This window comes from Mirounga leonina, unplaced genomic scaffold, assembly GCF_011800145.1.
Source record: "Mirounga leonina isolate KUSES-001 unplaced genomic scaffold, KU_Mleo_1.0 Mir_151, whole genome shotgun sequence".
Lineage (NCBI taxonomy): Eukaryota > Metazoa > Chordata > Mammalia > Carnivora > Phocidae > Mirounga > Mirounga leonina.
In genome coordinates, this window is record NW_023270377.1 from 45442493 (window position 1) to 45573263 (window position 130771).

Genomic DNA, 130771 nt, shown 5'->3' on the forward strand with positions numbered 1-130771 from the left:
AAGGACGGGGCGCCTGGGTGGCTCAGTCGTTAGGCGTCTGCCTTCGGCTCAGGTCATGATCCCAGGGTCCTGGGATCAAGCCCCGCATCGGGCTCCCTGCTTCTGTGGGAAGCCTGTTTCTCCCTCTCCCACTCCCTCTGCTTGTGTTCCCTCTTTCGCTGTGTCTCTGTCAAATAAATAAATAAAATCTTAAAAAAAAAAAAAGATTCTGAAGGACAACTGTATAATTTACAATGTATTAGTAAAGAACTACCTTCAGGAAAGGTAGAAATGAGAAACAAAGCCAGATTATGATGCAGTTAATGCGAGTAATTACATCATTGTTTTTCTCTAATATAAGAAGCATTTACCAAAATTATTTAAGGTATTTTATTAGTTTAAGAATAGATTACTAGTTTAAAATAGGATGTTTGGAAATAATATGCACTGACAAGAAGGGAAAAATTTAAAAATCTTTAAAATGTTATCTCTAAATATTCAAAAGTTCTGTTATCAGGCAAGTAAACAACTGAATCGCTATTTGACACTCTCATTGTTAATTCCGGATAGATTGCTGGAATATTGAGTTGATTTAGTTGTGTTCTTTTTTTCCTTTCCTTTTATTTTTTTTCTAAAGTAGGCTCCATGCCCAGTATGGAGCCCAACACAGGGTTCCAGCTCACAACCCTGAAATCTTAACCTGACCTGAGGTCAAGAGTCAGATGCTTAACCGACTAAGCCACCCAGATGCCCCTGAATTAATTTAGTTTGTGTTATTAATAGAATAAGAAAGAGGCCAAAACATGTACGTTGAGGAGAGGCAAGGCCAAGTTATATACCTTTTGCCCATACTACTAAAGTTTAGAGACAAAAAATAGATCAAGTTTTCCTTCTAGGAATACAATAGCTCCAGCTTTTCCCTCGAAGCTACTCTTGCTGGATCACTGGAAAAAAAGAGCAGAACCTAAAGCTTAAGACCTAAAATGATTCCCAAGTGTTCAAGTAAATGGTTTATAGTGCCCAGCACAGCTCTACCCACATCTGATAGAATTCTCCTTATCCAAGAATGCGTAAGAAAAAAATATTGAACTAATGGTGAAGTCAAGGAATACACCAATAGGATATGAACAAAGGATAAAACAAAAAACATGAGCATCAAATACAAAAAGCAAATAAGTATCTATGAATTTTGGAAAAATATTACTGCATAAATCAAAGTAAATCTCAATAGAAATTTGTAATTGAAATACAATAGAACCTTTAAAATTGATGGGGGAAATGACCACTAGTGGTGTTTAAAAAGATAGTGTGTATAAAATATTCATTTAGTGTATATATAAACATATCTATTGAAAGATAAAACAAGATAATAGGTATTTTCCCAGGATAAAGCATTTGTGGGTTATTTTTTGCATACTTTTCACAGACTTTCTGTATTTTTTTAAAAGATTTAATTTATTTATTTGAGAGAGTACAAGCATGAGCAGGAGGGGCAGAGGCAGAGGGAGAGGGAGAATCTTAAGCAGAGTCCATGCTAAGTGCAGAGCCAGATGCAGGGCTCAATCTCAGGACCAGGAGATCATGACCTGAGCTAAAATCAAGAGTTGGAAGCTTAACCGACTGTGCCACCCAGGCGCCCCTGACTTTCTGTATTTTTAAACTTCCTTTACAGTAAATAAATTTTGCAATCAAAAATAAATATTTTTAAGAAATATTTTAATGGAAATAGTGGAGCAAAAAAGCATAAAAAAGTAGCCCATTGTGGAAATAATAATTTACTATTAAAGGATAACAATAGAGAAAGCTCCTTAACTCATTTCTACAAATAGGAAAGAAGAATATGAATATTACATTACTCAGCAAATTGAGAGAACAAGAGTCTTAGGGCACAATCATAAAACAATATAAAACAATCTTTGTTTTTTTTTCTTAAGACTGCTCCTGAAAACTCACTACATGAGACCTTTCATTTCTGTACAGAATTAAATCTGGGCAGCCCCACTGCTATTCACTGTTTGTAACAAAGCCACCCTGATCGTTTTACTGCTGAAACAGTCTCAGTCTATAATTAATGTACACAAACAGGTGTAATAAAACTCTCAATTTCAAAGTTAAAAATCTTCCATATCCTAGCCAGACCAGTTTCTCCTACCCCATCTGACAACTCCAGGGTTGGAGAGATATGGGGGAGAAGATGTAAATGATAATGGGGTCTTTCTTAAATGAAGTTCTCTAATCTATTAGTTCCAATGTAAAGGAAATACAAGATCTACTTCGACACTTATGACTTCCCCCGTCAGCTTTTGGTCCAAATAAGCTCTCTTAATTGGACCCTTCTCTTTCTCATTTTCTCTCCTTCTCTAATAGTTCATGATAGACCCAGTCCTTTGACCAGTCATTAGTGGGATTCCTTTTCCAAACCACCCCAGACCACTACTTTGCTGTCACAAACTCTTATTTTTCCTAGGAAGGAAATAGGACTTCATTTGTCCCCTAAACTTCTAAACTTCAGCAATCTATCAAATTCTCCAAGTAGTCTAATTTAAGTCTTTATCCTTATGTCTGAGGTAAGGGGGAAGTATGATCTCCTTGTAGTAAATTTACAACTTTCCTTGAAAATCCTTTCAACTTTGCTTTTATATCTTCAAGTGGCCAAGAAACCAAGGGCTGCAAACACAATTCTTTTAAAACTCTTGCAAATCGTGATACGTGAACAAGTACTTCATTTTACTATTTCTGCCTGAACAAGGGGATGGAATGACTGGTCCTTTGACTTTGGTAGAAATTCCCTCCCCCGTCCCTCCCCAAAACACATCTTGTATATAGACCTGGTTTATGCCTACTACAGAATAGCTTGGCACCACCTGCATTTAGGGCTTCTTCTCATTGACTTATTTCCCAGCCAGTAGCCTCACACAGCAGTTCTCATGATTTACACAATCAAAAGCTACAGTCTTATAACACATAACATTGTTTCAGCCTGTGCTGGGGTGAGGAACAGTCTCTCCCATGGCCTCCATTAAAAGCATCACTGAGGGAGTCTAGAAATTTCAGCATCAAGGAAACAAAACCAATGGAAACTTGTCTTCCTCCAGATGCTGTCAAGAGGAGATAGAAAGCACGACTCAAAAGTGTGGAGCACATAACACTACAGGATGGACTTTATCTCATGAGAGACAGGAAATAGTGCTATGCAGTGAACAGTGGTTTTGAAGTGCCTCTCTCGAGGTATTCTTCATGACGGAGCCAACATCTGAGTTTTCTTGGGAGTTGGAAATGCCTGTGCTGTCTTTTCCTCCTTCTTGCCTCATTTCCTTTTCTCCTAAATTTTCCTAATTTGAATGACATTCACCAATAAAACATTAGCATGAAAGTTTGCCTCAGGCCATGTTTTCTAGGTAGCTTAGGCTAATGCACCCTGAGAGAAAAGTAATTTACTGAAAAGACTTTAAGAGATTTTTGTGAAAGGAACATGATTTGCAGATGGTCAAGAAATTACAAATGCCTATGACATCATGTAACAGCTATTTACATCCTATAGAAGTACTGTTTGAAAAACACTTCACTTAACTTTGGATCAATTTATTTCAAATCTAAAGTCTTATGATTCCTCACTTTTTAAGTAGATCTATTACATTCAGAGATACTGTAAATCCACTCATTCGACATATGAAAATTCCAAGAGGTCATGATTCTGACTTTGAAAAGGAAGATATTAAGTGGCAATAAAATGAACAGCTTTTTGCATCAAGATATGTGTGCAGCAAGAATCATCCACAATGACTTCCATTTATTATGACCTCATACCATGAGAGCACTGAGCCAGTAACAGCTCAATGTCAGGAAGATGAGCTGACCCAGAAGCAAAGCACCAACACTGGCATCCAAATTGTTTTGTAATGAAACATCATCTCAGCTTGCACCTGGCACATTGCTACTTGCTGACACTGAAACTGGAAACTGCCACTTGGCATTATCTATCAAAGTCTAGAAGGATAAAGGTTCAATATGCAATGCAATACGATCCCAGGGTCAGCCTGTAGTTATGAAGACAATTTTCAGAATTCTCATTGGTGCTGAAATGACAGTCCCTATATTCATGCAATAACCACACTCTGAGAACTTTATAGTAAATGCTAAAATAATTTCTCTGCATTAACATCAATTTAGTGAACTTAAAATTTGGGAGTAACATCTAACTGCTAATTATACTTCAATTGGTGTAAAAAGAAAGTCATAATTATAAGTATGTCATAAACACAATAATAATACCCTGAATGTAGGGATGCCTGAGTGGCTCAGTTGGGTAAGCCCCTGACTCTTGATTTTGGCTCAGGTCATGATCTCAGGGTCCTGGGATTGAGCCAATCAGGCTCCTGGCTCAGTGGGGAGTCTGCTTGAGATTCTCTCCCCCTCCCTCTGCCCCTCTCCCATACTTGTATGCACGCTGTCTCTCAAATGAATAAATAAATCTTAAAAATAATACCCTAAATGTGATGTGATATTTTGTCACTAAATAATCAAAATAATTGGTACAGTCACATGGGAAAAGGTAATGTTTGTTTGGTGCTTCTGCTATGTGAGGCCCTATTCTGAGTGCTTTATGTATTAAATTTCCTTTATTCCCCTGTGGTAGCCAGCGTTCAAGATGGTCGTCAATGATGCCCACATCCCTGGTATTCATACCTTTGTTCAGTGCCCTCCCACGTTGTACTGGGTTTGTTCTATTTGGCCAGTAGCATGCAGGGTAAATGATGGCATGCCATTTATGTGGCTAGATTATTAAAAGGCAAAGCTTCCATTCTGGGTGCTCTCTCTTTCTCTCTCTTATCACTCACTATGAGGTAAGTAAGCTTCAGTGTTGTGAGTGTCCCTATGGAAAGGCTATATGGAAAAGAACTAAGACCTCCAGTCAACAGCCAGAGAGGCAGGGACTTGCCAACAATCATGTGAGTTCTATTGGAAGCGGTCCTCCCGCCCTGCTTGAGCCATGAGATGATTGTAACCCTGACTGTAATGGAATGACCCTGAGCTAGGGGACCCAGCTAAGCCACTCCTGAATCCCTAATCCTTAGCAGCTGTGCAAGATAATATGTTTTTGTATTAAAGTTGCCAGATCTTAGAGTAATTTGTTATGCAATAATAGATAATACATCCACAACAATTTTGAAAGATAGGTGCTATTATATCTTCACCTCACTTGTTGAAAGGAGTTTTCTTTTTCCATTAAACTTTCTTAGCACCTTCATTACTTATCCACTGATAATATACATATATGTCTGTTTCTAGAGTCTCTATTCTCTTCCATTCATTTATCACTGCCAGTACCTCGCAGTCTTGATTACTGTAAGTTTTAGTAAGTCTTAAATGTGTGGTAGAGCAAGTTCTCCAGCTCTGTTATTTTTCAAAGCTGTTTTGGCTATTCTAGGTTCTTAGCTTTTCCATAAAATCTTATAATTAGCCTATAAATTTGTATACACAAGCCTGATGGAATTTTTAGTGGAATTGCATTGAATCTATACATCAATTTGGAAAGAATTAAGATATTAATAATATTGAGACTTCTAATCCATGAGCTCCAAGTATCTCTCCATTTACTTAAGTCTTTTAAATTTCTCTCAGCATTGCTTTGTTGTTTCCCATTGCACATCTTCTATTAGGTTTATTCTTTGTAATTTTTGTTTTTAGAACATATTCCTCACTAAGATATTCAGTCTTCATTACTGCTCTTACATTCTATGTCTTCCACTGCCTCCCTATATATCATACTGTTCACCATTATTTAAAAGTAACACTTTTTAAAAGATTTATTTATTTATTTGAGAGAGAGAGAGAAAGAGTGTGTGTGCAAGTGAGCAGGGGAGGGGCAGAGGGAGAGGGAGACAAACTGAGCCGGGAGCCAAGCATGGGGCTGCATCCCAGAATCCCGAGATCATGGCCTGAGCCAATATCCAGAGTCATACGGTTAACAGACTGAGCCACCCGGGAGCGCCTTGAAAGTAACAGTTTTAAGAGAAATCTGTAATGTTCATAGTCACCAAGTATCACTAATGAAACATATAGCTCCTCATATTTTAATAAGTAGAACTAGAGAGCCATAAAACTAAACCACACCACATAATCTCTTAAAAACCTACATCTTGATTTTCTCTAACATTTCTTTAGGCTGTTTCTAAGAATACTTTTGATTATAATACATTTAAAAATATAATATATTCCATAATTCTATTTCTTTAAAAATATTGTGATGTATTAAGAATCATTTACTTATCATGCATAAATTTAAAAATTGGAATGCTTTGCAGATCCAGATATTCCTGTTGGTCATTAATTAGGAGTTGTATAACTCATTTTTGTGGAAATATATTTTAAAATACATTCTTCTACTAGATGATTCTAAAGGACAGTCAAGACTAAAATTAGGAAATGGCAAAATAGCCAATAGTTACAAACCAATAACCATCACACTGATAGGCGGTGGCTAATTCAGAGGAGTGCAGTGATGCCACAGTCAGGATTGCTGAGCCAGCAAGAGCCTACAAGGAAATGAAACAGCTTCAAATATAAAGGTTCAATGATCAAAATCAATGTTTCTCTTTGATATGTGAAAGTCCTAATAACTACCTTCTGGAGGACATGTGAAAAGAGTTTACCTTGTGACCCTCTCTCCTAAATGCTTTTTTCTTTATGCTTAGACTCAAAGTCTCCCAGGTTCTTCTTTCAAAGTCCATATGAACAGTCAACCCACAATACAAATAGGTCTTATGGATCCCAGGCATTTGTGTATTTTAACAAAGGTCCCCAAATTCCAGACACTAGCAAAAGGATATTACATTTGTTACTCCATTTTGTTTAACCCACACAGAACTGTGTATTAGGGACCTCACATTCCAAAAGAGGGAAGATGAGAGTCAGAAAAGTAATTAATAAGGAAACCCATCTAGCTAGTGTGCTTATAACCACCATGCTTGACTGTGTTCTTTAGTCACTAGTGGTTCATGTAAAATCAATTAATGATCTCCATCACTGTCATTTCACAATCGGAAAAACAGAGTGCCATTGGGAAGCCTTGCAACGTGAATGACAGAATTTCCACAGGAAGCAGACTATCAGGGCTGAATGGCAGAAGTCTCACAGGAAGTGGGCCACTATACCTATTCCAACATGTTCGTGCTATGCTCATATTTCTTGCTCTTCCAACCCTGCCCTCTTGGCACCATGGGTTTTTAACTCCAATATACCTAAGCGCAGAAAGGCAGGTGCCCACTCTTACCCCTCCCTGCCTTTGAGATTCTGTGGCAACTTTGTGAGAGTCTATTTTGCTTTAAAATGGGGGAACCTATAATTTACTTTGTATTGTAAAACCTCTGCTCTGGATATTTGCTCCAGGAACAGATGCAAAAATATCACAGTTGTACCATCAGGTTTTAAGGAGAGAGTCTCAAACACATCACCAGCAGTATGCAAAAGTGTGTATTGTTAGCAAAGAGATGGCCTTAATTAGTTTTACTCTGATGTAAAAAGAAGTCCATTTCTGCCCATTTTAGCTCCACAGCTTAACTTTTAATTTCACACTTTATTGCTTTTATTTTTACTGTTCTTATCACTTGGACAATGCTGTTATCTTTGTTATGCTTGGTTAACAGCTATTTACTTTGGCAAGGCAGTCTTTGCTTCAAGCAGCTATCCTTTCTGATTTAGTCAACATAGTCTACTTCACTTAATATTCCAATAAAGAGTAATATGGGGAACTAGAAAGAAAAGAATCCATACATCAAAAATTATCCCTTATAATTAACGACTATGATCTTGAACACATGAAAACAGTTTAGGCCTCCTCAAACACTTTTAATGGCAAAGTGTTTTCTTCATTAGATAACAGAATGTATTAATATATGACAGAATATTAGTCATTGATTAAGCAATAATCAATAAATACCTAAACTTAAAAAAGAAAAACTGTGTAGCCGATTACTTCTTCAACTTGTTAAAAGTTTTGCTTTTATTAAATCTCCATGTGTTGTACTCCCCTGGCGACATCATAAATTTTTTAGCAGGGGTTCCCAAATCACAAATATTACAATATAGAAATTTTAATTTTGTCTCAGCAAATTTTGTACAATGTGGCATTCCCAGAGGTTGTCACCATAGAAATATATTCCTCGATATTATGTGTTTTCAACTGAACTTCAAAGACAATAATTTCACTGTTCAGACAAAAAGAGACTTGCTCCCTCAAACAATACATTTTTTCTTTTTCTTCTGGTGCATCCACTCAGAGTTGTGAGGCCATATTTCCAAGTATCCTGAGAACCTGCCCCTGGGTTACAAATTAAGCTTGGCTTTGGTCATTCTGGAGATACTCTGCTGAGAATAACAACTCACATTCCTCGAGTTTGCCCAGCAGTTCAAGGAAAAAGTAAATTAAATGGGAAACATAAAAATAACTTGTCTTCTTCTCTGGTGTTTCTAAGAGCATTTAAAAGTTCTAGAGGTTGAAGAGGGATAAAATATTACTATAAAAAAGTAACTTGAAATTCTGGAAATTGTTTCTATTTATGGAGAACAATGACAAAAAACCAAACTCAGTGCTTACTGTGTGCCATAGTATGTGCTGGGTGACTACATAAAGTGCTGAGGAATCAATTAGGAGAGAAAACAGTCTCTCGATTCAATGGCATCACATCCTTGCAAATCCCTGAAGTAGTCTCATCAGATGAACTCAGATATAAAAATTCACAGAGCAACCAAATAGTTTGTCAACTTACCTACATAGTTTTTTTTTTAAGATTTTATTTATTTATTTGAGAGAGAGAATGAGATAGAGAGAGAGAGAGCATGAGATGGGGGAGGGTCAGAGGGAGCAGCAGACTCCCCGCCGAGCAGGGAGCCCAATGTGGGACTCGGTCCTGGGACTCCAGGATCATGACCTGAGCCGAAGGCAGTCGCTTAACCAACTGAGCCACCAGGCACCCTTACCTACATAGTTTTAAAGTTCACTTTTTCCCAAAGTAAAATGTGTTGTTGGCTGTTTCCAAAATACCTGCTAAAACTGAAAATCAAGAGTTTTTCCATTTTAATTTAAGGGTAATTCCCAAATACACATAGAAGTAATTTTCTAAATTACACTTTTATGTGTTTGGAAAGGAAGAAAAAATGTCCTAAATTAGGAATACCCAACAAAAGAGCAGAAAAATGGAAGTAATAATCATTTGGTATTAACATAAGAGCTACTCTTGACTCTTTCATTCTTAAATATTTCATGGGCTGGTCTTATTACTCTCTTAACAGTCATTATTCTTACTGATATGATACTGCATTTGTTTTTACTACAATTCAAAACCCGGAGATAATTCACCTAATCTGGGAATTTGCATCAAGCAGCTACAGAGTTCTTACTGATAAAAGAGTTCTTACTCTCAGATTAAGTATTGCGGATATTATATGCAAATAAATACTGTGATTGTGTGTGGATAAATACTGCTGAAACCTTTCAGCTTCTGATTGCTGTCCCTGCTAACATTCAGATCAGCTCTTACTTTGGTATAACAATTACTCATAAAATACACCTAATCTTTTTTTTAATCCTATTTTTTGAAATATCGATACCTTGCTAGCTAGCAAGATATAAATATACCAGGTTTCTTTCAGACAATTAAACACTAAAGAATTAAATTGGTTGTCTGCCTGTGTAAATAGCCTTTGCTTTATTTAACCTCTTTTGTAACCCTGGAGTTGTCTATACTATTAAAGAATTAAACCCTGAGTCATATAACTTGCAGGGACTATTTGGCCAGAATTTACTGACTAGATAAAAAAGAAATCTCTAACACAAATTTATGGTTTAGTCCTCTCACCTTCTACCTGTGATTTCCAGAAAACAACTTAATCTCCTCTTTTATAATGTTCCATTCAGGCTATATTTATCCTCTCAGAGGAGTTACAAGATTTTCTTTATTTTTCTTTTCAGACCATTTATGTACTGAGAATGCTTAACTCTGACACAATATCCATAGAAGAAAGAGTTCTTCAAGGATCTGTGACAAACAGAGGTATAGAGCTCATCCACAAACCTGGGTGCTGTCCTATATGCAGGACACCAGAGCAGGTTGGGATACCAGGAACATAATATAGACAAAAAGATGTGTCTTAATGTCGTACTTATTATGGCTCACAAATCCTTATCTAAGAAATTACTAAAAACAAAATACTGTTTTCAAATTGCAAACACTGATTTTTTTGTTGTAATATTTTTAGAGAAATATTAATACAATATTGATAATAATATAGATATTGATATTAATACATCTATTGGTAGAGAAATACATAGTGTTTCTTAAGGGAATTCATATTTCCATATCAGTTATGATCATGTCGTACTCAAAAATATACTAACATGGGTAATCTGCAAATTGGATCCATTAATTTATTACACAAATCAAAATTAATTATATGCCTCTTAGGTATATGACTCATATACTCATATATTATAGAGAAAAGGCACAAATAAGGTGAACAAATATACATATAACGAATTACAGCTTATTTTAGACAAATTTTAAAATAAAGTCTTTTTAATGCTCTGTGATTTTGCACTTAATTTCCATCCTGTCTATTGTGTCTCATACCCCAATAACTTCTAAAATGCCATTTACCAGAGAGTAAACTCCAGAGTCCCAGGAAATGTTTAAGGCTACACACGAAATAGATTTTATTCTTCCCCTTAAGAGCCATTGTTAAGAGATTACCACTTGCCCATTAGATCTATTCCATCAGGAATATTGGCCATTGGTGTGACTACCAAAAGCAGTTTGCTTAGCAGTCACTTCTGAGCATTTCTCAGGTCATTAAAAGCCAGTAGAACATGGTGTAGTGGAGCAATCTGGTGTCAAACATGAACAAAAAAAATAAATTTGCTCTGCTTCACAGACTCTGCAGATAATTATTGCATAAGTTCATATTGTGGAAGGTAAAAAAAAAGGGTGAAAAGTGCTATCTTTCCAGAAGTCAATACTGTATGCTACCAAATAAAATACCCTTTATTAAAAGAAATTTTGTCTACATTTTATACACAATGTGCTGTAAGCTAACTTATGAGTGGTCATAGAATGCCACCCGGCTGAATGCTCCTTGCAGATCTTCTGGAGCATGCCTCCTTTAATCAAGAACATTTGGATCTCCCTTGAGAAGCCTTGCTGTGATTTAAAGAATTTGCCCACAGCAATTACCAACCTCACACATCACACAGTTTTGTTAAAGATCCTTCCACTGCTCATTAACTTCTCTATGATTGCTCAGAGGAATTTTAATTTTTATCCCAAATGTTTCCAATGGATTATGCAATTTGGCAGAGGATTATATAGTTTAGGGATTGTGTACTATATTAACAATGTGGGGACTTAAAGGAACTTAGGTTTTCCTAAACATGGCAATGTTTAGGAATTATGTAATGAGCTATGTGGCATCATAGAAGACAGCCTTCACTTCAGTATGAGATGGCTTTTCCTTTCTGGTTGGAAATTATTCTAGAGTCTTATTTTTATAATTTTTTTTTTTTTTTACTGTAGGGGAAAGCCATGGCAATTTTCATTCACCTAAGACAGGTTATACTTTTTTTTTGATTATTAACTTTTTTAAGCAATAATATTTTAACAGAAATAGTTGTCATATGAGTCTCACTTTGTACTACCTTTACCACCAAGGATAATTTATGTTTACGGAGTGTCTCTTATAATCATTATTATTCACCCACATTGAAAGCTGTTATACAGAATTGCTTTGTGATTGTCAAATATCCAGTCAGTCCTGGGTTTGAAAATATGGCAAAACTGCCCACTAGACACTAAAGGCCAGGGTTTAGACTCAATCAGATAGTCCTTCCCATGAGAAAGTTCCTTCTGTCTTACTAGGTTCTAACATGGATCCCAGAGGAGGACAAAACACGATGGTTGACATTCCACTAAGACCATCCAAAGTGAGAATGAAGTAACACCTGAAAAGGAAATTAGGGTCACCAAGGAAGGGGAAATGACTGCTGAACAGCCAAATTGGCAAAAAAAAATGGATATTTCATAATTAAAGTAAATCAGTGCTTCTGTTTCAACATGGTTATACTCTTAGGTTCTCCATAAATATGAAGCACCATTATACATTAGTATTTTAATAATATAGGCTCTAGAGTCAGACAGATGGTGCCTCACATCCTAGCTCTATCATTTCAAGCGGTAAAACTTTGGCACATTTCATAATTTATTTGTGCCTTATTGCACTTTGTCATTAATTTCATAGAAGTCATCATGAAGATTAAAAAACTACATAATTCCAAAGGTAGTCAGCTAATTAGTTAGGTAGTAATTACTATTGCTGGTATTATCTACCATTGTTACAGGTTACACTTATAGAGTACTTGGCACCAAGCAAGCGCACAGTAAGTGCTAGCTAAATTTGATGACAGTAAAAATAACCATTATTTGTTTAATTAACAAACAAAATATATACAAATGGATATTTCTGCAAATGAGAAATAACTGGACTAGGAACTTCCTTTAGTTAAATAACAATTTAAGTATTATAAATCACACATGCAAAAATTGCACATTCAGGGTGAATGAGATCATTTTGCCTTTTTAGAATAACAATAATAATACTGCTAATATTATTATTAAAACTATGTTTACATAAACACCTATTTTGATCCAGACACAATCTGTAGTGTCTTCTAATCCTGAAAAATAATGGTAATTGTGAAAAATAATAATATCAAAACTTTCCAAGGAAGTGGGCAGAAGAGGATCCAGATTTTCTGGGGCCTGAAGATTTTAATATGAGAGGTTAAGAGATAATACAAAATTATGAATATATAATTAGTTATAGGATCTTGAAAGGATTCTTTATTAGCCATTTGGTTAGTCTGCCTCTGGAAGGAGGTACTATCATCATCATAATTTTACAGATAAGAAACATGAGCCACAGAGTGTTGAGATAGCGTGACTAAAGTCACACAGCTGGTGAATGTTAGAGATAGACATCAAAGCTGGTATTGTGCTTTCATTTTACAGATGAGAAATCTCAATCTCAATGAGTTTATATAACCTGCCAGAGGTCCCAGAATTACTGAGTGGCAGAGGCAAGATTAAAACCCAGATCTGTCAAATTCTAAAGTTCATACTCTCCACACTAAGCTTTTGATGCCAACTCATGAAGAATTCTAGCACAGGATATTGAATATTTTTTTTCAGATTTTCATTGCTTTTGATCAAAGAATCAAAAGAATAAGAGTTAGCCTAGACCCTGAATGGCTAATTTCAAAGATGAATGGCTATCTTCTAAGTGCACATAAGCAGTTTACTTTGATATGTTTTACATTAGGTATCAGTATATTTCTTATTTGCAACACGGTTTCACAGATACTAGGCATCTATTGTGTCAGAGTATTTGAAATTTCTAAACCAAAAAAATTCCATACTTTTATCCTAAAGCTTTCCAAGTTTTAAATTAAAAATCCACCATAATATAAATATTCTATTTTTTGGAGATATAGACAAGCTTTGTTCCAACTTTAGAATCCAAGGAATTGCTTCATTACTATAACTCTCCATACAACCACCTTTCCCGTGGCATAGTATTGCTTATGTAAATAAGTAAATTGATGGTTCTCCCCTTAAGAACATAAATGAAAAAGTGAATTTATGCCCAGTGTATCTTGATATAATGTTGAGACCAGAATAAAGTTAGTGGGAAATATGAATATTTCCACTAAACTTATTTCTCATAGTGTGTACAGACATTTAAAATTTTATGTAACTTGACAGGCTAGAGGAAGGCATGATAGTAGCCTGGTGTTCCTTTATAGTCTTATACCATTAGGGTGTACATCAGATAAACAGGAGATTTTAGAATTTATCAATTATCTAAGAATTAGATTGATACAAAACAGTAGCCATAACACTTGAGGTTCTTTAACAGGTCTTAGTAACCCTTTAAATAATTCTTTTTCTCTCACATCCCTCAATACAAATATACACCATACTTATAGGTATAATGTTAATTAGTAACATCCTTGAACTGTTAGTTCCCAAGAAGGCACTTCTATGATAAAAGAAGTGTAGCAATGTGCTCATGCCCATGGAATTCTCTGGTTTTACCTTATGCCATGCTGGAGTTGCAGTGGGATATTAGGACAATATCATGATCTTAAATAACGTTACAGACCAGTGCTTCTAATATTTCAGTCAGGTATTGGTCGGTGATTTTCAAAAATACTCACAGAAAAATAAGAAAACTAATGACACTATTGGAAGTTTTTCCTTATTTCTTTCAAATAATCACCTTTTATTCTGATATTATGTTTTTTCTTCTTTTTAGATGTTAAAATAATTTTTCTTTCATGTGGTTAAGGTAAATGAAAGTGTTATTTTTCAGTTGCCTGAGAAAAATTAAAAATTAGTATTCTCTGTAAAGCACCTATTTTCTGAATAATATGGTACTTGACTATACAAATCTAAAAATACAAGAACCAGTATTACATAGAAATTAGTATGACATATATTTTTTATTAAAGGGATAGATATATATCTTAAAACCCTTCTCAATTAAAATAACTAATGCCAGATATCTTCTGTTTTCTCTTTTTTTATCTTCCTATGGGTTGACACCTACGTGGATATGGATTTGCCTTCTTGAACTGCAGTGCTTCTGCAAGCACCACCCATTGGTAGATTTATAGAATCCTTCGTTACAATTATATTATGCTACACAAAATCTTCACAGGCTAGGGGCATATTTTTTGACAAAGGAGGTGTAGCAATGAGCTCATGCTCATAAAATTTACTGGGCTTGCCATATGTCACATATCCTAGGAGGAACATGCTTGATAGGGAATGGTAAGCTGAAGACTCAATTAAAATGATTCCTGAGTGATTAAACCCTGTGCTGCCAGGATCTATCCTGCAGGTTGCTAAATATGCCATAAACAAGTGGCCAACATATTGTGCCAAATTCTCCATTGGCAGCATGCACAGATCTGTGATTCCAAGGCAATGACCTTCTATTTGATACACTACTAAAATTTATATATCTTCCATCAACAGGGCCCCTGGTTCCATAGATTTAAAGGTACCATTTCCCAAAGAAAGAATATTTCCCTGGACTTGGTCATGTTTCCAAAGAACTAGGAGTTGAGACTATCCCCAGCCATTTTGATCTCCTATGCTGCTGAACCAATAAGAAGAGAAAAGGTCACTATACTGTGCAGGGTGCTTGATGCTGATGACGAGGGGGGAAACTGGGTTGCTCCTACTCAGTGAGGCCAATGAGAACTCTGTTTATGAGATGCCCTTGGCTTGGGTGTCTTTTAGTGTTTCCCTGCCCGGTAGTGTTCCTTCCTAGAAAACTCTAAGAACCCAGTAGATACAAGATCAGTTAGGACTCAGTTTCAGCAGAAATGAAGGTTTGGCTTATCCACTGGTAAAGAGTCTCATTGGTTGAGGCAAGGGGTAGGAGAAAAATTGAATAGTGGCAGAAAGCAGCTATAATTGTCAACTTTGGCCTCATTGAAGATGACAGAGAAAAGGACTAGATAGTAGCTATATTTTTATATTACTTAATAAGTAATTTTCTACAACATCCTTTTTTTTTTTTTTTTCTCTACCATCTTATATGGAGAACACAAGAGTACTTAAAGTTTTAGATTTTAGGTAGGAATAAGAACTCATTAATGGCACTCTTTTATGATAAGGTAGTGGATCAAACTTCATGCTTTCTAATGTAGAGACAAACTTTAGAAAGAAAACAAGAGTGAACACTGGGAAAGCAAAAAGAGTAGACTGTCCTAGGTATCTTTGCTCCGGCAGATTCAATTCACCTCCTTTCTCCATTCTGCCCTATTTCTTCAGGAGGCTGATGCCTATGGACTACATCAATAAGATCACCATTCACCCTGGTTTGGGGTTAAATTCAGTCTTAAGGGAGTCCTGGCAGGAAGTGAGAAAGAGACAGAAACGGAGAGACAGAGACAGAAATACATAGAGAGACAGGGAGAGAGAGGAGAGGAGAGAAATAGCAACGTATATATCCCCATGGCTCTCTCCATGTGAAATTCCCTTGAATGGTCAATGTCCTTTACATAAAAGTCACATCATCAAGGTGACTCCTCTCAAGGTGGTCTGCTCTATTATGACTTTTTTTTTTCTTCTGGATTCTAGTTTCCTCCCTCCCTTTGCCACTTTAGGCATAGGGGTACTGATAGTAAGCTGCTATAAGGTCTAGATCCCACATTATTCTTGTGTTTCCCCCCAAATTTGTAATTAGTACTTTGGGGAATAAACTCTTTTTGAATTATCTAAATGTATGTGAGCCATCTGTTTCCTGTAGGAACTCTGGTCATCTATTTTCATTTCACCCTAAGAGTAGAACATGCTGAAGACAGAGGAGATTCGGGTCACAAAAAAAATCAGCAAGCAGAATGTATATGAAGGAACAGGGAAACCAGGGCAGAGAGACAAATCCACAAAGTGCAGTACTTCACCAGCAGAAACACAACTTGTTGTATATATTTATATATATATCTGTTGTATAACATATGATTTGTAGCAGACACTTTATACAATATATTGGAACAATAGATAAACAAACATTCTTTTAAAAAAAATAGATACCGCATAAACTTATGGTAGGAACTTTCTGCTGAAAACAATTCATGTAAAAGAGACATTGCAACCCAAATCAGCATGTGTGAAGAATAACACATGACAAAAAGGAATCAGCAACACTTGATTAATATCATAAGCAAAGGACATCCCCTCAGGACAGTACAAGACTACTCATGTTTATATCCTTCTAAGTCTCTTAATGTGTACAAAACTGTAAATGAATAAATATTACATTCTTTTGTATGACATGAATTTTCAATTAAACATTACTGACTATTGTGATTGACACCTGATTTACAGTATAAATTACACTGTGATTTACAGTGTACACAATACACTGCATTTTGATTTACAAACCTTTTTAAGTTTGTATTCATAAGGTTCTAAATTAAAAAAAAAACAACTTAGAAAAAACTCAGATATTGTGACAGGTAGAGTAAGTAGATGCAAATAGTGTAAATAATGTACAGGTTAATAGGTTTATCATCTGAACTGTGTGTTCCTGACCATATTGTGTTTTACTCTTAAGATACTGTGTTCTAGAATTAAGTTGGAGAGGGAAATGATAGCACCATTTTTATATTTTCTTAAGAATTTTTACAAATATCTACGTATGCTGGAAGTTACTCATAAATTAAAAATATTATTTATGGAAAAAACAAACAAGCTACCTTTACTCCATTAAATGATAAGAATTTGCCTCTAATATTGAAAACTTACATTTCTCTAAGAGTTCCTGATCATATTCATTTCCCATTGCACTTCAATTTTTATCTCTCTGTATATATGAAACAGGATTAAACAAGTTATATAATAATTTTACTTATTAGTGTGGTGTTTTGTAGTTTTTAGACAAATCATATCTACTTTCCTTTTAATATACCCCCATGAAACTAGTGATTGTGAATTTCTTATCTTGAACTGAATGTTTTCTATCATATCTCTGAAATAGTTACAGACTTACTTCTCTTAAAGTAAGAAGTTTTGAATCAGTTATATTATGTGACAGATTTATTTTTAAAAAACTGAACAAACTCTCTAAAAAACGGTCAAACTGTACAATAGCTTCATCTATTATGCTATGTGCTGGGTAGACCTCATAATTCATAATAATAATTATGGCATTAAAAGTGCAAAGTATGGTGTGAACTGAAGTTATTAGTGAAACTGGTGATAGAAAAAATATATATGAATATGGAAATAGATATGGATATGATGGAGATAGAGATACAGAAAGAGAATTTAAATTTCAGTCACTCCTTGATGTAAAATAAAAGTCAACTTTATGCTATGTTTATATTCTAAATTTCTAAAAATAAATAATGCTGACTTCTTCAAAAGTCAAACTAAAATAGACTATCAATTTTATCAACAATTTAAGAAGAAATATCTCACTTTTTAGTCAGTAATTTTTTAAAAGATTTATTTATTTTAGAGAGAAAGAGAGAGACAGAGGTGGGGTGGAGGAAGGGCACAGGGAGGAGAGAGAAACACTAAGCATACTCCACGCTGAGTGCAGAGCCCCACCCAGGGCTTGATACCACGACCCTGAGATCACGACCTGAGGGAAAACCAAGAGTCCGAGGCTTAACCAGCTGTGCCACCCAGATGCCCCTTAGTCAATAATTTTTACAGATGCATTGATAAATAATTGTTATTAAGTAAAATACACAATTCAAGTTTCCAAGTCAAAATTATATATAGTTTGATATTTGAATTAAAATTACTTTGAGGGGCGCCTGGGTGGCTCAGTCATTAAGCGTCTGCCTTTGGCTCAGGTCATGATCCCAGGGTCCTGGGATCAAGCCCCGCATCAGGCTCCCTGCTCAGCAGGAAAGCCTGCTTCTCCCTCCCCAACTCCCCCTGCTTGTGTTCTCTCTCTCGCTGTGTTTTTCTCTGTCAAATAAATAAATAAAATCTTTAAAAAAATAAAAATAAGACAAACCATGAGAGACGATGGACTCTGAAAAACAAACTGAGGGTTCTAGAGGGGAAGGGGGAAGGATGGGTTAGCCTGGTGATGGGTATTAAAGAGGGCACGTTCTGGGCACCTGGGTGGCTCAGTTGGTTAAGCGTCTGCCTTCGGCTCAGGTCGTGATCCCAGGATCCTGGGATCCAGTCCCATGGCGGGCTCCCTGCTCGGCGGGGAGTCTGCTTCTCTCTCTGACCCTCCCCCCTCTCATGCTCTCTATCTCATTCTCTCTCTCAAATAAATAAATAAAATCTTTAAAAAAAAAAAAAGAGGGCACGTTCTGCATGGAGCACTGGGTGTTATGCACAAACAATGAATCATGGAACACTACATCTAAAACTAATGATGTAATGTATGGGGATTAACATAACAATAAAAAATAAAAATAAATTAAAAAGTAAATAAATAAATAAAAATAAAAAATAAAATTACTTTGAGAGACTACTAGAGGGAGAAACAACTGAGTTAGAGGCCCAAACTTCAGAGGGCTCTCTCAGGAAGAGTCCGAGAGGGAGGTAAAGCAGTTATCTTGGGGGGTTTTGACTACTAGGAAGCAGTGAGGTGGCCAATACCTAAAATTATTTTCTAAAATCTCATCATCAATATTTTAAAATCTAAGTAACATATACATAACTGCTGTGATTTATTGCAGCATTTTAAGAACCTGGGACGTTACAGATGTTGCCTAGTTTAGACAGTAGGAGGTTATATTATCAGCTTCATATTAGTTAATCATCTACATACGAAGAACAGAATTGTTTGTAATTTTTGTTGTCTTATAACTTCTCCCCTCTTCTTAGAAAACTGGTGGTTTGCGTTGAAGTTTTCTCCCATTGAAAATAATTCTTTGTGACAATTACTATAATTAGAACCTATGTTTAAATTGCAAAGCATTAATTAAATGTGTAGCCTTGACAACTGACTTAACTAGTCCATGTCTGATTTCTGTATCAGGTTACTCAGCATACAGTCCAATTTGTTTAATGTCCTGTCTATCTAGGCAGGAATCTAAAAAATTACATTTCCCAGATTCCTTGCAACTATGGCTCTGGTTGTGATTTAGATTTTTCTAAAGAGATGCATTCATTTGAGACTTAGACTCAAGAAGAAAATCACTAGAGAAGAGAGAAGCGTAAGGTTTCTCTTTTCCTTAAATGGATCAAGGAGAAGCCAACCATTGGACAGCAGTTTTCGGATTCCTCATCTCTAGCCAAGGCAGTGGGTTCCTAGAGTCATTAATTCTGCTGGTTGTTACCTTGCTCCAAGACTGACAAGAGTAGTGTGATTCTAGAATCAGTGACCGGATTCCTCAGATTGTGTTTGTCATAGATGGAACCTTCAGTAGGCTGGTTCTGTGGTGTTCTGCTGGAAGTGATTCTTAGGAGTCCAGCTTATTGACTGATCCTTCCAGCCTTTTCCATGATTGTGTAAGTACCGTTCCCTGTATTTAATCTCTCTTTGCTTAAGTTAGATAGGAGGATCACCATTAACCTCACTTGAACCCATACTAAACATTAATGCATGGGGCTATTAAGCAGATAAAATGTGGGTGATGAATATAAAGCAATTCAGAGTTCAGATCTTGGCCACCAGTAAATGTTAGAAAAATTAGTAGACACATCTCTTAGTGAATATATTTTATTTGTATAACCATATCTCTTCTATTACGGAAGCAAAATCAGATTCTCTGTATGTTTTGCCAGAATTTTGAGTTACTTTTCCAATGTCAATAAGTTATATTTACTTTTGGCTTGTGTGATTTTGCTTCTCTTTATTATGTATTTTGTTTCCACAAAAGCCTAATGCAAACATGGTCAAGCCAATTGAAATTTGAAGAATCAGTCTAGATGGGTCATTGCTGGTGGGGTCAGTAACTGATTTAGATTGTCAAAAGATAAATTGAAAAGTGGCTTATTCTTGTAACTGATCAATGTTGTTACACTGTAATTCATTGATTCCACTGTATTATATATATACTAATATTTATCTTTAAAATCTGGAGTTGTTTCAAACACATATTTAAAGTAATTTTGTTTGGCTCTTCCTTGCATCCAATGAAGAATTGTAGACTATGAAACTACTTCCAATAATTGAAGGAAAATAAATAAATAGATGGCTGTTTATGTAGTCTTATTTCTCAGACATAAAGGCTCAAGAAAACAAAAAATAAAAGCCATTTGCTAAGTTACACAGGAAGTGAATAAATGCATAACAAATTATTTTATATAGTGTAACATTGACAGTATAAACATATACATACACATATATGAATGCCACCTGCATATACATATATGCACTACGTGTACATGAGTTATGATCATGTAAGGGGCAGAACTGAGTTAATTGTATCCTCATCCAATGCAACAAAATTATCAGCTACATAAAGACTCTTCCTCAATTTTTAAAAAAGATTTTATTTATGTATGTATTTATTTATTTAGAGAGCAGGGGGAGGGGTAGAGGGAGAGGGGAGAAAATCCCAAGCAGACTCTGCCCAACGCCAGGCTCGATCTCACGACCCCAAGATCAATACCTGAGCCAAAATCAAGGGTCAGACTCTTACCTGACTGAGCCACCCAGGTGCTCCTCTTCTGCAATTTACATTTCATGCTTTTTCCTTCACCATTGATTTTTGCCCCCATTGCCCCTTCCCATTGCTGTCCACTCTAATGTCCTTGCCATAAGTCTTTCATATGTATGTACCGTTATTTTTTTTAATGATGTTATTTGATGTATGTGTTTTTAATTTGGACTAATGATATTTACCTACAATATAATTTCTCCAATTTTTTTTCTTTCAACATTATAGTTGAAGATCTTTGCTTTATGTTCATCTAGTTCCAAGTCCTCAATTCCACACAGTATTCCATTTCAAAGCATTTTTAATTTTTCTGTTCATGGACACATAAGAGTCCCCAATTTCCTGCTACCACAGTCACGCAATAATGGATAATGCCAGCAACATTTGGGCAAACCCTTAGTAGTGGGATTGCAGCGTCAGAGGAAACACACAGTCACAATTCCAATAAGGCTTGGCAGTTAGCCTTCCATAGCAGGTCTTCCAGTTCACACACTCATCAGCAAGATAAACCTGCTCTCAATTTTCTGTATTCATTTCAACACTTGGTATTCTCTGACTTGTTATTTACTTCATTCCCAATGCTTATAACCTCATAGCTAGTAAGAAAATGTATAATTGCATCTATCCAAACCAGAGCATTTTTAATAGTTAACTGCAAAGATAAAAGTTATGTTACTATTATAGTTACTATGTAACTATTATAAGAAATAGTTAAGATAACTGCAAAGTTAACTGCAGAGATATAAATCATAAACAGGTTATGCTAGGCAAGCCAGGACACTCACCCCGTCACACTGATGTTTTAAATATTTGTATTTAGTTATTTGTAAAGTTGAACATATTCTCATAAACACATTAGCCAGCAGATTAATTCTTCTAATAAATACTTGTCCCTGTTTTTCTCCTAGTTTCCTGTCTCTTTTTCTTATTAGTGGGCAGAGTTTACTGTGTATTTGAGGTTCTAATCCCTGGGTATTAGTTATCTTCTCCCACTCTGTAATTTACCTGCTTGCATTCTCTATTGTTTCCTTCACTAAAGAGAAATGTGAGTAGATATATTTCTGTTCTTTGGGGACTTAAACAATACTTTATCACATCATAGTAACAAAAAGTCTCTCTTAATTTTAGTATGAGCACTATATTTTACTTTTCACATTGAGGTTTTTGATCCACCTAATACACACTTTTACAATGATTTGATTTCCAGATAAGCTTTATTTTTCTACAGATATAATAAGCCAGTTTCTCAGTCCCATCTCCTATACAATCTGTCCTTGCCCTGCAAATTCGTTAAGCCACAACAACCACACACCAAGTTCCCTTGTATTCATGGAACACTGGTTTCTGGACTGTTTTGTTACATTGTTCTAGTGTTTTGTTTGTTTGTTTTTTGTCACATGCACATATATGAGGTTTTGGTTGTTATATCTTTACATGGTGTCTTAATATCTGATAAAGGAGATGTCCTTTGTTTAGAACTCTCTTCGCTATCTGTGGGCAGTAACTCTTACATGAAAAATTTTAAATCAAGTAATCAAATTTGACAAACGTTCTTCTGGAATATTCATTTTAATTGTATTGAATTTATACATTAGTTTGAATGCCAGAAGCTTTACAGGGTGTGTAACACCACCACCATGGTGTTCAGAAGATAAGCTAATATCCTCACACATTTTTTTCCTTCTAAATCTGATGGTGGAACAACTGCAAGGTAGAACCCAGGTCATATCTAGCTTAGGAGAGTCTGAAAAATTCTGTTTATGTTTTATAGAAGATAAGCTAGGGAAGCTGGTATCTATGTAAGAGTCCCAGTTCAGAGCATCTGTCCCAACGAGAGTAAGAATTAAAAAAATTTATTCCTACCTATGTCTCATGTTTCCCCACTCCAAAGACACTCCAATTTCCTCCTTATGAAGCAAATTTTAGGAAACAATTCTCCCTCCCATGTTGATTGCTTATAGAGAAAAACTATATGTATATTTTTGGCTGGCACAAGCATTCTGGATTTCTTGGCAGTCAAAGCCCATTACAAATTAATAAATTGGTATTCTTTGTTAGTCTGTTATATGACTTATTTCCAGAAAAACAAACGTTTATCATTAGACATTATAAAAACATCAAGTTTCTAGATCTTAAAATAATGAGATATAGTGCTTGTAAAGCTAGCTGCTATAATTACTTCTGTTAATGTATGCATGTAACTTTAATATGGTTTTACATTCTCCCATCGCCAACTGATGTTTATTTCCCATTCCTTTGAATCAGGGCTGGCCTTCTAACTTGCAGTTTCCAGTATGATCTTAGAAATCTCAGGTACATATTTGAAGAGGGGGGGCCAGACTCCTGAAGAATAAGAGAGATGACAACATGGCCTACAATCAGCACCAAACTCAGATGTGTGAATTGGGCTGTCTTAGGCCATACAGCTCCAGCTGAGCTCTTGGTTGACCAAAGCCATGATCCTGGTGAGAGCAGAAAAAGACCACGTAGCAAAACCCATCCAATTTCTGATCCACAGAATTAGAGTAAATAAAATGGTTGTTGTTAAGCCAGGCTTGGAAAACCACAACCTGCAGGCCAAATCCAGCTTTCAAGTTATTTGTGTATGGGACTTTAACCTAATTTTGATATTTTTAACAGACAGCAATAATAACATGCAAAAGCAACTGCATGTGGTCCACACAGTGTAAAATATTTACTATCTCTCCTTTTATACCTGTTTTAGGCCACTATGTTTAGGTTGTTTATATGCAGAAATATATAAAATCCATGTCAAAGCTTGAAACTTGCTTGTCAAATGAAGCAAAGTGGTTCTTTGATAGAACTAAATTTAAAAGAAAATCTGCGTACGTTGAAGGGAATTTTATTCCTTCTCACTCAAACTGCATCCATAAATACTCATATATGTCATTTATAATGAAACTATCAAGATCATGTATGTCTATAAAAACATTTTATAAATTATAAGATACTATAAAATATAAGGTGTAATGATTGATTTTGAGAATAGGCAAATGATCACTAGCTTCTGGATCATAGTGGACTGTATAGCAAAGGTAGTTTCCAAAGTAACGTAGCATTAGCCTTATCAAAACATGAGAAAATTGGGGCACCTGGTGGCTCAGTCGTTAAGCATCTGCCTTCAGCTTGGGTCATGATCCCAGGGCCCTGGGATCGAGCCCCGTGTCGGGCTCCCTGCTCAGCGGGGAGTCTGCTTCTTCCTCTCCCTCTGCCTGCCGCTCCCCTACTTGTGTTCTCTCTCTCTCTCTCTCTCTCTCTCTCTCTCTCTGTCAAATAAATAAATAAATAATCTAAAAAAATTAGAAAATAAATCTGCCAAGAAAAACATAAACTTCATTTCAAGACATATTTTAATGCTTTACATATTTTCCACTGATTTCCTACTTTTTAATGCATGGTCCAGAATTAATTAAGGCAATACTTGCTTATATCAGCTACACAGACATACATGTTGAATCATATTAATTTTGCTTAATTTAGTCTAGCTAATGTTGGGTGTGTATGCAACTTTTCTATTAATAGCATTTAGCCTTACGTGTTTTTTTTTAAAGATAGATGATGATGGATAGATAGATAAATTTCGTTGTTCTTTGGTTACCATCATTTTCAAAAAACTAATATACTCCTTAAGTTATTATTAACTGCTTGGATTCCCAGGCATAAGCTTTTTTTTTTTTAAGATTTTATTTATTTATTTGACAGAGAGAGGCACAGTGAGAGAGGGAACATAAGCAGGGGGAGTGGGAGAGGGAGAAGCAGGCTTCCCGCCGAGCAGGGAGCCCGATGCGGGGCTCGATCCCAGGACCCCGAGATCATGACCTGAGCCGAAGGCAGACGCTTAACGACTGAGCCCCCCAGGCGCCCCCCAGGCATAAGCTTTTTAATTATGTTGCTCCGAGTTGTGACCTAAAGACCTTAATTATCATTTATCTGAAGAAATTCATATTATATAAATATTTCCAACATTATGAAATGCACATTTTTACTATGCATTCTTTGCTATACAAATTCTGTTATGCACATTAATATGTTCTAGCGTCTTTGTTCCACAAAAATCAGGATAGTAGGTATGAGATCATGTCATGATACGAGGTTCCTTCCAACTCCCGCCATGCTTAGCTGATGCCCTCATTTACATGCTGTATGGTGATTCACCATCGCTGGCATTCCCAAAAGTAGCTTCAAGGGATCTTAGAACAAATGACCTTTATTTTAGAGGCCATAAGTTTAGTTTAAAAAATGTTATTATTATAAGAGAAATAGAGAATAGATCTTCAGTAGACTGAACACGTATCCCAGTTTGCTGTGTAAGTTCAGGTAAAAATATACCCATTCTTCTGGAATCCCTTCAGATTTAAGCCCCTTCACTATCAGAACACTTCCGTGTTGGAAAATAAATTATACGGTTACTCTAATAAAGTAACAATCTCCCCTACAGACAGTATCATATTTAAAAATGCTCTCTTTAGTACCAGTATCAATAAATCTTAGATTTATACCTACTTACCATGGTAAGTAGTTTCAATTGCCAATTGTCTTTCTTCATTACCTATATTTATATATCCCTTGTTTCTCAGATATAAAGTCAACTTCTTTTCTTTATCTACTATTCTAATTCAAATTTGATCCTGTTTGTTCCACATGACTATCAGATAATTTATACTGATGGAAATACTCTTTCCATTGATAATAAACTAATTATAGATAGTTGCCTATCTCATTACCATTTCCCTTATTAACATAACTGAAATGTATTCATTCCCATTTTACCATGGCAAATGAGGTTCTGGTATGCAACGCTTTAGAAATCAACAGAATATCATGGTGGAAGGTTGCATGAGTCACTCTCTATCTATATTAAACACAACCTATCCTTTAAAAAAGCCATAGATTTTATTAGTGTATAAAAAAGATTTTTATGTGTAGGTTTCATGACAAAAAGAAATTTCGTAACTGTTTTTGAATATATATTACTTAAGTGACCAACACTGTAATTCACATGATTTTTATTTTCTTTTTTGTTCCTTCCAAAATATTTATTCTTTGAAGTGAACCCCAATTTTTCATACAACTCTATCACATAAAGTTGACCACATAACTGTGAGTTTCAAGTATTTGCTAGCAAACAACTGTCTCACCAAAACATCATGGTCATAAGATTTCTGATTCATTGTGCATAAGTATACTACTTCATATATGTTTTCCTATCTGTGACTTAAGAGTATCATTTTTGGCAGTCTATATTTTTGAAGACTTTTGTTCAAAATCATCTTCCAAGGACAAACAATGAATGCTACTGATGGATATTGCTTTGTACAGATAGGACAATGTCTCTTCTATCTACCCTCTGTAGAACACTCAACAAATCAGGTTCATAGCTAGATAATTGATTGTTATATAAAGCATCTTTTAAATTAGAAGGGATCATACATAGGAAAGCATTTGTGGTATATTAAGAGAATGTACTGAATCTTGGTTGTTTTATTTTGTCTGTCTGCTTTATTTGATTGTGTTCATTATGCTAAATTTAGGTGTTCAGAAACCCTATATCCTAATTCTGAGCTGGAAATCCCAGAGTATTTTTGTCTTGTTGCATTTCCATTCAATACAGAGTTCTAAAGTAGTGTTCCAATTCCAAAACGAAAATGCGAATACCTAGAACAATTTTGTTTCCTTTGGAAAGTTCCGTGCAATCCCAGAATTAATTGTATTCTGAGAGTCTTGTAGTCTCCCCTGCAAACTGTTTCTTCTTTTGGGCCTACAAAACCTATGAAGCTGAGAAAAACTAGCATGGAGAAAATGGGGGGTTCATTGATATGTAAATATAATCAGGTGCCTAGCAAAATAACTTGCATAAACAATTAACAAGACTCAGAAATATTATGTTACGTGACTAACATAACACACTGGAAGTGCCATCCATTTCAGACTTAGGGATAGATATTTAACAGAGTAATTAGTTATGTCCTTCAGTCCAGGGAATAAGTAAGTAAATTGTTTATCAATTATAATTTATTTTAGATTTAAAGCTTTATCCCTGTCTCAAAATGAATTCTTAATAATATTCCTTATGATTATAATGACTTTTAATATTAAACATTTTACAGTGTTAGTCATTGCCTAACCAAAGTTTCGTAATTAAACACATTTTTATGAATAATTTTATATGTGCTATTGGACATTAGCGATCAATAAAGGAGATACTGTGCTGCCTTCAGAAAGTTTATAGCCCCGTAGGGCAGATCTAAGATAATGTAAAATAAGAGGTTCTAACTGAGTATAGGAATCCTTGAGGAAAGGATGCTTGGTGTGGAATAGGTTAGCCTGACAATGGGGTGGTGGGTGGGACATGTTCAAAGCATGGAAGGACAGGTGTAGAAACTGTTTCAGCATAAGGCACTTTTGCAAGAGAAACTGATCTGTATAGGCAGTTTTAGCTGGTGGTTATGGTATCTGGTTATACGGAGGTTGTGATAAAGTGCTTTCTTTCAAACATTTTTTTTCCTAAGGGAAAAAATTTTAAAAGTTAAACTTTCAGTATATATATCAGATGGCAATAGAAAAGTGTCTATAGGATGAATTTATTCCATATTAAGCATATAGATTTTTAGTACTTAAGTGTATATGTATACATTTATATGCATATATGATTTAAAATGTTTTGTAAGTAATAAAATACTTGCAAATTTTTAAATGTGCTACCTATTAGCCATGTACCATACATAGACTAAATCCTCTATCTTGAAAAAAAAATTATTGTTCAAAAAACTTTTTTAGTTCTGCATAGTCTTCTTAATGAATTATTTGTACTATTTGAAATATGTCTGTAAGTTTAGGAAGAAACTTACATCTTATAAATTAAACAAATGTTTTCCTAATTATTGATATCCTATATAGCTTGGACCTAAACCTAATTGACAGTTACTTAACATTGTGGATTTTCTTCTTTTAATAAAGTGCTTATTTAGAAAATGTTCTAAATTATTGCCTTTATGAACAAAACAGTCATATTTGGTAAAGCAACAGTGACATCCAGTGACAACTGAGATTTATTCAAGGAATATTGTTTAGATTTGCCATATGAACAAAAGAAAAAGTGTCAGTAAATATCATACTGCACACTTTTTGTTTTAAATGTTTTAAGAATGTATCCATATGCAGCATATGTTAATAAATAATCAATCAATCAATCAATCATTGGGTGAAGATAAAAATCAGTTGACCATTTAGAGAATGAAAAAATAAACCATGTACTGGGAGAAAATATTTGCAAAGCATGGCTGATAAAGGACTTGCACCCAAAATATACAAAGAACTCTTAAAATGCACCCAAAATATACAAAGAACTCTTAAAATGCAACGTCCTATGTCACAAGGAAATTGCAAATTAAAACAACAATATATCACCACACACCTATTAGAATGGCTAAAATGCAAAATAGATTATACCAGATGCTGGTAAGTGTATATAGCGCAACAGGAATTCTCATTCTTTGCTGGTGGGAATACAAAACGTTACAGCCACCTGCTGCCAAAGTTTGGCAGTGTCTTACAAAGCTAAAAACAGTCTTACCATTCGATCCAGCAATTATTCTCCTTGGTATTTACTGATATACACTGAAAACTTATGTCCACACAAAAACCTACACACAAATATTTATAGCAGCTCTATTCATAACCACTCCAAACTGGAAGCAACCAAAATATCTTTCAGTAGGTGAGTGAATAAACAATTGTGGTACATCCACACAACAGAGTGTTATCTAGCCATAAAAGGAAGTGAGCTATCAAGCCACAAGAAGGCATGGAGCAAAGTTAAATGCATATTTCCAAGAAAAGGAAGCTAGTCTAAGAAGACTATGTACTGTATGATTCTAATTATATGACATTTTGAAAAAGAAAGCTATAGAGAGATTAAGATGTTTGGTGGTCATTGGAAGAGAGGGATGAATAGATGAAGAACAGATGATTTTTAGGGCAGTGAAACTATTCTGTATGACACTATAAAGGTTGAATACATGACATTATGCAATTGTTAAAACCCATAGAGCTGTACAATACAATTGTCAGCCTCAATGTAAACTACAGACTTTAGTTAATAATAGGGTATCAATATTAATCCATCAATTGTAACAAATGTACCTCACTAATGCATGAAGTTAATAATGATGGAAACTGTTTGTGTGAGGTAATATGGAACTCTGTACTATCTTTTCATTTTTAATGTAAATCTAAGCTCTCCTCAAAAGTAGTCTATTGGGGTGCCTGGGTGGCTCAGCTCAGGTCACGATCTCAGGGTCCTCAGTGGGGAGCCTGCTTTTCCCTCTTTCCCCCCCTGCTTGTGCTCACTTGCTCTCTCTCTGTCAAATAAATAAATAAAATATTTTTTTAAAATTAAAAAGAAAAAAGTAGTCTATTAATTAAAAAACAGTCAATCAAACAACAATCACAATATTAATCTCTTACACCGAATTAATGTCTTTCACTGAGTGGTCGATCATCACCAAGATGTTTCGTGGCATTATTCATAATTCTTTTTTTTAAAGATTTTATTTATTTATTTGACAGAGAAAGAGACAGCAAGAGAGGGAACACAAGCAGGGGGAGTGGGAGAGGGAGAAGCAGGTTTCCCGCTGAGCAGGGAGCCCGATGCGGGGCTCGATCCCAGGGCCCTGGGATCATGACCTGAGCCAAAGGCAGATGCTTAACGACTGAGCCACCCAGGCATCCCGCATTATTCATAATTCTGATGAATATATGGAGCAGAGAATATTGAATGAAATGGTGAATGTGTAGGTATACTGCAAAATTGCAAAAATTAAATCAGGTGCTGAATGTATTTGGGATGTGGAGGACTTCACAATCATGCTACTTTGTTCTGTACATGTCCTTGAGTAATTCAATATTTTTATTGTAATTTACAGTTCCTAAAGGCATTGTGGGAAAAGTTAATACAATGGATAAAAAAAAAATCACAACTTAATGCAATCATGATGGGATGAAAAAAAATGGAATGCTCACCATGAAACTAACAGGGGTACATACAAAATGTTACATCAATTACAAAAATATAAGGGAGATATAATTTGATAATAGTTCACACTGAAAAGTAAATGTTAAGAGATTCTTAGCTGACCACAGGTTTAATATAGCCTATTCATAACAAGGGTTTTTATTTAATCTGCCTTATTTTTTTTAATTTCTATTTTTCTTCTGTTTTTATTATTTATTTATTTATTTATTTTTTCAAAAACAAAGGGAGGAAATAAGTCAACTGTGAACTCCAGCTGGTTAGACTGCGTCTGGAGTACTGTGTTCAGTTCTTGCTGCCTCATTTTAAGAGAGCCATTGACAAGTTAAAGCATCTTGAGAAGAGGTAAGGTGTGGATTACAAATAGTACACTTTAACTTTGAAAAAATTCTCTTGACAAACATATTAACCATTCCTCAGATCAGAAGCCTTATTCAACCTTTCTTCTGTTGATGGATGGTCTCATTGTTCCAGTTTTTTAGTTTTATATTGAAATCATGCTACCTGCAACAAACAACTTTGTATGTGTATTTAATTACTATTGCTTTAATTTTTACATGATATTCTGCAGAAACGTTTTTTAAAATGGAAATGCTGGGTTAAAGATTATTTTTTGTTTGTTTAATAGATATTACAATTTACTTTTCAAAAAATTGTAGCAAATCATGCAAGAAAATGAGAGTCTCATTTTCCCTATTGTGTCATAGCACTGGATATTATCAAGTTTCGTAAATCTGAAGACAAAAGTGTTATTTAATTATTGCTTTAACTTGCATTCTTATGAGGTCAAAAATATTCCTAGAGATTTTGTTACTGTTTTATTTCTTCTGTGACTTGCCTATTATATTAGGGTAATCTAGGCTATGCTCTGGTAATATATTAACACAGAAACTTTGATGGCTTAATGCAAAAGAATTTTATTTCTCAATCATGTTACATGCCCAAAGTGGATTAGCAGTAAACTTAGACCCACAGTCACTAAGGGACTTAGACTGGAAAAGGCTCTACAGTGTTGTATCTGAACGACCTATAGTATTTGGTCTAAGAGAATTTCCAAAAACTCAAAGAATTATGGAGGAGACATATCAGCTCTTCCCAGCCTTAGCTTTCAAATAGTGTATCTATGACCTTACGCTAACCAGTTTTATGGTACCAATCTGTTAGTAATCTGGGAAATACAAATGAGCTATATTTGATGAATATTTGATGCTATTAACCATGTCTGCAACTGCCATTTTTCTAGCTTGATATTTGTCTTTGCTTAAATCAATTTATCAGAAATATTTGTAGGAGATATTAATTTTGTATAATTTATGTTATAAAGATAAATTTGTTTAGCCTTTATTATTATTTGTCATCAGCTGTTTTGTGGTATCTTTTGCCATACAATAAAAATGTATACTTAAATATATCCCTTTTATACTTTTATCCCTTTTATATTTTCTGAATACCTCCTGTGCTCAGTAAGATCTATAGCACTTCATTTTTCTATTATTTTTGTAGAATATTTATTCATTTGCTTTACACTTAAATATTTACTTCATTGACATTGATTTTTAAACGATGAAGTAAGAATCTGGCTTTTCTTCTGCCAGATGATTAATCAATGCACGGCAACATTTTTAAATAAGCAATTTCCCACTGAATTAAAATATTTCCTTTATAACACTATATTAGATTCCTTTATAGGCTTTTTATATATTCCACTATTTACTGGGCACCTTAATGAGACAATACACTTCCTTTTGCATATGATGTTTTCATACTCAATTTTAATATCTAGTAAGGCAAGAACAGAACCTGCTCTTTCAGTTCTTCTTCATAATTTTTCTAGATATAATTCTTCTGAATTACAAAATCCTATTTAAAATCTAAGGTAAAATCAAATTACTATGGAATTGCTTGAAATTATTTATTAATTTTGCAATCACTTCGATTTAGTTACATGGTTTCTCCATTTTGTGCAAGTCTTGTTTAATGTCCATCAACAATACACTGAAAACAAATTATACAGATTTTCCATTTTTGCCACTAAATTTCTTTATGGTATTCCATAGTTTACTATTTATGTGTTTAATATTTACTACCATAACAATATTTTTATTTCCATTTCTTAATGGTAATTGTTAATAGAGATAAAATGCTACACTGATTTTTTTGTGTGTATTAACCTAAACAATCAACAAATCTCCTTATTGATGTACTTGCAGTTTCTTCAGTTTTCTAGGTATGCACTCCAGTTACCTATACCTAAGAGTAAGTTTCTCTCTCTATTTTAATGCATATACAAATTGGGTTTTTTTTTTTTGTCTTGTTGCATTATCTAGAAGAACAGCAATATCCAACAGAACTTTCAGTGATAATGGAAATTTTTTAAATCTTCACTAACCAATGGGTAGGTGCTAGGCCCACATGGCTAGTCCAACTGTGGAGCTGACTTTTAAATTTCATTTAATCATAAATAATTTAAATTAAATTCTCACATATGAAAAATGGCTACTGTGTTGGACAGTGCAGATCTAAAGTACCAAAAAGAATATTGAAAAAGATCATGAAAATGGACATCCCTGTCTTTTTATTATTTTTAATTATCTCAGCATTTCACTATTTTATGTGTTGTTTGCTGGTTTATCTGTGTATATGTGTGTGTGTATGAATATTCTTCATTGTTTTTAAGCAGTTTCTGTACATTCCTCTTTCCTTACTAATGTCTAGAAATTTAATTCAGATTGGATGCAGAATTTAAGCAAATATTTTTTGGCATATGGTTTTTCTTTTTTAATGTGTATGTGTAATTGCTTAAGATTGGTACCTTAATTCTGAACAAAAATAACATTTCTGCCTAAATCCTTTCTGTTTCTGGTGTTATTCTTTTCACACTATGAGAAATTGTATTTCTAATCAATGTATTTAGAAAAATAATAGTGCTAAATGAATTATCCTAGAGCTTCCTAATGTGTTATAATATTAAGGTTATGATAAATGATAAAATGACTTAAGAAACATCCCATTTTTCTATGCTCTAGAAGATTTCATATTACATAAAGCTTTAAGGATTTTTTTAAATAAAGCTTTAATGTTTTTTTTTGAAAAGTAATAAGCTTTAATGTTTAAACAGAGCTCAGTTAGTAAACAATAAGAGACCTGTTTTTGCATTTGTGATTAAAAATTAAAACACTGAAATAGAGTATGAACTGGGAAAAATAATATTTTTTAGTGAGTGAAAATTTTATTCCATGCATGAAAGTTTTTACTAAATTTAAATAATGGGGCACCTGGGTGGTGCAGTTAAACATCTGACTCTTGGTTTTGGCTCAGGTTGTGATCTCAGGGTCTCTCAGGGTCGTGGGATCCAGCCCTGTGTCAGGCTCTGCGCTGAGCATGGAGTCTGTTTGAGAGTCTCTCTCCCTCTCCCTCTGCCCCTCCTGCTCATGTTCTCTCTCTCTCTCTTTCTCTAAAATAAATAAATCTTAAAAAAAATAAATTTAAATAATATCTTTAAAACTAAAATATATTCCTCTTTTTGACTTCTAATCGATTACTGAGAAATTAAAGAACAGATCAAGAAAATAAAACATTACATCAGAGTTACAATATAGTAGTTACTTAAATTCTTTTGCAGAACTTTCAGTTGTATTAAAACTCACTTATTATTGGACACTTATTTACATAAAACTTATTTTATAAGATTTGTAACATTTGTACATTGTGCATTTATAACAATGTAACAAAGGATGACAGATCAAACTTAAGTAACTATAAAAACTATTGTAAAAAATATTGGTTTGGGGGCACCTGGGTGGCTCAGTTGGTTAAGCGACTGCCTTCGGCTCAGGTCATGATCCTGGAGTCCCTGGATCGAGTCCCACATCGGGCTCCCTGCTTGGCGGGGAGTCTGCTTCTCCCTCTGACCCTCCTCCCTCTCATGCTCTCTGTCTCTCATTCTCTCTGTCTCAAATAAATAAAATCTTTTAAAAAAAAAATATTGGTTTGGGGCGCCTGGGTGGCTCAGTTGGTTAAGTGACTGCCTTCGGCTCAGGTCACGATCCTGGAGTCCCTGGATCGAGTCCCACATCGGGCTCCCTGCTCCGCGGGGAGTCTGCTTCTCCCTCTGACCCTCCCCCCTCTCATGTACTCTCTCTCATTCTCTCTCTCTCAAATAAATAAATAAAATCTTTTAAAAAATGGTTTTTTTCCTTCTATAGAAATCTGGAGAAACTTGTAATCATTTGCAATATTTTTGTATAACCAGCAACTGGTTCATAATTACTCTAAATTTCAGAAAGAAAATTGAATGTGACACTTGTACCAACATGAGACAATTAAAATCGGTTCTTACTTGAAATATTTCGTTTCTAACCATGGTCTTAACAGAGGGAAGCGGGAAAGCTCTTATTGTAGGTAAAATAAACATTAGAAAGTCAGTGAGCTGAAAGTTCCTTTTTTTTGTTGTTGTTGTTGTTCTCCATAGATTAAGTCTTGAGAGTTTTAAGTCCTCCTTTTCCAGTCCTCTCATCCCTGGGAGAGGTTGGGTCCACTGTAGCCTCCTCAAAGTTAATTCTGTCACTCCCCATGGAACCTCTCTCCTCTCAGCAATCCAGTAGAGCTCAACAAGGAAACATTTAAAGCAAAACCAAAAAGCCCACACTGGAAAGCAATTGCGGCAATGTCTGAATCTGTTTTTGAACATCCAATATCCCCAATGTTATGTATAATTTAGCTTCATGGTCATTTAAAAAATGATTTTGTCATATTTTGCTGTGAACCTAAACTACTTTAGAAAAATTAAGGTTATTAATGAAAAAAAATTTTGTCATACAGAAAGGGAGATGTTAAATAATCTACTCTGGGTGTCACATACGAGGTAGACCACTGGAATGATTATTTTAGATTATGAAATCTAAGATTATGAAATCTTGTACTGCACTTAGAACATAGAAAGTGTTTAATAGACATCTGTAAAGTTACTGCACCAAATATTTACATAGGGAATGACATGATCAGAGTTTTGTTTGTAAAGGATCACATTGATATCAATCTGGAAACTAAATTACTGGAAGCTAACCCTTAGTCAGAGAGACAACTATGGCAAGTTGAATAACAAATGAAGAACCAAGGTGGTAGCTTTGGGGATGGAAGAGATGGAAAAGATCAAAATACTGTTTAGGAGCTACCATCCACAAGACATTAAGAGAAACGGGAGTTAAGAAACTTCCAGGGTATCAAGAAGGATAGATTTAGGAAATCAATGATATAGTCCAGCTTTATACATGTTCCTCTTTCTCTGATCATCCACTGATTGCTGATCCTTCCCTAGTTTTTATACATTTCTTTCTTCTAATCTAAAGACGGCACCTGAGTTATCACTCTCACATCCTTGCTACCAGATACAACATATATGTATGAATACCAGATATTTTTCTGTTTCTAATACTTTTCTTCTAAACATGAATGTTATATATATAATTACCTACTGGATATATCTGCTTGGATATTCCAGGGACGTTTCTCTAACAATTTGCCAGCAACAGTAGTAAATTATGTTGTCCTAATAAAGTCAATGCATTATGACAATTTTATGAAATAAAATGCCTTTATAAAATAAAAGGGTGACAGAAAGTTTGCAGGTAGGATAATAACTGTCATTTGGAATATGGGGCAAATGCAAATGTACACACTCTAAAAAGATATGTAATCCAAGACAGGATTATCGCAAGTAATCTCACTGTGAAGCTGAAAACATTTTCAAAATTATTAGCATCATAAGCAACCCTTAGCATATGTAGCCAAGAGGATGATTAGAGTCCCCCAAACCTCAGAAAATAGAAAAAAATACCAAAGAAATAAAAAGGCCAGAAAATAGGTATGTGTAAAATCATTAAATAAAAATCAAGAAACTAAAAGCATAAAACAAAAAACACCAAATCAGTGTGCCTGGGTGGCTCAGTTGTTAAGCGTCTGCCTTTGACTTGGGTCATGATCCCAGTGTCCTGGGATCAAGACCCATATCGGGCTCCTTGTTTGGTGGGGAGTCTGCTTCTCCCTCTCCCACTTCCCCTGCTTGTGTTTTGCTCTCGCTTGCTCTCTCTGTCAAATAAGTAAAAATAAAATCTTAAAAAAAAACAAAACAAAAACAAATCATGAGAAAAGGCAGAGTTGAAAGAAAAATAGAACTTCTAAGATTAAAGTACAAGCACTGCCATTAAAAAATTATTGAATCAGCCAAACAGCAGATGAGGCACAGGAAGAATTAATGAATTGAATACGAGACCTTGAGATATAACCGAGAATGCAGCACAGGGAGATAAATAACCTTTACGTCCTATTTCACTGAGAAAATAAAAGCCAATAGAAGAGAACTTCCAAATACACCCACCACCCTATCTGCCCATGTTTTGCCCCTGTACCCATATACTCTCCAGCACCAGCCACATAATTTGGGGGGCCTAGTGCAAAAGGAAAATATGGACTACTTGATCAAAACTTAGGGTGTTGATAACAGAGTATTAAACTAAGCACAGGACCCTTCTTAGTGCGGTGCCCTGCATGATTGTAACACTCCCGGGTCCATGAAGCCAACCTTTAACTCAGCCATTACTTCTGTTTTTATGGATAAGCTCCTTGTCTCTGAGTTAAGGTCAGTACATCAACAGGTCACCAAATTTCAGCTCCTCTTTGTTATTCAAACTTATTCTTCCCCAATTAATTTGTTAATCCAATGGACTACCAGTCAGTATTCAGTGTTTTCAAGAAATTGGTACACCAATACTAAACTGCATACGGAAGATGTAAAGGGCAAAAATAGAGCCAAAAGTACTTTGAAATATTTGAAACAGAGGGTGAAAATGAAGATTTCGAAGCTAAAGATTTTAAAGTAAAATTTTAGAAGAAAATGTAGAACAATATATTTATCATGTTGTTGTAAGTAGAATTTTTTTAAACAAGATTTTAAAAGTATAAATCATTAAGGAAAAAAATGATCTATTAATCCTTATATGGATATTAATCCTTATATGACAAAAAGAAAAAACAAAAACAAAAACAACCCACTCTAAACAAACTCAAAAGACAAGATACCTATTTGGAGAAAGGATGTCTAACTCATATAGCCAATAGAAAAATTTTCCCAAAATATATAAGAAACATCTATTATTTAAATAGGAACAAGGCAGGATGGAAAACCAAGTATTTTAAAGGGTCAAAGGATATGAACAGGCATTTTTCAGACGAGTAAACCAATAAACACCAACACTTCCTTACAAGAAATCTAAGAAAAATAAAATCAACAATAAGACAACATTTCTTAAATATCAGTATATCAGAAATTTAAAATTCTGACAACACTTTTTGCAAATATGTGGAGAAATAAGTAGTCTTATATAGTGCTGAGATTATTTTGTAGATCAATTTAGCAAGAGGTTGCATAACTGAAAAACTGCTTATCTTACAATGTAGCAAATCCATTCTTACATATCTATCCAGAACATACACTTAGATTTGTACAAGGTGTCATGTGTAAGAATGTTCACTGAAGCAAAACCAAATGTAAGCAAGCTAATCAAACTGCCCCTAAGTATAAGAATGAAAAGAAATGTCATGATGTGTGAAAAAGGAATGTTGCAAAAGAATAAGCAGAGTACAAACCCTGCATTTTTTTCAAAAAACACTTGGCCGCAGGGTGGGCACTTGGCTGGTTCAGTCCGAAGAGCATGCGACTCTTGATCTTGGGGTTGAGTTGGAACCTCATGTTGGATGTAGAGATTACTTAAAAATAAAATCTTTTTAAAAATAAAATAAAATAAAAAGCAACTGGATAGATTATTTGTGTAAAAATCATATATAGCATTGTACAACATCGTAAATGGAGGGGCCCCTGCATGGCTCAGTCGGTTAAGCATCTGCCTTCCACTCAGGTCATGATCCCAGGGTCCTGAGATGGAGTCCCGCATCAGGCTCCTTGCTTGGCGGGGAGTCTGCTTCTCCCTCTCCCTTTGCCGCTCCCCTGCTTGTACTCTCTCTCTCTCAAATAAAAAAATAAATAAAATCTTTTTAAAATAAATAAATAGGAGAAATTCATCCCAACTTCAGGCTATTGACTACTTCTAAAGAGGAAGAGAGACAGTGGAGTGGACCGGAGTTAAGTTTGTTTCAGACAGTAAAATGAATTTGGGTCCTTATTGATTACGAGTGGTAAACATTAATAAAGCATTAATAAAACAAGTATCATGGGAAATGTTTCAAGATGGAAAACAGCCTCCTAACACAGGTGGCATAAAGGAATGTTAAAACTCACTGAAAATTATTTCCATGCTTAGTGACGTGTAGGTAATGAAGCCTGAAATACCACGCAAAGTAAATGCGTATCAGTTGTCATCCATTTTTGTGAAAGGAAAGGTACACTCGCTGACTTTAAGATAAACATGAAAAATCTAGATTGCTCTTATCATTTATGCATTTCATTACTTACTTTTGCGAGAGAAAGAAAACCAAGTATTGTTATGCTTTCATTGTATAGTCTGACATTGGTTTTAATGAATGTCACCTGGATTCTGAATGCCTTCCACATCAAAAGAGAGAAAAATGACTGTGGTCAAAAAAGTGGAAATACTCTTCTCAGTCCAGGTGAGTTTTTGGCAGGCACCCCACTTTCTAAGCTCTCTAATGAATCATTACTATAGGGATCTGACACAATCCTAATAGAACTCAGAAAAAAAAATCATGCCATGAAAATACCCTCTTCTGAATTGGCTTTGTTGTTAAGGGAATTGAACTTGCAAGTATAGTACTTTTATTAGCCTTGCTTTTCTGTGTCTGCAAAATGGACAACACCTGTTTATCACTATGTTTCCATAGGGATATAGAGGATGTGGTTTTGTGATTGCTTATTACATGTTGAGATACCAATTAATCAACCTTATTCTGCTTACTTTCTAGAATGTCTGTCTAGCCTGAAACAAAACTCAGTTTGTATTTTCCTTGTTTCTTCTTTTAACTCTACTCATTAGATTTTGGGAATACTGTTGGTTGCATTGACATTTTCCTATTATTCTTCTGCTTCCTTTTGCTCCCTAAACATTTTCCCCAAGGCCAGACCTTTTCTTCAAGTCTTCTGATAAATCTCTCTGCAATTATGACTTCATCCTACCAAAACCATATGTTAATTCAGCCAAAATTTGTCATGTCAATGAAGAAAATTGAGAGAGTTTGTGTGTGCGATCACATGGGCAAGAGCTATGTCATATGCCTGAATATGTGCCCTGAACCCTTTGGAGAAAAATGTTAAGTTCCAAGAAAGCAGGAATGTTTGTCTGGTTTGTTTATTGCTATAGTCCCAGAGGCGGCATGTAGTAGGTGGTCAATAAATACTTGGTAAATGGATTATTCAGAAAACACCTCTGTATAATGGTGAAGTGGAAAGCAGCAAGGCATTAATGATGACCATATGTTGTTAATCAAGTTAGCGCATTATTGCATAAGATATTTTCTATCTGAGACAAATACACTTCATAAAGATGAAATGGTAAAATACGTTGTAAATCTATAATTTTTATATGGCTGAAAGTTGACAAAATACCAAAACATCTCAATTGAATTTTTATTCTGCATATTTGGGTATTTGGTGAATTGGCCGGTGATGTTTTGGATGAATAACAAACTAAATACATACATGATTCATAAGTATTTATATATCTATTCCATGCCATTGATCTTTCTTGCCTTCATTTCAACAAAGTTAATAATTATGTTATAATCAAAATATTGGTATAATTTTGTTCTACTTTAAGTGTATGCAATTTGAAATATTTTGTCAAATTAAAATTAAATTAAATCTGAACATTTAAAAATTTCATGTTTTCAAAAAGTTTTTTCTTCTAGAGCATTGAAAATTTTAAAATATGTTGCAAAGTGAAAAATTTTAACAAATATCAAAATTTAAAAACATTTACATGACTGAAATTTTAATATGATTTTTGAAAATATGACAGTCTTACTAAATGTTTTAAGAAAAAACTGTCAGCAGTTCTGGGTCATCTAGTTGCCAATGAAAATATTATTATTATTTTATTATTTTATGCTTCACGTGTTACCTATAGTCTTACTTATTAACAAATTTCAGACTTATCTAAATTATTTAATATACCAAACTATTCCTCACAGTCATGTGCAACTGTGCAAATACCCCACTAATCTGTGTGTCCCTCCAGAAATGGGAGATGGAATCAAATGAGAGGCCAGGAAACCAATACTCAGTCCTACTGTGAAAATAATACTTACATCTGGAGATCTATTCCATTCCTTCTATGTGAGAGAAAGGATTTGACAAAGTAATCATTTTGATTTTATATCTTAGCTTAGCGCTTCTGCCACTCAAATCCTCTCTGTGCACAGAGCAGAAATATGGGGTAGCTTACAATGGAGAGGTCTGCAGGCAGTACCTCGATTAAATGATCAAAGTGACTATCCATCATCAGTAATGAGACAAATCAAAATCACATGCCCCCTGCTGGAATGAAATCAGGACAGAACAGCCTCACTTACGTAACAGTCCAAGAAGAAACGCACAACCTTATCAGCAAACCTAATTAAGGACATTCTAAACTTGCCTATAATTCTCAAAGTGTCCATAAAAGTCTGCAGTATTAAAAAAATAACTTATATCTTTATGTGGTAATATGAAATTAGCTCTAAGATATAGGTTTTAAATTTTTTTAAAAAGTTGGAGAACAGTACTTCAATTTTGAAAAAAAAAATTATATACACATATAAATAATTTCCAGAATGACAAACAGTTAATAGTGCCCACCTCTGGAAGTGGAATCAGGTGGAGAGTGAGAGAAAGATGTTTATTTTCTACTTCCCACTTTTCTGTACTGTATGATTTATTTTTCACCCGAACAGATATTTTATTTTTTTAATTTTTTAGAAGATTTTATTTATTCATTTGAGACACAGAGATACAGAGAGAGAGAGAGCATGAGCAGGGGGAGAGGCAGAGGGAGAGGGAGAAGCAGGCTCCCTGCTGAGCCAGGAGCCCCATGTGGGGCTCCATCCCAGAACCCTAGAATCATGACCTGAGCCAAAGGCAGACGCTTAACCATCTGACTCACCCAGGTGCGCCTGGACATTTTATTTTAAAAAAAAATTTAATAACTGTAAAAATTTCTTTGGCTATTGTAAATTTTGTATCTGAGTCTCAGAAAATGGAAAATATTGTCAGGGAAAAAAATATTGTTTTAAATTTAGTCAACACAAGACTGATCATACTACTGATCATGATACATGAGGTGTCTTTCTGTCCTTAATCATTAGCTAGCTATGGCTGTTAGGCAAGGCTCTTCAATTCTTTAAGATTTAATTACTCATCTTTGTAGATGAGATTTATAGGTGAAATTTCTTGTAATTCTCACCTTAAATACTCTTAAACATAAATTAAGACATTTAACATTGTTGTCAACAGAGGGCAGTAATTAACCACAAATAGCCCCCATGTTCTCCATGAGCCAGAAATAAATCATTTTCATAGAATTTGAAGGAAGATGGTATACAGAGTATCACAGTTCTCTCACTATTTTTGAAAATTTTGATTCTATTCCAATTTTCTCCCATTCAAATAAAGACTCCAAGCAAACACTGCTTTTTCCCAAACAACTTCGGTCTGCATTAGGAAGATGAGACATAAAAGAGGGCAGAATATAAAATGAGTTTTGTGATGACAAGACAAAGCCTTGTTGATGGGAATCAGAATGTCATTTGCTCTGCCTTCTAATCACTTGCATGGTGGAAGTCATTACAGTAGTGCCCACGGGAAAGATCACAAATGAGGGATTACTGGAGATTTGGTTTTTAAACTATACTTGGCTACTTATTGCCTGTAAGTGCTAAACCCTGGTCAGTTGAATTAAGCTTTCTGATGTTCATATTCCTTCAAATTTAAAATAGTAACAATGGCTACCCTAAAGGATTGTTTAAGGATTCAAATAATTATTTGTAAAAGGTATAGCAGAATACAAGGCATATATATATTAGGTGCTCAATAATTTTTATTAACACCATCATTATTATTACTGCTGTTATTATCATATTATCATACAGATTTCCTTGTTTTAGTACAATGCAATAGAGAAAATATTGCATTTTATCCTTAAACGTGTATATGTACATATATATAAGCGTGTGTGTATATATATATATACACACACACATAATATGTATATATTCCTTTAACAAATAATAACTAATATTTTGTTTTCTTGAGCCAAATTTTGGCAATTTGGCACATGTTTTAATAATTAAAAATAAACATCCGTTTACCTTTTACCTCAATTGTAAGCTTTTTAAAAGGGAAAATCTGGGATACTGATTTTGAACTCTTATAAATCAACAAAAAATATGCACACCAAATATGTAAAAAATGAACAAAGGATATAAATAACACTTCACAAAAGAAAAATGAAAATGTTTAATAAGAAAATGAAGAGCTTCATTGTTCCTCAGTGGACTGCAAATTAAAATTTTTGTATGTTTTGCCCGTAAAACTGAGAACAAAACCTTGAAAAGTATCGTTGAGGGAGTTGTTATATGAGTACTATCATAAGCGGTGAAGTTCGGTTGGTTAAACACTGATTTAAAAATTTTAACCATAAAATTCCATTCTAGAAGTTTTAAGAAATTAATCAAGATGTGAAATGAATAAAAATTTGTTTTTACATTTCAGATATTGAAATTAGTGAAAACCTCTACAAGAAAAACTAACACAATTTTGTATAAATTAAGGAAATAGAATTTTACATGAAGCTCTTGGAATAACTTTTTTCTAAGCAGCTTTAAAAGGAGATATTTTATAAGGTGAGACATTCTTTTTTCTCTGTAATCATCATTACATCATTAGCGACATTCAGTTTATTGCTCTAAAATGAAGGTTTCAAGAAGATAAGCGTTTTACTTGTCTCGTTCTTTAGTGTTTCCTTAGATTCTAGAACAGAGTTTGTTATACGGTTAATACTCAGTAAATATGTCCATGTTGTATATTTACATGTTGTTTTATTTTACACTTTGAAATTTTTCCTAAGAAATTTGTAAGTGAAAATATTTTAATAAACATATATAAACTTATGAGAAATAACTTTTTAAATTTCTAAAACAAAGTTTATCTGTTAGCAATATTTTTATGATTTTACAAAAAATGTCATCAAATTCTGCCTGCCAACCATTCTTGCTTTTGTAGCTGTGTCTTATATCATTAGACAAAGGGAGATAGCCACCCAGGCGCCCCTAAAAGTTGAAGGTTTCTAACAGGACATTGGTTTACTAAATAATGAAACATTTGTAGTTAAATAGCATGGAACTATTAAAATAATGTATTAGAGGGGCGCCTGGGTGGCTCAGTCGTTAAGCGTCTGCCTTCGGCTCAGGTCATGATCCCGGGGTCCTGGGATCGAGCCCCCCATCGGGCTCCCTGCTCCGCGGGAAGCCTGCTTCTCCCTCTCCCACTCCCCCTGCTTGTGTTCCCTCTCTTGCTGTGTCTCTCTCTGTCGAATAAATAAATAAAATCTTTAAAAAAAAATAATGTATTAGAAGACAATATACTGTGAAAAAAGATGTTAAATGATTAAAAACAGGCTACATACGGATAGACACAATGTAATCTCATTTGGAAAACACAAACATATAATGTACATGCACCTATATACAGCTATCTATGAGAATATATAGAATAAATTTTGTAATGCCTATAGTTGGACAATATATGTGAGTAATGTCTTATTTGAGTTTGGTCTTTTCTATACTTTTCCTACTTTTTATAAATACCAGATACTTTTATTTAATCAGTTATTTTATTTTGCCAATATTTCATTTTATTTGAAATGAAAATCATTTGAAAGAATGCCCACTCTCTGTATCTAGATGAACCTTGCAGAGAAGCCATCTAACAGGCCCGAAACTCAGAGTAGAATTTCAGAGGAAGAACGTGGGATATGCCATCAGTCAGTGTAGGACCAGGCAGCTGGATAGAACACCCAAATGAGATTAGGTTTGCCAGAATTGGGCTTGTGGGAGAACAATGGTTCTAACTCGAAGTAGATTTTGCCCTCTAGGGGATATTAGATATGTCTGGAGGGGCACCTGGGTGGCTCAGTGGGTTAAGCATCCAATTCTTGATTTCAGCTCAGGTCATGAGATCAAGCCCTGCTTTGGGCTCTACACTGTGCACGGCCCCTGCTTAAGATTCCCTTTCTCCCTCTCCCCCGTCCTCCCCCCTCTCTCACTGTCTTAAAAAAAATGTCTGGAGACCTTTTTAGTTATCACCATTAAGGGGGAATTTGCTACTGGCATCTGATATATGAAAGCCAGTGATGTTGCTACAATGCACAGGAAAGCCCACTGCAACAAAGAATTATCTGTCCCAAAATGTCAATAGTGGAAAGGTTGAGGAATCTGGGATAAATACATAATTTAACTGCTGAGAAGGCCAAAACATTTGAGAAAGTTGTAATAAGCCAGCTATGCTATTACCTACTTTGCAGAAACCCAGCCCTTCTCAGAATGAAATTCTGTTCTTATCTGAAAGAATGAGTGAAGAGTCTAAGGACCTGGGTCTTCCTCAAGTTAGTTGATCTTTGTGTGGAGAGCTGCAGTTACAATCAAAGGAAGAATGAGGATGGTTGGCTTTCTCTTGTACTCTGAAGTGCAGGGCAAGATCATAGTCAGCCAGGCTCTCTGAGGGCAGGGTCTATCAAGAGATTATGTGCTTCTTCCTGTGCTGCATTATATTTGTTCCAAGACTTATACTTGACGTTGCAAGACTTAAAGTGGTATCAAGATGACATACCGAGAATGCTATTTCAGCTTTCCATTTATTAGTCACACAGTTCACATTCAACTAAGCTGATGCTTCTGTCTGTAAAGAGTAAAGTAGCCCTACCCCCAAAAGAACTTCATTCATTCATTTTCCTCACAATAAAAGCAAAATGGAGGAAAAAAGGAAACCCCCTCTGACAGTAAAATTCTAAAGGTATTTGTGCATGGGACAGACAGCCAAAGAGAGTGTTATGTTCAAATTCATACAGTCTGCCAAGGCTTGTCACCTCCTTTGTGAGAAAGGCTCTTAAAAAGAAAAATCAGTACATTTAGAAGAGGAGCGCTTTTATTAGTTCTATGTAGTTATTACATGAGCACTTATCAGTTATCAATTCTATGAAACTGGTAGTAAAGTTAGCCAGGAAACATTTTTGCCTTTCATGAAAATTGACTTTGAAAATTATAAAAGAGAACAGCCTCATACAAAAGTAAAAGACTCCCTATTCTTTTAGTCACATTGTAATAAAAATAGCCAAATAGAATAATGTTTCAAGAACTTATTCTTTTTTTAATGTTGCCTTGATGCTGTATTTTTTGCTTTCATTTAGGCAGATTTTAGAATTTCAAAAATTAAACATTTTGGAGACAATGAACAGTGGAAATGTTCTCTTTCTAGTCTTTTGTTGTTATATGTTCTAATTGATTTTTAACTTAAATATTCATAATCAAGGAAAAGTATAATAAAATATCGAGAATCCAAGTAATGATCATCTACAATTAATAAATGCTAACATTATCATCATATTTTCTATATATTTTCTATAAAAGTATTTACATTTTGCTGCATAGTATTTTATATAAAATATAGTATTATGTAGTATTGTTATATAAAAGATATAAAATGTTACAAATACAATTGAAGGCTCTACTATATTTTATAACTTTTCCCAGTTGTATTTTTCTTCTTTCCTTTCCAGAACAACCAACTAACATAAATGCATGTCCTTTCACTACATATATATCTTTACTTAATATACAGTATCACTTCTATGTGTTTCCAAAGTTAGGTAAATGATGTTCTTGATTTTTGCATTTTTTTTTTAAGATTTCAAGGTAATCTTTACACCCAATGTGGAACTCAAACTTACAACACCAAGACCAAGAGTCAAAGACTCTACTGACTGAGCCAGCTGGGCGCCCCACGTTTTTTACTTACTGATTTATTTTTGAGTTCTGAACATGTTCACAGATACTCATGAATACCTACTTTTCAAAATAATATTCTATCAAATGATTCCCACAATGAATTTATTTATTCCATGTTGATTGGTTTTTTAATTGTTTTTAATTTTACATTTTTATAAAAATATTGCACTTGATATCATTGTAAATATCTACTGATGCACAAAGCAGTGTGTAATTTTTTTGCATAAGAGATGTAGAATTTCTCTATTTCTAGATTATATATAATTTAGAAATTGCTAGATGTGGCTTTAAGAAAATTTTTTTCTATTTTACTAACAAGGGCAGTAAGTATTTATTATTATAGCTATGGAAACATATAAGAAAGGTAACGTAATGTCTAAAAGAGAGAGGTAGTGTGACCTAATAGTTAAATTGTATTCTCAGAATTCAAACTATCTAGATTCAAATCCCACTTTCATTTATTAGCTTTTTGAATTTGCACAAGTGAATGAACCATTTATCTTTATCTCCAAATGGGAAAATAACATTACCCATTTCATGATGGTTTCTTAAATATAACACATGGAGAATAATGTCTGGCACCAAGTAAGCCTTAAGTAAACACTAATTATCGTTGTTATGTTTGTTATTTATATTATTGTTTTTATATGTGTAGCTATATTAACCTTACTGTTAATCAAGGAGTAAGAAGGACTCAAGGGTTTTGAATACTGGAGGTGATTCTCCAGGTCTTTTAGTTCAATTCTCTCATCCAATGTCAGGATGTCTTTGGAACAGCTTCCACATATCACTTTCCCTCCTTTATTACTTCAAGGAATGGACACACTCCTTATCATAGAATGGCTCATCCTATCTTTTTAAACTACAATTGGCAGGAAAGTTATCCTAATTTTAAGCTAAAAATATGAGTTCCCAATATCTTCATCCACCTAATTATTTTCTCTCTAGAGCAGTATAGATTAAATTTACTGTCGTTTCTACACAATCATCTCCTGAATACTTTAAGATAATATATACTATGACTCCCCACACTTTGAGTTTCTCTTCTAAAAATTAAATATCCTAGGTTGCATCACTATTTTTTTAGACATGTGTATTTTTAAGATATATCAATGTGTATGCCTTAAAAAACCAGGTTTTCTCTCACTACTCTGAACACACTCTGCTTTGGCAATTGCTCTCTAAAATTTGGTCCAGATATGAGAGCAAAATACTGCAAAGTGAAGTGGGCATGTTACTTTCCTTATGCTAGATGATATAGATCAATTATTGTGACCTAAGATGGTATGATGCTTTTTTTAACAGACGTGTCACTTCTATGGGACTTATTTCACAGAAGTAGATGTATAACAAATCCTATACTCATGAATGAGAAGCAAAAGAATTTACCTTTTTATTCATGCGTTAGTGATACAGATATACATTCCAGATTCTCACGGAAGGAGTTAGACAAACTAAATGAGATTAGGAAAAAAACACATTAATGAAAGTGAAGGTTCTAAGTAATCTCACCATGCTATCTAATAGAATATCTGATTCTAGATATCTACAAAGAAAAAACTAGGAATTCAACTTGTTTTGTTTTTCCTCTGAGACATTACATTTTAAAAATATCAATAAGTAATAAAATAAATAAATAAAAAAATAAAAATATCAATAAGTAGCAATAATTATGAAATGCAATGCCTAAGCACAGATGACACAAAAATGTAGCTTTCCCTATATTCTTAGTTAATATGTTTTGTCTGATAAGGAAAATCATTTGCTCAAGATGTCTGCCTGTTAATAATGCAAGTTATGACTGAGTCCTGTGAAGATCTCCTGAGAACACTAAATAACCCTCAGCCATGATGAGACCTTCAAGGTCCCACTGTTACCACTACTTCCCAATAATCATTCTCACGAAAAAGAAAGAATTATACTATTAATAAAAATATGAACTAGACAAAACAAAAGTAATGTAATGACTCCAGTTCTCAAGTTTGTATGTAAGCACTTATTTTGATTTCCATGTGAAGATTCAACCTAATTAGAGAAGAACTTGTTTTTCTATAACTTTAGTCAGTTTGCGACCATAAAATTCCTAAAAACCCTTTTGTTACTACTTTATTGCTAAACAAGAGTTTACTTCAAGCTGCAACATATTTCAAATTGACTGGTGTTTAATTTTGTTTATGCCGCTGCTTACCATCAGTAAATTTCCAGAAAACATTCCCCCCAAATTACTTCATATCCTGCAATGAAGTTCATAGAAAAAAAAGAATAGGGTTCAGAGAGACAGAAGGAATGCAGTTCAAGGGTCCAATTTACTTCAGTATCCATGGTTATATAATATAATAATATGGATGCAGTGAAGATAATATATCTTTGAGGGAAGAAGGTATATAAGTAGAGAGTGTATTATTCATTTCTGCTTAAGTTATGCTTGAGAGCAAACTACCCCCCAAATCTACAGGGTTTTTATCAAGAAAGGGTTTATTTTCAGTCACCTTTGTGGGTCATCTGTGTTGGTACTCCATTTCTTCTTTATTATGAATCCACAATAAAGGGTTCAAATGAATAACCCTCATGTGGGACATGAGAGTCACCTGTCAGAGAAAATGAAAAAAAAAAAAAAAGAAGTATAGGACTAGAAAATTCATAAACTTCCCATAAAGCTTATAAAAATCTGTTTAGCTGTTGCTTATTTGGTTTTTTTTTTTTTAAGATTTTATTTATTTATTTGACAGAGACACAGTGAGAGAGGGAACACAAGCAGGGGGAGTGGGAGAGAGAGAAGCAGGCTTCCCACCAAGCAGGGAGCCCGATGCGGGGCTCGATGCGGGGCTCAATGCGGGGCTGGATCCCAGGACCTTGGGATCATGACCTGAGCCGAAGGCAGACGCTTAACCACTAAGCCACCCAGGCGCCCCATATTTGTTTTTTATCTGCTCATTCTATTAGCCGAGGCTATCAATATAGCAAAACTTGATGTCAATGTGGAGGGAAAATAGACTCTTTTCCCTGGTTATAAAGGAAGGACCCCAAGGGAGGAGCAGCAAGAATGTTTGAACAAATAATGTAATCTATCACAGAGAAAAGTAGAAAAAGAAGTTAAATATTCCCTTTCTCCCTGACATATATCTAGTTCCCTGTTTCCCTACGAGAAGAATTGCTTTTGAAATTGCTTTTTTGGAAATCTTTTTGGAATTTAAGAAAATTGAGATACTTAATGGATAAAACAAAACAATTTTTTCACATTAGTAAAAATATGGGCTTCATAGCTAAATTTGTTTTGTTCATAATGAAATAGAGGCAATTTTGCACCCATGTCGGTACGTGTCATACCTATTACACAGTTTCTATGAATAGAATTTGATAAAATTTAGATATCAGTCTTTTTTACATTTGAAATCTGAAAACGTATAGGGTTTCCATTTGTTGATCAGTTTTCAGAAATCCATTTTCGGGAAAGTGAACTACAAGCAGTACATGATTTAGATTCTGAAAAGGGATGAAGGCTGAGATGAAGAAAGAAGCTCAAGCACTCATCTCTCACCTAATCCAATTAAAGATCTGTGTAGTCACACTATGTGATAAGGAATTGGCTGAAATATAAAGCAATAGAATATCTAATCTTCCACATACTTCAGAGTAGACAGAAATGCATGAAATGAGTGTTCTATGTGATAAAATTTGATTTTAAGATGTTTATAAAAACTTCTGTATAATTTGGTTTCTAATATCCTGTCTAACTTTGTGGTTCTCTATGTTGCAACAATGTGTACTCTTGTGACAATTCCTTTAAGGAGCTAACTTCCTTCCAGATTTGTCTCACTCATATAGAGTTACCTGAACTTGTTGAAACATTCAATTTGTCTTAATGGACAAGATTCTTAATGAATAAAATTAGGAAATGTTTTCTGATACATAGGACAAATAAAGAAAAAAAAAAGACTGTTTGATAGCTTGGATAAGAAATAAACTCATAGTAAGAGCCTGGAATGTTATTTGAACTGTGTGAGAGTTGGAAGACAAAAATTAACAGAGAATGGTAAAGAATGAAAAGGAAAGTACCCAGTATTTGGTAGGTACTTGAAACTTCCAGATACTGGTAGATACAAAGAGCTTTAAGACAAAATGGCAAATAGTTGAATTGCTGGTAAGAAAAAAAATTTTTCTCCAACTAATTTCGACTTAGACTTGTATACAGTGGAATGTAAACTGGTGGTAAAACCATAAGAAGGCGCTCAGGCAAAGCTCAGGGAAGAGAAAAGCTGAGTCCACAGAGCTGTTAGTGACAGACTGTCTTAACAATAATTTTCCATCATGTCCCCAGGCTCTCTTCAGGACAAGAAAATGCCAGTTTGTGTAAGCTATATGGAAACAAAATGGTAAAAAGTTTTCATTGATGCTAAGTGCAGCATAGATATGAAATTGAAGATCTCTAGGAAATTTATTTCAGCTCAGCTGTCGCTCTTTCAGATAGAGTTCTTTACATAATAAAAAACAGATTTCTTAAATGACTTCAGGGTGTTAAAGAACAAAAATTAACCAAGTAGATATGAAGATCTAATGGGCTTTATCAAGCAATTCATGAATTTGGCAGCATCCCATCTAGAAAATAGAGGAGAGCTCCAAGAAATTGGAGGAAAAATGGAAGGTTTTTATAGGAAGGAGGGTGGAACAAGAAAGTTGTTAGCAAATGAAAAGAAAGGATTGTTTCAGGTAAGGTCACCTTTCCTTAGGTTTAAGGGCAGGAGGTCTTATTAGGTGAACTGTCTGCCACTGGGGAATGTGGAGGGCCCAGGTGACAGATCACCTCACTGGTGCTTATCAAGAAGTTCCTGACTAACCAGTTAAGATTTACATTTCTGCGGGGAGGTTGAAATTGCAATTAGTTAGGTATTAAGCCCCAGTTTAGTGACTTGGCCTAAGTGATGCCATTTTGGGCCTGTGGTTTTCTTTTTAACAAGGGAAATAGGGATTGATACAAGGATATATGTTTCTGAGTACTTAGGAGAACTTGAACTAGACCTAGAAAGGACTTTGCTGTAGAGCTCAGGCATCCTCTCTCACCTCTCCTGCTCCCAGTCTTGCTCTTACTTTCATTCTTTCCCTGACTCCAGGAGGCCTCACGTTCTGTTCTCTTTCGTTCATTCTTTTCACCATTCTCTCTCACCTGGCCTTCTGCACATAATCATCTTGCACACACCACTACAGCTGCCAGACCTTTCTTCTCTCAGCTTTTTAGTTAAGAGTTTGGCACTTCCTGTATACTTTTTCTATAGCTCTTAGTTCAAGTTCCAAAAAAGAAATCTGACTGTAGATTAGCCAAAAAATTAATCAGTGTTCATTCCAATGCAAAAACAGGCAACTTTCCTCAACAATCAGAATAAGAAGGGAACACTGAATGTGCTTGAGTGGCAGGGTATGAGGTAATAAAGGATCACAATTATGCAGCAACATTTCATTGTTAAAACTGAAATTTCAACACACAGCAAAGCTTTATTTTGGTGTGAAATACAGAATATGTGTGAGAAAGGAGCACAAAAGAATATTTAAACGTCTGTACTTTGAAGTCAGACCACATGATTTGAATCAGAGCTCCACAAACCATACTCACCCTCCCAAACCCGTGAAATGGCCATTGAAAGGGAGTGGAATTTGTCATCCCCAAAATAAGCTTCTTTGGCATGAGGATTATTTAGGCTGTTTTTTTCAGTTTGTTGGTTTTGTTTTTGGGGTGTTTTGTTTTGTTTTGTTTTGTTTGCCAAGTTAGAAAGATAGAACATATTTTATTTAATATTTCATTGGCTTGGTTTATAACTATTTATTTATTTAAATTTATTTAATTTTATTTAATTGGCATGTAGCTGATAATTTTACCTCAGTTTCAGGTAGAACACAGTGATTGATCATTATGCTCACCACTGTGTGCTGCCTAGACCTAGAAAGGACTTTGCTGTAGAGCTCAGGCATACAACATCATTATAACACCATTAACTATACTCCCTATGCTGCACCTCTTACCCCCCTGACTTATTCATTCCATAACTGAAAGTCTGAATCTCCTACTTAGGGTGACTATTTTTTTTTTAAATGACAGACCCAGGGGGCGCCTGGGTGGCTCAGTTAGTTAAAAATGACAGACCCAGGAAAAGCTTTGAAAGTGAAGTTACCCTTTCTTAAGGGACATTTACTTTATGTCTATCCAGGTTTCTCCCTCTCTGTAGCAGAAAGAGGAGGATAACTAAATCTCTAGAAATTTTTTTTTTTTTTTTTTTTATCAACGGAGAAGGCAAGGACTTAAATTTGCAACCTAATCCTTGGTTACTTACTGTCTTTTCCCAATAGCTTCCCATAACTGGCTCACCCACCCCCCAACATTATCTTTTGTCTTTAGAGATGTTTAAGGTGGTGGCTTGGGCCATTTCAGTTTATTCAGTTTTTCAGTTTTATTCAGTTTTCCTAGGTATCCCCCAGGTATACAGAAGGTATACATGTGATTAAACTTCTGTTGTTTTTTTCTTGTTAATCTTTTTATTACAGAGTTGTCTCAGCCAAGAACCTAAAAGGGTAGAGGGAAAATTTTTTTTTTTCTCCTACACCATTGTCAGGAAGGAAGAATTTTATTGGTCCTTCAAGGTCCTTCTAGGCGGAATAAAAATTAAATTGACATGAGACAGATTAATGGGAGAAAATCAAATTAATTTTGTACATATGGGTGATCCACAGGCATGGAAATTCCAAAGACAGTCAGGCAAAATGAGGTATATGTGTCATTCTGAACAAGGAGAAGGGAGTGGGGGTCTGGGACTTCAAAAGAAAGGAATGCAATTTACCGGAAGATAAAAAAAGAGCAAATGTTTGGTAAACAAATGTTTGCAGGATTATCAGAAACAATGAGACCCAGTAGACTTTGATTCAACAGGTCTTGCTAGGTTCTTCTCTACCATGCCTATTCATGTTGTAATGTAGTTATTTCTAGCAATAGCTCTATTCCTGGAGCAGGTCTTCTATCTAAATTCTTTTAGGCGATTGTATTGGAGGTAAATAGCCTTTTCTGAATCTGCTGGGTTTTGATTGCTTTTAACTAAAAAGTAATCTTCATGCCAAAGTAGGCCATCTTGGGTGGCCTGCCCTGGGCACATACATCATAGAGGACCTTCTTCATAAGCTAATTGTGAGAATTAGATAAGGTAATTTATGTACTAGACACCTAATAGTTATTCAATAAATATTAAAAACACAGAAGAAAAGTTACCCCTTACCCACAGATCAAAGAAATGAAGCAAAAAAAGTTGAAGGTACAAAGACAATCATTTTGAAATGGAAAAAACAAGAAACTGATGGATTTTCTGATCAAATGACTTAGGCCTTCATGGCATAGTAGATTATGACATGCTGGGAAAGCTCTAGTGATCTTAGTCTGATATGACCATAATTCCATTATGAAAATACTAAAGGTTAATCTCAATGACAGCAGCCTACAGCAGAGCAAACGGACATATTTAAGTATTTATAAATCAGGTGAAATGTTAATATCATCATCATCAAACAATAAATAGTAACAAATACAATAGTTAACATTTTTTGAAGGTTTGCTATGTGTGGAGCCTGTCTCAAGCACTTTACATACGTTATATGTATACATATATTTATACGTATTAATCCATTTACTACTTAACTTATATCAAACTTAGGAACTTTGATTATCATTATTTTAGGGAAAAAGAAACAGAGGCACAGAGAGTTTAAATAATTGACCAAAGTTGCAAAACTAGCAACTAGCTGAGATGCAGGGTTCACAGCCCGACATGCTGCAACAGAAAATGCAGTACATGGCCTCTCTAATCATAGGAAACTTCAGTAGCCCCCAGATTTTGTCATAAGTATACCGATAATGTGGATAAAATAATTTGAAGAAAAAACAAACTGGAAAAAAAAGTTTATTTTATTAAGTAACATGTAAAAATACTATATATATTGCTTTAGAAATATATAACTATGGGGGAAAAAGTGTTTCGTTTTTTTAACTGATTACAAAAGAAATCCTAGAAAGTAAAAGAAAGAGTTCTTCGAGGAGAGTAATTGTGAATTCTTAGTGTAAGCTGTTTCCTTTGTTTAGTCCATAAAAGAAAAGCCTTTCAAAGAGTTTGGCAAAATTAGCCTAAATACTGTTGGAGTGACCTAAACAGGAAGCCAGTGATCTCTGAAAGCAGCTCTGAGGCTCCCCCTTTGCTCCAATAGACAGGAGCGACTTTGGGCTGTATAATCGTCAAATTCTTACCTCGCCCTTTCACTGCTGGCAGGATCAGATTACATTTCTTTCACTATTCTCCACTCCCCAGTTCCTTGATCTGTTTGTTTAAAAGAAGTAGAAAAGATAAATCCTCTCTTCAACGCCTGGAAGGGAAAACAAAATAACCTCAACTCGGCTTTGAAAAAATCTTTCTAAGAATTTTCTTCAGAGATTTTACTCGTGAGTATTTGGCAATATACTTTCTAGCCCATGAGAAATAACCTTTATTTCTTTTTTCTTGGGAGAAAAGCAGGGTCCTGAGAGGCAAAGCCTGGTAGGGGAGGACCATCGTCGTTTAACCTACAATGAAAATTGACCCTTCTCTGTAAACAAAGTAAACTCATATTGCAATGCAAAATTAAGTTCTCAGCACTTTGTCTTCTTAAGCAAATATATATGCAGTATATCTTGATGCTTTTAAATCCTTGAACATTTTTGTCAGAAGTTGGTGAGATGTAGCCTTTCTTAAATTTTTCAGCTTGTAGTGGCAATTCTTTACTTATTGTATCTCTTTAATTGGAATTTCCTGAAGATTTGGTTTACTTTTAAATATTATTTATTAACACGCAAAGAAATATGATCAGGAGACTCTCTAGCATGTTTAAAGAAATTTTTTTTCATTGCTTTTAATTGTTGATAGTTAGAATGAAGTATAAACATTAGAATTCTTGTACTCTAAATTAAATATTTTATGCCTACAGTAACTAATCTGTCTAAGGAAATGCTTTACAAGTCTTTGAAGACCAGAGCTCATATCCTAAGATACTTAAATAAGAATATGTAAGAATAAGAATTGCACTACAGATGGTGCTATTATGTTAATTAAAGCAATAGATCACATACCTACATGATGTACTGTCATGTTCATGTTGGTTATGAAACGACATTAAAATTTGCTTCTGGTAGTAAATAAAAGCACATAATATAGAAGTACACAACCACAGAACTATAATGAGACAAAGTTATTTTAATTATGGAGAAAGCTCATTTGTATATTACCAAAAAATGAAGGCCAAGAGCAGTGCCATGTAGGAAAAAAAGAAAAGATAAGCAACAGCCACACTGAGTCACAGTGCTCTGGAAATTAGTCACAAAATGACTTTGTAAATTGTGTGATAAACACAAAGGGCAGAACCCAAGCAGGAAACATACAGCCCAGAGAGTCATATTTTATGTGTAAAAGCATAATATTTACGTCAGAAGGGAAACGTGTCAATTTTGAGATATTGCAAAGTTTTTAAACCTAACAAAATCCTTTCCTAAACATTTTTAGATTTTTTCTAATTCATCATTCTACTGATAATTATTTCAAGACATATTATCTGTATCTCATCTTATCTTTAAACTAAAAAGTGAATAATGTCTTTGAAAATGTGTTGGAGTATGCAATTCAATTTGGAGACTATGGGTTAATAAAAATGATATAAAATATTCATAGGGATCAACAGAGATTAAAAATATTAATGTACATACAGATAATTAACATTATAGACATAAAACCAAAACTTTAAAATACTTTTAACAATTTGAATAGTTATACTGGGAAACCAAATTTGTCTTTAGGTGACTGACCATAGAATCTTGTTGGAGAATTTTAATGACATACCCATTACTATTTGGTTCCTCTTTCTATAGGTGTGCTGAATGGCACAAATTTTGTTTTGTTTTGTTTTTTTTAAAGGTATAGTCTGATATATTTAAGAATTTGTTTTACCTCCAATGACTAGATCAACATCCCTCTGGGAAATGTGGCTCCTGTCCAAATGAATTATGCCCTCAGTTAGTGCTTGCTGGTCTGATTGACTGTCTGTAACTCTAGGGCTTCACTTGCATGTTGGTCATACAACTATTTTGACTAGAAGCTTCTTTTATAAACATTTTTGCTAAATTAAAAGATAAAATTATGTAGTGGAAAATTGTTTTTGTATTAAATTACAGTTTTCATAACATTAATTTACTCTTTTCTTCAGAATTAATTTCCTGATCTTTGTTATCTGTATTATTCAAATTCAAAAGATAATTGGACAAGATGACTAACTACTGGAAGAAAAGACCAAGTTCCAAAGGCTTTACTTATTCCCAGAATACATAGCAACTAACCAAATAGTAAATGTGCTATATTTATATATTCTTCAGAAATGGTTGGTTTAAGTTCAGTGTCACAAACTTTTAAGACAGATTTCACCTCCTATCACTACCTAATTAGCAGAAAAAAAAATGCAAAGTAAAAAAGTAAAGGGCAGGAAAGACAATATGAAAAAGGAAGGGAAGTACCTAGAACAGAGTTTTCAAAAATATTTATTAGTATACATTGGATAAGTTGAATGATAATATTGGTTAAAATAAATTAATTGTATTACCAATTTATTTTTGCTATGTAGACATGATCGAAGACCTGTACTATTATCTAATTCACCTATTTCAATAAAGGCTGTCTCCAGCCCCCTCCCTTTTCTGTTTTCCATCTAAAATATTTAACTTGGGAAATTAGTTTACAAAAATATTCTTAAATGCATTTTACTTTTTATAGAAATATACCAATACTATAATTCCTTCTGATTGTTTTGTGCTTTGGAGAAATCTGAATTCAAGAAATCGAGTAACTAATGAAGTCCTTGATTCTGAATATTAAATCTCAACAAAATGAAGAAAAGGTACAAGTTATTCCATAAAGTTCGTTCATGCTAGACCATCTCTATTGGGTCTCTGAGATCCTCAATGACCGGTTTCTTGGTGTGATATATCATTTCCAGGAGCCCAGTCTTCCCATTACTCTTCTTTCCTTGTTTTTACTTCCTTCTCCAAGTGGCAAGTATCATGTAGAACCAGAGCTTAAGATTCAACTACCAAGGGGCACCTGGGTGGCTCAGTCTGTTAAGTGGCTGCCTTCAGCTCAGGTCATGATCTCAGGATCCTGGGATTGAGCCCCGCATTGGGCTCTCTGCTCAGTCAACAGTCTGCTTCTCCCTCTCCCTCTGTTATCTCTCTCGCTTTTTCTCTCTCAAATAAATAGATAAAATCTTTGGGGAGAAAAAAAAAAAGATTCAACTACCAAAAGGTTGAGGGTGACCTAGTCTTTTCCACAATTTTTCTTTCCAGAACTAATAACAAAAACCACTGGACCCATGTCAAATCTGCTCTATTCATCTCTTTTCAGGCCTTCCTTTGGGATTCTATGTTCTCTCTCAGTTGGAACAAACACATTTTAAATTTATTTTAAAAACAAAAGAGTAAAAGGACACCATGGTCCATAGTAGAAGTCTCAGTGATGCAATATTTCTATCCCAATTGTTCTGTCTGGTGGGCCAGTTTCCTGAGGTGACATGGACTTATTGCAAGGAATTCCCAAATCAAAATGTAATGGTAGCATTCTCTCTAGACTGAATAAATATTATATGTTGTTGATTAGGCTATTTCAACATCAGAAATGTGAAAGTATCAATCAATATGGCACTAATAAAATGTAGTGTTTTTATCACCAAGCATAATGTGCCACGGATACACTTCAACTGTATCACACCCTCAGCACCACCACTCTGCTGTCAATCTGTTTATCTCTCTTGTTCATGATTCTTATCAATGTCTAACCTATCCTTGAACCCCATAATAACCCATCTCTAAGCTTCACCTCATTCCTCATTCCACAAGGCTTAGAAATGGAGTAAATCTTGGTAACAGGTTGAGTCTTCAGAATAATAGTGTTTGTTGCAAAATTTTGATATTTTTAAAGTTCATTTAGGAAAACTGAAAGTATCTTAGAAAATGAATCAAAATGATTATATCAAAATATCATATGCCTACTCTTGCTCTTTTTGTGCCAACTATTTTCAAATATACATGAAAACAAAAGGAATAAATTTCTGATTCATGCTATATGAATGAACCCTGAAAACATTATGCTAGGTGAAATAAGCCAGACAGAGAAGAACATACAGTGTATAATTCCATGTGTGTATCCAGAATAGACGAGGTTACCAGCATCTAGAAGAAGGGATGAATCACCATTCATCATTATTGCTTAATGCATACAGAATTTCTGTTTGGGGTGATGAGAAATTTCAGAAATAGGTAGTGGTGATGATTGTACAGCATTGTGAATGGAATTAATGCCACAGAGTTGTACACTTAAAAATGGTTAAAATAGCATATTTCATGGTGTATCTACTACAATAGAAAATAGTAAAAGAAAACTATTAGTAAGAATTCAGTTTGAAGAATTCTAGATTCCTAATAATACTCCCTTTACATTTTCTCAATTAATAGAATAAAAGTACACATATTATCATGTTTGATACCTGAAGTTTTAAAAATCAAAATAGATTCTTCCTGTTTTATTTCCTGATGAAAATAGGAACATATTTTTACCTAATATGGCTGTACTGAAGGCTAATTTTTTTAGTCATGTTATCTTTTTTAGTTTTAGTACCAGGGTAATTTGGGCCTCACAGATTGAGTTGGCAAGTATTCCCTCCCTTCTGTTAAATTTTCTGGAGTAGTTAATGTAAAATTCATATTATTTCTTCTTTAAATGTTTGGTAGAATTCACCAGTGAAACCATCTGGGACTGAAGTTTTCTTTGTAGAAAGGTTTGTAATTATAAAATTCAATTTTTAAAAAATAATTATAGGGCTATTCAGATTATCTATTTCTTCTTGAGTGAGCTTTGGTAGTTTATGTCTTTCAAGAAATTGGTCCTTTATCTAAGTTTTCAAATTTATAGGCATAAAGTTATTTATAATATTAACTTATACTAGAATCTACAGTGATGTGAAACCTCTATTTCTTGACGTGAGTAATTTGTACCTTATCTATTCTTTTATCAGTCTATAACAAGGTCTTTGAACTTTTAACTTGTGTGTTTGTATATAAAATGAGCTTTTAGGCAACAGATAGCTTGATCTTGATGTTTTATTCAATCAGGCAATATTTGCCTTTATTATTATTATTTTTTAAGATTTTCTTTATTTGAGAGAGTGTGCATGTGCTCCAGCAGGGGAAGGGGCAGAGGGAGAGAGAAAGAGAGAGAGGCAGACTTTCCTAAGTGTAGAGCCCAAGACAGAGCTTGATTCCATGGCCCTGAGATCACGACCCCAGCCGAAATCAAGAGTGGGATGCTTAACTGACTGAGCCATCCAGGCACCCCAGACAATATTTGCCTTTAAATTAAAACATTTACATTTGATATGATAATTGATATGTTTGAATTTAAGTCTCGCATTTAGCTGTTGTTCTATTGGTCCTATCTATTTTTGTTTTCTTTTTTACTTATTTGGGGTCTTCTTTTGAATTTAGTACTATGTATGATAATATTTTATCCCTGTTGGTTTATTTGCTATCATTCTTTTTACTTTAGTGGTTGTTTGGGGGCTTAGAATATACAGCTTTGATATATCCCAGTCTACTTTCGAGAGATATTAAGCCATTTCTCTTATAGTATAAGAAATTTCAAACAGTATACTTCTACTTTCCCTTCCCTGGCCTTTGTGCTATTGTTGTCATACATTTTGTTTCCATATATGTTATTAGTAACACACTACAATGTCATTATTCTGGTTTCAGTGAGTTATCTTTTTTAAAATAAACTTTTTAATTAAATACATTTAGATTTACAGAAAATTTATGAAGCTAGAAAGACTAGCCATATTTTCCAAACTCCTTTTACTAACATATTAGTATGATATATTTGTCAAAATTGGTGAGGTAATTATCTTTTAAACAGATTTAAATGTTAAAAAAATCTTTTATATTTGCCCATGTAGTTACATCCTCTGGCATCTTCATTCCTTTGTATAGATCCACATTTCCATCTGATGCACATTTCCTTCTTAGGCACACTCCTCTCTTTCCATGACTCCAATTACATGTATATTAATTAGGATGTTTAAAGTTACCTCACAGCTCAATTATTTATACCAGTTGAAGCAAACATAACCCAAATGATAAATATTGTAGACTATATTTATTTAGCATTAGAATTTGATTTTATAATCACCTACAAGAGCGTGTACATTATTCGAGTTTCTACACATCTTGTTTGAGTTCTGTGGTTTTAATCTCATTTAGCAAGGTTGTTCAGTCTATGAGAAAAGGAAACTGGTACACAATGAGAAATCATTATATATCCACATCCTGATGTTAACGTGGTTTAACAAGAGGCGCCTGGGTGGCTCAGTCGTTAAGCGTCTGCCTTCCGCTCAGGTCATGATCCCAGGGTCCTGGGATCGAGCCCTGCATCGGGCTTCCTGCTCCATGGGAAGCCTGCTTCTCCCTCTCCCACTCCCCCTGCTTGTGTTCCCTCTTTTGCTGTGTGTCTCTCTGTCAAATAAATAAAGAAAATCTTTAAAAAAAAAAATGTGGTTTAACAAAAAATTGTGAGAGAGGCAGTTTTTCCTAGAAATGGCTAGGCCCTTCTTTTGGTGCCAATAATTTTATTCTTTCTGGTTCCAGACTTCCCAGGATTAACCTCTTTTTGTATGTTTTGTATGTTTTCTCTTAAGGAAATCCTGATGAATGTATCAACTGAGGAAAGATGTTTAATGAAGGAGAATTTAGATTAGCCTCAAATCACATGGCAAGAGAGTTTTTTTTTTTTTTTTCTATTTGTGGTCAGCTTCTTTAAAGCCATTTTAGGTCTGCATTAATTAATTAAAGCCCTTTAAAAAGTTAAAGGTCCCTGAAATGATCGTTTGCCATTTCATTGTTTTATCAACATTACTCTTCCCATTACCACTTACTGCATTCCATATTATCATCTCCGTATTCAGGAAGGAGATACAAGTGACCATCTATCCTTGTAATAGTTACTGGATGCCTCACTTAAAAAGACAAGAATGAGTGAACATCCATGGATGGTCTTCATAAATGTATGTGAAAAAAATATCTGTGCACATGTGTATTTGTATTTTAGAAAGAAGTCTGTAGTTTCCCTCAGGAGCCTACATATCACCATGAAGGATATATCTGAGATGTGATTAAATATCTAAAGAAAACAGTATGTAGAGTTAGGATCAAAAGGAGTATCCAAGTAGTAATATGTCCTGGAGAAGGCAAAATGAAGAAGTTATCTTTATAAAGTTTTTTTTAAAGATTTTTATTTTTAAGCAATCTCTATATCCAACAGGGCTCAAACTTAGAACCCTGATATCAAGAGTGGCATGGACTATCACCTGAGACAGCCAGGTGCCCCTCTTTATAAAGTTTTTGTGTGAGATAAGCCATATAAAGTTATCCCATGAAAAACAAATCTTTGAGAAAAGATCTTTTTGAGGAGCTAAAGAAGAAATTAAATCATTTTAAGATCACTTTCAGTTCTATATTACACTTGAATAAGCACATTCAATTTTTAATATCTTCAAAGCTGAGCATTAATTATATGCTTTTTATTTATTTATTTATTAGATTTTATTTATTTATTTGTCAGAGAGAGAGAGCTAGAGTGAACAAGCAGGGGGAGCAGCACGCAGAGAGAGAAGCAGACTCCCAGCTGAGCAAGGAGCTTGATGCAGGACTCATCCCAGGACCCTGGGATCATGACCTGAGCTGAAGGCAGATGCTTACCGACTAAACCACCCAGGTGTCCCACTATATGCTTTTTATATATTAGATCCTTTGCATGATACAAAAAGTATGCAATGTCATACATTTTAATAATGTATAAATGAATTTAATTATTAAGATTTAAAGTAGCTTACCAAAAAATCAAAACTCTGTTCTCCATTCTTAGAAAATTACAATCAAAGGAATTAAGTAGGGCATTTACAAGAAGATATTATCTGATTCCTGATTATATGAGTATGTAGTAGATTGAATTTGGATAGGAAAAAAGAAATGACAATTTGGACAAACTAACTCGTCTTTATAAAAATGTAAAATAATGAGCATTCATTGTAAGAAGCCAAGAAAAAAAAAAACTTTGTTGGATGCTCTGAGTAAAAAAGGAAGTGGCACCATCGCCTTTCATTCTCTGGCCCATAGTTCTCATTCTTTTATGGGTCTGACATTTTATAGTCTTGAATGGAAGTAGCTGAAGATCAACATGCTAATGATTCCTGGAAGTCCATGACTCAGCTCCCTGGGGGCTCCCTGTTCCTTTACAGCAATGATTCAGGGAAGTTGAACTCAGGATGTCATCTAAACATATGGGTACAGTCACCAACAACTGCAGTTCCAATCTTTTTTTATTTTTTAATTTTTAAAAAATATTTAGTTTATTTATTTGAGAGAGAGAGAAAGAGCATGAATGGTGGGGAGGAGCAGAGGGAGAGGGAGAAGCAGACTCCCCACTGAGCAGGGAGCCCTATGTGGGACTCCATCTCAGGATCCTGGGATCATGACCTGAGCAGAAAGCAGACGCTTAACAAACTGAACCACCCACGTGCCCCTGCAGTTCCAATCTTGACTAAGCTCACACTCCTCCAGATACTTTTCATTAGAGCACAATCATAAATTATAGAATTTTTTCACATTAGGACTTATTTCACCAGCAGTTTAACCCACTGAAGAATTAGAAAATTTATCATTATTGGTTCATCATGTTTATTATACCTAAGGATAAAAACTTTAGATAATTTTTGGAACTATAACACTTTTCCAGTCAGAACAAGAGATACTTGCTTCCTGTCCTCTTCAAAGGCCCTTCTAGCTGGACTTAGAATCAAATTGACATGAGACAGATTAACAGGAGAAATCAAATTTAATATCATACATGTGGGGAATCCACACAGACATGGAAATTCCAAAGATGGTCAGGGCAAAATGAGGTTTATATGTCATTCTGAACTAAGAAGGGGGTAGAGGTCTCAGACTTCAGAGGAAAGGAATGCAATTCACAGAACAATAAGAAGAAGAACAGATGTTTGGTAATTAGATATTTGTCCTGTCATACAGATAGATCACTCAGGATAAAATTTATCTCTGCTAATAACCTTCATTCTGGGAAAGACCCAGATTTAGATTCTTCTATGTAGTTAAGGGATGGACAAAAGTTTTTCTTGAGCCCTTAGGGTGTTGACTGCCTTCAGCTCAGAATCATGCCAAAGTGGCCCATCTTGGGGCAGTCTGCTCTGGGCCCCTGCATCGTAAGTGGGCTAACATTTTGCTCTCCTTTTTTCATATAAATTGAGATCATCAGAAGCAGAAAATTGAGAAGACTCTAATATTTTGTCTAAACAGAGACAAAATCTGCAACAGACTTTGAGGGGAAATAAGAAAATTGACCTGACTTTGATTCTTGAAATAAGAAAAGGTCATATCAACCTGATTTCCATTAGCTATGAATTACAGTTCTAATTTGAATGGTCCCAACTGTCTTTCTATGTCTTTCCAAAGTTCATAAACCCCTGCCCATAGATGTCATCTTCAATATGAGTTAATAGAATCATTAGATTTAATAAATAATTGGGGCGCCAGGTTGTCTCAGTTGGTTAAGTGTCTGATTCTTGATTTTGGTTCAGGTTGTGATCTCAGTGTTGTGAGGTGAAGCCCCATGTCAGTCTCTGTGCTCAGCGTGGAGTCTGCTTGAGATTCTCTCTCGTTTTCCCTTTGCCCCTCCCCACTCACGCTCTCTCTGTCTCTCTAAATAAATAAATAAAATCTTAAAAAAAAAGAATAAATGATTTGTATAACCAAAAGATGATAGATTCATTAGAATTAATAAATTAGTTATATAACCAAAAGATAATAGATAAACAGACATAGAGAAGCAAGGTCTGCAATGCCATTTTCCTATCTTACTCTAAAATGGGTACCTAGAAAAACAAATACAAACAGTAGGAAAAATAGAAGCAACCATAGATTTTTCTATATCGTTCTCTTCTTTAATATGGATACTACTAATAATAGAGAAAGCCACAGTTAATATATTTAGTTCTTTTCTGTCTCCTCACACCTAAGTTTACAGTATTCGTTTGTGTTTTTTCCATTTACTTTAAAAAAAAATTTTTTATTGTTATGTTAATCACCATACATTACATCATTAGTTTTTGATGTAGTGTTCCACGATTCATTGTTTGTGCATAACACCCAGTGCTCCATGCAGAATGTGCCCTCTTTAATACCCATCACCAGGCTAACCCATCCTCCCACCCCCCTCCCCTCTAGAACCCTCAGTTTGTTTGGGAGACGAACCATGAGAGACGATGGACTTTTCCATTTACTTCTATTTGGAGATATTAGCATTAATAGTTGAACAGAATTGAATTCTCAGAAACCTCGATTTTGGTTTAGATATAGAACATTAACTTTATTTGTTTTTTTCCCCTTAAAGAAAAGAAATGAAAGCAGTATGCCATGACAAGCTTTGCTTTTAACTAAACTGGGTTAGTATGGGAATCAGAGTCACTGTGATGAGGAAAGATGAACTCAAAGAAATGAATGCCGCCTTCTTTTGAAAAAAAAAATGTCTTACAAATTTAACTGTAAAACCTAGAGAAATTATTCTATGAATATTTTTCTAAAAGACTTTTGGTGATTATGGGTAAATATATCATGAAGAATCTTTGGTAGTTGTCATTATTTCCTTTATTATGTGTTTCTACCTGGTTTCCCTTTGACTGCTGTAGTTTTAGTATTAAGAGATCTCTATCACATTCTCTTCAGACTTTAAGGATTTTTAGAAATATTTTTACATATTTACATTTTCCATATTCATAACTTTTAATTATCTCTTTATTCTCCTCCTTCCCTCCCATCGCTTCTTAATTTTCCTTCTCTACTTCCGGGTCTCTATTCTCTCTTGACTAGCAATAAGAAGTAATATTTCTTATTATTGTTTAGAGGGATATTGTTTTTCCTTTTTAAAAATATACACACAAAATTAAAAATATTTTTTAAGATTTTATTTATTTGCTGGGGGGCAGAGAGAGCACAAGCAGGGGGAGCCGCAGGCAGAAGGAGAGGGAGAAGCAGGCTCCCTGCTGAGCAGGGACCCCCCCCCTCGATGTGGGACTTGATCCCAGGACCCTGGGATTAAGACTTGAGCTGAAGGCAGACGCTTAACCGACTGAGCGACCCAGGCGCCCCTAAAATTTTTTTAAATTATTTTAACTGATGAGTTTCTTCTTGACTTATTTTACTTACAGGACTTAGGCCCAAAACAGAGAATAAAAATCCCCTAGTTAAAATTTGATGCATGTTGTTTTCTAGAGATTGTAAATAATCTGAAAAACACTTTAGGGGAAAAAAAGAGGAAGCTATTTGCAAGAACAGTGGGTCTTTCTTGTGAGAATAGAAAGTGAAGTTGCCTTTTCCTTGAATGGTCACAATTCCTATGTTTGAATTGAAGTTCTGCCAATTTGCAAATGTAAGAATTTGGGGAAAAAATCTGTTTCTGGGATTCAGTGTTATTAAAAAATGCTTATCCTTATGGTTTCTTTTTTCTCTAACTGTATATAGTTGTATCTCTATGTTCTCCACTTCAGTTTTTGTTTATTCTTTTTTAAATAAATCGTTAACACATGTATGCTATTTGTTTGCAACATGAAGATATTCACTCTTTCTCCCTGGGTGTCACCATTTCCTTTCTATGGGATTTTCTTTACTTTTATTTCTTACATTATAAATGACAAGAAGTTAGGCCTACATGGTGAACAGCTTTTAATGTATTATTCTTAGAAGAAACTTTATAAAATCATATCTGACAACTGCTCCTGAATGTAAAAGAAAGAGAGTAGCAAAGCTTTTTATCAATGAGACTGTCACAATCTAAAATACAGATAAATGTTATGATTTGACCTATTAACTAACATTAGGAAATTTCACATTACACAATTCTCCGGAAATATGACTTCCTGTAATAAGAGCCAGACTTAAGAGATGTTTTCCTAGAGGATTGGCCAATCTTTAGGTAAACATAAGTGGAGTCAATAGCCTGCAATTATTTCAGGAGGTTTTTGTTGTTTTGATTTTGTTTTATTTTTGAACCACTCTGTTTCTAATATGAATTTACTTACCAAATCAGAATGTTTTGCTTCCTTGTTTCCCATATTTTATCTTTACTCTGCATATACTTCTAAAACATAATCTAAAAATTTGACTCTTTTAGGGGTTCCTGGCTGGCTCAGTCAGTAGACTGAGAAGACCACGCAACTCTTGATCTCAGGGTGGTGAGTTTGAGTCCCGCGATGGGTGGAGAGATTATTTTAAAACATAAAAAAATAAAAGACACTAAAACTTTTTTAAAAAACCTTAAAACTTTGACTCTTGTATAGCAAAACATCAGGCATTATTTTAATGTCAAAACAGTTTTAATGATAAGAAAAGGGGATTCTGACCTGGGCTTTGTAGTATTGGTATTATTTTCTCATCTCCTAAGCATCCTTCAATCAAAAGCAATTGAAACAAATTGATTAATAACCAGTTTGTGAAACTGGTGAAACAGTAAAAACAGAAAAATAACTGCTAGTTAGGTTACATTTGACTGATGGTAGGACAAAACCACAGCACCACTAGCTTAAATAATAAGGCTACTTAGCTCATTATATTGTCTTACTACTACAAAGCACAGAGGTAATATGCTTCAAGACTTGTTAGCAAATCTAGGTTCTTCTGTCATTTTATTTCCATCATTTATAGCAAGTAGTTTTTTCTTAAGATTTTATTTTTTTATTTGAGAGAGAAAGAGAGCACAAGCCGGGGGCGGGGCAGAGGGAGAGGGAGTGGGAGAAGCAGACTCCCCGCTGAGCAGGAAGCTTGAGGTGGGCCTCAATCACAGGACTCTGGGATCATGACCTGAGCTGAAGGCAGACACCTAACCAACAGAGCCACCCAGGCGACCCTAGCAGGTAGTTTTTATTTCAGGGAATTCTCAATATTACAAGATGGTTGCTTCAGCCGTAGGCATCATATAAAGACAAATGAACAGGGACATCGTGTGGCCTTTCCCATGTGACTCCATTTAGAGCAAGGATCTTTTGCAAAAGTACCCCATCCCCAGCCCTGGAAAATAGCATACTTTCTTTCTCATATCACTGGCCAGAGATTTATCATACTGAAATAATTAAACCAATCACTGTAAGGGAAATGGAATCACCGATTAATGTGGATTAATGAAGAGTTCATTATTTATACATTTATTCCTGGGGCAGACATAGGCTATCTTTCCCTGAGAACTGGATTTATGAACATATTGAGGTCAGTAGTATCAACCAAAAGTGGTAAGGAATGGTTGTTCAGTATGCAAACAAACAAGATAACTGAAACAACAGTTTAAAAAGTTCAAAAATATGGGGCACCTGGGTGGCTCAGTCAGTTGAGCATCCCACTCTTGATTTCAACTCAGGTCATGATCTCGGGGTCGTGAGATCAAGCCCCACGTTGCGTCAGGCACCTTGCTCAGCTGGGAGTCTGCTTCTCTCCCTCTCCCACAGACCCTTCCCCTGCTCATGTACATGACTCTCTCTCTCTAAAATAAATAAATAAATCTTTAAAAAAAAGTTCAAAAATAGATCCATAATCTCACTGGCCTAATGTATCCTCCCTTATTAAAACATATTTTTCTGCATGAACAATTTTTACTTAGTTTACCTTAAAATAGACATATATTTTTGTATTCAGCTTTTAAAATTCACATTACCATGATTATTCCCCACTTTATCTTCTACTCATTATCATTACTAATTTAACTTTGTGTAATACTATATCTGGTAGATGGATGTGCTGCCATATCTAATAATTGTCATGATGTTGCATATCTACATTAAAAATGTAACATCTTTATGCTAAAATAAGCATGAGTTTGCATTTAGCCATTTTCATATATTTAAATTTCCAAGTGTGTGATATTGCTCACTTAACATATCATCTACATTTTTGAACAAAGAATGTACACATGCAGGAATAATTATTTGATGATTAAATAACAAACCACTTATATATTTCCTCTTGCCAACACTCAAAGTCTTGCCCTTTTTGTCTTTTACGTCTGTCCAATTGATAAAATCCAACTCTGAATCCTTCAAAAGCTTAATTTTATATCTGGAGAGAAGGAGCACTGATTTTTGAAGGCACAAATTATTATGAATTTATAATTTTGATTTCCAGAAGCCCATAAATCTTTTAATAAGAAATTTTCAATATCTCCTTTTATTTCATCTAGAGAAAATATCAAACCCTCACATTTTTTTTAAAGATTTTTTAAATTTATTTATTTGAGACAGAGAGAATGAGAGACAGAGAGCATGAGAGGGAGGAGGGTCAGAGGGAGAAGCAGACTCCCTGCCGAGCAGGGAGCCCGATGTGGGACTCGATCCCGGGACTCCAGGATCATGACCTGAGCCGAAGGCAGTCGCTTAACCAACTGAGCCACCCAGGCACCCCAAACCCTCACATTTTTAAAAGTCCACTGCTTCTTGACATTTTGAACAATCTCAGCCTCTTATTCACCTAGAATATTGAATCACAGGAAGAAGATCTACTTTCTACTTGGTCTCAACAACTCTCTCACAAAACACACACATGTACATGCACATACCCGAAAATGTATCATATCCCTCTATCCACCCCCATCTGAAAAAAGAAAACCTCTTGTTTTAATGGAATATACTCTTTTCTTCAGGCCGAAGTTAGACCCTCTTCACCTGTTGGCCAGGATCCTCTATTCATTTTATTTTTATTTTTTTCAAAAAATTATTTATTTATTTTAGAAAGAGAGAGAGCATGTGTGGGAGCGGGGGGAGGGGCAGAGGGAGAGGGAGAGGGGGAGAGAGAGAGAGAGAGAGAATCCCTAGCAGACTCCCCACTGAGCGTGGAGCCTGATGTGGGGCTCAATCCCAGGACTCTGAGATTATGACCTGAGCTGAAATCAAGAGTTGGGCGCATAACCAACTGAGACACCCAGGTGCCCCTCTATTCATTTTATTTTTGTTTTAGCTTTTGTCTCCCTCTCTCTAATGGCAGAAACATAAAACTATACCCTCCACAAAAGTTTCCCTTAAAATGCTCTCTCTTATTTTTCAGGATACACTTATAAAATGATATCCTAACTTGCTGTTTTCACAGCCTCTGTTCCAGTTCCTTCAATAGTTTACCTGCTGCCGCCCACACCACTGTACTAAATCTTGTAATTTTGCAAGGGTGGTGACAATGTCATTGTCACTAAACCCCATGCATGTTTTTTTAGCTCTTGCCTTCCTTTGAACCTTTTGTGCTTTAGACATTGTCAACTTGCAATAATTTCTTGAAGTGTCCACTTCCCTTAACGCTCATGCCACTATAGCTTGCCAGGTTTCCTCCTGCTTCCCTGGCTATTTCTTAGTCATCTTCTCAGATCTTTTTTCCTCATCCTCATTCTTTGGACTTTAGTTCTAGGTATTCCTTTCCAACCTTCACACTCACCTCATAGAGTCACAGATTACATAAACTAAAGTTTATAAAAACACTTAGAAGAAGAATGCCTGCTCCATAGCAAATGCTATACAAGTACTTGTTAAATCAATTTCATCCACTCCACAGAAGTAATTATCATTTATACTTTGATTCTCACATTTCTATCTCTAGCAGAGATATCTGCCCTGAGCTCCACATCTACATATCGGGTTTCTTATTTCATGGCTCCAATGAATGTCTTACAAATACTTCAAACTCAAACTGCCTCACATGGAATTCATCACCTTCCTAAAGCAACATGCTCCTTTTCTTAGGCTTCTCAACTCATTGCCTGGAACCATCCATTGACCCCTTTGTTAAAGCAGGAACTGTAGCTGTCCTTGATTCTTCTCTCTTCCTCACCTTCCATGTAATTTTAATCATCAAATTATCTTGAATTTACTTTTTATTTTCCTCACAAATCAGGCCACTTCTCCCCACCTCCACTTCCAATAATATTATATATCATACACACCTCTCTCTCTCTCTTTTTAAAGATTTTATTTATTTATTTGAGAGAGAAAGAGAGAGAGAGGAGGGGCAGAGGGATAGAGGGAGAAGGACAAGTGGATTCCTTGCTGAGTGGTACATCCTGACATGGGGCTTGATCCCAGGACCCTGAGTTCATGACCTGAGCCAAAACCAAGAGTTAGAAGCTCAACTGACTTAACCACCCACGTGCTCCTTCAAATTTGGTCTTTGGTCAAGACTTTTTTTTTTTATGCTTGTAGATGTGGCTTCTATTTCCTCTAAAGTTTGGGGAAAAAAGAAAATTTGATACTTTATAGATTTTCAGGCACCTTTTTTAGATGTTCCCTTGTGTAGACTTGTTCTGTTCATTCAGTCTTTGACTGCTGGGTGAACTTCTGTGTCCTCTTCTCAAGTGTAAGGGATAGATAGATCTCTCCCGCCCCAGGTTTTTTAAGGCTTTGACCTATGTCCTTCAAGAATGTGCCTGGGTCGGGCACCTGGGTGGCTCAGTTGGTTAAGCGACTGCCTTCGGCTCAGGTCGTGATCCTGGAGTCCCGGGATCGAGTCCCGCATCAGGCTCCCTGCTTGGCGGGGAGTCTGCTTCTCCCTCTGACCCTCCTCCCTCTCATGCTCTCTGTCTCTCATTCTCTCTCTCTCTCAAATAAATTAAAAAAAAAAAAAGAATGTGCCTGGGTCAAAAGCTAAGGCTTGGGTCAAAAACCAACTTCCCATATGCCCTTCAAGAATGAGCTTGGGTCAAAAGCTAAGGCTTGGGTCAAAAACAAACTTCCCATATATATGGATAGAATGATGTATAAGTATTTATATAGTAATAAATATAATCACTAATGAAGTACAGAGTTTAAACCAGGAATAGAAAACATTTACACAACTCACTAAATCAAAAATTATAATAATGACCACAGCAAAAACTTCTTTTGGTTAATGAATTGTACTTATAGGATTAGCAAATCAGAGAAACTGATTTTTACCCTGTAGTTCCTTTGGTGATATTGCCTACTCATAGTCTCTGATTCACAATAAAGATAATATTTCAAAGGCAAATACAGACAGATATAAGTAATTAATATATTGAATTATATTTTCCTGAATTGGATTTAGTGTCTATCCCATAAGTCTTGCTTATTTTAAGGAAGCTTTGGGAAAGTCCAGGATCAAGCTCTGCCTCTGTCACTTACTAGTCATCTAGGCATATGATGTTCGAAAATAAATCACGTATCTCTAACATAAATCCAGTATATCTGTCCCATTGGCTGTACAGCATTATTGTCAAGATACAGAAACCTAATAGATAAGAAACCACTTCAAAAAATGATAAAACATTACAAAAAATAATGTTTTATAATGATATATCTTTGTACTTCTAGTATCATTTCTTAAAATAAATGTGGTATATATTCCATATAGTTAGAACCTCATGACATTTTATCTTTATTTTAATCTCATTTCATAGGTAAATAATCCTAATGCCAACATAACGCTTATAATGATGACTTAGTGTCCCAAGAATGTGGGACCTGGAGGGAAGTTAATAAAGAGTTAAAGAAGGCTCTGACTGACTTGTTAGAATTTGGTATGTGACAAATGTGCAGTTACACAGCCTTAGACCTCTCTTGGGAAACTGCCCAAACATTTGAATTCCCACAATGTATTTATTCAAAAAATACTCTCTTCCTGAGAAAAGTCTGGCTCTCAAACTTCTCACTGAGATGATACAAGTTCAGAAACTCTGCATTCAGGAATAAGAGTTGGAAGCCTATTAACAATAATTTTTAACAAAAATCCATTTCCGGACCCTAGTCATTATGAATATTTGGAAATTTTCCATTGAAAACACTACTAAAAAAAAATGAACTTCAAAACCTAAAGAGAAAAGAGAAAATTATTAGAATCCTTATAGGGTTTTTATCTTTCCTCTTTCCCACCATAAGTTTTATCCTAATTTTTTTCTTTCTTCATTCATTATCCTTAGTGTTAGTGTGCAACAAACTCACCCAAAATGAGAAACAGCCAAGGAAGCACATAGGTTAAAGATAAAAACAGGCTTCAAGATTTTAGTGGGCAGAAGGGTAGCTCCCCCAGGGATCAGCCAAATTGAGTGGATGGCAGTAATAAACACTAGGAGGATAACAACATTAGGCACTGCTGAGCAGAAAATTGGAATTATTCTTCAAGCTATTTTTTTCTCTTTTCTGGTTGTCACATTTTGTCTCTCCTGTCTTTCACTGGTACACCACAAAGAAGCAGCCAAAATGAAATTTCTTTCTTTTAGACATAGCAAAGTATGCATTGATCTCAGAAATTAATAGTAAAACTTCAAAAAAGAAGTTCAGCAATATGTGAAAAAGAAAATTTGAACTAGGAAGTTTAATTTCCTAAGCACCATGCTGATGATATATAAGTAAACATAATACGTAATTTTTCCAGATTAATTTAAAGATGATAAAATAAGGGGCATCTGGGTGGCTCAGTCAGTTGAGCATCTGCCTTTGGCTTGGGTCATGATCCTGGGGTCCTGGGATCAAGCCCCGCATCGGGCTGCCCACTTGGGGGAGTCCACTTCTCCCTCTGTCTCTCCCTTTGTATGCTCTCTCTCTCTCAAATAAATAAATCTTTAAAAAAATGACAAAATAACAGGAGTTATTAATGATAGATCAGTGACTGTCCACATGTTTTTTTAGGCCTTTCCCAAAATGAGGTATTGGAAATCTAATGCTGTAATTCCAGCCTACTATTGGTCTCTTCCATTCTTTGTGAGTTTTTTGCTCTTTAAATCTTGCTGTAAGTTCCCATCCTTGTCAGTATCCATTGCCATTGCCTTTGAGTTCTCTTTCAGTCACCAAAGCCAGATTGCCAACATATTTCTAGCTCCAACTGACTGTCATCCTTAGAAGAATATTCACTTTACCTTAAGATCTATACTGCTTACCTTATAACTTGTAGCCCAGCAATTCTTGGCTTCCATACCTAACCAAATTAGAACAAAAATGTCTCTCAGTTTGTCCCTAAACTCTTCCCAAATCAGTGCTATATTTTCAGTTATTTTTTAGCCCTTCAAAGAGTCTGAGATAATATTCTCAAGAAAGGATAAACTCCATGCATATTGAGCTGCCATTTTTACAGTGTACCCAACACGTTGTCAAGAATTACAGATATAAATTGTAATAGCTACAATTTACTGAACTAGTCACCATTCTAATTCCTTTACAATGTAATCTAATCTAATTCCCTTTAATCCTCACACCCAATGAGATAGGTTCTGGTAAAATACCCATTTTATAGATGAGTAAACAGAGGCAAAGAGGAGATAAATGTACTATCAAATTCAGATAATTGGTCAGTTACTGAAGTGGTATTTGAAGTTTCACAGTCTGTACCAGTTTGCCAGGGCTACCATAACAATGTGCTACTGACTGGGTAGCTTAAACAATAAAAATTTATTTCCTCACAGCTATGAAACCTAGAAGTTGGAGATCAAGGTGTCAACAAAGACTGATTTCCTTCGAGATTTCTCTTCTGGGCTTATAGGTAGTAAGTCTTTGTATGTATCCGTATCATAATTTTTCCTCTTTTTTTTATGAGGACACCAGTCATATTGGATTAGGGCCCATCTCAACCTAGTTTGTCCTCAATTACCTCTTTAAAGGCCTTATCTCCAAATACGGCACAGTCTGAAGTACTGGGGGTTAAGACTTCAACATATGAATTTGTAGGGGGACACAACTGAGCCTATAACACAGTTTCACTCCAGAGTCCTTCTGTTAACCACTAAACAAACCTAAAAAACAGAAAAGAAGGAAGGGGGTGGCAGCGGAGGGTAGAAGGAACAAGGAAGGAAGGAAGGAAAAACAGAAGAGAAAGAGAAAAAAAGGAGGAAGGGAAGAAGGAAAGGTATTACTTGGGATTACAGCATGGGACATTACTTAGATTGATTGGATGGATCTTGGTTTCCATAAGGAATATAGCCATCTCTACTACAGTGATATACTTGCCAAGCAAACCAGAGTAACCTTGTAGGCAGGGTGCTTTGTAGACATCGCTGAAGACTGATTGACCAGTTTTTGGAAAGGCATCTTGGTATGGTGATATGACCATGAGCTCTGGAGTTACAGAGATATGGGTGCAAACTTAGCTCTGTCTCATTCTATTTGGAAAAGTTATACCCTTTTTCTGAGCCTCAGTTTTCTAAAGATGGGTATAATATTTCATATAGGATAAGATTTTTCAGAGGATTATAGTTGATATGAAGTTCATAGATAAGCTTATATCCTCAATAAGTGAAAATCTCAAGGTTCTTCCCCTTTCCTTTCCATTTCTGGCTCCTCACTTCCTAGATTCATACAGACCATTTCCCTTTCTTTCACATACTCTCTAAAGAATATTAATATAAATAAATAGTGAAATAACAAATAATACATTTCTTTCACCTAATTACCTCTTTTCTAAATATACCTTTTGGCATCTCTCCTACATACTACCATCTATACCATTGATTGGATTTTAGCAATCGCTCTTGTTCCTCTTTTGATTTGGAAAATACCTACCATTTAAGCAAAATTTTATAAACACAAAATCCACTCTATTTACCTTTTCTTTTACAAATTTTTCAATTGGAATATTTCATACTTCCAGAAAACAATATAAAAAATACCATTAGAAAAAGAAATACGGGGGTGCCTGGGTGGCTCAGTGGTTAAGCGTCTGCCTTCAGCTCAGGTCATGATCCCAGGGTCCTGGGATCGAGCCCCACATCGGGCTCCCTGCTTGGTGGGAAGCCTGCTTCTCTCTCTCCCACTCCCCCTGCTTGTGTTCCTGCTCTTGCTATCTCTCTCTCTGTCAAATAGATAAATTAAAAAAAAATATGGATGGATGACCACTCCATCACATTTGCTTCTAATCTCTTTATTTTTTGGTGGGATTGGCAGAAATAAATAAAACTACATGGATATATCCAAAGATCCATACTGTAACCTAATTTTAGCCCACAAAATATATCTTAATTAATTCATTTATTCACCAAGTATTACTTAGTCATTATTTCGGGTACTAAACATAGATCTGTGAATGTAATATAAAGTGTCTATGCTAAGAATGGAAAATGCTTTAGTGATGGAGACAGTGAACATGTACAAAAATAAATAGGTAAACGGTGCTAAGTGCTATTCAGAAAACAAAGCAAAACATTATTAGTAGGAATGTGAAATGGTACAGCTGCTTTGAAAAACAATCTGGCAGTTCCTTAAAAGATTAAGCAGAATTACTATATGATACAATAATTTCACTCTTACTTATATACCCAAGAGAAATGAAAACATATGTCTGCACAAAAACTTGTGCACACATGTTCATAACTTTATTCATAATACCCAAAAAGTGGGAAAAACACAAATGCTCATTAACTAATAAATGGATAAATTATGGCATCTCTATACAATAGGATATTTTCAGCAATAAAAAGAAATGACGTACTGATACATGCTATAGCATGGATGAACCTTGAAAACACTATGCTAAATGAAAGAAACTAGACACAAAAGGCCATATAGTGGATTATTTCATTTATATGAACTGTCTAGAATTAGGTGATATACAGAGACAGAAATTAGATTAATAGTTACCTTGGGATGTGGAATGGGGAGGTTGGGAAGCAAGGAGGTGATGGCTAAAGGGTGGGGGTTTCCTTATAGGATAATGGAAATATTCTAAAAGTGATGGGGGCAATGTTTGTGCAACTTGTAGATACACTGATAGCTACTGAACTATTGAATTGCTTTTAAGAATCAAATTTACTAGAAATAAAAACTTGTGCTTATCAAGATACTTATATGAAAAAGAAGGGATAAACAATAAACCAAGATAAAGTATTTATTATGTATATATTTGGCAAGGTATTTATACCCATAATAGATAAAGAACTTCTACAATTCAGTAATGAAAAGGCAAAGAACCTTAAAAAAGAAAAGCCAGGTTATTGGTATAGGAAATGATGAGGAACTGGTGGTGGTTACTTTTTAAATATGGTGCTCCAAGAAAATCTTTTGGAGGAGAGGCTTTCTGGACAGGGTCCTAACTAAAAGAAGGAGTCTGCTGTTCCATTACCTTGTAGAAGAGTATTCCCATGACAAGAAACTACAGTAGTTTCAAAGTACCACACCTAGAATGAGTATGGTTTGTTCAAGAATTAGCAGTTTCATTGAAGCCAAGGGATTAGTAGGCAGGGTCCATAAAGCCAAATGATTACAGGAAAGATGATAGGAAATAAAGTTGAAGGGGGAGCTGGAAATGATTTATTGGCATCCTTTCCCTTGGTGAAATGACCCTGCCTCACAATGATGATGATGATGTAGCAAAACATTTCCCAGCTCTTGTCTTACATCTTTAACTGCCTTTATACAGCTCCACTTAGAAAACATAACCTCAAATACAATCTGTCCAGATTGAATTCCTCCCTAATATGTACACCAATCAATACTTATATTAATTTACCTAACTATAAATTACCTATTGTGTGACTAACACAGTAATTCACTCAGGCTATACTTGAATTCTCTGTTCTTTATATCCTGTATTTACTCAATTACTCAATTTTATCAATACTTAACTCAAAAAGTCTCTCAAACCTGCCCTTTTCTCTGTAGTTCCACTGATAGTTCCCTGCTCATAATTTCAACCTGATCCTCTGCAACATTCTACCTGCCAATTCCACTTAAATTTTGCCCTCTTGACATCTTGCCATACATGCTGGATTTTATTAAAGCACAGATCACATCATGCTTTTTAATATTTCTCTAGTTCAGAATATCTACTGACTTCTCCTTAAATGTAACATTATTTGTCAAGGTATTTTCCAAAAAATACTTTATGGGAAAATAGCCCCTTGTCATATACGTTTGGAAATGCATTTACTCTATTCTCCCATAGAAGATACAATTGCACATTACCATAATAAGGATCCTATAAATGTCCTACAGTTGAGAGACCTATATAAGGTTTTTTTTATATATAAGGTTTTTAATTCAGACATAAATATATATTAGCCTATGAACACTTTTTTTTAAATGTAGCAGCTAATAACATCTTGCTGAACTTATATTCTGAGAACACATCTTGACCTAAAGGATAAAATTAACACTGCAGCTTAGCATTAAAGTGAATGGAAAATGTAAGTTAAACAACATAACTGTAAATTATTCTGTGGAGTATATAAAATGTGTTAATTAAAATGCATAAATTTTTAAAACTGGAATGGAACTTAACGACAATGTAGTCAAAGTCATGTGTTTTATAAATTGGTTTAAAAATATAGGGGTGCCTGGGTGGCTCAGTTGGTTAAGTGTCTGTGTTTGGCTCAGGTCATGATCTCAGGGTCCTGGGATCAAGCCCCGCATCGCATCAGGCTCCCTGAACAGCAGGGAGCCTGCTTCTCCTTCCCCTCTGCTGCTCCCCCTACTTGTGCTCTCTCCCTCTCTGTCAAATAAATAAATAAATAAAATCTTTAAAAAAATAAAAATATAAATTTCCAAAGGTTACTTAACAGGTTGCTGGCAGAGCTAAGTTTAGGATTTTTAGTTTGTTGTCCCAAAATATAAATTCTATTTTTATCCAAGTTAAATAATTTAACATATGTTTATTTTCCACTACTATGTGCCTGGTGTATGCAAATATACCCTGACAATTTATCTAGGCATTTAACATTGCATTTTTATTTAACTCAGTTGGTTACATGTAAATTCCTAAGGGTCAAGGCTTCCTCTAGATTTCTTAATCTCTCTTACTCTCTAACATATTATTACACACAACTAGTCACTGACACAACACATTTATATAATATATTCTTGCTTAAATAAATTCTGATATTGATTAGAAATTAAAAGGGATTAGCAAGAGTGAGGGCCTTCTTCCTGGTTCTCGCTGAGAACCTTCTCGCTGAGTCCTCACACAGTGGAATGGATGAGGGATCTTTGTGGGGTCTCTTTTATAAGAACATGAATCTTATACCCTAAGACCTAATCATCTGTGAAAGACCCTACCTCCTAATACCATCACATTTGGGAGTTAGGATTCTATATAAGAATTTGGGGAACACAAATAATTCAGATAGCATAATCCCAACAGTGGTGAAGGTTCAAGTCATCAACACTTTATATTGTCAGTTTTTATTAAATTTTGTCATACTATCTCACAATGGTGTTAATTTTAATTTTTATGATGACTAATTATGTTGACTATCTTTTAAATATGCTTATTTGCCATTTGCCTATAATCTTCCGAGAAGTGCCTGGTCAATCTTTAACCCATTTTAGTTGGATATTTATTTGTAATTCCTCATACATTTTCAATGTATAATCTTCAGATACATGAATTTCAAACACTTTCTCACAACTTGCCTTTTCAGTGTCTTAATGGTGCTTATCTTGATGAGCAGGAGTTGATTTTAATGAAATCAAATTAACAGTATTTTACTTTATAATTGGTGCTGTCTGTATCCTGATTCAGAAACCTTTGCCAACCTCATCATGAACATATTCTCCTATGTTTCTTTTATAAGATTTAATGTTTTATCTTTCACATTCAGATCTTTGAATTTCTTTGAATCAATTTTTCTATATGATACTAGGTAGGGTAGTAGATATTTTTAATGGGGTCAGCTATTCAAGAAATAGAGTGCAGAAAGGCAGAGTGAGTTAACCAATGCATAGCTTCAGTTTGGATTTGCTGTCTTGTTTGCCATTTTGCAATGTAACTCAGTGATGCAGTTGGAAATTTTAAAAAGGAAACTAATTACAATGATCTGTAATTAAGTCACTTCACTCTCATTGATCTCTACAGATTACAGTTTTATCAGTATCATAAGAAGTTGTACTGTTTTTTCAGTGATGTGCCAAAATCAATCTTTCACTCTGGGAGGTTATTCTAACTTGAATTCAAGTTCTGGATCAGCCATTAATTAGCTCTGGGTTGCTACAGTGCATACTCATCGTTTTATCTGCCCGACCCCCTTCCTTTTTCTGGAAGCAACAATCCACTCCTCCTGGGAGCCACACTTGTCCACTCCATCCTAAAATCGTATACTTACGTAGAGATTTGCAATGTTAGCACATTATCCCATTCCCCAACCCTAAGAAAGTCCATTTCAGCTCCTCCAAATCTATGCTAGTCTCCTAACAGCTTTTCACCTCAAATGTATTGGTCCAAAAGTGAAGGGGGCATTTCCTACAAATTGAAACCATCAGTGCTATTCTCAAGCTATTTGACACTAGTCATAAAGAGAAGCAGTCATACTGTTTTGATGGAAGGATCTTTTAAGTTTTAAAACCCTGGAAATATCAGTGCTACGCATCCTCCTACATAGAGAAAGCTGGGCTGCACTGAAGGAGAGTAACACTTGTTAAGGAGTGCAATAGCTATGAGAGACTTCTAACGGCATTCAGCTCCCCGACTCTCAGATCCAACCACAAACCTCCCTTTCTAATCCTAGCTTGTTCTACCTTCTCTAGAATGAATAAGCAAACTGTCTGAGCTGGCTTCTGATCCTTGTAACCACGGAAAGTCTAAAACTACTAAAATTAGGCAACACTGTAGGCCAATAGTTTTAAAGAAAGGAACTTGGTGGGTTTACAGCCCAAATTCTCATCAAGGTCTTTAGGCACCCAACTTCAGCCTGTTCCCTAAACGATGGGATAGAAAAATAAGCTATATTTTGCACTCAAAATATCACAGGGCCATATATCTCAAAGAAACTAATGGAAATAGAAGAGTCCTTGAAAAATACATTTTCTTTTTTTTTTTTTTAAGATTTTATTTATTTATTTGGCAGACAGAGACACAGTGAGAGAGGGAACACAAGCGGGGGGAGTGGGAGAGGAAGCAGGCTTCCCGCGGAGCAGGGGACCTGATGCGGGGCTGGACCCCAGGACCCTGGGATCATGACCTGAGCCGAAGGCAGACTCTTAATGACTGAGCCACCCAGGCGCCCCCAAAAATACATTTTCTTTTCTTTCTTTTTTTTTTTTTTAAGATTTCATTTATTTACTTGAAAGAGAGAAAGAGCAGGAGGAGAGAGAGGGGCAGAGGGAGAGGGAGAAGCAGACGCCCCGCTGAGCAGGGAGCCCAACGCTTGGCTCGATCCCAGGACCCTGGGATCAGGGCCCTAGCCAAAGGCAGACACTTAACTGACTGACCCACCCAGGCACCCCAAAAACTACATTTTCAAAAATAAGATAAAGACTAGAAGTTTAGGTGATCGACTCTTCAAAATTATATACATATATATATACATATATATGCATTCATATATATACAAATATACTTGTGGATTCAAATAGTTAATGATATGACACAGGTATATAACACGGCTACTGAAAGAAAAATCAAATACATGTTAACATTTACAAAGTGTTGTGAAAAAATAGGTTGTACATTTCACTAGTGATTTTAATGAAGCTTAAAGCAAAATGGCATTGCTTTATTATTTATTATAAAACTACATATACCTTAACGGTGTATATGGAAGCTATGGTTCATTATAGGAGTAAACAGAGAATTCTCTAAATTATTTTAGATGGAATATCTGTTCTTGCATTTGTGAATCCTTACTGATAAGATTTCTCTTTCATTCCTGACTTATAACATCAGTGGCTGAACATGTGCATATGTTCCTTCTTTTTCTCTTCCTATGCTATATGAACACCCATCCTTGAATCCAAAGTAGAAAGAGCCTTAAAAAAATTTCAGTGTGGTTTTTCCATTATTTTTTACTGTGGAACTCTAAATCATTTTGAAAGAGGAAGTCTCACTCTCCTTCTGAAATCTGTTTCCCTTAGAGTGTAAATATGTTGGTTTATCACTTAAAGTCACTTTTCTATGAAACTCTTTTGAATCAGATACCTGCCTAAATTGAGGGTGGAAGACTGGGGTAAAGGACTTGCTAGAATGCTAAAGATTTCTTTTTTCAGCAGTTCTGTCTGCTATCTCATAGAAAATCTGGTTAAGAAATTGGTTATACAAACAAATATATTTTATAGGAAACAAAGACAAAAATTTGGAAAATGTCTTTCTTTTTGAAGAGAAGGACTGAAGCCATGGGAAAGAGAAATCAGGAATTGAAAGTTGCATTAATGAAATAATAGAAAAATGCCAGAGATATTAAAATATAATTCTGACCGAGAAAGAAGAATAGCTGTGAGAAAGATGTGCAAATAGAACTGTATATGAAAATGGATCTTAATACATAGTTAGGCATGATGATCAATTGTTGCCATTTTAATTTGTATTTTCAAGGTTGAAACATGAGCTGCATACTTGAATATTATTAGACATATGCACTGAACATATGTGTGTCTACAATATTAAATGCTACATGCACATGTTTTAAATAGGACTCATGGAATTTGCAGACAGTACAGATTGTCATAGAAATTTACATTTGGAGGCGTGCATAAGATTCCTGCTAGTCTATAGATATTTTGACATTAACTCTTAATTAAATATATCTGGGTTCTGTATTTCAGAGATGATTTATACAATGAAGAAAGAACAGATTTTTTGGCTGTCTGTGTATCTGCTGCTTAATTGTGCCTCTGCCCTTCTTAGTGCTGTCCTTGAAGCTGAAGAATATACAGATATTACAGGTAAAATATTAGAAGCATTCATATTTTTCGGCTGAAGATCTCAATTTTAATCCCAAAATGTAATATATTTTTCTCCATTGCGTGGGAAAATTAGCTTTTACATTAGTGACTTACATGTCTTACATGTAATTTGTCCCCCCCCAAAAAAATTTAGACCAAAAAAAAGTCACTTTAGAAAGGAAGACTTCTTTTTTTTTTCCAGGCGATAAGATTAAACATTGAAGTATCTCTGGACAATTGCAAGGAACAAAGTGTTGTAGAAACAGCCGTGAACCTTGATGCCATCCTTTGGCTGGGAAAAGTGTGAGAAGGGAAAGGAAACTATAGATATTCTCTGCTTTTTTGCCTTATTCTCAAGAACTTCCCAGATGAGTCCAGTGTGAGAATCTAGTAAAACAGGACATTAGGAGATCTGGCCTAATATAAGTTAGTTCTAATCTCATAAAGCTCCGTATCTAAAAATAAAATATTAACAATCAGCAATAGAACAAGGAGAAGAATGTACAGTGATTGTTACTATATATTTCTTTCTTAAAAGTACTATTTTGTGGAAAATTAGTAAATTATTGATAGAAATCTCAAGTCACTGGTAATGGTGTGACAATATGAACAAAGTGATAGCTTCTATTGGTATGTATGTTGATGGTGTACCAAAGACTTCCATAAATACATTCTTATTTCATGTATCTAAGCACCCTTGAAAGGGATTTTGTTCAATGTACTTCCCTTTGATAAAGATTGAATAAATATATCTTATGTGCTTGAAATTGGTAGGTACTAGGGAAACAGTGATGACTCAGACCAAGTTCTGAAGAATCTCACAGTTTCACAGGGGAGACTATTAAATTGTCACTGGAAAAAATATTGTTATAAAAACTTCCTAAAGATGAAACACTAACAAAGTAAACACTATAATGTGCCTTATAAAATGAGAATTTGGGCATTATGAAATAAGCTCTAATTCTTCATTTGTCTCATTTATCAAAGGAGATGGTTTCTAATATTCTGGAAGCTGAGAAGAGAAGAAATGTAGAGAATAAAGTCCCCACAGAGAAAAAGCAGGCAACCCATCTTGGAAAGTGGGAGGAGAAAGGATCCCCAATATTCACCTAATCTGATGTCCCTCAGTTAGGCTGAGAAAATGCATGCCAGGTAATCAGAAGTTTCCTGACATTGTTGCTGCTGATACAGTCAGCCAAGAAACCAGAGTTAACCCATTAATAATTAAGCTGGAGTTTAAAATCTCTTGATAAATTCAGAACAAGCAAAGCCGGCTAAGAAAACATTTTTTATCTGAAAGCTAGACTTGAAGATCACCTAACTGACTGGCTGCACAGTCTTAACCAGTTTTGGGGTTTTTTGGTTTTGTTTCGTTTTCAGTCTTGAAATAGCATGATCCCACATCAGAATCAATTCAATTTTGAAGATACCATTTATCACACTGTGCCAAGGTCATGCCATCTTTTTATAGAAGTATACCATTTCATTGAATAGTGTACTATCATCTTAGAGGAAAACACACGATCTTATCATTTTTCTCACAAGGCAATAGTAGGCTTTTTCTTAATCAGTCTAACCAGCAGGGAGGATGAAATATAATAAAATTTTTTATAATAAAAAACAGTAGTGATAAGCTCTTTTTAAAAATTCCTTTAGAGTGAGAGAGAGAAGATTAGCAGGGAGCATTTAGAGAAAGCTAAGTGTCTTTCGTAAGATGTACAATCAGGCAGATCTAAGTTTGCATGTGGGGTTTGCCACACAGTAGCTTTGCAAAATTAGATGAGTTAGGTAAACTCTCTGACTCCCAGTGTCTTAATCGATATGTAAGTGATGCAAATAACTATGTTCATATGGTTGTTATATAAACTGCATAAAAGCACCTGGCACATTTTTCGGCACGGAGAAGGCAAAGAGTGTATGGCTATGTTCTTCCCTGCCAGAGAAATCAAATCTTTTCATGAGAGAATCAAACAGCATGTAGACTCTTAAATAGTAAGTTACCTTAAAGCTCTTGGTTCCCAAACAAGTTCCAGGAGAATGAGGACTCTAACAGTCGGGGACATGACATGTCCCCAAATATTATCATGAGCCTACTATCTGACGTCCCAGGACAGGGGGAGGGGAGAGTGAGATTGTAATCCTCAGATTGTGAGACATAAAATGCAAGAAATCAATTACAAAAATGATACAATAAAAACCATAATTCTGTTCATCTGGCTGCATCAGATTAAATTCCCTATTACACTGACCTGCATATGTTTTCTAGTTACATGGGGTTAGGCAGATCCTTATCACTAACACTTTCCTTCAGTCTCCGTTTCAAGTCTCAGGAAAGCTATCCCTGACTCTCCAGACAAGCTTAGCTATCTTATTATGCACAAACACAGCACCTTGAACTTCTTGAATGTTTATAAATCTTCAGTGTCTGCATGCTACATGACAGGGAAGGGGCGGGGCTACTGCCACCTAATTTACTATCATATCTGCCATGACCCCACAGTGCCTGACCCATGATCAACACACAATTGTTAACTTTCAAAAAGATTTATCCAAGGTAAAAAATGAAAACCAAGACAGACTTCCATCCCTTTTGGGTGGAGTGGCATGGTACTACATCTGAGAGACCACACCTCATCACTCCCCCACTTCAGGGATGCTCTGCCAAGGGTGGGTCATAAGCTGACTGCACGAAAGAATATTCTAATATATGATTCAGCTAAGAAAGACACTAAAATGTGAACAGTAAAGATGAATAATTTGATAATAAATTAATAAAATATAGTTTAAAATTAGTTCTTAGTGTTTCACTTGGGAAATTGCTATAAAATCACCTACTTTCATAGCTGAAACATTTTTAGTTTTTATAAGGTGAATTTGAGAAAAAAATGTATTGAGTGTAAATTTTAGAATTAAATCTATGTGCTTTACCTAAATGCCAATCTAGGAATCTCAGTCATACAGACTGTGACAATATCACTCAATTATTAAGAATGTGTGAGACACATCTGGTATAAAACTATGTGGCGTATAAAACTTAGGGTGGGAACAGAGCAATTAATTTCTACAGTGCTGTTTTATAAGTTGTAAATGGAGAGAATACCTCATTCAGAAGATTGTTGTGATTACTAAATAATGTAATTACAAAATGTCTGGAGCACAGTAATTAGTAAACAACATTAGCTAGTATTAACTACTACAAGGACAAATATGGGGAACCAGCTTTCATTTCTGTGGCTGATGGCCACCACCTTGTGGCACAATTCCTAAATAGCAAGTTGAACTCGGTGTGGTATATGCTTAATGGAGAAAATGTAAAATAAAAGTTTGGCATGATGAAAAGGACTATCAAATATATCAAAAGTCGAAATCAGAGGCATCATCAATGAAAAAGAACCTTATGTAAATTACTATTTATAAGAACTAGTTCTCCTAAATATCTATAGCAACTCAGGTATTAGATAAAGCCCCCTGGGTTCTACAGGTAGAGTATTAGACTACAGGCTCCTGTCTGAGGTACTGTGTCTATAAAGATCTGAAGTCACATTAATATGGGAATCAGGGACCATCATATTATCTAAGGAGTGCTATAGGAATTTCTGAAGTAATGGTATATAGCCATAAGATTCAGAATATCAGAATATTATTATTCCTAGCTCCTTTCTCAAAATTATATATGTGACCTCTGAGATTCTGAGATCTGATTCTAAGATCAGATACTTATAGAACTGACAGGTCAAATTTTTATCGGTCGCATAAAAATGTGTCTAGAGTGTACAAACGTATTGTGCTAATGCAATGATGCTTGTCGTGGGTAAAATGCACTGCTTAGGGTCTTAGATGCAAAGTCTTCTAGCTTCTCACAACTCTTAACAAGTCAGAATGTCAGTGACAGTATTCTAAATCTTTAAGAGAATATAAGCAGCAGTCATAATTATCACAAGTATACTACTACTCAGAAAAGGTTTTTAGTTATTTTTTATTTCAAACCGACAATTGTAATTTCAGTGATGAATGGAAAACATGTTTTTTCATAAGTCACTTTTTTGTTTATATTCACCTATTGGCCTATGGAAGCTATTTTTACCAACTTTCTAAAATGCTATTTTATATATAATGTATATATAAGTGCTATAATATATATTAAATATATAATGAATTTATGTAGAGAAAAGTATTTGTGTATGTAATTTAAGAAAATTAAGAATTCCAGGGAAGTCCAGGAACATTTAAGGAAAATTTATAATTCTGAAGTATCCATATCATTAGGTGCCAGAAACTTTTGATATGCCTTGAGAGACATTTTAAAGCCAATCATATTCAAATAAGTTCATCAGCATAAAATATTAGGTACATAATTAAAAAGCAAAGAAATGAGAATAATTTACATATGTCAATGAATAGTTGTTTACTCATTTTGGTAAACTATTTACATATATATTATAGAGATTGATTGGCTTTAGGGACACTATATAATTGGTGGAAAATTATTTTAAAAAATCCCATAGATCAACATCCAAATGACATATTTTTTGATTGTACATAACCCGCACAGGTGCATAAAATTCAACATTCCTTAAAGGTTTGACCAGTAATAATTAGCTAACTTGAGAACTAACCAATTCATGAAAATTGTGTTTGGTGCTAAAAATATCCACGTCTTTTGTAGATGAAGGTCTGTGTGTCATAATAAATAAATCTGTTTTATGTTATTCTATCTTATCAAATTTGGGTCAGAAATTTTACTGTTATATCATTTCTGTAAGCTCAACTTATTTCAACTGAAAAAAATTGTCAATTCAGTTATCAAAGAAATCAAAATGGTGATATGGCATTTTATAAATTGAAGTTTGATTTTAAGTTTAAAAGTGGAAGAGTGGTTGAGATAAAATTCACATGTTCATAAATAATTACTGTCAAATGAATGAAACAGCATAATAATAATTTACGTACAGAAAGCGGTATTTTTAACCCTTCTAAGATTTCAGGGTTTACTTATCATTTTAGACCCATATAGAAAATAAAAAATAACATTCCAATTATTTTATCATCAAGATAAAATAACACTACTGACATGTGGCTACTACTTGACATTAATTCGATATAGATCATTAAGGTAACAAAAGGTAGAAGACATTTGATAAAATTATCTAATCCAACTTTTATGATATGTTTATCTTCTCTTTCAAGAAATTCCCAGAAGTTTTGAAACCACAGGACATTCAAAATTGATTTCCTTCTAGATGGTTATATATTCACACTTGTTCTTTTATTTAATGCTTTTAAAAGGTTTTATGTATTTTTAAATGATGACATCCTTTCATCTTCTTTCAAAGTAAGTTATTTTATAGTGCATTAAAACCCTTTCTCGGAAGATACCTAAACTTAATCAGATTGTTTTAATTTAGCAGCATACTGCTGCCCTCTAAAGGGCAAATTGGCTTAGGCCCCTCAGAAGTGATCATAGTGAATACTGAAAGTCTTGGAAGACATTATAGACAATACTCAAGGAGTATTAATGACATTATTTGTTCTTGATGATTTTGATAGTACCAACCACAATTTTCAGTGTCTATCTTACTGATAGATTCTATAAGCAAATGCAACTTACTTAAAATTAAGCCTCTATTAACATTAGACCTCATAAAATTTAAAATTTTTGAGTTTTCTGTATATACAAGTCCCTTCCCAAGATATGAAATTCCTCTGTGACTAAAATAAGTGATTGAATATTGAGGGGAAAAAATTCTCACTCAAGATCAAAAGAATTGCCTCATTCTATTTTAAAATACAGACAGCATTAAGTTTTCTCAACATTGTTAAAAACAAACCATGGTAAGTAAAAGAATGGACCATGACATATATGTATTTGTAATACCAAACACCAACATTTCCATTATTTGGGAATGGCTTAATACAGTGTGATGTATGTGTGTGTGTGTGTGTGTGTACATATGAATATGTATGTACTGCTGCTTTTAAAAAGTTGTTTATGTGCAAAAAATGACACAACTGTGGATTAGGGAGAGCAAATCAAAGAGCTGTCCATTAATGTCTGCCCTTAAAAACTGCTGAATTTAAAAAGACATCTTTACTTACTCGTAACGTCAACACATTGGTTACCGTACAACGACCATGCATTTCCATACTGGTCAACTGGTGTATGTTTAAGCCAAATCCCTAAAGCGAGTCTAGAAAATTATTCTACTCCTAAAGTTTAATTGTTGATAAAATCTGTTTCATTTGGTGTGTTTATAAACTTTATTTACCTTTTTGATAATTTTTAATAACTTGTCATGTTTTCTTCAGCCTGTGTTATTTCTGTTGTGCTTTTTAAGAAAAATTACGACGTACTGAAAAGGAAATAAAGAACACTATTACTATGTGGATGAAAGGTTCTATATCTTTTATTTTTACCTTGTAGATGTTGAGTTGCCACCACTGAAACTTTTACATTCATTTTGTGCTTTGAAAGCGGATAATGGCCCATGCAGAGCAATGATTACACAATTTTTTTTCAACATTCACACTCAACAGTGTGAAGAATTTATGTATGGGGGATGTGAAGGAAATCAGAATCGATTTGGAAGTCTGGAAGAGTGCGAAGAAAAATGTATGAGAGGTAGGTTTCTAGAGACACTTATCACCCAGGAGCCTTTAGGCTCCTTTAACTTTTTAAAAAAGTTTAGGGTTATTAGATCTAATTATAGATGTGATAATTTTAGGAAAAGAAGTTAGAACTATTTGAACATTCCAAGGAATATTCTTTTCACATTTTTGGCATTCATGTTCAACTACTATTTTTCATTTTTCATATTAGTTATTACAAATTATATTAAGCCCCATTTGTTATCCTATATTTTTCTCTATAATAAAGAAGAAAAACCTTTAAGTTCACTGATTTTATATCTGCAGTGAAGTGGGTATAATTCAGCCTCCTGGGCAGCTATGAGTTGGCATGAAAGAAACAGTCATATTGACTTAGTCTTCCCTTTATCAGTATACTGATCTTATAGCTATCTCCTGTCAAAATAATGAATCTGAGAATCCACTTTGAGGCTTTCAGTAACTACTAATTAGAAAATTCTAAACTGCATCAGAGAGCAGAAATATATATATGAAAATTAAGTCATTCTCTTTAGGGCCTTAGAATATTGTAGAAAAGAAAATATGAACCTTACTGAGCCATGTAGACTTTACCAAGCCCAACTTTTCATATTTTTACTAATTTATAATGTTTAAAAGTATATCATATTATATTGTTGGTAAGTTTTATGGGACACTTTTATTTTGCTTTAATCCTACTAAAACATTTCCCCCTGAATTTTACAAACTATAATGTGGTTTTATCTCATCTCACTGAGATAAATTCCAGATAATTGCTGGTCAAAATTTTAAATGCTTTTATGTCTGTTTAATTCTCCTGAATTGTGAACTACTTAAGGGATAGAAGAATCTGAATGGTCTTTATCTTCCCAGGGTCTAGTCCCAAATTTCCCCATGGCATGTTATTAGAGCTAGTTGAATTAAATGGTAGTCTATAGAGATGGTATCTTTAGTTAGTAACACTAGGTGTCTTGCTTTTTGCAAAACAGACAGCTCTGCATTCTCACTTTGATAATGCTTTCCCAAACAGCTTTTACAAAATAGCCTTGGCATCATGATGCTCTTGGCCTGTCGAAAAATCTCACTGTGGTGAAAAGAGAGAACTTCTCCCCTGTGTGACTCTGTGAGGTTTTTTTTTTGTTTGTTTTGTTTTGTTTTGGTATATTCCAGAGCTGACAGAAAAGGATTGATGTGAATATATTTCTTTGAACTTGAGCACTTATTTCCTTCTTTCTTCTCCATACAAGTGCTGGAAATGTTACTAAGAGAGATTATGCAGTTCAGTGGTCCTCTGGTGGGCCCCTGGTTTTGGTGATTGCCTGGTCATTTTCCATTCATTATACCTCCTTCTCATCCATACTGGGCCGAGTATCCTTTTGTGTTGAGTTGAATAGCACTCAGGTTCAGCACCTTGGCTAGAGGCCTGGTTGCCTCATTCTTTGTAATTCTCACTTTCTCCTTTAGCAGCCTAACATTTTCATCAGCTGGCCTCTTTCCCACGATACATACCTGTTTCTTTTATTTCACCATCATATAAAAATTACCCTTTTCTTTAGAAATTAATCAAATATAATTATTTCGTTCTTCAGTGACCTCCTTGCTTACAGTATCTTCTAAACATCATTACTACCTAGCATATAAATATGAGTCTCTGGCTTCCATCTCCTTATTACATCTGCAAGAGCCACTTATTGTTTGAATATATGAGTGTTGTGTATAGTAAATTACTGTTAAGGATATAACTAGTATATATAAAAAGGATTGCTAGGCTTTTAAAAAATCACCTAAAGAGACAATTCTATCTTCAGCTATGATGGAAGTGCTGAAACAGAACTTTCTCTCATAATATAAATGATTAGAAAATTAGACAAAATATATGAAGCAACTGTTGGCAGACATGGATCAAAAGGCAGTGCAGGAGGCACCTGGGTGGCTCAGTCGTTAGGCGTCTGCCTTCGGCTCAGGTCATGATCCCAGGGTCCTGGGATCGAGCCCCACATCAGGCTCCCTGCTCGGCGGGAAGCCTGCTTCTCCCTCTCCTGCTCCCCCTGCTTGTGTTCCCTCTCTCGCTCTCTCTGTCAAATAATAAAAAAAAAAAGGCAGTGCAGGATTGTGATCCCTTAGAGAAGGGAAACATGTGAGGTGAGTCCAGTCTCCCCAGCTTTCTGCATGAAGGCACTTCTGAACCATAGCTAAAGGAGGGGAGCCCAAGCACAGGATGGTGGTCTCCCTGGTAGAGAATATGGAGATTGGAGATTAGGAGACTGAGGTCAATGGGTTTTGGGGCATAATATGTGGGAGAGTATGGACATATGTAGAGAAAAAGCTAAAAAGTCAGAACAAGAGTCCCTTTGAGTTTGTCACTGAACAACAAAACTGCATGCATTTGGTGAAATTCCATAAGTTAGAGAAAATAATTGTAAGGATTTGTAAATGGAACATCTCCCAGAGCATCCACATGACTGGGAGAAAACCTAATTACATATATGAAAAATTTTAGGAACTTGCAGATGACTTTAGAAATCTCACTGGATAAAAGGACAATGTAAATATTTACACACATGCTGGCAATGAACAAATAGAAAATTAGACAAAATTCTTAAAAAGACAATTTCATTTAAATAATGGAACATGAAATTCTTAGTGATGGGTTTAAATAAAAAAGTACATAACATTTACAATGAAATCTATAAAACATTGTTAAAAATTCATTGGCAAATAAAGAAGACTTTAATGAACAGAGATATAAAACAATAGATTGAAAGGTGCGCTTTAGTTGAGATGTAAATTCTCCCCAAATGGATCTGGAAATTTTATCCTATACCAAATTCCAGCACATTTTGGTTTATATATTAATTAGTCAACTCTAAAAATGATATGCAATACAAAGGACCTAGGATGGCTAAAACAATTCTGAATAAAAGAGCAAATTTGGAGGACTTTATCTGATTTCCTTTTTTTAAAAAAAAGATTTTTTTTATTTTAGAAAGAGAGAGAGAGAGCACATGCACACATGTGAATGAGCAGGGAGAGGGACGGGGCGGGGGGGAGGTGGGGTGGAGAGAAAGAACCTCAAGTAGACTCTGAGCTGAGCTCAGAGCCAATGTGGGCCTCAGTCGCACACCCCTGAGATCATGACCTGAGCCGAAACCAAGAGTCAGATGCTAACAGCCTGAACCACACAGGTGCCCCAGACTTTACCCGATTTCAAGAGTTATAGCACAGCTGCCGAAATTGAGCAGAATGATGTGAGAATAAGGATAGACAGAAATCAGTGGAATAGAATAGTCAAAAATAGACTACACCATCAGAGTTAACTGATTTTCTAAGATGGACACATTATGTTATGAATAGAATAACAGTTTAATAAAAATAAATGGGATGAAAGCTTGTTTTGTTTCAGTCCTGAATGTTGTTACTCTCTGAAGCTCAGTTTCTTCCTGTGCACACTGAGGATGTGATAATCACATAGACCAAAATCATTAATGTTATGTATACTGATATTTATATTACTTGTTCAAGGGAAAGATCCCTTCAAGTAAATAATGTGACTGTAGGCTTGAAAGCACTTAGAAACTTTAGAAAATAATGACATCAAATGTCATTTTATCCTGCAGTGCCTGTTAATATCTCTATCTGCTAAATTACATATTTTTTTCATTATGTTCATAGTTTAAATTTTTACACATGTGTAAAACATGCTGCTTAGTTACCATGATAAGGTATGAATATTATGGAAGCAGCCAGTGAAATCAGTGGCCCTCTTTATGCTGAGAACCTAATTATTTTACAGTTAGCCAAGATCAATGTAATTATTTTGAAAAATTTTTGGTTGTTTTTTGTTTAATATGTGTTAATTACTTAACATTAATCCAACTTGGAATGGAATCAGAAAACAAGTTATCTTTTAATATTACATGAACATTGAAATCAAGCATTTCTATGTTCCCATCCAATGGCTACCGTCAGTAGGCAAAACAGTAAAAATGATTATTTAGCACTCTAGTCTGATGTAATATTTATCTGTATATATTCTTTCTTTGCCCTTATAAATTAAAACTGTAACAAATTAATTGTACATTAAAATATTTCAATATAAGCTTATTATGACAATCCACTATCTAATTGAAACACGTCGACAGTTGGTTATTTACAATGAGAAAGACTCCTGAGGTTTCCTTAATATTTAAAATACAATTATATATATATATCTTTTTAAAAAGACTATTTAATAAAATATAGGAAAATCTTTTTAAAAAGGCCTCATTACCTTCTCTTTCAAAGATATTTTATATTCAAAAGAATAACCTAGCTGCTGATTTTTGGCTGAAAGGGGCATATAAGCCAACTCATTCCCCCAACTCCCTGTCTCTCTGGCCATACAACTAATTATAAACTGCCTTGACCAAAGCTTTTCTCTGCAGAACATGATTATACAACAAACATCACTCAGCCTTCCTAATGTTTACATGAGCAAATTAAAACTTCACTTATTATATTGATTTGAATTTCATTACCTATCATTTAAATTAGAACTTAGCATCCGTACTTGAATATAGTGAGTCAAAGACAAGCAGCATTCTAGTTTTTGAGTGGAGAAATTCCATTAATTCTTTGAGGTTAAACCAAAAAATATGTCACAGATACCTTTTGCCTCATTTCTCTTCTGTACTTGGAAATAATAATAAAAACTTGTGATTGGGTTGAAACAATGCAGCAGGGGAAGGAATCAGGAAAGGAGATAATTCTGGTTTCTTCCACCCCTACTACCAAGTCTCTACAGAAATTATCTGTTTTGATATGCAAAGTATGCTGCTTGAATTACTTTCATATTTCACATTATCTTAATGTTTTTCAATCATAGGTGTTTTGAATAGCAAATGTAGTTCACCATGAATTCTTATTTTTGTCAATGTGTTAGAAACTTTCAACACCAGTTTTGACATTATGTTAAAATGCAGATGGCCTCATATCTATAAAAATTAAAATTATTTAATCTTTAGAGAAAATAAGAAATTTAAGCTATTTATTGATATTATGTATAAGAATAATTTTAATGGTAATAAATACATCATCCTAGTTTGTTAAATTGAAATTTATATATAATTTATTTATATAAATTTTGATAATTGACGCACATACTGTTTTTTCTTGCAGTTTATCCACAGGCCAAGACAGAGACAACATTAGAAAAAGGTAAACATTCATTTATATGCTAATTAGAATTTATACAAGACACTTAGAAATTCAATTCTTAGTTTTCTTTGATATGGACTCCATCATAAATCCATACAATCTTTGAAATGGTGTTTTATTTCAGTGGATATAATGAAAAATTTAAAATAACATATATGATATTTGGTATGGAAGTCTTCAAACACTATATTTACTCTCATTCTAATGCAGAATGATATTTAGTATTAGATCAGTCGAATTCCACAGCCATGCACATGCTATTTTAACATCTGTTGAACAGTAATTTAGATGCTGTTAGTTCTCAGATCTCTACTCCCTTGATAATCTCAGCATTGTGTATCTTTAGCAAGTTATATCCAGTATTTCCCTGAATTGATAGATGTCTTTGAGTTGTCAAAGTCTATATGCAGAAGTAAATGGAGATATTTAACAATAAGTGATTGCTCTTGTCAACATTAGTGTGTGTACATAGCTTTTATGATTTAAATTATTTATTGGTTTTAGCTAAAAATAATTTTCTGATTAAAATGTTACATTAGCACATGAAAAAATATATCAGTAGATCAAGAAAGACACTCCTTTTAGTAAACGTCTAGAAGCTGACTTGGTCCAATTACCATTTATGTCATCTACATTTGAATGACAAAATACTGAACAAAGGGATCAAATTATTTAACTTGGGAAATGAAAGAGTTACAAAATTCAAACTGTATTTTAATTTTTCTGACTTTGATTTAATTGTGTGAGAAAGAGTTGAATGCTTTTGTGACTGATACTTAAGACTTACTAGACTGAATCAAAATTTATAAAATAAATTCACTTGCAAAGATTGTACAAACACTATCAGTGGATGTATTTATTTACAAATTTTAAAATAGCTTTCTATAAAATTGAATTAATCTTTACTGAAATGTTCAATGTTTCAATTAAATGAAATTCATTATCTGTAGTATCAAAGAATACAGGATATTTACCAATAGAGGGTTTTATCCACCAAGTAAAAGATGGTATTTTTGTGAAAGGAAATACCAACATTTAAATGTTAGGGTATTTTTTCAAAAATGTGAAATTAGGAAAAAAATGTATGCAGATAAAATTTACTATAAAATTATGCTATTTAATGTATATTTAATGATTTGGAATTCAATCATTCTTTTTCTTCTAATTCATATTAATTGATATTTTTCCAAAAATGCAATATTTTATTTTTACCAAAGTTAATTGGCTCCAAACAGTCAAAAACTGACAGTGTATGAAAAACAATCTTATAAATTATAAAGCACAGTATAAATTACTAGGTGTGAGGAAAACAAATATGGCATGCAGAGGGGCATACCTCTGCTATGAACTAGAGGAATCACTTCTGCTATTTGAACTATTTCCTTGACTATAAAATGAGCACATTCAGGGAAACAGAGCTCTTTTACCTTTAACAAGTTCTAAATCTACATTTTTTATGAGTTTTGTCAGATTGGTACTAACTTGATTAAGAAAAAAATATAACATTTCCTTAAATACAAAGTAAAAATGTTCTCCATTCTGTGTAGGTTTATGGATTTCTTAATCCTAGAATAGTGGTAGTATTCAATAGCAAAATAACGTCTCCTAAATTTTGATTATAACCTACTGAGTTCATTACCTTGCTTTGCTCAGCGAGATCACCAAGCCTCCAGAATCCCCAGTCTATAGAGTTCAACTTCAGCATTTATAGGAGATATGACAATAAGTAGGAGACCCAAGGATGAGGAATTTGCTTTGTCAAAGGAAGATCAAAGATCAAGAGGCAACTTGAATGAATTACATTTGTCAAGAGTCAGGGAGGAAGGTTGGAAAGTCACCTGGCTTAGCAGGTGGTGAGAGAGCAGTAAGGTAGATAATGTAATTAGTGTCCTAGTTAGGAGTTCCTCTTCTCTTCATTCTTAACTGATATTACATATGGAAATTAGAGAATAAAGCTAATCAATACTATTCACATGTGTTAAACAATGTTCAGATGCCAAAACCCATCCATAATAAAGACCTCTAGACATATCCACTTCAAGTTAACTTTGTGATATGCTTTTGGAACAGTTACAAAGACAACCTCTTTGAAATAGTTTGGGTTAAGACAATTGTCAAGTATGCAGCCTCAATTAAAAGTTAATAGTAAAACTTAATGTGGTTTGTGGAAGTTTGTAGCTTAAAATCTGTATTCTGTGTTTTAACCAAGCATCAGTCTAGAGCAAGGATTGTGTATGCAGATTTAGTACGACTGTTACTTTATCTGAGGAATATAGGGCATGAATTTCTTGATTTGTAACCTTATTTTAAACTGTAGGCCCAAGCGGAATTATTTTACAAGTGTGCAATGTCAACTTTGTCCTAAAATTTATGTCCTAGAATGGAGCCTCATAAATAATAGCAACTTCTAGTTGCACAATTTCTTAATTATACTTCTCAGCATAATTTCTTATTATTTTCTATTCTTTATATGCAGTATATTTTACCTACTCCTTTTTGTTAAACACAGAATTCTTATATTCTCTGTTAAGATGATTTAAAATTTCATAAGAAGTACATACTAAGGCCAAAACAAATCGAAATAATAGCAATTGAATGTATTTTTCCTCATTCTCTTATAAAAAAGTTTTACAAAAATTTAAAGAATTATTTTTTTTCCTTGTCCCATAAATTACACTTAACCACAAATTGTTGCTATGGGGATAATAGTAACATTCACCTTGAGAAACAAGAGGCAATAAACAATAAACAAAACTCTCAAATTGGTACTTTGAGAAGTTATAGAAGATAGATATTTTACACTACATTAAAATGGGATGTTTTATTAATAAAACAATGCTCTCATGGAGATCAGCCTTTCCAAAGATTTGCAACTGTTGCAGAAATCATTAATATTAAATATATGCTTTTTTTATAGTAACCTCCCGAGTGTTGCTTCCCTGAGATAGAACAGGTTGCTTTAAAATGGAAAAGGATATTACAGTTCATTTTTGCCACTCTGATAATACAGTTGCAGGGATAAAGTGGGGAAATTGGAGCTTTCCCCAATTTAAGCCCCATATATCTTGCAATCGTAATTTTGAAAATAAGTTTAATTCTCTTCTTTACAGAGTATGCCTGTAGACAAGGCTTGTAATGTAGATCACAGTAGCACAATTGCTGTGACAGCTGTGTTTAATCTGGTTTGGAGCGCTATCAAAGAATGGGCATTAGATTTTTTTCAAAAGCCTCTCCAATCCCTGAACATGTATTTCCTTTCTGCCTTTGCACGGCTGGAGTCACTCCAATGTCAGGAAGAAGAAAAACAAGAGACACACTGGTGGAGGATGTCATGCCTAACCTAATACAGATTCCAGAATAAGAATTCAGGAACTTCTAAGAATAGCCATGAAAGCTTCCACACGCCTCAAAGCTTCTCCTCCAATATTTTTAAAATTGAAACCGTTGTAATGAAGCAACACATTACACTTCTTTCCCTAATGGGAGCCTATACCTGAAAAATATGAAATATTCCTACTTCTTTCCTAAATGTCAATGCCTGTACGCCTAAAAAAATAACTGAACCAAAATTTTGCCATAACATTTTGTAACATTATGAATTTTGGAATATTTCTTCCAAACCAAGGGTAAAATAACATATTTTACTCTTTCAGTTCCTGAAATGGTTGATAGTTAGGTGCCCTATTAATTTATGATGAGAAATTTAGAACTTGAAATTCCAGTAGCAACAATATGTGACAATAGATACATCTTCCTTATTCTAAATGTCACAATAGACATAGTGGACAATTTTAATATTGTGCGGTTGTGGATAAAGTTCCGTTTTTACCTTGTATCTTTAACTTTTCATGTTTACTCCTTAAATAACTTCAACTTGGTTATTTTGTACATTTAATCAGTGTAATTCAATTATTCACAAAAAAGTATATTACTTTCTGACATTTTTATAATTTCCAGAAAAGCCAGATTACTGCTTTTTGGGAGAAGACAGTGGAGTCTGTCGAGGTTATATAACTAGGTATTTTTATAACAATGAGTCAAAGAAATGTGAAGATTTCAAGTACGGTGGGTGCCTTGGCAATCAAAACAACTTTGAATCACTGGATCAATGCAAGCAAACCTGTGAGAGTTTAGGTAAGTTTATTTCCCATCTCATTTTACTTCATTTACAGGCATTCTTTAAAAAATAAGGCAACTTAAAGGATGTTCAAGTTTACCTAGATTTTTGTTTCAGCCATACAGATGAAGTAGCATCCACTAAATTTGATAAAAATCAGTCACTGTGTTAACTTAAAAAAAAAAAAGGAACAGAAAATTAAGACATGTATAGGGGAACTTATTTCCATAGATTTATTTTACGTTACATTATTTAATTTTCTTTCCTGAGAATTTTAGTGCAATGTAAGCATAAGAATAGGGCTGCTGAAATCCCTTAGGTTTATAACAATTTGAGGACAAATAGTTCTTTGGAACCTACCACCTAAAATCAATCAGTTTTACCTGACCATGAAATTTATTAAAGGATGCCTTAAACTTTAACTGTTACCTTTTTTTGACCAAGAACTACAAAGTTACTCACAGAAATATGATCTTACTAACAATATGTATAAATATAAAGATTTACTGTTCATTAATTTAACATAGCAATGTGAATAAAATTTCTAGACGTCTCCTTTTTAAAGATTTATTTATTTGAGAGAGATTGTGTGTGTGCGCGTACATGTGCGCATGAGCTGGGGGAGGGGCAGAGGGAGAGAATCTTGAAACCGACTCCCCGCTGAGTGCAGAGCCCGCTGGGGGGCTCCATCTCAAGACCCATGAGATCATGACCTGAACCAAAATCAAAAGTCTCAATGGACTGAGCCACCCTGGTGTCCTTGGATGTCTACTCTTCTTCTTCTTCTTCTTTTTTAAAGATTTTATTTATTTATTTGACAGAGAAACCATGAGAGAGGGAACACAAGCAGGGGGAGCAGGAGAGGGAGAAGCAGGCTCCCCACTGAGCAGGGAGCCTGATGAGGGGCTCGATCCCAGGACCTGAGCCGAAGGCAGACGCTTAACAACTGAGCCACCCAAGCACCCCGATGTCTACTCTTCTTAACACAACCGCTGTGCTTTGCTTTGTGTGTATAATTATGGACTTATGTCAATGTTGTATTTTAATTGGCTGTATTTTTTTTTCCAGTGAATGATCTTCAGTTGGAACAAGCTGTGAATAATACAGTACTGCCTGAGTCTACGGGTAGTACAATACCATTTAATCCTGTGAATAGTCCGACAACGTTTGATGTTACAAATACTGTGTCCCCGCCTGATTCTGTGAATAATGATTCCATCACTCCCCAGCCTACCAAGGTTCCCAGCTTTTTTGGTAAGAATCTTTTTTTTTTTTAAATTGCTCCCAGAAAAATATTTTGGTAACAATAGAAGTGGAATGTATATTAGAACCTTGCTTTTTTTTAAAAAAATATATAGCTCTTGTTCTCTAATAATAGGTGTGTGGAAATATTGAGATTCAAAATGTTTGTCTTTCAATCCCATCAGGGTGATAATTTTCCTCTATTTTAAAGTATGCTTTGAAGGAGGCTTCTGATTGTATATCATATGAAAACTTTCCTATGATATTTAACTCTATGCCAAATTTATCTTATAAAATAATGCTCAGAATTATCAGCATCAATGTCTGATGGTAAATTATTATAATGGCAGCATTGAGTCAAAGGCAGTAAAGTGCTCTTTAACTGAGCACGGCATTGGGCAAGGTCTCAGGTGTTTAGTCACAGGACAAATTAGGAATTTGTTGAATAACCACCACCAAAGGTTATGTCACTCTGAAGAGAATTGTCTTTTGGATTTCTGCAAAATTCTCTTCTGGGCTATTCCCTGTCAATGTATTTACCAAATTTAAACAAACATACAGGAAATATGCCCACAAAAAATGCAGAGCTGGAAAATAGTAAAAATATTGGGAAACATAACCAGAAACTACAAATATCTGGGCAGTTAAAAACAATTGAGAGAGCTGAAAGTTAACAGGATAAATATAAGGTCCAACCTAAATTTTAAAAATCACATGTGCTCATTCACGAATTGGAGATCTCACTTCGAAGCAGTCCAAGTGAAAGTTTCAAATGTAAACGTGATACGAGTTGAAAGAGTTCTGTAGCTATTAAAATTGTAGGGTAAAAAGAGACAGTGTGTGGAGCAGGGGTTCTCCACAGCAGCCGTGTGTCAGAATCCAGTGGGAATCAGAATCTGAAAGTCTTTGAGCATCTCTTTACACAAACAAATAAGCAAGCAAGCAAACAGCAGACAGAAGTTCTGCCCAGATGGATTTAAAGCTGCACATGTTGACTATTCCCTATCTGGAACGAAGGATGTAAATATCAAGTTCAGTGCCACACTGACCTGATCATGTCTGAGGGCTTTGCTTCAGCTCTGAATGCCATACCTTAGAGGCCACAAAGAGAACTGGAAACATGTTTACAGAAGGCCTGGAAAAGTGCAAGGAGATGTGAGATCCAAAGAGGGAACATTATATATGCTCTCAGTACTTGTAGCACTATCATGTGAAAGAAAAATTAAGTTCTATACATCCCTCACCCCCCTTCTCCCCACATCCCTACCCTTCCTTATTTCCCTCAACCCCGCCGAAGAATCAGGATTGATTCGTGAAATCTAAAAGTATAAGTTTCTTTCTGTAAAGTGTTTATTTTTTAATGTGAGGTCTTAAAAAATCAGTGGGTACCACAGGAATGAGAGTCCCTAAACTGCAGGTCTTCGAGCAGTGTTCTAATAGCACTTGAGATGTCATGAACGGCATGCAGAATTTCAGAGGGAGTTTGAAAACGGTATATTCAAATGCCTTCAGGTCCTTAGATTGGATTCTATAATTAGAGCAATGAATTCAATGCCAGATGAATTTGAGTCTAGTTTTTAAACACTACTTTGTTTGTAATAATGATAATAAATAGCTTTGTAGTTCTGATTTATCTGTGAAATTAAGTAATTTCATTGCATTGTTTCTTTGTGTCCTTTCAGCCCTGTGTCTTTCAGTGACATTTTGTTTTATCCAGTTAAGTATCACATGTTGAAAAGCATGCTAAATCTTATTGTGTGAAAGATGTGAAAGTTTAGAATGACAAACTTAATGGGTTTAAAGAGACATGTGATACAATATATCTACTAATAAAATAAATGCATGAAATCAATTTTCAATATGTTTCAATATTTTTTGTTTGGATTGCTTCACTAATTCAGATAGAGATCTATATTCATTTGTCATTATAATGAATGGAGTAAGAAGAAAGTTTTGCCTTAAAGTTTTATCAAGTATAAAAATCATGATTTTTGGCACGCACACTGCCAAAATAGAAAGGAGGAGACAAAATATGTGTGAGAAAGTAAATGAGTTTTAAATACTGTCTGATAAATGTCCTAAGTTTTTATATAGTTGCACAATGAAAAGTATAAAAAACAAACAAATGGTTATAACAGTAAATTATTAACTAAGGAAACAGTAAAAATTCACAACATGAATCTAAAAGAAAACAAGATTAAATGGATTTTTATTGAAAACAATAGACATTTAATTCTTTCATAGTAAGTGCATTTAAAATTAGGGAAAATCTTCCTCCTTTGTCTAGAGAATTATTTTTTTTATTGTATATACTTGCCTCAAAACCTAAATTTCTCTAGCCAATTTGACCCTTTTTCTTCTTTTTCTAGGAGTATTCATTTCTCATTCTTTTGTTTTGTAACATTCCTAAGTTAAAGCATGAAATAATGTTGCAATAGCTACTATAGGAAGTTTGATACGAAGAGTGGCTAACATGAAAAGGGGGACAATGAAGCTGTGCCCTCACTCTTTTTAAGATCTACTTGATCCCTCGTCCACCCCATCCAAGAGGCAGAAGGTGGAAATTCAGCCATCCCTCTTCACTAAGACCTAGATGAGCCCTCCTCGACCTCATCCAAGTAGCATAATGTCAGAAGGCAATTGTACCCCTACTTTTCCTATACCCAGACTATCCCTTTCCTACTCCACCAAAGGCTTTTGCTGAGGTCTATGAAGACACTGTTGATATTCCAGCTCAAAAATAATTACATCTGTCAGTGCTTGCAATTATATTAATATATTTTACTATAATTTAAGAAAATATGATTCTATGCTTATGTAAAACCTTGTGGTTCAAGGTTTTAGCAAATGTATAAGCTTCTCTGCATTAGGTTCTTTTGAAAAGATGTAAATCGTTTTAATTTTGATTCAGTGCATAGGAATAATAACATGCCCCACAATAAAAATAGGATAGCATTCATTTAAAATTCTTTCCGTTAAATAACAATCCTTAGAGTATTGGAATATTCCAAAAATATAGCTAGATTATGCTATTGTTATGAAGGAGAATATTTATAAATATAATTTTAATGTTTCTCTTCATGATAATAGGAAAGAAATCTTTTAGAAGTTTTGTTCGCTGTTTATTCTTAACTACCATGATATTGCATATAAGCTTGAGAATTTTTTTTCCAGTGAGCCCTCTTGACTGAAAATATTTGAATGCTTACCAAGTGCAATCTAGGTTTAATTTTCTCTGTTTATTTCCAGATTTCCTTATTAGTAGGCTATATAGGTATCTCAAAGATTGAAGCTTGCTCTTCCTTAAAGAGATTTTTATAAAATCTTTTGTAAGCACATCCATATGTACAAGTGAGAGCAAAGTATTTGAGTTTGGATTGGCTGAATTGATGAGTATATCCACGTAGGTAAAATAAATGTTTGTTCTCACTACATGTGTGAGAGAAATCATCCTAAAACAATCCCTCTAAACATATGTAGTTCTGTACACAATCTTCAGAATGAAAAACTACCACAATTAGTTTTTCTTGACTTTTCCCTTGAGACTAACACTACAGTATAGTAGATAAAAGACTCCGAGCCTGAAGAGTCGGGCTCAAATCCCAGTACTTCCACTTATTAGCTGTGCAACCTTGAGTTACTTCTTAACCTCTCTGAACCTTATTTCCCACTGTAAAATGAGGATGGTAATAATATAGTACTCACCTTATAGGTTTTGTTGTGAGGTAAAATCAGTCAATATACATGGCTCACTTAGCATGGTGCCTGATACCTATTCCATGCTATGGAAATATTACTCATTATCATTACCTGTGGGATTCAGAGCAATACCCCTAACTTCCCAGGCCTTAGTTTCTAACCTGCAAAACAACTCTTTGTAAGTTCTTCTTTGCAGAAGTTGATGTTTCAGACACTCATAAGATCTCTACTTAGGGCGCCTGGGTGGCTCAGTTGGTTAAGCGACTGCCTTCGGCTCAGGTCATGATCCTGGAGTCCCAGGATCGAGTCCCGCATCGGGCTCCCTGCTCGGCGGGGAGCCTGCTTCTCCCTCTGACCCTCCCCCTCTCATGTGCTCTCTGTCTCTCTCATTCTCTCTGTCTCAAATAAATAAATAAAATATTAAAAAAAAAAAGATCTCTACTTATTCAACTAAGTCCATCAGTACACATACAGTCACAAAACTATAATTAACCTTTCAAAGGGAAAGGACAATAGATCTAAATTGATACATATATGGAAACTTACACAGTTCAAATGTGTTTAGTAGAAACAAGTTGAGAATATTGTCATGTAGAAGTATCATGGGGCTTTGAAGCCATAATCATTATATCAATAATCATTAATAAATAGTTATATATCAGACATGTTAAAGAAAACATTTCCTATATGTATGTATATAGACACATGCATATATATGTATGTATATGTGCTTATGTGTGTATATGGAGAGACAGAAAAAGACAGAGACTAAGAGAGTCATATACAACATGTATTAGGTACAACATTTTTGACATTGCTGTCCTAATTCCATACATCCATTATATTAGGGTTAGAGTATCTTTAATCAAGCAAGTTTATGTATTTCTCTTGCTTTACAGAAAAATAAATTAAAAACTTAACAGATACATTCTTTCTGTGTTAATTTAGCCTCATCCACTTGTCTTAGATTTGTCTGCATTATCTGTTGGCCCTCTAACTAGTCCAGATTTTTGTCTCACTAAATACAAGATTTTTCTGTCCCTTCCGAATAGACATTGTCATTAAGTAGAACTTATCTACTCTGTTATTAGTAAACACAAATTATCCATTCTTATGGCTCCTAATGTTTTGTTTGGTTTCTCCTTCCTAAAATTCACTGGCCCTCCTATGTAAGCTGCCTTTTCACCCCCACAAGGAAGTCTTCTTCCTCTCCCTTTCTCCTGGCTTCCTATTTTGATTCCCTTAATGCTTGTATTAGTTGATGTTGTTTTAGCTCTGCCTCACTGACTAGATTACAAGTTTTTTGAGGAAAGAGACCAATGTTTTATGTTTTGTAGATCTTCCCTTCTTTGTATTCAGATCAGTGTTACGCATGGGACAGGTGGCTCATATTTTTTATTTATTAATGCTGTGATCCACAGTTATAAAAGAACAAATGATAGTTGGAAGAATGTTGATCATACTTACCAAGTCCTTCTGACCACCTTCTGCCTTCATTCATCCATGTCCACTTTAGGATAAGGTAGCATTTTATGCACATGTTAATATTTCTGATTTATATCGTATATGTGATACCTCTGAGAGCATACCATTAATAAAGTTTTAATATTTATGTGCACATAGTTAACATAGTCCTCTCAATGGAGCTCATTGGTAAAAGTCTATCAAAGAAAAATTAATGTTCTCAAGGGTTCATACTGATCCTGGGCTTTTTTTTTTAAGGAATTATTTATTTATCTGTAACTGTTTATTTACATGCAATTTAGTTAACATATAGTATATTAATTAATTTCAGGGGTTAATTTTATGATTCATCAGTTTCATATGATTCCGGGCTTTTTGAATGGACCTGACCCATTGATTAACGAAGTGATTTGGAGCGCCTGGGGGGCTCAGATGGTTAAGCATCCAACTCCTGATTTTGGCTCAGGTCATGATCTCAGGGTTGTGGGACTGAGCCCTGCATCAGGCTCTGCGCTCAGCAGGGAGTCTGCTTGAGATTCTCTCTCTCCCTTTCCATCTGCCCCTCCCCTCATGCTTGCTTGCTCTCTCTCTCAAATAAATAAATCTTTTTTAAAGAAGTGATTTCTTTTCTTGGTTCTCATAGCGCCTTTACTTCTCTATGTCAACTCTTAATAGCTGCCTTGGGACTACATCAGCTATATGATATTTTGGAAAAACAAAATTTTCTGATAGACTTCAAAAGCCTACTGGCAACTCAGTCTTGTACTTGGTCTCTGGCAGAGAAAAGGAACACCTATATATTTGACATAGTCCTTATTGCTTCCTGGAAGCCACTAAGTCAAGGGAAAATGATTGAGTATCATTCTGCAAACCATTTGGGTACTTGAGGCTCTCTCTCTCTCTCCTGACTGTATTCAATGTATAACCTACTGGTTGGATTCCATATACATGTGAAAAAAATGGAGAGAAAAGAAAAACATAAACATAAAACATAAACACGCACATACATACACATATATCTTATAAAAATTTTTTGGTGATCATTGGCCTTTTGGAAGAGATGTTATATAAACTGCCTGAAAGTCAGACACCATCACTGATACAATTAATTTATAGATTTGCAAGAAAACGTTGTCGCCTATTTGGCCTCTTGTTGAAGATTTGCTTACACATTACAACCACGGAAAGTTTCTGCAAAGAAAATATCCCCCATAATCTAAGGAGTTCCACAGTTAATCACTAGCACTGTCAACAATTCTGAAAAACCCCACTTCATCAAAAACCCACTTAAATAGTCCCACAAAAGCACCCTGTTTTTCATAATGTGTTCTCAGACCCAGAAACATAGATATTCCCTCCTAATTTAAATATGAATCTGGTATGTCATCCACTGATTTTCTGACAAGCTGGCTTTCTAAAAATAGGTAACTTGTGGAGAGGATCCCTAAGACCTTCTACTTCCTGACACCAGAGCTGGTGAGAAACAAAAAAATGTAGCACTTCCCCTCTGCCAAGACTGCTGCCAGCCAGATACAGTCACCCCCAGTGACCACTGACTACTTTTGCTAATCCTTTTCTTCCTGGACCATCTCTACTTTTAAGAAGGATACATTTTTTCGGCCCCAGTATGAGATTCCTCCAGAGAAGTGTTTCTGAAATTTGAATACAAAGAAAAAAAACCCACAGATTTCTAATTTGTATATCAAATTATTTTGTATGACACTGATTGTATATGAACAAGTAAAATACTGTATCTCATTATATATCTGATCATTATATAACTATCAATCAAAACTTATTCACAAATGAATACAAGCTACAAACAAATGCATTAACAATACTAATTTGATGGCACTTTTTAATTGAAGTACAGTTAACCTACAATATTATATTAGTTTCAGGGGTCTAATTATAGGGATTTGACATTTATATGTAGTATAGAATGATCACCATAAATCTAGTTACCATCTGTCACCATACAAAGTCATTACAATATTGATTATACTCCCTATGTTGTACTTTACATGACTCATGACTTATTTTATAAATGGAACTTTATACCTCTTGATCATCTTTACATATTTTGAGTATTCCTCCATCCCCTTGCCCTCTTGCAACCACAATTTTGTTCTCTGTATGTATAAGTTTTCTTGTTTTGTTTTTTAGATTCCAAAATAGGTGAAATCATATGGAATTTGTCTTTTTCTGACTTATTTAATTTGGTATAACACCCTCTAGATTCAACCATGGTCTCACAAATGGCAAGATCTCATTCTTTTTTATGGCTGAATTGTATTCCATTGTGTGTGTGTGTGTGTGTGTGTGTATGTGTGTATACACACACCACATCTTTATCTATCCATCTATTGATGGGCATTTGGGCTGCTTCCATATCTCGGCTATTGTAAATAACACTGCAGTGAACATAGGGGTGCATATGTCTTTTCAAATTAGTGTGTTTGCTTTCTTTGGATACTCAGCAGTGGAATTATTGGATCATATGGTATTTCTATTTTTAATTTTTTGAGGAACCTCCATATTGTTTTCCAAAGTGGCTGCATCAATATACACTCCCATCAACAGCACACGAAGGTTCCTTTTCCTCCACATTCTTACCAACACCTGTTATTTCTTGTCTTTTTGATACTAGCTATCCTGACAGGTATAAGATTGCTCATTGTGGTTTTGATTTGCATTTCCTTGAGGATTAGTAATGTTAAGCCTCTTTTCATATATTTGTTAGCCATCTGTAGGTCTTCTTTGGAAAAATGTCTATTCAGGTCGTCTGTTCATTTTTAATCAAATTGTTATTTTGGTGTTGAATTGTACAAGTTCTTTATATATTTTGGATATTAACCACTTTTCAGATACATCATTTGCAAATAGCATCTCCCATTCAGTCGGTTGCCTTTCAGTTTTGTTGATTGTTTCCTTCTCTGTGCAGAAGCTTCTTAGTTTGATGTAGTCCCACTTGTTTATTTTTGCTTTTTGTTGCTTTTGCTTGAGGAGACAAACTCCTACAATATTGGTAAGACCAATGTCCAGAAGTTTACAGGCTATGTTTTCTTTTAGGAGTTTATGGTTTCAGGTCTTACATTTAGGTATTTAATCCATTTTGAGTTTATTTTTATATATGATAAAGAAAGTGGTGCACTTTTATTCTTTTGCATGTAGCTGACAGTTTTCCCAAAACCATTTATTGAAAAGACTGTCTTTTCCCCATTGTATATTCTTTCCTACTTTGTATATTCTTTCCTACTTTGTCATAGATAAATTGACCATATTAAGTTTGGGTTTATTTCTGGGCTTTTTTATTCCATTGATCTGTGTGTCTGATTTTAAATGGCACATCCCTATTATTATATGAATTTGGTATTTACTGCCATAAAGCAGGTTAGGAATGAGGAATAGGTTAGAAAATCCTGTGCTACTCTATGTTTTAATTCTCCACCTTACTTTTATTTGAATAATGACCAATCTTTGCAGGAATAGGTTTGGAAAGCATTATTATTAAATGTATTAATTAGGAAAATCCCACCTCTATCTTTTCTAGGGACACGGTGGAATGTGGTTTCTAGTCTTCTGTCACATCTTATTGCTATTAAATGGATAGCTGACTGGCCAATGCAAATATGATCACAGAGTATACAAACACCTGGAACTTTGGTCTATTATTTCTAGAATCAGCCCAGATTGAATATACAAACACAATAATTCTTGCCTTTAAATATTTGGGCTCTTCAAATACTGTTTGGCTCAGCACTCTTACTCCCAAGACTTGTTTCCAATTTCTTCATTTGATGGCCTATTTGGATTAGATACCTTTTTCCTGTTCAAACTTGATAAACTCCAACTTCATGCATGTAACTTAGAGTAAGAAGTATAGAAGACATTCTGAACCTAAGAAGAGAGAATTTGGAAACTGGATATAAAAGGAAAGTTGTGACAGCTTTCTCTTTACCTGATAATTATTAAATTGTCTTTGCTCAGTTATTTTTATTTTCTAGTAGTTTTCAGAGGATGCATCATAATGGTGAAGAGCACTGGCTTATGGGAGGAAAGATGTAGGTTTAAATTCCAGTCCTGCTATTTGCCAACTTTTTGTGGCCTTGAAAGAATTACACAACTCTTGGCCTCATGTGGAAAGTAATAGCTCATAAAATTTTTGATGATTATGATGACATATATAAAATTCTTATCCCTATGTTTAGCATACAATAAGGGCTGAAAAGTATTAATATTTGAAGGTTTTAATGATTACCCAGTGTCATTGGAAATTTATAGCAGGAAAAAATAATCAGGGATATTATTTGTATACATTTTATTAGTGATCATTTTTAAATATAACTAAAGCCTGTAACCTTGACCTGAAGTATCTTCATTCAATACACTTAATACTATGATTATTTGAAATAAAATAAAGCCCTTCTAAAATTCAAACGTAATTATAAAACACCAATACATATTTTGTGTCTTTGGATTGTATTCTCTAATCAGAGGACTTGTAAACCTGTGTTTCTAATTTTATCTTATGACCTGAGGCACAAATCCATTATACTTCTTAATGCCAGTTCAGTTCAACAAATACTGAGCGGCTCCTATATGATGGGAATTGTCACAGGGACTGGGAGTCTGTGAATAATAAATAAGAAAGATGGTGTTGTCCTTTACAGGCATGCCTGTGAAATGGGTGAGGGGATAGATACAAGGATGATGTCAATGCCTACACTATATGCTAAGACAGCTGCACAAGTGTTGTGGGGGGACAGAGTCATGATATTGTATTTCCATTGAAGGGTGTCAAAGTTAAAATTTTGTCTTTTTCTAAACCTGTGTTCTATCTTTTATCGAACATCTTGGATTTATTTGTTTAGATGCTGGCTAATGCATGGGCATAGTTCACAATTCTATCTTTATTCAGGGATTTTTCTAAGTAAAGCTACAATGAAAGAAAGCCATGATAAAATTACAAATTATGAAACTGTTATGACTATATTTCATACTATAATTCTATTTTATAATATATTAAAAATATTCCATTTTCTAAGTCAATCAGTCTAAAAATACCAGAATTATCTTCTCTCTACCTCTCTCCCTGCTCACAGTCAATGTGGTACTTAATTTTATTCATTTCCACTATACCTGCTTCAGTTAGGGTCATCTTATATTCTCCTTTATTGCAAGTCTCCTGCAGGATTCAGCCTACACATGCCTGGCTGAGCTTGCTTCATGCATCACAAAAGAGCAAGCAGAACTTTTTCATCCTTCAATACTTTCAGTTGTTCATTAATGTCTATATCATAAAATCCAGGTATATTAGTAATCAGAAACCTTCTTAATTTGGTCTAAATCTACTCTCCCAATCCTGCATCCCACTATACTCTCCATGCACTCTATTTTTCAGATAGCCTGGAGTTTGCAAAGTGCCCCACACTAGGAATATTCGGACTTTTTTGCTTTCCTTCACCCATTTCCCCCTCTATCTCTTCCACTTGTTAAAATTTCATTCTTCCTTAAAAGCTGATCAAGGGAATAAATAAGTGTTAATTTTCACTTTTTACTAAAATCTTACAGGGTTTTCAATTTTGCAGATGGCTTAAGGAAAAATTTTTCTAATTATAAGACAATTATCTTAGGATAAATTATACTTATAACAGCTTCCTAGTTTATAGTTTTACCATGTATTGCTTGCTTTATGGCTTTATTTAGAAAAATCCCTGGATAAAGATAACTTTGTGAACTCTGCCCATGGAGTCAGTATCCAGGCAAAGAAATCCAACCCAATAGATATATACACCACTTCTCTTCTGTTTTAATCTGTGGAGGCTTCCCTGTTGGGGCAAGGGGTCTTACAGTCTATTCCCCATGACCTTTCAGTTACAGATGTCCTAGAAGCCTGCTTTTTACATTTCAACCTCAGCTAAGTTACTGTACACATAGACAAAAGAAAAAAGAAAAAAGTTCCACAGTACTAATTTTCCCATTCCCTGCTGTTTTTCCTTCAATATAGAATGTCAGTTTCTGCCCATTTCACACCAACTCTCCCATGTTAGTGAATGGAGATGCTGCTTTTCCTATAGTACAGATTTACTATCTCTAAATAGTATACTTACAGGTGACAGGTTTACTCTCCATTTCTAACCATAAACAAATTCCAATCTCCAGCCTTTTCCTTATGACCCCAGGACTCTGGGGTGAATCAAAAAATATTTTGATTATATAATCCTATTTCTAACATTATATATTTTATTTTATAATTTGAATATTATAATAGCAGATAAATTGAAAAAAATAGAAAGGAAAAAGACAATTGGCCATATTTGCATTTCACAGAGACAATCACTGCCAACATTCTAGCATATTTCCTTTTCATATTTCTTTGCTATCTTTGTTCTCTACCACATCATGAAGTAAATAAAATACAGACTGAAAGTAGCTACTAGAGAATCCCTAGCAGTATAGAAGAAGTTCAGCATAAAAGTATCTGTTTTGGGGAGTTGCAACCTTGAGAACTGCTAAGCTCCCTACCTAATAAAAACATCTCTACAGTAATCATCTACTTTTGTGGGTATGAGGAGAGAAGAAAAGTGGATACAAATAAATGCATTGCAGTAAGGTGCACATTTTATTAAGTAATTGATTAGGTACTTTTAAACATCATTCTGAAGTATAAATTTATATAAGCTTTTGGTAGAAAATTCAGCAGCGTCCACCAAATTATAAATTGAGTATAGCTTTTACACAATTCTAATTTTAGAAAGATCTTTAGAAATATCTGAACTAGTGTACAAGGATGCTCATGAGCCATTAATCTGGAATTGAAAAAAATAATCTACATCCACATGAGTAATGGGTTGACTAAATGTACTGTAGTCAATTGAAGAAATGAACACTGTACATATTAAAAATGAAATATATATGAATATGGAAACATTCACAAAATGTTATCAAGTATAAAAAGAAACAATAGTATGCTAATATATGTTTGCCTACGCAAACAATTTGGAGGAAAATATACAACAAAGCATTGATAATGGTTAAGGGACAGGGGTCAAATTATTGAGAACATTTGTTTTATATTTGTTATACTTTTGTATTAATTCAGTGTCTTACAATGATAAGTTATAATTAGAAAGTTAAAATATTTATATTTTTCTTTACTAGAAAATTATAGGAAAAAAGAATGTGTTATTCAAAGGAAAGATTTATTATTCAATTCCCTAAAACAATCTCAGAAGACAAAAAATTTCTCAGCAAGTGATGGGGTAATTCATAAATCCTAAATTGTTTGGTAAAATAAAAGCCTAAGTATTATATAAAATGGGAACAGAAAGACACCATGGTAAGGATTCAAAGGGACTATAAAATTTAAAGTTTACAGTATAAGTTTCAGAAAATTTATATAAACCACTTTAAATATAAAACTGATTTTGGAGTGCCACCTTCAGTTTAGCAGTCATACTAGATCATGGCAGTTCCTGGCAGAATATAAGTGGATCCTGAATTCTGAAACCTATCATATACCCTCTAAATGGAAGCTATCCAACTTGTTATTAATGGCGAGATCAAGACAGAATGCATTTGGTTATTAAATTCCCTCTGGAAAATGAACAGAAGTCAGGTTAGTGTCTTTTTATTCTATCTTAAATACCTGTGAATAATTAAATCTAGACCAAAAAAATTTCATTGTGTAACTACTTCAAAACCTTTATATTTTCTTTCATTGTAGATATCATTGTCTGGATTTTGAATAGGTGAGTGCCTATGTTTATCTAGAATACATATGTTCATTGAAAACAGTCAAGCTTATCCCCTCATGAGGTGCAAGAACTTCAATTTCCTCACCGTTAGAGATAGAACTGGATGATAATCAAGGACTCAAAAAAATGTTAGAGCTAAAAATGTCTTTGAGAAACCATCTGCTTCATTATTTTAATCATATTGTTGTTGTCTATGTTAAAGCAATCTAATGATAGTCTTTTTTTAGAGAGGGAGAGAGAGATGGGAATGGGGAGGGGCAGAGGGAGAGGGAGAAAAAAATCCCAAGCAGGCTCCATGCCCAGTGTAGAGCTCAATCTCACAACCCTGAGATCATGGGGCTCGATCTCACAACCCTGAGATCATGACCTGAGCTGAAATCCAGAGTTGAATGCTATAACCAACTGAGCCACCCAGGTGCCCTGATCCAATGATAGTCTTAGCTACTTAGAGTTCAAATGATTTTAGGAGAAATGAATTAGTTTACATACAAGTATAATTCATGTTCTGAAGAATAATGGCCTTATAAAAACTCCACAACTGATAATTATAGTATTAAAAACTTTTACAAGTTAACTATAATACATTCTTAGTAATTAATTTCAAATTTTAACCCACTATCAAAATACTTGTATTTTTAGTGTTAGAAACCACAATAATTATCTGGGTCAAAAGTGAGTTGTATTTGATAATCTGTGCAGGTAGTGATTAAAATCAGGGCAAACAAAGCGAAATAGATGAACAGCTATGAACCTCTCTAATGGCATCTGTGCTGGTCAACTATCTGTTTGCCTTCAAACTAATCCCCCTGCCTTCTTCTTGCACTGTCCCATACATATATTGTACTCTTTCCCTTGGCTGTTGAGTAGATTTGGTGAGTGGCAGACATTGTTGGAAGACTCAGTGACCAAAGGAAGACAGAAGCTAGGGTACCTCTCCCCATCAAACCTGCCGTATATCCTCCATGGTTTCAGAGCCTTCTCCATTGTTATCTTCAGTCTAAGTATTGTAGCCCCAGATGTACCAATCTAGCTTGTTCAGTGTCTTGTGATTGAGAACTGCTAAGCTCCCTACCTAATAAGTGATTTGATTTGGTTATGGGGCCAGGTTTACTACAGGTTAAGGGAAAATAAGGATGGATTTATTTCATGTCATCAGAAAATTCTCTCTGTCCTGGAATAAGGAACTTTAGGTAGAGCATTGCTATTAAGACATAATAATTAACATGTGTAAAGAAGTGTACAACTTACAGGTACATCTATATATATTATCTTCAACTTACTGTGAGCTAATAAATCTTGTATACAAAATGCAAAAGTGAAATCGAGGTATAAGTCATATCATCATACTCCTATATCAGCTATGAAGTATCTGTGGGTGCTTGCTGAGAATTTAAAAAAATAGCAATTTTCTCTGTTTCTCAAATTAGGCTAATTGCTTGAGGAGTACTTTTGTTTCTGAATACAGGTGATGACTTTGGAAGCTCATGGAGATAGAAGTGGTAGCAACTGATAACCATCTCATATTCTAGGTTCTGGGTTAATGAGAATCCAGAGCATAGACACTGGAAAAGTTTGCACATAGTAGGGCTCAATTATAGTATATCTCTACTATACTGTTAGAAAATTCCTCTTACATAAACCATTACTGGGGACAGGAGACTTCAACAGTTTCTAGAAAGTTAAGCATACATTCTCACCAAATAACATTTTAATTTTGATTTATGATGGCAATAATCATGCACTATAACTCCCAAATAGGATGACATAGAAGATAAATTAGACTACATGATTTTGAATGTTTTAGTTTTACAGATTCAAAGGTCTTCTTTTAAAAAAAAATTAGTGTTTATAGACCTAATCAAAGACCTAAATTATACAATATTCTTTAGGTGATTACAGTTCTTGAATTTTGACACAGAATTTTCATCTTTCTAAAATGTCTTGTATATTCTTTCTATAGTATTCCCACTCCTATTTTCCAGAATTTCTCTTATTACAGGAGCCATTATATCAAGACACTCTAATCACTTAAATTATCAAGAAGGCAGGAGGTAAATGCAGATTCTTATTTTTTCGTGTCTAATTAGGATTATTGTTCATTAATTCAGATTAGATCAAATAATTTCTGCATTTTCCCCTCAAATTGTTTATTTCTTTTATAGTCTTTCATCTAGGGTTCACATCATCAGACCACTTCTAGCTTTCTGCCCAACCTATTTGCCTTCATTGGCTGGATTCCTCAAAGTTCTATTTTCTGCCGATTTTGTATATTAGTATACCATCTTTGTCTGCATTTGCTGTGCCACAGCTCACAATTTGGCAAAGCCATTAAAGTTTTCTTATATTGATTTCTCACCATCTATCAACTTGCCTGCAGTACTGGTTTACTAATATTAAGTGGTTTAAGTCTGCTGCTGGAGTACCAGCTTCCCCTCACAGGATTCCCCAAAGAGCTAAAAACTACCATTGTACTGAAACTATTTCTCTGCTTTACCTTAAGAAAATGAGCGATCCTTTTATTACCCTGGTTGTATTTTCTTTCTTCAGTTTCTAAAGTAGTTGGTCCCATCGACAGACCAGCTTGTCTGCCTGGTTTAAACCTGTAAATGTTCTATCTTACTGGCTTTAGCTATATTCCTTCCTTTGCAAAAACATCTAACTCATCGAGAACTGATGCTTCGATTCACAAGAAAACTTTATTACTAAATCAAACCATCTCTTCAGGGATCCTTCTCGGGAAGCTTAAAGTTGAAATTTGCTACACCTGAGTTCCTATGCTTTAAATTGTGATTATGTTACATCATTTAGAACTTTAGTCAAAAAACAACAACTACTCTTCCTCAGCTTCAGTGATGTCATTCAATGAATAAGGATTGCTCATCAGGACTTTTTTCCTCCCGAAGTTGAACATTCATGAACAAAAATGATGTGTAAACATTGATAATTTGTTAAAGTGAATATGGTTAACAAATTTTTATAAGTTCAATTTTTGAATAGTGGTTTGTCTATTATGTACAGCTAGTTTTTTACATTATGAAGAGTCACCAAAGTACTTCTCTTTAACAAATATATCTACTTTTCTATTTCTTAGAGATAGGTCTTACTGTAGTGGACAGTTGGTGATTAGTAAAGCATTTTCCTGGAGTTGAAATACATGAATTTCACTGAGTACTACTTTTATTATTCAGATTACCGTTTTACATAAATATACTATAAGAGAATAAATAACCAATAAATATAAAAGTTTCAGATTAACTATCATATATAATTTACCATGTTTTCTTGATGTTCTTAGAGTATCACGGTCCTTCCTGGTGTCTGACTCCAGCAGACAGAGGATTGTGTCAAGCCAATGAGAGCCGATTCTACTATAATTCAGTCATTGGGAAATGCCGCCCATTTAAGTACAGTGGATGTGGAGGGAATGAAAATAATTTTATTTCTAAAAAAGCATGTCTTAGGACTTGTAAGAAAGGTATAAAGGACATTTTTCCCATTAACTCACTAGTGTTTAAGATAACAATTGCATTGAAATTATGAACAAATTTTAATAGGGGAAAATATGAAATTAGTTCTATTTATAATAAGAAACAATATTATAATTTAGGTAATACATGTCCCCCTTTCAACTACATTTAGATGATATTGCTGAAGATGTTAACTACAATTCCTCATAATGTGTCTTTCACAGAAAAATAATCTACTTGAAACAAAACATTTTATTCTTTTAATATTTACACACTAAGCTTTCATTTTAAATTATACCAAAATATTTTTAAGCATCTTATAATGCACATTTAAATGTAGTTACTAATTTTCTTCTGAATATAAAAATGATGCATGTTTATAGAGTATTAATACATAAATGAAAATCACATATAATTCCACCAACCATTAAAGCCATGTTTGCTTTAATAAAGTGAGCACGAATTTCTAAGTGAAGAAGAGTAATAAAAATTCAGAAACATGCTTATCCATTTTTGCTAATTCTTATATATGACTTCCTTAGAAATAGGTTGTTCTGCATAAAGACAAATTCAAGGCTTTTAAGCCAATTTTTAGTTCTATATATTAAAAGATAATTTGAGAAAATTTAGATAAAATGTTTTACTGTATTACTTTATTATGTATAATAAATTTGTTTCTCTTCCTTCTATAGGTTTCATCCAAAGAATATCAAAAGGAGGATTAATTAAAACCAAAAGAAAAAGAAAGAAGCAGACAGTGAAAATAGTATATGAAAAAATTTTTGTTAAAAAAATATAAATTTGTTACATTATTACATCAGTTCTAAATATTTTGGATGAAACTTTTCACTATAATTCTTATTCTTTCCTGAAATCCTTTCAATGAATATTTCCATGAATTTTCTATGTACATATTAACCACTATTAATAATCTATATCAGAATTTATCTAATCAAAGTACATATTCAAGGGCTGACTACTATGAATTTACTTATTCTCTCAATCCCTTTCTATTTCCCATTGACTACAAATTACCATATTACTGGCCACATCAAATCAGTCCATTTTTTCATTTGGTGATCATCTGTTTGAGAATATGTTGTCATTTATTTGTTTTGATCATGTAGATGATGATCTCCTTTATAGCCTATGCACAGATTAAAAAATACAGCTATTAAAGATCAAGCACTTTTTGGATTTCACATCTAAAATGGTGACAAGCACTTCCTTCTGTAAGGATCACTCAATTATACATTTAACTAGAGCTGGTAATAATACAATTCCATCATGTGCTTCCCTCCCTGGACATACTTTTTCTCCTTTTTTATAAACCAGTACCTCAGATCAGTCCTGGGCCAAACCATTATCTGAACAAAGAGAGTCAACTCTATCATGTGCCTGATTCTGATTGATTTAACTATTTTTTATTTGCTTATGACCCATTATATTAGTAAAAATGGTTGAAAAGTTGTGTGTTACGTACAGATCATGGTAAGAAGAAGCTTGGTGGAAAAGGAAGTTTTTGTTTTTACGATTTATTTATCTGAGAGAGAGAGAGATCATGAGCAGGGGGGAGGGGCAGAGGGAGAAGCAGACTCCCCACTGAGCAGGGAGCCTGGCGTGGGACTTGATCCCAGGACCCCTAGATCATGACCCACGCTGAAGGCAGACCCTAATGACTGAGCCACCCAGGCACCTGGAAAGGGAAGTTTTTAATGGCAATCAAAAGGAAATTGTTGAGCCACACAGAGAGGTGAGGTTCACTTTGTTCTGTTGACCACCTGAGCTCCCAGAAAACCTCACCTGCCAGCCTTGTGAAGGAGCCTGGTGGAGCCTTCAGATGCACAGATGTTGATGTCATCTGCCCATAGGAGCATGGGAAACTCTAAGCAAGAACCACCGAGCTGAGCCCAGGCAACTCATAGAACTATGAGAGGTGATAATGTTGTTTGTAACCATGAGTTTGAGGATTCCTTATTTATTATTACATAGCAATAATAACCCCTTCTGACTATAATTATCTCTTGAATGCAAAATCTAATCTTAGAAGGGACTGTAAATCCTGTGAAACAACAAAATTCATTTGAGTAAATTTTAAAGATGTCAGCTTTAAAAAAAAAAAAAAAGGAAATTGTTTCAGTACTTCCCAATTTTGTTGTTTAACAAGATTTTCTCTTACCCAAAATAGTTAAGACTATTTAAACCTACTGAAATCTACTCATTTATCATTAGGCTTTGCACATAGTACAATCCAGTAAGTCATGTTTAAGGCGGGGGGAAAAAAGTCATGTTATTGCTGTAGAAGAGGAAGATTCTACTGGAAAAATCTATGTATTATTGACTCTCAGTGACTTAACCTTTCCTTGGAGTTAATTCACTTTCTCCAGATCTATACATTTCCTTCTCTGCTCAGCTATTCACTCTCTCAACAGCCTCCTGGACATTCTAGTTTCTATAGCGTTCATCTCTAACTTTGCATTTAAATTTGAACTTATCATCTAGAAACAACTAATCACTTCATCCGCTTAGTTTAGCTTTATGACTTTTCTCTAGCAATAGTATTTTAATTTTGCCTGTTCCTCAGCCTTGAAAGTTTGAACCCAATTTGACTTATTTTTCTTCATATACATATCTAATCAGTATTTAAACACTATTGCTTCCTTTTTCGTAAACTTCAACTCCAGGCTTTTTGCCCCTATTGCATTCTTCACATCAGTATTGATTTAATTCCTAAGAATTAATTCAATATATTTCTCTACCACTCAAAATCCAAGGACTCACTAGTTGGTACTTAACCCCACCCTATTCCCCACAATTTTATTTTGATATATATATTTTTGGACTTAACTACTGCTCTTTCTTGACTATTTCAATTTAGTTAAAAGGGTCTACACTGTTCACTGAATACATCTTTAATTACTCAGCTTATTCATGCTGATTTCCTACGTAAAAATATGATCTCTTTCCAACTATCCACATGAATTCAGGGTCCAGCTGATGTGAGCTATAAAATCACTATGTTTTGAGGCTGAATATGAAGTCTTAAGATAGAATTATAAATCATTTTCATCCTATGGCATAAAACTTACATCATTATAAAATAGTGTCAATTTGTTGACTTAAAAATTTTATATCTTGATTTCAAATGTAATAATATACACAATATATACATAAGTAACTGCCTTAAACTGGATCTTTGCTGTGGAATTTGAGACTTTTGGAAATCAAAATCCCCGTGAAATATGCATTGTTATCATTTATACATGGATAGCAACACCTTTAAATAAAGGGTAATGTCTCCTTAGGGTAAGTGATTAGTTGCCACCAACAACATATAAATAACACATTAGTGAGTTGAATGTTTCCTCCAAAAACCATTCATGGGTTCATTATTTAATCAAGAAAGACTCACTAAGATAGTTTGCAATGTTTAATTCATGAGAATATTATTTTTACTCCGTTTTTAGATAAGAAGCTCTCTGGTGGTATGGTCTTGCTTTGTTTTACATAATCAAATACATCTAACTGTGAATTTTATGTAGAATTACATTATACAGAATTTATATATATTTACCTACTTTGTTTATTCTATGTTCAATATCAACAGATCATACTGAAAACTGCTCAAATGATTTTAGTTTTTACATTATAATAAAATATTATCCTGAATAATAAAATGTGACTGTTATGATGTTTTTTATACTTCAAAAAATTTTAGTGTTCTTCAGTTATTACAAAGATTGAGTCCTAAGACAAAGAAAAAAATTGTTCCATAAGCTCCAGTTGACTTTTACCTTCTTTACTGGAATTTGTTAATAATCTCCTTTCAATTACAAATGTGCATTCATATACTAGGACATGTTATTTGTCAAACAAATTAATATACTATGTTTTACCATCCATGCTCCATTCCATATGTATTTCTATCAATCATCTCATACAATTATATAATTATGACATCTATATTTAAATATGTGTCATGTAACTATACATTTTATAAGGGACTTCCAATCTTGACTATTGAAGGTGTCCTGGCCCATTTCCATACCAGAATAAGGAAGAAAATGACATTAAAGTAATCAACTATTTAGGAAAAACCTTGAGTTCCTTTATCAGCTGCTCATATTTTTGTTTACTTTTTATGAAGTTAGTATTTGAATTTTGTTTCCAACTTTTGACTTTCAGTTCTTTCTCAAGAACTTCAGCATGAACACACCTAAATTGCTTTTACTGTATTCTGTTCTATGGAACAGAGCAGATCCTGTTAGTCCCTTAGGACCAATCTCTGAACTACAATCACATAGCTGGTGTCTTGGCTAGAATTATTCACATCACTTTTTAAGGGAGTAGTAATACATGGTAATTCATTTCACCAAAGAGAGAGAGCGAGCGAGCGAGCGAGCGAGAGAGGTGTGTAGGCATTTAGTCATCTAATATAATAAAATAGAGCATTAGGACAATGAATAGGATTTCCTCATCCAAAAATTCTGGCCAAAATTCCTCATCCAAAAAAATTCTGGTCCCTAAAGTCTGAAACAAAATGGGGATATATTTGATCACAAAATTAGAAAGGCCAAAGGTATTTTACCTCAGTATAGATGGACTCAGGGCCTCATACTGTCTAGAAAACTCAGTCTATCTTTACTCCTGATTCTGCTGCCCAACATTTTTTGCCTTTATTTTTTAATCTCACAGGTTTCAAGATGACTTCTAGAATTTAAGGCCCACATCCTCTCAGATAAAGTTTTCTAGGAAAGTTTAGATTCTCTTACCTCAAAAGAATTGAAGTCCTGGCCTCAGGCACGATCCATGAAAGAAATAACTGATAGACTTCATTGGACTGGACTTCATTAAAATTTAAAACTTCTGCTCTACAAAAGATAATGTCAAGAGATTAGAAGACAAGCCATGAACTGGGAGAAAATATTCCAAAAGACACATCTGATAAGGGACTGTAATCCAAAATATATAAAGAACATTTGAAAGTGAAAAATAACAGCCCTGTTAAAAAAATGGGTTAAAGACCTTAACAGACACTTCACTGAAGAAGATCTACAGATGACATAAGCGTATGAAAAGATGCTCCACAACACAGAACATCAGTAAAATACAAATGACAACCATGAGCTACTACCACACATCTATTAGAATGGCTAAAATCAGGTACACGGACATGACCAAATGCTGACAAGGAGGTGGATAGAGCAAGAGCAACTCTTATTTATTACCGGTAGGAATGCAAAATGGTATAGCCACTTTCAAAACCAATTTGGCAGTTTCTTACAAAAGTAAACATACTCTTACTATACCATTTAGCAATCATGCTCCTTGCTATTTACCCAAATAGATGAAAATATTTGTCCACACAAAAGCCTGCACACAGATATTTGTAGCAACTTGATTCATAATGGCTGTAACTTGGAAGAAACCAAGATGTCCTCCAGCAGATGAATGGATAAACTGTGCTAAATCCAGACAATAGAATATTATTCAATGTCCAAAAGAAATGAGCTACGAAACCATGAAAAGGCATGGAAGAATTTTGAATATTACTAAGTGAGAGAAGCCAATCTGAAAAGTCTACATGCTGTAGGATCCCTAATATATGGTGCTCTGGAAAAGGCAAAACTATGGAAATGGTAGAAGATCAGTGGTTACCAGGGGTAAGTAGGAAAGGAAGGATGAATAGTCAGAGCACAGGATTTTCAAAACAGTAAAAATACTCTGTAGGTTACCTTAATGATGAAAATATGTCATTATATATTTTTCCAAATCCATAGATTGTACCCCAGGAGTGAACCAAGATAAACTATGGGCTTTGGATGATCATTATGTGTCAATGGAGGTTCATCAACTGTAACAAATGTACCACTCTGCTGGGGGATTGATGACGATGGGGGAGGCCATGCATGTGTCATGGTAGAAGATATATGGAAAAACTGCACCTTTTCTTCAATTTTGCTGTGAACATGAAACTCTTAAAAAAAATTTCTTATATAAAAAAAAAATCCTGGCCACACTCTTTTTGACCCAAATATCTTATGGCCAGCCTTGACCCAAATATTATGCTGAGAGAAATGTTACTTTCTGGTTAAGTTCACGAGTCCACTCCAGGTATCCAGTTGCCACAAGCACTATCTGCAATTTGTGATCTGACAGCCAGGGTTGGGCCTGGAGTGAGGCTCAGGCACAAAATTTGAGAAGATATTAAAACAAAGTCAGTAACCAAGAAAAATAATATTGTAATGCAGCAGTTTTTAAAAATAAAGCAATTCATGATGAAAGTATCAAAATTATTAAAAAGACAAGATCAGTAACAGCCATATTGGAATCTGAGGCAAAAGGGGAAAAAAAATCAGTAATACCAATGATTGTTAAGAATATAAAGATGGTTCACATTTGGTAATTATTTAGTGTAATAAAAAGTATCAACAGAAAAAATAACCCAAATTATCATTTAATAGATAAAGTTCATTTGACCAAATTCAACACCTGTTTCAGGATTTAAAACTTGAGCAAAATAGAGCTCTTTCTTATCTAATAAGGCATATCTACCAAAAACAAACAACGTGATATGTAGTGGCAAAATTTCAGAAACATTCCCATTAAACTCAGTAACAGGATCAAGATGTTCTCCGTATCTATTACTCTTCAACATATACAGATAGTCTTAATTTTACACCAAAACAAGAAGAAACAAATTAGGCATAAGTATATTATATCACAGTTATTTTCATATAATATGCTTTATCATAAGTGAAAATCCAGGAAAATAAAAAATAGAAATAATACAAGTATAGCAAGATTGCTACATGCAAGTTCAATACATGAAATCAATAACATTTTTGTACACTAAATTGAAAAATAGAAAATATATACTGGCTACAACAGAACAAAAACCCTAATGTATGTAGCAGTAAATCTCATGAAAGATGTATACAAAAAAAATTTTTTTTAAATCCTTTAGAGAAAATTCAGATATGTTGAGGGACATAAAAAGAGCTAAATATACTTCTATTTATTGTAGCCCTTAGTATTTGCAGAGAAGGGACACAAGAACATGAGATTATGAAGGAAGAAAATGTTAAAATACATAAGCATTTTTTTTGGGGGGGGGGAGAGAGAGAGAGAGAGAGCACCTGAGCAGAGGGTGGTGGTGGTATGGGTTATGGGGAGAGGTAGAGGGAGAGGGAGAGAATCCCAAGCCGACTCTGCACTGAGCGTGGAGCCCTATGTGGGGCCTGATCTCACAACCCTGAGATCATGACCTGAGCTGAAATCAAGAATCAGTCACCTAACCAACTGAGCCACCCAGGCACCCCAATATATAAGCATTTTTCAAATTAAGAAACAGAGGAGTGAAGAAAATCTCTAAGCTATAAAGAGAAAGAGACATACAAATGAAAACTGGATAATAAAAGGGGCACCTGGATGGCTTAGTCAGTTAAGCATCTGCCTTCAGCTCGGGTCATGATCCCAGGATCCTGGGTTCAAGCCCTGCATTTGGCTCCCTGCTCAGCAGGGAGCCTGCTTCTCCCTCTCCCTCTGCCACTCCACCTGCCTCTGCTCTCTCTCTCTGCCAAATAAATAAAACCTTTTAAAAAAATTGGACAATAAAAAATAAGAAAATTAGGAAATCAATTCAGGAGCCCAACCTTGAAGTAATAGAAAGTCCAGAAAAATAGGCTATAAGAGAGGGGAGAGAGATTTTAAAGATGTAAACAACATAGGTTTCCTTTATTGAAACGGTGTGCTATAACCAACAACGGAAAACTACCCAGCACACCCCCTACACACAGAGGAAATTTCAGATACTAGTGATAAAGAGAAAATTCCGAAAGGACAGAGAAGAATGTAGGGGAATAATCACAGAGAAGTTTAAATAAAGTGGAATTGTACCTCTCAATGGCAAGAATGAAGGAAGCCAGAATAAAGTTGGATGTGAAAGTCTGAGGGAGGATACTAGTTGTTTACTCGTTAAAAGGCTAATTGATCTTTCAATGATGTGCCTGTAGTGCATTCCCAGAAAAATAAAAGTTAATTAAAATAGAGTTGTTTAATGCTTTCACCTTCCATCAGAGCCTGTGGGGAAAAGTTTTATAGTGTGACCTAAGATACTGTTTTTTGTACCAATACTGACCCTACTTGGCGGTGAAGTTGTCATCTCATTTCTTTAGTCTCACATTTGCTCATATTTGAAATGAACGACTGAGCTAGACTGCCTATAAGAATTCTCTGGATTTTGGCATTTTAGGTTTTTATCGGAATGTTCTCTATTTAAAAGCATTCAACTCCAATACACAGTATGCCAAAAAGTGTAAAGATGGTCTGTGATCAAAAAGACAAACAAAAAAATCAACATTGGCTAGGCTCTTCTCTTGATAATAACATCTCTTCTAGCATACGGTGGTCATTTTCAGTGGTCAGCTATTTTCCTTCAAAACTGGCCTATGTTGATGCAGCCTGCCATATCCAAATTGACGACATCCATAACAGATTTTGTTTTGCAGTGCCTGATTGATTCCCAGACATCAGAAGATTTTATGAGAAGCTTCCAATTTATTACTTACAGGGGTTCCACTCACTTTGGGAGATTCTGAATGCCTTAACATTTTGGTTTTGCTTATGATTTAAAAAAATTCTGAAACATTAACTTTTTTTCCTCTCAAGATTATATGCATTCTGGAGAAAGTAATTCATGTGCTTCTGATTTACACTAAATCATCAAAGCATTTTAAGCTCATGAAAGTTTTGAAATAATTATAAAAGTGTTTAATCTTTCTTAAATCATTCTTTTTAAAATTTATTTATTTGAGAGAGAGAGAGGAAGTGCATGCATGAGTTGGGGGAGGGCAGAGGGAGAGAATCTTCAGGCAGACTGCCAGTTGAGCATGGAGCGCTGGGGCTCCACGGGGGGGAGGGGCTCCACGTGGCAGGGTGGGGAGGGGGGCGCGCTCCACCTTAGGACCTATGAGATCATGACCTGAACCAAAACCAAAAGTCAGCTGCTTAACTGACTGAGCCACACGGGCACCCCATCTTTTAAAAATCATTCATAAAGGAACTAGCAAAATTTAGTGAAAATAAATCTCTAGTACCAAAATCTTTTATTTCAATATAAAATTTATTTTAACAAGTTTTAATTAAATTGAACTGTAGCCAAAATTAAATCATTCCTGTCAGCATTACTGATGATTTGCTGTTCTTCATTTGCTGTTCTTCTCATTATGAGATAACATTAGTTAAATCAATTACGAACCTATTTGGGGGGTTTTAATGTATATTTAATATGTATTTTCAGAGGTTATAATTCTAATATGCTGACCCCTTAAGCTGCAGGTGCTCTCAAGTTAGAAGCCAGACGAAACTGCTACTTCCTTCTTCCTTCATCAATTTTTGGAATTAGAAAGCAAGAATTTTTACTTTCCAATAGTCTATTTTTTAAACATATTCCCTACTCTCAACCAATGTTCCACAAAAATTTGCAAATCACTCTAGGGAAATTTCCAGAGTTTCTAAATGTGAACAGCTGTGAGCTACCTAAATGATCCATCTGGCCAAGAAATTGCTACTCCAGAGAAGAAATAAACAATTACCATTTTTTACTCAAAATATCTGACATTATTCAATGAGAAGGTCTTTGGAACTGTAAAGTTAAGTATGATAGGAAACTTTTTATTTAACTCTGCACATTCTCTTTTTCTCCCTCCCAAATTACATACATACACAGTCAATCAGGGAGGAAAATCTTCAAAATGTAGTAAATCTCACAGCTTCAATAAACTGTCAGACACAAATGAGTAATATTTTAAAGGCTGTGGAAGTAAAAAACAAATCAAATAAAATAATGAAGAGCATAGAATTTGGATTCAAATCAACCTGGATTTGAGCTTGTTAAGCCTTGGTATCTCTCATGGTCTCTTTATTGTGAAATGATCATGAGGGTAAATGAGAGCACATGTAAAGTACTCAGCATAGTGTTTGCTACATCATAAGCCTTTAATAAATGGTTAACTACTCATACTACAATTTGTTAAATATTTAATATTTTAAGGCTTCAGAATATAGTCTCTGAGCTCTAACAATTACTCAAATTAAGTGAGGCAATAAAAGTTAAATTAGGAACTTTTAGGTAAATTTTGTTTGCTAAAGTAACAGTTTTATAAAATGAGAAATGGAATTGACATAAGTGGTTTTAAGATTAACTGAGAAAAATGTAAAAATTATGTATATGAGAATTTTTTAAATTTTTAGTAACTTGTTTTTGAACTAATTGCCTAAGAGGTGCTACAAATATTTTTAATATGGAAAGTTCCATAACATGGGTAAAAAGGGGATTAAAATCAGTGAATGTTCTTTTTTATTTCTCTGTAAAATTTACCTTTTACAGAGGTAAAATTTACCTTACAAAGTTTAAATGTCTTGTTTCTAGGAAATTTTGAGTTTAAAAAATGACCACCCTTATTCCTTGTGTCATCCTCTCAAATATTCAAAAACTTATACTAGCATTCATGTATAAATAATATTGAAAAATGCAGGATCTGGATAGAAATCAAAAATACAGATATTTTAAATAGAAAAATAGCTAAGCTAGTGGGGAAGTCCTAATGTAAATTTGCTAAACACTGTGCTGTTTTCCTATCTTGCTAATACTCATTTTTTTTTTCTATGTAGAATTATCTCACTGAAGCCTCAGTAACCAACATCACTTTACTTATAGTCCATACAATTTTCTTCCAAAAGTAACTGAAGTAGTTTGCCAGATTAAGTATTTTGCCAATAATGTTGTAAAGGAGGACGGGTTTAAAAACTAAAGCACTTAGGTTTCAAGCTCCAGTTCTACCAATTTCCAGTTGTATAAACTTACTAAGTTTCCATTCCCTCATCTGAAGAGTGAGAATAAAATCCTCACGGAGTTAAATATCTAAAGCATATAGCAGATATCTGGAAAAATGCCAGTTATCAATGTTACTTTTCTTCCTCAACCTTTCCTAAAACAGAACAGAGACCCAGCAGCACTACTAGATGTTAAGTACTTAAAGATGTACTAATCACTACAAATCATTATTGAATTTGTTTTTATGCTTTACAATTAATTTAAAAAAAGAGAGATTCCTTCAATTGTAGTGTTTTTATTTTCTGAATATCCACAAATACCATGAGAAGGGAATTTTAAGGATACCCTATGTAAGGAACCCTGGTGAACGCTGTGGACATTAACTTCATTAATAACTGCAGAAAGACATGGAAACATTTCACAGGAAAAGTTTTGGTACTTGCCTCCTCACACTACCGCCCCCCCCCCCCCACCCCAGCCAGACGCAACCACACCGAAACAAAGCATAAAACTCGATTTGGATTTTATGACCCGTCCCACATAGAATAAAATACAAATTCCTTACCATAGTCTACAAGGTCCTACAATTTATGTCCTGATGTATTCATGTGGGACTCTCCTCTTACTGATTGGTCTCCAGACTCTACAAATATTCTAGGTGCAGCACTTGGACAGGTTTTGTTTGCTTGTCACAATTTTCCAGCAAATTCTATTTTGGTGCCCCCTCCCATATACGTTTTATTGAGCCAGTGCACTCATCTCGCAGTTGCTGGGAGAATTGGCCGCTCATAGCCCTCAGCTGCATCCTTCTCCAAACTGTCCTCAGCTGATAGTAGTTCTTTCTCTAGAAATTACGTGCCCCACTCCCAGAGCGGCTCACACAATGACTGACTAATAAGGAGCCAGTAAAGACAGATTCCCTTGCATCAAGGGAGGCCAACTCTGTCGTGCAAATTACATTCCAAAGCCCTACCCTGATCAAGCAATTGATTGCTTAGGTCAAATCCACATGTTTGCTCACCTCATCCTTTTTCCAAACCTGCTTCATTATCTTAATGCTTTTGCCTAATTTTTAAGAGTACTCTTTCAGTAAATTACTGGCATCCAAATACTTCTTTTTAATCTATGGAATGCCTCATATTTCTTCCCTTCTAGGTTCCAGAGTAATTATTATCTTCAGAGAAAGTGCTTTTCTACAGGAAATATGTTCTCCCTCCATCCTACCTTCCTATCTATTCCGCCTGATTTGTTCCAGTCATTGAACATACTGTTTTTAACAATCTGAGTTATTTAAACAATATAAGCAAAAATAAGTGTATTTTTCTAAATGTCTACCTGAGGATAGAAAATAAATTCCTTGAGATCAAGGACCATGTCTTTTGTACATGACAATGTACAAAGGACCACTTTGTACTTCCAGTATCTGTCCAAATGTTTGGCACATGGTAGGTGATCAATTAATATGTGTTTAATGGAAGGCTGTTGTTCCAAAACCTTGATTTCTTATGATACAAATGTTTATAGAGAGAGATCTTGGAGGTAATAAGTATGCCCCCAAATAATGTCTCTCTCAAATGTCAGCTGTATTTAGCCAGAACGGGAGTATAGCCAATTAGTGACTGATTTTTTTTTCTGACACATAGTGATAGAATATATATTTTTTATGCTTGGATATAGTGAGGGACTGATTTAACAGACGTCAGAGACACTTTCACTTTGTTGTAAGCTTTTGAAGATTTGATTTGTATTCCTGGTCAGATACATAGGAGTTAATCCATTCTAGCCTAGCCATGGGCTTCAGAGCTGTCCAGCTTTCGATCGCTTCAAATATTTAAATATACATATTATATATGTATGTATGTAATATATATATTTATTGGAAGACAAAAGATGGTAGGTCTTTTTAATTTATTTTTTTACTTATATTATGTTTTAACATTTAATTATTTTCCCTTTGCATCTAAATATTTTATGATGTATTTTTTCACTATACATAAGTTGATACTTTAATTGTATAGTTTACAGTAAGTACTTGCCTATTGTAACTCTAGTTATCATGTGCATCAGAATATTTTCTTCATAATCTTCCCTAGCTGTTGGGATTTTTTTTAATCAGAGAAAAGAAGAATTTCATTATTCAGTTAGAGAGCAACTTTTTGCAATTTGAGAATATTTAACACTAGATGGCAGGATGAGACTGTAGATACCTAATTTCTCAAAGCTAAGCTTATAAAAAGGATCTGCTACTTTTCTTATTGTATTATTCTTTAATATATGCACTACATATAGTTCCACATTCCTTTTTGTTTAAAAACTTTCACTGTATATAATAGAGTGATGTTAAATATGAGTAAATTATTAAAGAGAAATATATAAATTATTAATAACTTTACAAGTTATACCAATATGACAATAGCTGAACAAAAAAGTCTTTGGTGGGAAAACATTCATGCTATTTGGCATCTTTAGAACTTAAGACATGGGACTTTAATCATATGTTACTTACGTCAACATGCATAAACTCAAAGTTAAATAAATCATTTATTCTTGTAATCAAGATTGATATTCTGCAAATAAGAAGCAATTCAGCATAAATTCACAATAAATACATATCCAGAGACGAAAAGGGCATCTTTTTCAATGCCAACTAAAACTATCCTAGAAATAGGAAGACCTATTTTAAACTCTTCTGGGAAACAGAGACTCAAGTTTCCCAAAGACATTACTCACTGTCAATATTTATGTTACCACTTGTCAGTTCAATATGTATAAGCATGGCTAGGGTGATCATGTATTTTTTTCCCATTCAAATCATGACATTTTTGAGTGTGGAAATATAAACTGGGACTGCCCTAGCAAACTGGGACATATGATCACCCTAATTGACAATGTTCACTCTCAGAAAGTTCATTTTGTACCTTCATTTAAGTGAGCATTTATAATTTTGTTGTATTGAAGCATTCATTTTGATTTTGTCCATGATGTATCTCACTTGCCAGTGTTAGCCCTTTATTCTAGCTTTCTAGGGTTATTCTTTTTGGAGGAGGAGAGGCTCAAACGCTCATGAGTATCTATAAAACATTGATTTTCCTGGGAGATCCAAATTCATCAGAATTTAGTAAGAACAATGAGTGAGAATAATGAAAAGAATAGGCAGATTTTTAGCCACTTGTTTTTGATATATTGTTTGACTCTCTTGGGGAAACCCATTATAAAATAGTAAAAGAGATACAAGCTATAAATTAGTAAAATAGTTTTATTTACCTACATATGGATATAATGTTTTCTGCTCTTTTCAAATTTGTAGTTATAGTAGATATTTTAAAAATAACATTATAATTTCCTTCAAGATGATAAATTACGTGCACAAGTAGATTTAAAGATCAGCTCTTTGGTTTTAATAACAGAAAACAGCATTTTCACTCTTAATGGCCCAGCCATTGGATCTGGGTCCTTTTACTGAATACAGTTCATTTCATAATGAAATAACTTTAAATATACTAAGCAATTGCTAGGTAAAAAAATAAAAGGTCAGGTCAACTTATTACCTTAATAGAATTTTTTGATGCAAAGATTATAAAAATTATGGGTTTCTCCTTAAATAACTGGTGCATTTTTAATAAAGCATCGTATACCTAGTTTTGTTGACTGCATAAATTATCTCTGAGTATAAGTAACGACTCTCAGACAACTGAGAACACAGAGGAATTATTAACGTACAACATAATACCTGAAACATATTAATTCACAACATAATCATAGATATCATTTGTAAAGATCTTTCCCCATTCTCCTCAGAGGTAGTCTGTCCATAATATATTTTATGTAAAAGTGTTTCGTTTTGTTTTGTCTTGTTTATTTTTGTGGCAGAACCATCCTCCAAGGCTGTAGCTACACAAATTCAAAATAAGTGATCAGTGCAGCCTGTAGAGAACTAAATTTGTCAAATCATATTTTTTCGTCCATTTGACTAACTTAGTAAAATAGTACAAATGGTAATCCAGAGATTTTGAGTTAGCTTCCTCCTGAGTATGAGTCAAAGCGCATTGCACATGGCACTTGGTATTCATTATTGTGGGACTATGGCACTTGTGAGACTTACATGGGACCACAAATGCAGGTACAGTCCTGTGTGTAGGACTCTAACATGGACAGCTATTTATCATTATATATGTCATTTTTCAGTTATACATTATTCCTCAGTTCTATAGAAAAACCTATTGACAGCTCTGTGTGGCTACATCTAGACTCTGTCTGTAGCATTAGTTGCTAACTGCAGAGAATCTGGTGCTTGAATCCTCATGTGTAGTCAATTTGTGCTACAAATAACTATACAGCAGGACACATCCTTTTTTTCCGTAACTCCCCAACACAACTATTAC

General features: G+C 34.5%; 1 protein-coding gene across 3 annotated transcripts; it reads left to right on the forward strand.

The window, feature by feature from the left end:
* Positions 1-54454: 54454 nt before the first annotated feature.
* Positions 54455-119229, forward strand: TFPI (tissue factor pathway inhibitor). Of its 3 annotated transcripts, none has more exons than XM_035007568.1 (8): positions 54455-57176; positions 81885-82004; positions 88426-88623; positions 93765-93803; positions 97761-97937; positions 98989-99174; positions 115381-115560; positions 116245-119229. In XM_035007568.1, exons 2-8 carry the CDS (start codon positions 81887-81889, stop codon positions 116349-116351), a joined length of 1005 nt encoding a protein of 334 aa, XP_034863459.1. In that variant the 5' UTR covers positions 54455-57176; positions 81885-81886; the 3' UTR covers positions 116352-119229. The 3 variants fall into 3 exon arrangements, with proteins under 3 accessions (XP_034863459.1, XP_034863460.1, XP_034863461.1); XM_035007569.1 differs by lacking the exon at positions 54455-57176 and adding an exon at positions 66596-66623; XM_035007570.1 differs by lacking the exons at positions 54455-57176; positions 81885-82004 and adding an exon at positions 82724-83156.
* Positions 119230-130771: the final 11542 nt, after the last annotated feature.

Bases quoted from the DNA above. Each gene is read 5' to 3' on its own strand.
- TFPI (XM_035007568.1), top strand. From the start codon at position 81,887: ATGATTTATACAATGAAGAAAGAACAGATTTTTTGGCTGTCTGTGTAT. The intron at 82,005-88,425 runs GTAAAATATTAG...TTTACCTTGTAG, and splicing joins AGAATATACAGATATTACAG to ATGTTGAGTTGCCACCACTG. The intron at 97,938-98,988 runs GTAAGTTTATTT...TTTTTTTTCCAG, and splicing joins GCAAACCTGTGAGAGTTTAG to TGAATGATCTTCAGTTGGAA.